The 144179-nt window shown below is 42.7% G+C and overlaps 3 protein-coding genes across 5 annotated transcripts in view; 2 read left to right on the plus strand and 1 right to left on the minus strand.

The window, feature by feature from the left end:
* LOC103183667 (serine/threonine-protein kinase 10) overlaps positions 1-2954 on the plus strand; it is a gene marked incomplete at its 5' end in the record, with an annotated part of 22836 nt that extends 19882 nt beyond the window's left edge. For both annotated transcript variants that reach the window (XM_042339896.1, XM_042339897.1), the window contains 2 exon segments: positions 441-554; positions 2276-2954. In XM_042339896.1, coding sequence (XP_042195830.1) covers positions 441-554; positions 2276-2413 — 252 coding nt within the window.
* Positions 2955-5973: 3019 nt separating this feature from the next.
* Positions 5974-69185, plus strand: sh3pxd2b (SH3 and PX domains 2B). Of its 2 annotated transcripts, XM_007901258.2 has the most exons (14): positions 5974-6155; positions 9986-10066; positions 21431-21506; positions 32736-32812; positions 38620-38711; positions 45068-45093; positions 46277-46318; positions 52281-52415; positions 55267-55380; positions 59942-60059; positions 62266-62495; positions 63435-63484; positions 63735-63860; positions 64446-69185. In XM_007901258.2, exons 1-14 carry the CDS (start codon positions 6084-6086, stop codon positions 66189-66191), a joined length of 2985 nt encoding a protein of 994 aa, XP_007899449.2. In that variant the 5' UTR covers positions 5974-6083; the 3' UTR covers positions 66192-69185. The 2 variants fall into 2 exon arrangements, with proteins under 2 accessions (XP_007899449.2, XP_007899450.2); XM_007901259.2 differs by lacking the exon at positions 46277-46318.
* A 5131-nt stretch (positions 69186-74316) lies between these two features.
* neurl1b (neuralized E3 ubiquitin protein ligase 1B) lies at positions 74317-101947 on the minus strand. Its single transcript, XM_042340000.1, has 5 exons — positions 101807-101947; positions 89801-90361; positions 83176-83883; positions 81249-81374; positions 74317-75140 (listed from the first exon to the last, which is right to left on the minus strand). Exons 1-5 carry the CDS (start codon positions 101835-101837, stop codon positions 74896-74898), a joined length of 1671 nt encoding a protein of 556 aa, XP_042195934.1. The 5' UTR covers positions 101838-101947; the 3' UTR covers positions 74317-74895.
* Positions 101948-144179: the final 42232 nt, after the last annotated feature.

Here is a 144179-nt window from a genome sequence, read left to right on the forward strand (position 1 = left end):
TGTCTGCCGTTTCTGTGGCTTTTATTTCTACATAAAGTGCACTACAGTTATATGGTTTAAAGTCAGTTGGATTGACAGAATCATAGAATTATACAGCACAGGAGGAGGCCATTCCGCCCATCATTCCCGTGCTGAGTCTTTGAAAGAGCTGTCCAAATTATAATCCCACTCCCCAGCTCTCTCCTCATAGCCGTGCAAATTTGTCCTCCCCAAATATAGAATGTGCGATGTTGCAATAATAATAATCCTTCCATTTAATATAGCGGCACATCACGTTTTCGGGATATCTCCAAGTCTTCGCAGAATATACTGTAAAGTGAATTGACTGTATATTTTGTGGGCGAAACCCGGCAGCCAATTGCGCACAGCAGTGTCCCACAAACAGACGTGGATTAAGTTATTACTTAGCAGTTAAACTAATTGCCCTGTAATTCTTTCAGAATGAAAAGTGCCATCTTCTGATTGAACACGAGACTCAGAAGCTAAAAGCAATCGATGAAAACCACAATCAACAGCTGAAGGAATGGAGGGAGAAGCTGAGGCCAAGAAAGATGGTAAGATTTACCAGACCTTAATGCAAGTCCAGTATAAATGCGCTGTTAAATAGTGAACGGTTCTGTAATGCCCAATGTATGTATCTAATGCCCAACTTATCCGGGAAGCAAAGCAAAGTGATTTTCCAGAAAGCAGGAGTAAGAATCCTGATTGGATCCCACTGGCTGAGGGATGAGGACACTTTATTGCTTTTGTATTGTTAAACCGTAAACAATTAAACAATTTATATTACATTGTTCCCGTCCCAAACCGTAGAACACCAGACATTAAAAAGTGAATACATGACTTGAACTGGTATTTGGAGTCTCACAACTCAATTACATTATATAACACTCCATCCGAAGGACTGAGCCTCCTTTATTTGGTGCCTCTTAACGCAGCAGAGTTGAACTTGACATTACAGCAGTTTGGGTCGATATTCTGTCACAATGAATTTAGGATCTGCTCGCTGCAGTTTCAGGAATATTTATTCGAATGGTTTTGAGCCGTGGAGAATACGAACGTTTGCTATTCTGGGATATTTGCTCCCGTTCCATTCATTCTGTACGGTTATTTCAAGGGTTTCTTTGTGTGTTCGTACCTTGTTTCAAAAATTGCAGTAAAGATAGGAACTTTGATTATAAATCTCTCGATCAGGAGGACACACAGAATTCTGGGGAATGCAAACCCAATGTGCTGGGTTTGGGGGTGAGTATTAGTTCAGAACATTTTCATGTATGGTGCTTGCAGTGCAGTTTCTCAACATATAATCAGCCATTTTGAAGCTGTAGTTAAGTGGAGGGTTTGAATTTACCCGACAGAGTGTGACAATTTAACAGCTTACTCGCATCTAATGATTAATGTGCCACTTTAGCTGAGTATTACTTTGGCTAATTATGAAAGCATGGAGATGATTTATTTCCCATTGTGATATTTAGCAAGCTGAACTTTTGTTATCCATCTGAGGCAATTACTTAAGTATCCTCAAATATTGAATTGTTGCATGTTGTTGAGCATCTTGTTGGGGTTTAAATTTAGTTTCGTTTAACACCTTTTTGTAAGAAAATCTTTATAGAACCACAATACCAGTCAAACCAAACTTTGGATGTTGCTTTGAAAGCAAAACTGAAATACATTTACCGAAACTTACAGAATCACATATTGTAATCTGAAGAACTCCAATTAGCTTCAAAACATATTTTTAAACAGCTGTTTTGTACTGAATTTAAAGCCCTGGTTTCTGTGAATGAGAATATTAATTTTCATGGCTGGATGAGCAGTTACAAAATGATTTGAAACTGCCAGTGTGTTGTTCAGGAAATTGAAATGATATGAACATGATTGTTGTGAATTGCCTGATTTTTGAATCACTGGATTATTTTACAGTGTTGAGTAATTGCAATGTTGGATCAGATTGTTAAAGAAGCATAATGATGATATGCTTTTTAAAACGTTATTTTGAGCAATCATTTCTGAATAAAAGTCTTGGAACTTGAATGTGGTAATCAAACGATTGATAGTAAATTGCCTGGAGTTTTGTTTGGAATCCTATTAAGCTTTTACAGTGCAGAAGAAATCCTTCAGTTCATTGTCTGTTCAGTTCATTGTCTGTACGTTCAGCTGGCTTTCCCGCTGGAGAAACCACTCTAATCCTATTCTCTTGTTCTCTCCCAGTACCCTTTAATATATTCCTCATTCCCTTTGATAGTGATGGATTCTAATGGTTCTGTCTTTAATGCAGGCTTTGGAGGAGGAACTGACCCAGAAGAAGAAAGATCAGGAGGTTTTCTTCAAACTCAGTGAAGAAGCAGAGTGTCAGAGTCCAAGTTCCCCAAACAAGATTGCCAAATTTTTCCCATTTACCTCCGAACAAGCCTAACTGTTGGCATTCTAAGGAAGTCCTGGGTATCACACTGCGGTGCTTGCTTTGACCTCAGGATTGTAGAGATGTGATCAAGCCTTTAATTTATATATATTTTTTTAACTTAAATGCATTTAACAACATTTTTTGTTTTGGAAGGGAACGAACTGCTGTATTTACTACTGAAGTCCGATTTACAAAAGAATAAGATGAGTTACATGTTCTTGTATTCACGTGTTCCACAAAAGAAGTCTATGTACTTGCTGTGATCGCAAATGTATACTGAATCCTGCCATGTTAAAAAAAAATATTTTTTTTTGTTGAGGGAGGCTTTTGTTTGTTTCTAGGGGACTTTTTGTGCTCTGTTTTCTAAGTTCGGTCTCTGTATGATTAGATAAGGAAAATGCTGATTTATAAAGCAACTTTTTTTAAAATTAGTTTGTAATCAAGTCATTTTTATTTTTTTCTTAATAGAACTAGTGAAAAACTTCATGGGGGAGAATTCCTGCCCTTGTTAACCACTATGTAAATATATTGCTAATAAAACTTATAACTGGAACCATTTTATATGCTTGGGTCTTGTGTTGCAAAAAAGCACTTCTGATGTGATCTCAATGCAGATACTCATCTAAGAGGTCCCTAACTCTGGAACTTCTGAATGTTTGCATTGAAGATTTTGTAGAAGACGAGTTTTGACACTTGTATCTGGGATGGTTTGAAGGGAAGAGAACTATCCTACACGTGCAGATAGAAGACAAGGGTGAAGTACTAGTGGCAATATTATTAGATATATTAGGAGTTTGGAAAGTATTACTTGTGCATTTTAAATAAGTTTTTGGGTGGACTTTTTAATTCTGTCGACTCCAAAAATGTGTAGTGAAATACTCCCAGTCACCACGAGGTGGCGCAAGGTCCCCAGATATAAGTCGTGTTTGCAGAATGCAGTTCTTTTATCCAAAAGGTTATTATAATTGTTCTCAATAAATAGTGAATGCTGATTAGTCAGGAAAGATCATTTTGTTGAGAGAATGAAACGTGAAGTTGTGCAGTCTGATCCGGCTGATTCAGTTAGTGCTATCCCCAAGCCAAGTTAAACGTCCAACTGCCTTAGAAAGTTTCAAAGGGACTTAGAGAGTTACAAAGGGATTTAGACAGATATGCAAAATTGGCAGATGGAATTCAATGTAGAGAAGTGTGAGGTCATCCACTATGGATCCTATGAGCGAAACAGAATATTTTCTAAATGGTGAGAAATTAAGACCTGTGGAGGAGCAAAGGGATGTGTGTGTTCGCGTACACAACCATTAAAAACAAGCTCACAGGTACAAAATGTTATCAAAAAGGCTAATGGGATGTTGGCCTTTATCTCACGGGGGCTGGAATATAAAGGAGAGGAAATGATGCTTCAAACTGTATATAGAGCCTTGGTCAGAACCCACCAGGAATATTGCATTCAGGTCGTGCATGAGGGAAAGAGCAGCTTTTGGGGGAAAAAAATTGTCATTTCTTGACCTCAAAAGATGAAAGGGCTAATTGGATTCGAACCAAGAAGCTTTCTGATCCCAATTCTGACTGAAGGGTATTCTAGATGGTGTAACTCTTGTGAAGACAGTTGAGTCTGGTATCACTGCTGGGCTTGTTTCTGGCTGTGGCACAGTCCCCTGTGTCTGGGTTTGTGGACAATATGAGATGGTTGAACAGAAGTTAATGATTGAGACTGGTCTCTGGCTCCTGCCATCACTTTCTGGGAATGCCAATGCCAATTAAACCACCTCGGGATTCCCAACTGTATAACTTATTCCTTCCTTTTGTTCTACACATTGAGGACCAACCATCTCCCTTCCCTGTACCACCTCCAAACTCCTTTACCTCCCTCTCTCCCCTTCGCTCCCCTCCACACTGAATAAGAACCTGCAAACAGTACAAGAATCTTCATTATTTACTCGGCAAGCATTTCACTTTATTCCATAAATGTACGTTTTTAAATATTTATGTTTTATTGTGTTTTCCGACCACTATTGTTAGCCCATTTTTTTCCCCGGAAAAATGCCAAACTTTTTCATCAACTTTTGTGGAGTCCTGTAGCTTAGCGGTTAGAGCGCTCTCCTCGCAAGCGAGAGAACCTGGGTTCCATTCCCAGTCAGGGCGAAACATTGGGCAAGTTTCCTTACTCCACACGTCTCTCTTTACCTAGAAGTAAGTGGGGACCCGTTTGGTAGTCAATTGGCGGATTGCTTTTCCAAGGATAACCATCCCTACAAAAAAAAAGAATTTGGTCACTCAATCTACGACTGTTTGTGGGACACTAATGTGTGCAATTGGCTGCTGTGTTTTGCCCACAAGATATCCAGTCAGTTCACTTTAATTCATGTTTCTGTTGAAATATTTCCAGCGAAGGAAGACAGAGGGATATTTCTTTGGAGGTGAGGGTAAAAAAAAACTATCGTAAATGTATAACTCGGATGGGTTTCAGTATTTCTGTCAGTAGGGGGTGCTCGCTGTGGGTCTGGAAGACGTGTAGTCTTCAGTAAATACCTGCTGTGTGTAACAGACATTATAGCATCACCCTGAACTGATCTCAGGGAACTATTGTAATGTTATTTTGTGCAGCGGGCAGGAGTGGCTCTTTTTGCCGGTCTTGATTAGATTTTGAAGTCTGCCCATCATGGTGCGTGGCTGGTGCGTTCCTTACTACAAAAAATAAATCTAACTGATTAACTTTAAAAAAAAATCATCGTTTCTTTAAGACTAATTGGACATTGTAATGATATCACGACTTTTTCGGTTGTGACATAGTTTGTGAGGTTAAATTGTGCCCCAGGTAATACTTTCTCTGATGATGATGAAAATAATAATAATCCTTGCATTTGATATAGCGCCTTATCACGCCTTCGAGACGTCTCGAAGCGCTTCACGGGAGAAAGAATCTGTTCGCCTTCAGCTGAACGTCTTGGGTTCTAAATTAAGTGAAGCGGAAAGGTTGAGCGCCACTGATGAGTTGGTGAAGGTGAATTCGACGGATGAATAACAACAACAACAACAACAAGATTCCATTTATAGAGCGCCTTTCACGTCGGGAGGACGTCCCAAGGCGCTGAAAGTTACATTAAAATCAAACTCGGCTCATTCGCTCATCCATTCATCGGGTTTCCAGCTTCCAGTGTAAGTATCAAATTCCCCTAAACACAAACATAAACAGAGGGACACAATGTTTCAGAGCAGAAGAGGTCCTACTAGTACTCCCCTCTACTCCACACCCCATCTCCTCTCCTCCCCCTCCTCTCTCTGGGTGTCCAGGAACTTTAGACAACAACACTGTTAAGCCTCCTATTGACTCGAATAACGTGGCTGGAATCTTTCTCGCCATCTTAACCCAGTCTGACATGAGCTGGTGGCAGAGAAGCCCCCGAGGTGTCGCTGCGCTGTGGCTCAGTGCGTGATTGGCCAGTAGGCGGCCCGGGGGCCGGGTTAGGCTCGTCAGAACAGCTGGTTGGTTTAGGCTCTGGAATTGGGGAGTTCCTGCTCGGGATTTTCCTTCTCCTTCCTCCCTCCCTCTCTCTCTCTCTCTCTCTCTCTGGGAAAAAAAACCCCCATCCTAGTCCAGCTAAGCAGCGAGGCTGATGGCAGTGAGGTTTGGGGAGCCAGCAGGAGGTTTGGGGGTTTAGTGCCTGAGTCTGTCTTGTGTGAGATGCCTCGTCGGGCTATCGTGGATGTGAGGGTGGAGGACGTGCAGAAGAGACGGGTCCCCAACAAACACTATGTATGTAACACAGTAACATCTGGGAACTTGTTGTATGCAAACCTTGTTGCTTTGTGTTTGTTTGTTTGTTTGTTTGTTTATTTATTGATCTCTCAGGATGCACAAAGTCCTGGACCAGCTCCCTGGGGTCTGCAATGTGAACCCTCCCTCCTCACCCCCATTTAAAGTTACTTTGAATTAAAATCAGACCAGTGCTGCAGTGTTTCTATTGTCACGATTTATTCCCCTTTTCTCTCCCTCTCTTCCACCCCCCACTCCAGAAAAAAAAATTGCATTGCATAAACCATTCCAAGGAGCTGATTAGCTCTGCACTAACTGCTCCAGGTAAATGCAATTGTATTTACACACTAACCTCTCTCTGAGACCCAAACCACACCTTGTTTATTACTATTCCATGGCAAATATCATTTGGAAAAGCAGTGGGAACAGCAAACCAGAGCTCTCTGTGGCTCTCTCTGTGTTGCTTCAGCACTAACTCTGCCACTTTACACTGAACACAGACAGGAAACGTGCCTTTGAGCCCTTTCCATGGGTGTTTGAGGTTGACCTGGAGTGAGCTGGGATGGCTCTTTGCCTTGAAAACATCTGAAAAGATCTTCAGTTTCAATTGCAGAGTCAGTTGGTTTTAAAGCACCGAGAATCCAGGACGAGAGACTTTGTTTTATCACAGTTTTTTTTTAAGGAAAAAAAAACTTTTATTTTTAACTTAAATGGTTTGGGGGATATTTTTAAGGCAATCTCAACCTTTCGCGTTCCTCTTGAATATACATTCTGGACAGTTTCTGTCGTGTTTTGGTGTCTGTAATGAGATGAAAGTGTTGTGAATAATAATAATAATAATGGTAATAATTCTTGCATCTGATATAGCGCCTTATTATGGTTTCGAGACGTCTCAAAGCGCTTCCCAGAATATACTGTAAAGTGAATTGACTGTATATTTTGTGGGTGTACCTTGGTGCAGAGTATCTGTGCCTTTGCTGTGGGAATAATTAGCATTTTCGACATCGTTCCTCGTCTCGCCTGCCCTGAAGAGCATCAGCTCCTAGATTCCTGGGCATTCTTACGGTTATGTGTAGGTTACTCAACCGTAGCGGTCAACATAGGCAAGTCTGGTCCTGTCTACAACAGGATTGATGTTCATCTTTCTCTGTACATTTGAGCAGATGCAGCCAATTCAACTCAGCTTTGTAATTGTGCAGCTAATTTTGCTCAGTAAGAATCATTTGCATTTGGATGGCGCCCTTCACAGAGTCGGTATGTTAACTGTGTTCTGCTTCTTATTGAGTCATGGACAGTTAAAATAATGATGGTTAAAACTTAGTCAGCCTGACGGCATTTTGAGTTTGGGTGATTTTTTTCATTGGGTGGACGTCTCAAAAGCACTTTACGGAAATTACTGGAAAGTGTAGTGACTTCATTTATATAGGCGAATGTGGCAGCCAATTTGCAACCAGCCATGTCGCACAATCACTTGGGGGTTTGAATGCATCACGGACTGTCGGAGTGAGAGTAATTCCTGCACAAACAGTAAAGGAGCAGTGGACCAACAAATGAGGGGGAGGGGAGAATTGACTATTTTTGGTCTGAATAGTAGTATATGTTCAGACTATATGTGGGTAAACCCTCCAAAGGTTGCGTGTTGTTCCGAGTTGTTTGTTATCTGTAAATTCCGTGTTTGCGGTAGGTGTGAGCCAACAGAACTGCCAACACTGGTCACCATGGACAGTCTACAAGGGATGCTGGTTTGGAAAAATACCCATTAAGTCCTGTGGAGGGCACTCTTCTGTATTTAGGGTTAAGGCACATAATAATAATAATAATCTACTATAGTTGACCTGGGACTGCGACTTCTTAAAATTGGTGCCCAAAGTACTTCACTCTGGAGCACTGCTTAATTGTGCCCAAACCCCTATAAAATGAGGACAATGTTTTGTAAATAGGCTGGAATCACTCCCTGTGACTCAATTTTTCTTCTCCCATGCAGCGACCGACACCTGTGCAAACATACAGCTGGCCAGTCGAGTTTTTGTATGTAACAGGATGTTTTCTTATGTGACCCAGTCTCTCTTTCCCCGCCTGCAGCCTATCCCACATTAACAAAATCGCCCACAAAATTTACAGTCCGTTCACTTTGCAGTGTATCCTGTGAAGCACTTTGAGGCGTCTCGAAGACGTGATAAGGCGCTGTATCAAATGCAAGGATTATTATTATTATTAAGTCATAATCAACTGGCACAGTGCAGAGTTGGATGGCCACCAACAGATGCTGTCTATTACCTTGGCGTCATTCATTGGCAGCTATTGACTGAGGCTGCTTCACATTTATTTTATTCAAAACATTTTCCACCTGATTATTATAGGCCCATTACATCCTTTGCTGGAAGGTGAAAGGATGTGGCAGCGACTTTGAAACTCCCAAGTTATTCTGGTTTTGATGGTGATGATGATGATGATCGTGGTGGTAGGGAGAGACTTTCCATTGAGGTTTGGAAAATCATCGCGCAGGATATCACCCGGACATTATTGAGTTTGCTCTGTAATTAAAGCTGTACATTGATTTCTATTAATCAGTGTAACTGCTGTTGATTAAAATATGGTGTTCATCTGTAACCGTGATTGTTAGTGTTAACTCTACCAAGGTTCTCTCTTTCTCTCGCGCTCTCTCTTTAATTCAATTCTTACTCTATCGTGCTGCGAATAACTGTGTGCTGGAATCCCACACGCCTTTCTTCTAATCAGTGTAAGGGTCCGGAGCGAGCTGGCTGTTTCAGCAGAAGATTGACGACTCAGTGCTGTGCCCACATTGTTTGGCTGTGAAAGAAACTCTTATGTTCAGTGCTCACACACGAGTAGCACATGAGCGGTGTCTTCATGGTTACAGAGTCACGTAGAGCGATACGACACAGAGAAACGAGCATTCAGCCTGTGTCGTCTTCTCAATCTGTGTACCTTCCCTGCGAAGAGGACAAACAAGTGATTGCTTGAACTCGCTACTGCTGAACGAGGTGTAATTAATTCTACCCCACATTCTCGTCGTCGTTTGCCTGCTGCACGTGAGAAGGAAAGGAGCGACTTGACGCAGGGTCCTGAGACCATGCAGTGTCTCACACAAACACACACGCACACATTGTGCGAAGAGTTACACCTCGTTCAGCAGTAACTGGTCCAAGGCATCACTTGTTTGTCCTCTTCACAGGGAAGACAAATACAGTTAGTAATGGGAGAAAGATTTTATATGTGGCTTAGTAATAATAATAGTAATAATGGAGTCCTGTAGCTCAGTGGTTAGAGCACTCGCTTTACAAGTGAGAGACCTGAGTTCAATTCCAGGCAGAGGGCGAAACCTTGGGCAAGTTTCCTTACTCCACACAGAGTCTAATAATAATAATTCTCCAAAAAAAAACAATAATAAATTGGTCATTTTCAATCCATGACTGTTTGTGGGACACTGCTGTGCCAATTGGCTGCCGCGTTCGCCCACAAATATACAGTCAATTCACTTTACAGTATATTCTGTGAAGCGCTTTGGGACGTCTAGAAGACGTGAAAAGCGCTATATCAAATGCGCGGATTAGTATTTGATACAGCGCTTATTATTGATTATTATTATTATTATTATTAATAATAATAATCCTTACAGTTGCTATTGCTTCGGGAAGATGTCCAGAAGTGCTTCACAGGATAGGCTGTAAAGTGCAGTGACTGTGCCTTTTGGAGCTTCAATAACCATCACAGACTTTGAGGGAAGGAGGGAGGGAGAGAGGGAGGGAGCTAATGACTTGGAAGCTTTACAGTTAGCGATTTTGCTGATTATCTTTATTTCCTTTCAGGTTTACATTATCCAAGTCACATGGTCCAATGGCTCCACCGAAGTTATCTATAGACGATACAGCCGATTCTTTAATTTGCAGGTAAGGTTGGATGGTGTCAAGGAATCTTTAAATCGTTCTCATTCCTCGACCTGTTTCGCAATATTCGTTCGCCGTTTACTTTGGCAATAAATTCAAATGTCTTCAAGTCCGCCGCAGGGCATGCAAGTCTGTACACGTGACATTGGCTACGTGGAATAATGCAAAGATTAATAGCTAAACGCAGCCTGGGGAAGAGTGTAAAATGCTTCATTTTGGGAATAGTTCTCCCAATGTGGGTGTACTGTTGTGTGTGTATGTGTCTGTGTTGTATGTATGTGTGTTGTGTGTGAGAGAGAGAGAGTGAGGGTGAGAAGGAGATGAAGCTCTGGCCTCTTAAAATCATTTTTCAATATAAAAGTCGTGACCCCAGTACGTAGCGGTTGATTGAATGCAGTATTTCATCTACGTGACAGCCCATACAAGTCAATCAGTGGTCTTTGAAGGTTTGTCAAATAAACAGGCGCAATCCACCATCGCGGCATCAAATTCATTCTTTGAAATCTGGTGTTATTTATCTTGGCTGCATTTTATTTCAGTGATAAATTTGTCTTTTATTACCTGTACCTCTGTACACTGAGGACCTTCCTGTTTAGCCTGTGCGGCTAATCGGAATATGTGAGGTGCAAGCCAGAAAATCCTGGTAAGCTAAACGATTGCCTTGGCAGAATCCTGAATGGCAGAATTACAGGTGTGCCATGATTCCCTCTGAGTAATGGCCCTCTAAATAGTTGCAGAACAGTCTAACAGTTGTTAGGAAGTGTAAATACTTTTATAGGGAACTTAACGCCAAGTGCTTTGAGCGAGTTTCCTAAAGCAAGCACACTTCTGCATTAACGATGATCATCAGATTGCCTTTTGTTGTCACTTCCTGATTACCAGCTTGTTATACACTGTGGCTTTTCTCCTTAATTGGATTCTCAACAGACTGTGAAGACAAGGGACATATAGCCTTTAGCTTCACTGTCGGTTGTCAAATTGGTTTGTTGGGTAGAGTATTTTATTCAAGTAAAAATCCACATTACAAGACCGAGTGAGTGTTTTATCACACCAGTTGTAAATGACACTCACTCACTCACTCCCTTTGATGTTGATTTTGGTACTTTATTAGTGTGGCCGATGTTGAGGCCTTTGGTAGTCTGTGGGAAGTTGGAGGTTTGTGAGTGCAGCATCAACTTGCATGTCGAGCTCCAGCGGTGATACGTCAAAGCCTTGCCATGGTACGGCTGGTTTTAAAGCTCTCGCGAGATGTTGTGAAGCCTTGCTAGTCCATGAGGCTGTATAAGGAAATGTAAATAATTTGATCGGGAAACCTCATGGAGTCCTGTAGCTTAGTGGTTAGAGCACTTGCCTCGCAAACGAGAGGACCTGGGGTCGATTCCCAGAAGAACTGAAAATGCAGAGATGCTGAAGGTTGATGCAGTGAGACTGAACAAATGGTCTTAAGAGGCAAGAGAAGGAGGGAGAAAGATATAAAAGCATGATCATATGGTAACTGACTTGGAGTGAATGTGAAACAACTAGATATTCGGAATCTGAGTGAGGCAGGTTTGGGTTTATTCCTCCAAGATTCCCTTACAAGCTCACGGCCAGCGCTATGTAAAATACTATTGATGAAGCTAACAGTATATTCTTTGAAGCGCTTTGAGACGTCCCAAAGACTTGAAAAGGCGCCATATCAAATGCAAGGATTATTATTAGTATTACTGGTAGTATTACGAGTACCAGTGCTCGATCTTAGAGTTTGGCATACGTACAGGGTAGAGTGGGAATTATAAATCAAGTTAAAGAAAGGCAACTTTGCTTACAAGAAATACCGGTACAGCACAGATGAATTGATCAACTGTGTGTGTCCTGAAACTCCTATATGGCAGCATTAAAATAACACAAATACTTCAGTTCTGATTGCTCTGGGGTCCATGATGCCGGAACAAACCTGAATTAAATGGCAAATTAACGTTTGCACCTGTCAGAAATGTTGGAAAATCTCGCCCATGTTTGACGTGTTACACATGATTTCAGTCTCGTTCAGAGACGTGCTCGGATCTTGTAGGAATTAGCAGTTTGAGAAAACTCGACCATTCTACCAGCATCTGGACCAGGAGGGGGACTAAAGCTCTTGATTTAGTGGACGAATAGCTGAATTAAAAACAGAAGTTGCTGGGAACACGCAGCAGGTCAGGCAGCATCTATGGAGAGAGGAAAGTGAGTTAAAGTGAGTTTCAGGTCGATGATCTTTCGTCAGAACGTGGGTTCTACCGGTGTGAATAGCTGACACGGATCTGGTGCTGTGAAATCCTGTTGGGTTTGTTTGATGCAGTGCCTGATATTCAGCAGGCCATGTGGATCGTGTGAGCAGCGTGGATGGGTTTTTATCAGCGCAAGATCATGACTTGTTTAGTCCAAAGTCCTTCTGGATAACAAAGTCCAACAAGGTTGCTCTTCAAACAAAACCCAGTCCTGTCGCATCGAATTTATTTACATTGATAAATTTGGAATCGATACTCACAGTAGTGGTGGGAAAGGGCGTACACATGTTATGTGAGATGCGGGTTGACCTGGTAACTCGTATGATGTGCTAGTTAACTGAAGGAGTTGACATAACTGGCTGACATATACTGAACCACCCAACTGATGTCAGGAGCTGAACATCTCACACAGGGAGAAGCAGACACAGTGAATACTCCAGCTCCAAAGACTATGACCGAATTTTGGGTTTGACAGATTTCTGCACTTTACCCTATTCCTTCAAAAAAAATAATAATTTGGTCACTCAATCCACAACAGTTCGTGGCACGCTGCTGTGTGGCAATTGGCTGCCGCGTTTCGCCCACAAAATATATCGTCAAGGCCAATTCCAGTTGCCACACGGATTCGGGGCTGGAGGTATTAGGGAGCACAAATTTCACTTCACTACCGAGTGACTTCAAAGAGAAGAATGCCTTGCGAGCAGCTGATTGGCATCTGAAACCTTCCAGCTGTTTCAGTTTAAGATCCTGAAACGTGCCATTTTCTGGCTTCTGCACTGCTTACATCAGCAAACCACTAATCACAGTACAGTACAGTGTGCAGAGCAGCTCGGGCAGATATCCTCACGTCAGGATTTTGCACAAGTAGCAAGACAGCAACACTGCCACCGAGTCATTTTTTTTCTCTCTTCTTTTAACTGGACGTGTAAACTGTATGGTTATGTGGCAATGTCAAAGACTGTACTTTCAACAAGGGGCTTGAAATCAGAATTATCTTTACTCTCCTTCCCCGGTTTAAACCTTTAAATTGAAATGGGGAATAAATGGTCTTCTTGTGATTTCAGCAGACGTTACCTTATTGACTGGGTTACACCACAGATGGGTGTGACTTTCACTTATTCTTTTGGAGGAAGCGAACATTAATAGTGTTCATCTTGGATTGATCCCAGGCTTAGGGTTTGTTAATTTAATTAAGAAATTAATTAGCAAGCGGCTGCCGCATTTCGCCCACAAATATACAGTCACTCCACTTTACAGTATATTCTGCGAACCACTTTGTTCTATTGTCAGTGCAGGTTCAGCACCTGGCGAGGAATGGATCGGGTGTTGAGGTTATCATTGTCCCTGTAAGTTGTCCCAAGTGCTCCGGGACACGTGAGGGGAGCTGTATAAATGCAAGTTGTCGTTGTTGTTGTAGTAAGTGTATTTGAGAATGGAGATCAGGCTCTGAAACCTCCTGTTGCGGGGCCCGGGACAGTTATATGAATGTGGCAGCGTGACTGAGTGCCCAGAAATGCTCAATTCAAGATGGGGCATTATAAGTTCCTTTTATTTTAAGTGAGTTCATTGCTGTGTTACTCACAACGAATTGACTGTGGTGTGAGTATTGGCACACGCACTGAGCAAATAAACGGATCGAGACAGTTCACGCACTTCCTTCCGCCGTCGTCATCATCCTCCACAAACGGGGCCTGTTTTGTCCGAGCCTGTCCGTGTTTCACACGCTGATATTCATAAAGCGTCGGAGCAAGTCACAGGCAGCTCTCTGTGTGTACAGTGGCTGCTTCAGCACCAGTAAACATACACAATCCGCACGTTTCGCCCACAATATACAGTCAACCACTTTACAGTATATCCTGTGAAGCCCTCTGAGACGTCTCGAAGATGTGATCAGGCGCTGTATCAAATGCAAGGATTATTATTATTTGTTGCAGCGCCTTTTACGTCAGGAGGTCAGAGTGGTCCACTGAATTTTACCGTAGAGAGTAGTGACTATGTGTTGTGTGGGTGGATTTACTCGTAACGTGAGCCTTGGTAATATGTTGCCAAGGAAGATGTCAAAACAAAGGCTGATCCTGCCCTTGCGCGACTTCAGTGTGTTAATGCATGCACACGCACGCACAAAATAACGTGTCAGCACAGACCAGGAATAAACCCAGACCCCAGTATGAAATCAGCTGAAATACACAAGCTGGAAATGGTGAGACCCAAGAGTTTGCCTGTTGTCCCAATGTGGATTGAAGCAGTTGTCTTCTCCATGTGCCAGTGGCTTTTACTTTTCAATCTTGGTAGCTGTCGTCTCTCACCTGCCAGCTGTAGTCAGGAAATTCTGAAAGCAGTTGATCGCATTCCTGGGTGTAAGCGGGACCAGCTGGCTTTGTCAGGAACCTCGAGGAATGCGAGTCAAAATCCTTTAATAGACGTGCATCAAATTCGAAAAAGATAGGTTGTGAATGGTGAAATCCAGTCTTTTCCAAACTTGTCGAGTACCTTCCGCATCTGACCATTTATAACCGGATTCCTTGTTGAGGTTACCGTTGCCGCACAAAACCCAATTTTGTGGGATTTCACCTACAAAATATACAGTAAATTCACTTTACAGTATATTCCGTGAAGCGCTTTGAGACATCTCGAAGACGTGATAAGGCGCTGTATCAAATGGAAGGATTATCATTTATCATTATGTGATTGGGAAGGAACATTTTCATAAGTACTTGTCCAATGTAAGGTCTTGCTCTCTCTGAGTTAGATTGCCAATTCAGGGCTTGATCGTTGGTAGTTTGTTCTATAATAATAATAATCTTTGCACTTGATATAGCGCCTTATCACGTCATTGAAACGTCTCAAAGCGCTTCACAGAAAATACTGGAAAGTGAATTGACTGTATATTTTGTGGATGATGTACAGCACGAGGTACTGATGTCCATTAGAAACCAAATTAAGCCTGACCACATCCACGTCATAGAAACACTTTCAGCCAACAGAGAGAGAGTTTCATCGCATCAGTGTGGCCTGATGGTTGGGGAGGTGATAGGGCATGTGACGCCCAACCTCTGAAGCTCATGTTATTGATTAGCTTTGTTTCGCTGAATGTCTTCCTGACGTGTTACCTCATTAGGCCACTGGTTCAGCGGGAGGCTAAGTAAGTACGTGGGCAACTTTATTCTTTTATATCCAGTTGCGAGAGACAGAGAGAGAGGAACAACGGATTCACAGCAGCAGTGAGAACCGGACATACACATGAGAAATCTCTTAGTCTGTCACTCATCATGTCTCTTCTGTGTTTCACCTATTGCTATGTGCAGGAGATCCTCCGAACATTGCAGTATTTTCGAAACTAATGGAATTTTCATCCTTGTCTCCCTGCTGCTGAAGATTAATTTCTTTTGCTCTTGTGAAGAATCGACTTCTCCACGCACAGGCTGGACAAACTTTGGTTAATGACTACCATCTGTAGCTGCAATACTCTAAATTATCTTGGAAAACAGTACTTTGTGGGATGTGTGCTTATTTTTTTTAAAAAAAGGATTTCTGTTTCAAGCTGCAGTTTTGTTGTTTTTTTTACCCCCTTTTTTTTTGTTTCTTGACTACACGCTCGAGGTTGAGTGAGAGAAGCACAAATCGCTTTGGGGAAGATTTTAACTCCTGGTTGGATTACTTTCACCGTTTCTGTCTGGGAGACGAACCAGGGATTCCTGATTTTTATTAAACAGAATCCCGAACTCTGCAGCCATCACTGGATTGCAATTTGTCATTCAGGACAGATCTCACTTTACGATTTTACACTGTGTGTCTTCACGTCAATTTTCAATGAAGGGGTCTGTCAGGCCTGTTAATATTCTGCCTGTTTGCATCGAAACATCAAAACTGTCAATCTGTCATGAGCACAGGGTTTTGTGTTTGTAATTCAAAGCGAGGGAAAGTGGATCCTCGTGAGCATTTTTGTGTTTGGATGTTGCTGTGCACTTGAATTATTTTCTTCCTCCCGTCCCACTTTGCTGCTCAACAGTACATTGAGACTGAAATCAGAATTCACGGTAATCTCTGTTAAAGGTCTGTATCAAGATCCGTGTCTGGATTGTTGAGCTGCCTACGTTGGCTGTTCTGGGGATTATGCAGAGAATCTTCCTGCCCTGGAATCCACTTTAATGCTATTTGCTCACGGCCTAATTTGTGCCTAGTCCTGCATTTCTGCCAACAGCAGATTTCAAATAGGAAACATTTTCCTTTCACAGATGGCTCTCAGCGAGTCGGGCTGCCTCTGCCTTGCACTGTAACATCTCAAAAAGTATTTCAGCCATTGTTTCCAACCTTCAAGTCAAGTCCGCTCTCTGCTGCCAGAACCTGGATTTAGCCTGGAGCTAAATGTTTAACTGTGATAGCTTCTCGTTGCCAACATACTTTAGTCCCTGGAGTCATTTATGTGGACACACAAACACACACACACTCATAGAGGGACACAGAGATGGAAAGCCAGAAATTCTAAGTTGTAGTAATGGCAGTTACAGCACTAACCTGCATTCAGTTTTATCAGCCAAACCATTATCCATGCAGCAATTGCCTTTTTTTATATATGATGTGGTGGAAGAGAATGGGAAATAAAATCCTCAGGAGCAGAGAATGATTTACACAGTAATACCCACCTCCCCCGCCACCCACCCAGCTCAGGCGCCAGTCCGCTTTGTGAAGTGCTTTGAGATCTCCTCTCAGCACGAAAGTGTGTAAACGTAAGTGGTTGTTATTCATATGGTGACTCTTTGTTTCCGTCAGTCTTTCAATGTAAAGATTATGTGAGCTCACAGTTAGGGATGCAAACCAAGGCATTAGTCATATGCTTGACTGTAATCCAGACGCTTGGCTCAGTGCGAGTGAGGTAAGATGAGATGTCTCTTTCCTGCCACATTTACAGAATCCTGGATTGTCCACAAGCTAACTGGACATTCACCTCATATGGAGTCCTGTAGCTCAGTGGTTAGGGCACGCGCCTCACAAGCGAGAGACCTGGGTTCAATTCCCGGCAGGGCGAAATATTGGGCAAGTTTCCTTCCTCCACACCCCACTGTTTACCTAGCAGTAAGTAGGAAGCTGGTTGTTAATCAATTGGCGGATCAATTTTCTGAGGGTAATAATTAATTCGAAAAAAAATAATTATAATTTGTCCACTCAATCCATGACTGTTTGTGGAGACGCTGCTGTGAGCAATTGGCTGTCACATTTTGCCCACAAAATACACAGTCAATTCACTTTACAGTATATACTATGAAGCGCTTTGAGACGTCTCAAAGATTTGATAAGACACAATATCAAATGCAAGGATTATTATATGTGATGCCTTTAAATTTTCAGTAGTCTGATTGTTGTTTGCACTCATCATTTTTGTCCACGGAGCATAGTGGAGGAGAAGGGGGATAAGTACGTTCTTTCAGAATCTCTGGGTCAAGACTAAGCTACACTTTACACACAGAAAGGAGCATTGATTCCCTTCAGACAAAATAGGAATAATCAAATATATCTGATGAAATGTTGTGACTTGCAGCATTTGGTTTTACTTCTATGAAGCCTTGGCGGACTAACATGAGAGCTTTGTTGGGTGGTAGGGAACTGACCAAGTTTTTACCAGTTTGATTCTTTATGTAATTCTCTTATCCCCTCCAACACTGTGTAAGATATATTCCCTCTCCCCGCCCCAGAATATATCCTATCAATTGATTGATTACCTACCCTCTGTCTGCCCCTGAGTGAAGTCATTTAGCTAATAGGCGATGGTGAGTTGTGTGTGATTAAGGCATTCGCATCCGATCTGGGTTTATTTGCTGGTGATTTCATAAATCAGAAACACACATCTGCCACTAAGATTTGCCCACAAAATATACAATCAATTCACTTTACAGTATACTCTGTGATGCGCTTTGAGACGTCTCGAAGACATGATAAGGGCTATATCAAATGCAAGGATTATTATTATTATTCCGAGTTTCTGACCATGTCCACTTGTTTTTTTTCTTGCACATGATAGGGAATATTTGGACCCATTTAGATTCTAACCTTTATGATAGTCCTCACATTTGACACAGCGCCCGTTACTCTGGAAGGATGTCTCAAAGATGAATTGTAAAGTGTAATGACTGAGTGTTTTGTGGAGATTGTAATGTGCAAACCGTATCCATCCCCACAGTTTGAAAATCACAAATTCTGCAACAAAAAAAAACTTTTTCTCATCTGCCTGATTGGATGGAATGGGTGCGTCCTTTCAGATGAAGATCTGGGCTTTGTTTCAAAGTCAGTCTCACAGAGAGACACTGCATCGGGTATAACAAGCATCAGACAGGAAATTGCCTTAATGTAAATTGCTATCCGCTTAATATTCTGGACAGCATAAAGGCAGATTCCTTCCATGCTAAACATTCCAGTCTTATCAGATAGTTTTCACTATTCACTTAATCCAATTTAGCCTTTAGGTTGTGTCCATGAATCAATCGGTGTTTGGAGTGGTTCTGTCCGTAATGCACTGTGATGTGAGAGAAAAGGAATGTCTCCACCCTGCAGTGTATTACTCATCACTCTCAGTAGTTTTTGCCGGTCAGTGTTTGGACCTAATTGTCTATCAAAGATCTGCGTCGCAAAATGTTCTGTGAACCGCAATCTGCTTGGTGGTAATTTGACCTAACTGATTTATTTATTAGTATCTTGTTATTAGTGTCGAGAGGGAGATGGGTGAATTATCTCTGTTCCTAATTCTGTTGGCTGTGTGACTGGGCTCTCTGATATACTAAGATAATCCCATAGGATCTCTGAAAATAATAAGAATAAATCCTTACATGCTGTAATGTAAAGTGTCTTTCATATTGGGAGGATGTTTCAAAGTGCACAGGATTCACATTCATACTGTAAAGTGACTGCGTGTTTGTGGGTGGCTCAGCAATGTCACACAAACAGCCGTGAAGCGAGCGAGTGATTTATTGGAGAAAAACGGAGACGGAACCATGGAAACGTACAATACAGAGGAAAGCCATTGTGTCTGTGCTACGCTTTGAAAGAGCAAATCTCTCGCTCCTCGCTCGCTCACTCACTCACTCACTCTGTCACTCTGTCACTCACTTTGTCACTCACTCACTCACTCTCTCTCACTCACTCACTCACTCACTCACTCACTCACTCTCTCACTCACTCACTCACTCTCTCTCTCTCTCTCACTCTCTCTCTCTCACTCACTCACTCACTCACTCTCTCACTCACTCACTGTGTCACTCACTCTGTCGCTCATTCACTGTGTCACTCACTCACTCACTCTGTTACTCTGTCGCTCACTCACTGTGTCACTCACTCTGTCACTCACTCACTCTGTCACGCACACACTCACTGTGTCACTCACTCACTGTGTCACTCACTCACTCTGTTGCTCACTCACTGTATCACTCACTCTGTCACGCACGCACTCACACTCACTACCCTCTCATAAAATGTGTGAATGTAACGCTGCAGAAGTCACCTCCCCAAAGTGCTCTGGTCAGCTGAGCTCCAAAGAAATTTACTTCAGATCATCCCTGACCTTCGTCCTATTCAGAGGCTTTCCACAGATTGTTGTTTGGACAGAGACTCAACCCAGAAACATTTCCCCGAATTTCCTGATTTGATCCGTGGGATTTCCATCGGTTCTGTTTTGACTTTAGATTCCCAGCATCAGAAATGGTTTCTTTCCAAGCTCCGTTGATATATTTATTTTTTATTAAAAAGAAATAATAATAATAATAATCCTTGCATTTGATGTAGCGCCTTATCGCGTCTTCGAGACGTCTCACAGACTCTGCATGGAATATACTGTAAAGTGAATTGACTGTATGTTTTGTGGGTGAAACGCGGCAGCCAATTGCACACAGCAGCGTCCCCACAAACAGTCGTGGATTAAGTGACCAAATCATCATCATTATTTTTTTTTGAGAAGTGATTATTATCCCCAGAAAAGCGAAATTTCAGCCTGGGGTTCGAGTTCCTGCTTCACAAACCCTCAGCCTTTGTCACAGGACGAACATTCTCCGAGCTGAGTCAGAGAGACCGTAGTCTTGTGAGTGTGTCGCTGTGACATGGGAACAGGCAGGGAATCTCCAGAGAGGCAGCAAAGCGAAGAATCTGCTTATATATACACGTCCCTTTAGGCATCGGAGTGTGAAGAGGGAGGGAGGGAGCCAAGAAGGGTCATTTTCTGCTTTCTCTGGCTTCACCCCCAGATACTAAACAAGGACAATTCTGTTTCTCATAAGTGATTTGCTGGATTCCTCACAGCACTTCAGGCAATCTTGTTGTGTGCAGCTTTCAGATGAAGAATGAATATTAATTCAGTAATTGATATGGATTTGTGCAGTTTTTTAAAAAAAATGCACGGGGACTATTCGGTGGCAACGAGGTGTGGTGTGTTTTTAGCTGATGGGAAATATTTCAAGGTCTCCATATCTCAAGTGTTGTGAAGCAACCAATTGCTTTATTTAGCCTGCTCGGTAGCTTGTTCAAAGTTGTTAATAAGACGTCTGATTAATCAGAGCATCCTTCTGTTTTCTGTCAAGGCTTCCCTTCGACATAAAATAAAATGACGTGTTGGTTGGATAATGAGAGACCTGATGTTTCTGTTACCTCGAGTTGTTGGTGCATTTCTTGCTAGGAGTTGATTAGTGATGTGTGTGGATGATCATCAGTACTGAGTGCTGTAGCGATTGCATCAACAACAACTACTACTTGCATTTACATAGTGCCCTTCATCCAGGATAGTGTCCTGGAGCCCATCATTTGTCCAGTGGGTTACGTCCACTCCTTCTTCGTGTTAACCTCAGCAATTTTTTCAGCCTTAGCGTTGACGACCGTTTTCCGTGAGTTTCTTTTGTAAGAAATACATTGAAAAAAAGGACAAAAAAGGGCAAAAACAGTTGAGATCGAATTCAACAATTTAATCCAAAAAAGTAATAAAACAAACCCTAAATATCTTTGCGCTGATATGAGTCCTCTTCACGTTCTCAATCGTCTTGGTATCTGTATGGGATACTATGTACGATTAAAAATCCATTTCCTTTTTTGTCTCGGTAACATTCCCAGGTTCATTCGCTCTCTGATCATACTCTTTGCCTCTCAGATGCAGCTGTTGGACACGTTCCCGGTGGAAGGAGGCCAGAAGGACCCCAAGCAACGCTATATTCCTTTCCTGCCAGGTATACGCCGCTCGTTTCCATTCCTCCTCTCTATTCCCCAAAGGCCGTAACTGGCTGATAGTTTGTCTGCAAAAGTCGTATAGAAAAGTGCGCTGGAGCAAAATAACTTCTGATTGTAAAGTATTGAGATTTACTTAACGGCAGGACTGTGAAAGTGATTGTATGAGTACAGTAATGTGTACCTATGAGTGACGTGTATTGCAAAGGGCCGGGTTTGGTGCCTTGATTTGTGCTGAGTGAGTGAGTCTGTCTTTGTCTCTATTCCTCCCTTTGCTAATTCAGGGCCATTTCTTTTCATTATGCCTTTTGTTGCCAGAGCCTCATTTTGCTTCAAGCCTTTTTTTTGGCTCTCTTCCTTCTTCCTGTCTCTGGTGACTGGCTGCAGCTTTGGTATTGCTCTTTCGCCTGTTTTATGAGAGCTTTGTGTCCTTTCTCTCACTCTCCTCACACTCTCTTTCTCTCTCTCTCTCTCTTTCTCTCTCTCACCCTTTCTCGTGCTCACTCACTGGCTCACTCTATTGCGAGCTGGTTCTCTCTCTCTCGCTCTGTCTTGGGGGCTGCTATCCCCTCCTTCTCTTTTTGATCACCCTTTTTGCTAAACTTTCATTTTAAAATCTTTGGGCTCTTGTTTTTCTCCTGTTGTTTTGTTAGCTTTTGACCTTTTTTTTCTCTGCCAAATTTCTGAGCTTTGTTTCTCCGTTCCTTCCTCCTTTGCCTCAATAACAACAACAACAACAACAAATGCCATTTACTCAGCGCCTTTCACGTCAGGAGGACATCCCAAAACGCTGGACAGTCAGGGAACCGCACCCGAGCTGGTGGTTGAGATTAGGAGGGGTGGAGGGCACGGAGGGTAAGGGTAGGAGGGTGACTGAAGGCCCAGACGAAGAGGAGAGTCTTGAGATTGGACTTGAAGGAGGCAAAGGAGGGGACGAGGCGGAGGATGGAGTTCCAGAGGGTGGGGGCAGAGAGGCTGAAGGCCTGATCACCAATGGTGGGGCAGGCAAGGCAGAGGATGTGAAGCAGGCCAGAGCCTGCTGAGCGGAGGGAACGGACAAGTTCGTAGGTGGTTAGGAGGTCACGGAGGTAGGGAGGAGTAAGGCTGTGGAGGGCTTTGAAGGTGAGGACCATGCGAGATACTGCGGATAGGACAAAAACTCTAATTTCTACAGCACTGCTCACGCAAGATAATGTAAGGGATACTTGATATTCCGTAGAAGGAGCCAGAATGAGCTTTATATGGAACAGGTTCAGTTGTATTCCCTTAGCTCCAGCGGTGCTAAGACTCTCCAGAATCTATTCCTCGCTGTCGTTTATGGCTAAAACTGTTCCGCGATAGTAACAAAACTCGACTTTGGCATCCAGAGAAGTGCTGGCCCAGTGTTATTGGGAGAAAGCCATCAGTTTGCTCAGAGGGTCTGTGTCTGATTGCTCATGCCCAGAGCTGTTGCTCATAATTCATACGGCTGGCTGGTCACCAGCAAACCTCAAACTCCAGACCAGATATGGTAGTGATTAAATGTAACTGATTAGCAATGGTCCTGCTCAAATCTGACTTGCATTTTGGTACAAATCTGTCACTCCAGCATAACGATTATGTCGGCTTAAAACCCATGAAATTGTGAAAAGTAATACGGTCTAATAAACTGTTTTTCAGTATTAAAAGTCCTGAAGTACCGTGTTGATCAAATGTGATTCGATTTTACGCCCAGTCTAGGGGATTTCAGCTCTGAATGGATCCATCTCCAATGCCCTCCTAGACACTGTATTGAGTTACAAAAGTAGTTTCTCTTTCTTTGAGAAACATCTGGACTTTTTAATCTGAGTTTGAGATCCCAAATGATGGAAAATCTGGAAATAATTGGAATGTGTAGGACAAAGGGAGTTTTTTTTTTACATTTCACAAAGATCTATGGTTCGGCTCGAAGGTCTGGGGAGAGTGGAAGGAATTTTTCCAGATGACTGAATCCTGCGCTCTCTTCAGGTCCTTTGCTATATTCTGAGCTCAGCTGCACCGAATTATTTCCCGAGCTTTTGTATTTGAGAAGCTTCTGAGCTCCACGTTTCAGAGCGAGAGTTTTTAACCTTTGGCCTGCATGAGCATCTGCCCCCGACAACTTAATGCTCTCCAGAATTTTTCGTATTTTGGGGAAGGGCCGCTCATTGCAGTAAAACTCGCGTATCTTATCTCCTAAATCGTACAATCGCCTAAGTCGTACTTGCACCCGAGTCCCATTCAGTTTCCTACCAGAAACCAAACTGATCGGATTTTGCTGATCGTATCTTGAAGGCAGATGTTATGTATCAGGAAGCTTGGCAGTGTTACCAGCATAAACATTGTATTGCTATGCAGCCGGTGGATTCTGCGGGCTGACCAGATTTCCAGCCCTGTTTTGCTGAATTTCATTATCTGCTTGTTTCCTCATGCGAGTTAAACACATGCAGATGCTCTGCCCAGTCCTCGTCCCTGTAACTTATAAAGACTCCTGTGCTGTGCTGCCCTCACACCGTTCCTATTCCCTTGTCTCTACAAGGATGCAGACGTTTCATTGTTGTTCTCGTGGGAGGGAGAGGTGGGCGGGGGAGTGTTTGCTGTTAAATGGAGCTGGAGTTTGGCTTTGTGAGGACATTTGGCTGGTGTTTGTGCGTGTGTGGTTTTCACATCTGGATTAATGATGCTTTCATACATTCACGTGCAGGGCAAAAGCATCGAGTGTCTCCCGCTCTGTATCATAAGCTAATGCAGAACGCTCTTCTTTGTCTTCCATTTCTGTGACTCAGAGAGTAAAAGGAGAGGTTCGGAAGAAGTTTTTTTACACAAGAGGGTTGTCGGGTGTGCAGTGATTTATCTGGGGCAGCTATTAGAGCGCAGTTGATCGGTGTGTTTAATAGAAAATTGGGGATCGGCAGTTTCTTAAAAGACACACAAAGTGGCTGATTGGCCTCCTACTGTAGTGTGCGTTCTGTTTTCCTCGATTGCTTTCATTTTCTCCGATCTCTTTGATTTTCTGACGACTATTTTTGCTAAACAGCAATTGTTTACTGGTTTAAACTCTCCCCGAGCAACATAACCCTTTTTGATTTGGTTTGAGGAAAGTGTTTGTAAAATTGGCTGCATTCCCAACGAAAGTCATGGCACGGACGCAAGTGTGACTATTGCTCCCTGTCTATTGCAGGATTAAGAGAGCTGCAGTATCTGTAACAATTCATAACAACAACAACAACAACAACAACAAGATTACATTTGTATAGCGCCTTTCACATCAGGAGGACCTCCCAAGGCATAAGCGTCTGTATCAACCCAACATCTCTGTCAATCCGATGCCTCTGTTTCACTCCCAAGCACACAGCTCCAGACAGCTCTCTTGTCTCTGGACGTCTACCAGACGCCGTCATGACTTGGAGCTCTGAGCCTTTTCTGCAGATGTTTATAATCCGAGTTGCTGAGCCAGCGTTGCTGGAGGCAGCACACACTCACGCACACAGAGCTCAGGGAATTCCGTGCTGTGCCGTTAGGTTTCCAGTACATCTCCCTCCAAATTCATCTCATTTCGGATAATTGAAAGCAAAGCACTTCTATTTAAAGGCTCGTGTTTCTGAGCAAAGATGATCATTTCCCCAAAGGTATTTTTGTGAATTTCGCGCTGAACCTCGCTGTCGCTCTTGGCTGGGGTCAGGAAGTTTGCTTTATAATATTCGCCTACAAAACTCACAGTCACTCCACTCCACAATAAGTCCCGTGAAGTGCTTCGAGAATCCTCCCAACGTGAAAGGCGCTGTATAAAGTGCGAGGACTATTCATATACGATTGTGTTAAAACCAAAACGTGGAGGAAGTGATCTGTGAGTGTGACGTGGTCGTAACCATATTTCTCGGCGGAGGAGTTCTGAAAGGGTTAATGGGCGCCTTGCTGCTTTGATCCTTGTTTCTGAGGTTGACTGTGAAGCTGCTGATTTCTTACTGGCACCGACCGACCTGGGGAAGCTGTGGAAATAAAGTATGCGGTTTGTGACTAAGGAAGGAAATCCTTCAGGATTTTTTTTTGAATGGCGAGTTGCCTTATGTGGTTGTGGACATCTGACGACAGAGCAGGTTCTCATCCCAACATGGCATTGTTTTAGCGTTCCCTCATAGAGATGGGAGGCGGGTTCTTTTCCAGGTGTGTGCACGTGTCTGCTGGTGTCTAGTTTGTCCGTTGGCAGATATAAAAGTATCAGTAACTTTGTGTGTGGGTGTATGTGTATGTGTGAGCGAGTGTGTGTGACAGAGAGATCATGTATCAGTGTAGTTTGTTGGAAGGTGGTTGTCTACTGGGGTCTAGTTTGTCTGTAAGCAGATATAACAATGTCAAGGTGTGTGTGAGATGATGTATATTTGTAGTTTATTTGAAGGAAGGTTAATGTATTAAGTTGTAGTTGAATTGTTTGATCCATTCCTAACGTTTCAGTAACTTTCTGAGACCTACGCGGATTTTAATGGCAGTTTAATATGTAATGAGCATTGTTCCGCTGATTAAGTTCAGCTTGTAACTCAAGTCATATCTGAGCCAGTGAACCTTCAGCGACCGTGTTATTCGTGGGTCAGTGAATCACAGGAGCGGTTAATGTCAATACCCGCTGTGACTCCAGCCAACGGCAAAACAACAGAACTAGCATGGCACCTCTCAACTCTCCAACTTAAATAAAATAATACTCAATAGATTTACTCATTCGTCTCGGGATTCAGAGAACTCATAAACCACTCCTAATTGCACAGGTTATACTTATTGCTTTTGTACTGGGCTGCTTCCTCCTCTGCTGTCTCAGTCCCCACGGTCAATGTGGCAGCTGGCAAACTGCTCCTTGGACTCCCACCACTTACGATAGATCTAGCCATTAACTAGGGAATGAATGCTCAGGAGGACAATCTGGACTTCCTTTATTCCCTCCGAGAGGAGGTGGGTTGTTGTCCTTGTATGAGAGTAACCTGGAAACCTTTAGAGTCGTGAATGCATAGGGTGCTTTATTCTAGCGAATGATTATACGTTAGTCCTGGTGCAGTATTGAGATATAAACTGTAGTGCAAACCGTGAATGAGTGCACGGAAATGCTCCTTCAGTCCCCCTTGGACTCCTCAGGCTACTTTGCTGACGTTTGTGATGTTTGTGTCTCGAAGCGATGTCAATGCTATGAAACATGAGCCATTCATTGTGCTGCCACATCTCCTATGGGATCAGCAGGATAACGGTAACTGCTACAATTAATGGGACTCGGATACTATATATTGCATGTGTTGCTCAATAATCTGCCCCAGGAAACATATTACATCATTGAGCATCTTTGCGAATGCATTGGGATACGTTGCTGCTTGGATCTGGCTATTTTTCCATTTTTTTTAAAAAAAGGCTTGAAATCTTGGACCGTTTAATGTAAAACTGATGACTTGGTTAATTGCTTTCCCGCCTTGGGCAAACACATCGACTCTGGTACCAGTGGAGTTAACAATGTGTTGCTTCGTTATTAATATTTCCATTCTCGGAGATTAATGAAATCAATAAAAACAAAACAAATTCTGGTTCTCCTCATCTACCGATCCCCCCCGCCACCCCCAAAAAAAACCTCCCCCACCTTCATCTCTGACGTCTCCACTCTCCTAGCTTCCCTTTGCCTCTGTTCTAAACGCCTCCTCATCCTCGGCCACTTCAACCTTCACTTTACCCCCTCATGCTCAATCTTCTTGGACTTTCTCCTCTCTCCTTTCCTTTCACAACCTCTCCCTCCACATCCACTCCAACACCCACGTTCATGGTCACTCACTCGACCTGGTGATTACCTGGAGCCTCAGTGTCTCGGATATCACAATCACAGACGATCACCGTTTCATCTCCTTTAACTCCTTTAATCCCTCTTCCCATCGCCACCAAACTCACCTCCATCTCCTACCACTCCTGGAAAAAAATCTCCCCGCAATCCCTCTCCACTGCCTTGGAGTCATCTGAACTCCTACCCCTCTGGCCTACTTCCCACGCTGATTTATCCTCCTCGCTCACACTCCTCCACAACTCCCTTTTCACCACTCTTGATGCCCTTGCCCTCCTCACCTCCCAAAGTGCCTACTACTCATGAACCTCACCCTGGTACACCAGCTACCTCCACTCCCTCAAGGGTCAGGTACAGGCCGTTGAACGCACCTGGCTCAAGTCTGACCTAACGGTCCACCAGCAGATCTGGCTGAACCACATCAACATGTACCGCTCCACCCTCGCCTCCACCAAATCACCCTTCTATTCCAAGATAATCTTAATCCAAAAACAATAATAAATTGGTCATTTTCAATCTACGACTGTTTGTGGGACATTGCTGTGCGCAATTGGCTGCCGCGTTCGCCCACAAATATAGTCAATTCACTTTACAGTGTGTTCTGTGAAGCGCTTTGGGACGTCCTCCCGACGTGAAAAGCGCTATATCAAATGCAAGGATTATTATTATTATTATTATTAGAGGCAAAGGACATCCCCAGGTTCTTACTCTCCACCGCCAACCGCCTCCTCCGTCCACCCTCCCACGCCTCACCCATTCTCTCCTCAAGCTCTGACTGTGAGGAAATGCTATATTTCTTCAAGTCCAAAGGGCTCGGTCCTCGGTTGCCTCCTTTTCAACCTCTACAACAACAACAACAACAAGATTCCATTTATAAAGCGCCTTTCACGTCAGGAGGACGTCCCAAGGCGCTGCACAGTTGGGTCATGACCCGAGCAGGGGGGAAATGGTCAGGGTAAGGGGAGGGAAGGGAGGGAGCGAGGAGGGGGAAGAGAGTCGAGAGGGGAGCTGAAGGCTCGGTCAAAGAGAAAGGTTTTGAGACCGGCCTTGAAGGAGGACAGGGAGGAAGCAAGGCGAAGGCACTGGGGGATAGAGTTCCAGAGCCTGGGGGCTGAGAGGCTGAAGGCCCGACCACCGATGGTAGGGCGATTGGGGCGGGGACGTGGAGCAGACCGGAGCCAGAGGAACGGAGGGTACGGGCAAGTAGGTAGGGGATAGTAGGTCGGAGAGGTAGGAGGGAGCAAGGCCGTGAATGGCCTTGTAGATGAGGATGAGGATCTTGAATTCGATCCTCTGGGGGATGGGGAGCCAGTGGAGGCGAGCGAGGGTGGGAGTGATGTGGTCCCGAAGCCCGGTGCGGGACAGTACACGAGCTGCAGAGTTCTGAATGACCTGCAGCTTGTGGAGGGAGGTGGCGGGAAGGCCGGCGAGGAGAGAGTTCCCATAGTCCAGCCTTGAGGTGATAAAGGCGTGGACCAGGGTTTCAGCGGCGTGAGGGGTGAGGTAATGCCGTAGTCTGGCGATGTTCCGGAGGTGATGGAAGGCGGTGCCAGTTGTGGTGCGGATGTGAGGGAGAAAGGACATGCTTTCCCTTGGTGACATCATCCAGACATGGGGTCAACTTCCACATGTATGCGGATGACACCCAACACTATCACTCTGCCTCCACCCTCGACTCCAGGACAAGTGACATCCTGACTGACGTCAAGTCGTGGATGAGAGCCAACTTTCCACAGCTGAATGTCAGCAAGACCAAGGCCCTCCTGATTGGCTCTCTCAGCACCTCAGGCACTGGCATCATCAGCATCCATGGTTGCACTCTCCACCTCACCAAGCCAGTCAGGAACCCTCGACTGTCCTTTCTCTCCCATATCCATGCCATGACCCGCTCTGCCTTCCCCCATCTCTGCAACATGGCCCGACTCCGCCACTGCCTCACCCCTCAGGCCGCCGAAACCCACCTCAAGGCTTGACTACGGAAACTCCCTCCTTGTCGGCCTCCCCAACGCTTCCCTCCACAAGCTGCAGATCATCCAGAACTCTGCAGCTCATGTCGTCTTCCGCACCAGGCTCCGTGACCCTATCACCCCCACCCTCACCCGGCTCCACTGGCTCCACAACCCTCAGCGGATAGAATTCAAAATCCTCATCCTCACTTTCAAGACCCTCCATGGCCTCGCCCCCTCCTACTTCTCTGACTTGCTGACCCCCTATCAACCTGTCCGCTCCCTCCGCTCAGCAGGCTCTGGGCTGCTCCAGGCCTCCCGCCCGACCCGCCCTACCATCGGCGGCTGGGCTTTCAGCTTCTCTGCCCCCACTCTTTGGAACTCCATCCCACAATCCCTTTGCCTTGCTCCCTCCTTCTCTTGCCTCCTTCAAGGCACGACTCAAGACCCTTCTTTTTAACCGTGCCTTCAGCCGCCCTCCTGCCCCCTTTGCCCTCCCTCATCCTAGCCTTGCCCCCCATCTCATGCTCGGGTCCTGATCCCTGACTGTTCTCCTGACGTGAACAAAGCTTTACAAATATAATATTGTTTTTGTTGTTGCTTCTGCAGCAGGAATTCTTGGTGTCACTGAGCGAGTGAATGTTGGGGCGAATTCCGTGAGCGCTAAACTCAGCGAGATGGTTGCAATTGGTCAAAGCTGGGGCTTTCTTCCTCTCATTGGAGGTGGATGAATCTGTCCATGTCTTACTGTGAACCGCTCTGATCAACGATAGGTAACCTGGACATACAGTTAATTCAGTGGCAGGAGAGACTTCAGCCACTCTGCCCCCAACCTCTGGAACTCCATCTCCCAATCACTCCACCTCGCCCCCTCCTTAGCCTCCTTCAAGTCCCGCCTCAAAACCCTCCTCTTCGACCATGCCATCGATCACCCCCCTTCCCCTCCCTCCCTTCTCCCCCCTGACCCCAGCTCGGGTCTGAAATGCGGTACACTTTCCAGCGCCTTGGGACGCCCTCCCGACGTGAAAGGCCCGATACAAATGTAATCTTGTTGTGGTTGTTGTCGTTTGTAGTAATACATCACAAGAGTTATTACATGTTTAATGCAGATATTGCCAGTGTAAGGAATTGGATGTCTGAACTCGTTTATTCTGCAAATACTTAAATATGTTTACATTGGATGTGCACAGAGCCTGTTAGCAGGCCAACCTCTTTAGCTATGACCTTTGTAATAGTCGAATAATTATTTAGTCAGACTCAAACAAATATTTGGGGGTCGTTCCATCTTTAATTACAGCTAAACAAAAAGAAATTTTTACCACCAGCTATGCCAAGTTGGAATAAATGAGACGTATCACACTCGACAACAGCTAGGTTAATTCCTGGCATTCTGGGTTCACTTGGCTACCTCTGGCGCTGAGAGGCTGGTGACGATTGTTCCTCTGGGGGTAACAATTCCTTCAAAAAAAATAATAATAATAATTTGATCACTCAATGCATGACTGTACGTGGGACACAGCTGTACGCAATTGGCTGCCGCGTTTCGCCCACAAAATATACAGTCAATTCACTTTACAGTATGTTCTTTCAAGCACTTTGAGACGTCTCGAAGACGTGATGAGGCGCTATGTCAGATGCAAGGATTATTATTATATGACATTTTCGTATATCACTTGAAGAAAATTGATTTCAATAAAGTGTTTGGAACCACAATGTGTTTTCCAAATGTGCAGCAGTGACAACAACAACAAATTACTCTTTCCTCTCCATCCATGCATTATTCGAACCCCTTCGGTCAGGTTTCCGTGCTGCCCACAGCACAGAAACCGTCCTGGTCAAGGTCACCAATGACATCTGGACCATCTGCGACCAGGGCTCCCTCTGCCTCCTCGTCCTCCTCGACCTATCGGCCGCATTCGATACGGTCGACCACGCTATCCTCCTTCACCGCGTGTCCTCCTACCTCAACCTTCAAGGCCCTGTCCTTGAGTGGTTTAGGTCGTACCTCTCCCGCCGTCTTCATTTTGTTTCCACAAACGGCTTTTCCTCCACCCCCCGCACCGTCTCGTGCGGTGTCCCTCAGGGCTCTGTGCTCAATCCCCTCCTCTTCACCCTCTATATGCTCCCCCTTGGTGACACCATCCGCAGACATGGGGTTAACTTCCACATGTATGCGGATGATACCCAACTCTATTTTTCCTCCTCTACCCTCAACTCCACGACCCCCGATGTCCTGACAGCTGTCTGTCCGACATCGAGTCCTGGACGAGAGACAACTTTCTTCAGCTCAACGTGCGCAAAACTGAGGCCCTCCTGATTGGCTCACGTCAGCGCCTCCGCACCTCAGGCGCTGACAGCATCAGCATCCAAGGCTGCACTCTCCACCTCTCAAAGCCATCAGGAACCTCGGGGTTCTGTTCGACCCTGAGCCGTCCTTTCTTCCTCATATCCGCGCCACAACTGGCACCGCCTTCCATCACCTGCGAAACATCGCCAGACTACGGCACTACCTCACCCCTCATGCGGCTGAAACTCTGGTCCACGCCTTTATCACCTCAAGGCTGGACTATGGGAACTCTCTCCTCGCCGGCCTTCCCGGCACCTCCCTCCACACTGCAGGTCATCCAGAACACTGCAACTCGTGTACTGCCCCGCACCAGGCTTCGGGACCACATCACTCCCACCCTCGCCCTCACCTCCACTGGCTCCCCATCCCCCAGAGGATCGAATTCAAGATCCTCATCCTCACCTACAAGGCCATTCACGGCCTCGCTCCCTCCTACCTCTCCGACCTACTATCCCCCTACTTACCTGCCCGTACCCTCTCCGTTCCTCTGGCTCCAGTCTGCTCCACATCCCCCGCCCCAACCGCCCTACCATCGGTGGCCTTCAGCCTCTCAGCCCCGAGGCTCTGAACTCCATCCCCCAGTGCCGTCGCCGCTTCCTCCCTTTCCTCCTTCAAGGCCGGTCTCAAGACCTTTCTCTTTGACCTTCAGCCTTCAGCTCCCCTCTCGACTCTCTACCCCCTCCTCGCTCCCTCCCTTCCCTCCCCTCACCCTGACCATTTCCCCCCTGCTCGGGTCCCGACCCAACTGTCCAGAGCCTTGGGACGTCCTCCCGACGTGAAAGGCACTCTATAAATGAAATCTTGTTGTTGTTGTTAGTTGTATAATTGTTTCAGTTTTTGTATATACAAAATATACAGTCAATTCACTTTACAGTGTTCTGTGAAGAGTTTTGAGACGACTTGAAGATGTGATAAGGCGCTATATCAAATACAAGGATTATTATTATTATAAAACTTGACTGTTTGAGATTCTGTTAAACTGCGCTTAATGTACTCACTGGAAATTGGACGAGCTGCTATCTTTGTTTGCAGTGTTGGCAAAGTTCATCCAAAAAGTTGGATGTTCTCTCCTCATGGACCTGGTTGAATGGAATCCGTGTGTGATTGACTAACAAGTTCCTGTCTGTTTCTGTTTCAGGTAAAATCCTCTTCAGACGAAGTCACATCAGGGATGTTGCAGTGAAGCGGCTGAAACCGATCGATGAGTATTGCAGGGTAAGTGCAGGCTAGCTCCAGCAGAGATCACAGAGAATCCTGTTTATTTCAGTCTCCCCATCTCTAAAGTTCCTCGATTGAGACAAATATTTCCTTGTACAGTAAGGCTGGAGTCTGAAGCATAACGGTCGACATTGGTCTAAAATAACTTAGCTGCTCAGTGTGTAACACACCATCTTGTTAGATGTTTCAGTAATACCTGGCATTGTTTCCTCAAAACTGCTTCACCGTGTTTTATAGAAAAACAGAAGTCACTGGGAACACGCAGTAGGTCAGGCAGCATCTATGGAGAGAGGAAAATGAGTTATTAAAGTTTCAGGTCAGTAACCTTTCGTCGTGAGTTCTGACAAAAGGTTATAGACCTGAAACGTTAACTCATTTTCCTCTCTCCATAGATGCTACCTGATCTGCTGCATGTTCCCAGCGACTGATGTTTTTACTTCAGATTTCCAGCACCTGCAGTATTCTGCCTTTCTGTTCTCGGTGTTTCAGTTGTGTGGTTACCACAGGACAGGTAATCCGAGCAATGAGATAAGCGAAGTGAAAAATACTGGGCTGCGTTGCCAAAAATTGATATTTTGAATGAAAGTTCATCGTTGGATTTTCTTGATCTCTCACTGAGTAAAGACACCCCCATTGTGTAGGAATGAGCCGTACAGATTCTCAAGCCTTCCGCATGGGGTATAAGTGGAGGTCACTTAGATGAGGCAGATGGCTGAGGAGTGTGGGATTGTCCCCGGGTTCAGTCGTTGGCTCCAGGAGAGGAGACATTAGAGTTGGTTTTAAATATTTTTTAAAAAGTGCTTCCATCAGAGAAAACGCAGTCTGTTATCCTTGGCGTGCTCCCTGCCGTTGGACGACTGCTCTTGAAAAGTGTTTTTCGCACACTTGTGAAAACAGCGAAGAATGTAAATTGCTTTTGTCTGTGGTTTTGTTCTGTAAAGCTACATTACTGTACGATTGAGAGTGGATTGAGAGTGCTGTGATTAACGGGGGTGTGTGAACCCAAACACTCTGGGATGCTAGCTTGCGTGAGGGGACGCTATATAAAATGCAAGTTGTTTTGTGTGTGTGTGTGTGTGTGTGTAGGTGGGCAGTGACGGTTAGATGTTTATTTAGTGAATGGTAAACTGCTGATATGAATGTGGTCAATGTGGAACTCATGCTACTGCGCTTTGCTGAGGTCTGTTTGATTCCACAGATCAAAGAGACTTGAAAGATGCAGAGTTTACAGGAAGCTGTTCTGCTCTTTGGATGTTTAGATAGTCGATTACTGGCAAGGTTCTGAGGTTCTGCTTTTACTACCATTTGTTTCCATGCTTACACTATTAATGTGGTCGGCGAATGAGTCTGGATTGGATCAGTCCTGCTTATCCCATAGAGCTTTAATAGCTAGTGACAGCTCGGGAACCATTCTGAAGATATTCGAATAATAATCCCAAGTGTCAACTGGGCTCAATCACTCATATTTTCGCTTCCGAGTCCATAGGTTGTGGATTAAAGACTCGCAACATAATCTTTTACATTGGTAATAATTGAGATTATGTATATGCCATCAGTCCAAGGGCCAAGCTGACTGAAATCAATTGATTATTTAGTCGCCTTATTAATGTATTAAATCCAAATCAATAAAAGGTCAGCTCCTGAGAGATGGTGCGAAGCCACCGACTGCAGCTTTTGATGGATGGGAAACAGCCCTTAACAACATTCCTGTGTCTCTGTGTGGGAATGGTCTTTCCGTGACATATTAAACTGGTCGTTGGTGAGCTGTGTAACTGTAAACAAGAGCGCTAAGAATCTGTTATATGGAAAGTCATCACAGAGGATTATTTACTGCATTTCACGTTGTCGTTGCGAATTTCGGTTTCATAGATCGGTGCATTTAGTGTATGGATTACGTCAGACACATTTATTGGAGTCTGGACCGCAGCTACTGGGGCTCATTTCACTGCTTTTTACAAACTCTACATTTTCCGTAATGACGCTTTTTGGCGCTGGGTTATTTGTATGACCTCATTGAGGCGTCTAATGGTAACAGTGGCTTTGAGACAATAATAACAATCCTTGCATTTGATATAGCGCCTTATCACGTCTTCGAGACATCTCAAAGCACTTCACAGCATATACTGTAAAATGAATTGACTATATTTTGTGGACGAGATGCCTTGAAACGATGACTGGACAGACAGGCAGCTGCTGTAGACAATAGCTTCAGTCACAGATGATCACTTTCAGACGGAGCAAAGCAATCCTGCTTTCCTGACCAAACGGTCTGCCATTTGAAATGTGTGTTTCCCATCTTGAAATCTGTGATCCAGGTAATGTGCTCACCCCAGACAGTGCAGTGTTGTCAGTATCCGATTCCCTTCCAGGCTGCTAATATAATTTAATTACCAAAGATCTTATTACGTGGGTTGATGTGAAACATCAGTTAGAGTGCTCATCAATCCAATAATCTTTGCTCGCAAGTTAAAAAAAAATGGCCTGGGAGAGTAAAGAGGCAGCAGAGAGAAAGATCAGGGTTTCATTCTGTAATTTCTGGATTGGCCTGGTCTCTTTACGCTCCAGCAAACGCTGAGCTAAAGCTGACCACTTGGTGCACGTATGATTTGTGAGCCAGGTTTCTTACCCAAAGGAAATTGATGTGAATATGACTTTTAAGAGAATGCAATCTTAAACAAATGTGTGTAATTAATTTTAACCAGGGAGAGAATGAGAGCGAGGGAATTGAAACATTTACAGATTCAGGAAAAAAAATGGTCACTCAATCCACGGCTGTTCGTGGGACGCTGCTGTGCGCAATTGGCTGCCGCATTTCGCCCACAATATCTACAGTCAATTCACTGTACAGTATGTTCTGTGAAGAGCTTTGAGGCGTCTCGAAGACGTGATAAGGAGCTGTATCAAATGCAGGATTATTAGCATACAGTAACCATTGCGAAGTCACCACGTGGAATGGTATCTGCTGTGTGTCAGGTCCGGGCAAGTGAGATAATTTTCACAGTATCTCAAGCCCAGGCATCAGTGACAACCCACAGCACACAGGGCTTCATCACTCCGGCTGATGGGAGTGTTGTTCACCGATGACACATCAAAGACTCTGATGGTGTATCTGTGGCTGGAAATGACGAATGTTTGAAATACACGGTTGATTAATAATGGAAAGCCATTTGCTGATCGCCCTAAATGTGGCATCAAACAGTTGTTAGCGCAGCTGCTCGAGCCTGATGTAAGGCTTCCGAAAAATAGTATGTGCAGGGTTGGGCGGAAAGTCCTGCTCTGTGGTTGCTTTAGTTCCTATAGAATCATTCATCAGCAGCGAGAATTTCCTTCCCCCTCCTCCCAGTCACTGTATAATTTACGTATTTTTTAAAGCTCAGAGAGTAGAGTTTTGCTACACTGAAAATCATTTGCAGTTATAACATTTCGGCCGCAAAATATAAAGTCGCTACACTTTACATATATTCTGTGAAGCGCTTTGAAACGTCTCGAAGACGTGATAAGGCGCTATATTAAATGCACGGATTATTATTATTATTATTATCAAAAGCCATACCCCCGAGAGGTCTGTTCTTAAAAGAGAAGAAAGCTACAACAGGGGAGCACTGTACTGTGTTCACATCTGTTTCATGTGTTCTATTTAAATATATTTATTTGATGTTTGTCTGAAAATTGCTTCACAGAGCAGTTGCCTGTGTCCTGGTGGTGATGCCCAGAACATCACGTCAATGAGTTTAGTTGTTACTTGAATTGCTGTATCCCTTCATCTACTCAATCCACGACTGTTCGTGGGACACTGCTGTGCGCAATTGGCTGCCGCATTTTACCCATGTGTTCAATTCACATTACAGTATACTCCGTGAAGCGCTTTGAGCCATCTCGAAGGCGTGATAAGGCGCTATATCAAACGCAAGGATTATTATTATTTTTATTATAACTTTCCCGTAGATTAAGATTTGGGAGTGCTGCGGTTTGAGGTGAACTCTGGCTGATTTTCGGAGCTTGAGGAAAAGCTGGTATAAACATCAGAGTGACTTAGATAACGTCCTTCCCAACAGACTAATTGTGTATTCACAGCACGCTGCCACTTCCCTCAGACCAGACAATTAGTGTAATGCTCTATCATGCCTTGGCTTCTAATACAGCAGTAAAAGCCTTTGCCATTATCTGCTCCCTGTAGTCTGCTGCATCTTAGTCATTGTCTAATGGTTGGGGCCACCAAGGTGGCGGGACACATATATCTACATTTCATGAGCCTGTCTTGAAGCCAGTATAAATTACCATTGTCTCGCAGTCTACTAATAACTCTGCTATTGGCAAAAGGCAATTGAAGGACTGTGGTGTCTGCAGTTTTTAATGGTAAAGTTTGAAGAAGGCTTTCAAAACTGCAATCTCATTTGAAGCAACGTGAAGCATTTGGCCTCGGGAAAATCGTGAAACTCTCCTGTCGTGATTTTAATCGTGCTCATCACTAAATACCACTGTGGAAGCTGATGTTTCAGTAGAAATTCCTTTGGAAGGTGAACTTCCAAAGGTCCATTGGAGTAAATTGGATGATTTTGACTGGAGCCTGTGGTCAGACTAAGAGCTGAAAATCCCATTACAGTCAGCTTCCTGGCCTGATTGTAGTAGGGAAGTTCAGAAAAGCGTTGACAGGAACTCAGCTGGTTCGAAGATAGTGCTGCTCTGAAATTGGCTTTTACACCCAAGATTTCACTGATGTCTTTAACAGATGGATGAAATGTGCCATGCACAAGCGAAATTGAATAAAGGGTGAATAATGAATTGGATGTAGCTCATTTGGTCAAGTCCGGGCACCTTGAGGACTCTTTTCATTTTCTTTCTTCCCTGGGACATTTGTAACGATGAAATGCCGATCAAAATTTCTTCAGAGTATTCATGTCCTGTGTTGTTGCACCAACAATCACTCAGGTCCAGTGCAGGCAACTCACACAGTCTGTGTCGTTTGTAAATTGAAGGGGAGGATAAACATGTCCTCTTACAAGGTTATTGTTTCCTTCGCTCTGCTGCAGTGGACTTGGAGGAGGGCTAAGGAAATGGACACAATACAGGATGTGATGAGAGAAACGGGCAAAAGGTATCCTTTATCCTGATAGGACTCGGTGGATATGCTTCACTGCTATCTCTTTACGTTAACCACTGTCGTGTTCCTTGAGATGACGTGTGGTCCGGGGGTGTCAATTAAACAACTTGTCCCGTGGCAAATCTTCTTGAAAGAGAGGCGTCAGATCCTGCCCAGAGCGTTAGGTTGCACGAGAACGTTTGCACTTAATGTACATTATCTGCCCCAGCGTTGGCAGGTGAGCTTTCATCCATTTTGCCCATGCCGGATTCCCTCTGACTCACCGCCTCTCCACCCCACTTTCAAAGCACAAAGCACGCCTCAAGATGTCCCTCTTTGATTGCACTTTTTCTTCAGGATTGTGTGAATTCACTGGCTGGCTCCAGCCTCCGCATGTCCCTCGTATCTCTCCGTTCCACCATTGGTGGCCACGCTTTCAGCCACTATACCCCAAAGCTCAGTCACCCTCTCCCTCTATCCCTCCGCCTGGCCCCTTCCTTCGCCATCTTCAGGTCGCGCGTTTCCTATTCGACCGTAAGATGAAACTCATGGCACCACACTCAGGCCATAGAACCTGTCGATATTGATTTGAAATCAATACAAATATATGGAGACCATTTCTATTCAGACACATTAGTCTGGTCTCAGGGTTGAACTTTTCTGGATAGCTTTAAATTTACCACTTGAATTATGTCCTTATTATTTACTGATTGATGATTTCCAGGCTCTTATCCGACTGCCAATCCACATCTCTCAGTGCGACGAGGTTCTTCAGTTCTTTGAGACAAGACCGGAGGATGTGAACCCACCTAAAGAGTGAGTATCTTCAGTGAATTGCATATCACACAGCAAGCGGCACGTATTGAATGTTAACAATAAATATGTAATCCTGTAGCTCACTGGTTATAGCACTCGCCTCACAAATGAGAGACCTGGGTTCTATTCCTGGCAGGGCGAAATGTTGGGCAAGTTTCCTTACTCTACACGCCTCTGTTTACCTAGCAGTAAGTAGGAACCCGGTTGATGCTTGATTGGCAGATCGCTTTTCCGGGGATAATAATCCAAAAAAAAAATAGTAATTTGGTCACTCAATCCACGACCGTTTGTGGGACACTGCTGTGTGCAATTTGCTGCTGGGTTTCGCCCACGAATATACACTTTACAGTATATTCTGTGAAGCGTTTCGAGATGTCTCGAAGACATAAGGCGCTGTATCAAATGCAAGGATTATTATTATCATTATTATTTTAGACCAAAAAGTTGTCAAGTAGCATAAAAAGATTGAAAGAGAATGAAAATTCAGTCCCAGATAAAGGGATTCAAATGTTTTCATTTAACAGCTTAAAACTGTTTTTACTTTAAAGGGGTAATAGCCAGGTAAGCAGCTTTAACATAAGAACAAAAGAAGTGCTGGACGAAAAAATGTTCACCTTCTACCTTCCTGGCGGTGGCTTGCACATATGTCCCAAACTCTCTATGTACTACATCCCATTATGTTATTTCCTAAAACAAAACTATCTGATCTGTGTTTGAAGGAATCAACATTTCCTGCTTGAACCGTCTCCCTAGGCAGCCTGTTACATAGGGTTACTCTTTAGTGATCAGCTACGATCAGTGCAATGTTAATTCTGTTTACTCCTCGGCTTCTGGGAGCAGAGAAGGGCAGTCCCACCTCGCCCAGGATATGCCAGCGGCCTGATGGGCAACAAAAGCTAGGAGGAAATCACCTTACAGGCCCACAACAGAATAAAGATTAAAAGCAAAACAGTAAAGATTAGGGGTTACTTTAGATCATTGCCCACTGCCATTCCACACCTTGCTTTAGGCAGGTCTGGAGGAGGTTTCACAGCAACCCAAGATAGGGCAGCCAGGCGATGAAAAGGTTGTTAAATAAAACTCAGCGCTTCATATGTGTGTCCTCTTATATCCTCACGCTTTATAAGGAAGTATTCAGAGCGCAAATCAGAGCGTCACTGAAGAAATTTAACATTTGACAGCGTTCATTTCATCTCTTTCAAAATCTAGAGAATGAGTTGATTAACTATTTCAGCTGAGCTGTTTTTATCGCTTGGTGTGAATTTAAAGCGCTATTTGGCACTTCAATCACAAATGTAGCTTGAGCAAATAGATGTAATACTGATGCCAGATTAATTCCTTGGATTGCCATTGTATACATTTCTCTTTCACACATTTCCCTCTCTCTTTTGAAAAATAATAATCCTCGCATTTGATACAGCGCCTTATCAAGTTGTTGAAACGTCTTGAGGTGCTTCAGAGGATATACTGTGGAGTGGAGTGGATTTGTAGGTGAACGACTGCTGTTGCTGGATATGTTTTTCCCTCTGTATCTTTATAATGTGACAGTTTGTGTCCTTCCATCTCTCATGCCTTCGCACGTTTTGCTCCACGCATTGGGGAAAATTAAATACCTGCCAGAATTGTTAGTATTTGAAACAATTGGAACAAGGAAAGGTCATTCAGCCCATCAACCAATTTATTTCGTCTTGTGTGGGAATTTCCAAGCAGTAGAAGCTCTGAATCATCTTCTTGCCCTCAACAGTAATCCGGCAAAAGCTGCAGCTCTGTCAGGAACACTCTGTGTAACTATAACAGTCGGTGTTATTTACCGCTGTTTGACTGCATTTTACAGATAACATTCCATGCGCTCAGTAGGACCGTAAACAGTACCATTTATGTGCTGCAACCTAAAGCCTTTAGTTCTGTTCTTAACCTGGTCTGCACCCAGCTCCTTTTTTGTAAATGAATGATCTACACAGTAATTACTGCATCAAAGGCACCATATTGAGAGGCACGGTTAGACCTTCAAAGCATTGGAGATTACGGAAACTGCTTGCCCGAGTTAGGAAGATTAGAGAGAACACAACCTTAATCCTGGAAACATCTATAATCTTTGTCACAAATTGTGATCTTTAGTTTGTATAGCTGATAAAATTCAAAGCACAGAGTAAACTGTGAGCAGGTTTTGGATACAGACATTATGGAGGCTGGCTGCTGTAAAAGCAGGAATATCTAGCGCTTTGTGAATCATTGCTTCAGTAACTCGAGGGAAAAAGGCCACTTGGCCAATTTACTGAGAGCCGCTGATGATTCCCTACGTTTGACTGAAATCATAACAAGGCATTGTGAAATCTATTTTGTTCATCTGGTAAGGAATATTGCTCAATCCCATGTTTGTGGAGTTTGTTTCACTGGATTTTTTGAAATGAAAATGTCTTAACTTGTGACCTAATGTCCTGGGATATTATTTTGAATATGGTAATATTTCGAAATAGTAGGTTGCAACTCCATCTTGGAGCAAAGACAACAATGCAAAGCATGAAACTCTTAGTTAAGAGATTAAAATGTCTGTAAATCAATCAACAGCAAACAAACAGCAACGTTATTTCAGGAAACTCAATAACATGGGCTGAGTGACACTTAACCAACAGCAAATTAGCACAGGTGGAGTAATCTGATGATCTCCCATCGGGCGAGTGGGTGTGAAGGGAACAATGTTCTGTATCTTCATGGCTGAGAATGTGCATCGTGATGAGCTGTGAGGCTATTGCAAGTGAAGATGATACTATAAACGCCTGAAGCTGTAACCGCTGTAAACAAGTCCTGTCCTTGAATTGGAGTAACCTTGAGGGTAAATACTCTTCGAGCATGCACTTCCGAAGTAAACGTACTCAAACAATCACAGGGATAGATTGAAAGGTCTGACATTGAATTCTATTGTGCACTGATTTTCCATTGTAAGTTTTAATGAAATCCCTGTTTTGAGGCAATGAGTACAAAATGACTCTCAATTTATCCCTAAAATTAAACTTAGAAATGAGAGGTGCCCTGTATCTATGGGTATATTTGATATAGCGCCTTATCACATCTTTGAGATGTCTCAAAGCGCTTTGCAGAATATACTGTAAAGTGAAGTGACTGTGTTTTGTTGGGATTCACAAGAGCATTTCACGAGGTAGTGGCTTTGATAACAGTAAGGGCAGGACAGTGAACTGCTTTCGGTACATACTGCATGTCAGTGGATCTTGGCTTCCTCTTAGCTCAGATGTAAATGCAGGTTTGTAATCTAATTGATCAGCTACAATTTCAGGCATGACAGATTTATTGAAGGTCATTTTTCAATCCTAACGATTGGCATTCGGATTTGGCAGCGCTTCAAAAACATTCCGCTTATAATAATTCCTAAACCAACTGCTTCAATGGATAAACAAGGTCTTGTAGATGTTTTCTTTAGAGAACACAGGCCAATGGAGGCCAACACCAGAAGAGTAGGAAAAATCCGAGGTTAAAAGAATTGGTGTTTGAGTGTTCATGATAATAAAAATAGATTGCCTGCTTCAAAGCCTAGGCTCAAATAAATAACTTTATGTACTTGATCTTTGGCAGATACAAGCAGCACTTTAAAATATTTTAAGTCCATTTATTATTAGAAGGGTAGCTTGTGTATGAAATAGTCCTGTCGTGTTAGTGGTTAAGATGCTCGTTTGAATTTGGTATAACGCCGTCACAAGAACAACAGTTTGCATTTATATAGTGCCCTTCACGTGAGGTAGAGGCCTGGAGCACTTCACGTCAGGAGGACATATCAAAGAGCTTTACAGGTATCTATTTTGTAACATTTTAACGCATAATTGAGAGATATTAATCAAGGGAAGCGGGGAGGAAAGAGTGTAAGGTTAGGTCAGCGTGTTGTGCGGGTAAGAGGTAAACAGTATTGAGTAGCAGCAGAACAGAGCGCTATCAGGAATGCGGTCCCTTATAAATGAACACATTTATTTACTTCATCAGGCCATGCACGAATAGTCCCAACACAAATTCCAGATATTGTGTGGCTCAGACATGACAGCTTTGTAAAGTACATATTGAACTCACTCTCGAATTGGCTGCTAAATGGATTTATAGGCTGTGGGACACAGTTATCTGAGCTGTCACCATCTTCTTTTAAGTTTAAATTCGAGAACCTTTCCCTTTTTCTACTGGGTTTGTGGGATTGTACAGGACTAATCACTACTCAGTGTCTGACCAGTTTCTGTTGTAGAAAACTCAAACACTCCTTCAGTCAGTAGAAACTCGCTATTGCAGCTCCAATGTTTGGATAGTTGAGTTAACGTGATTGTTTATACAAAGGAGGGCAGATATGATCAGTATACATTACAGGTTGGGAGGACACTGACCCCACCAACAGTCACCTGCACTTTTTTTTTAGTGCAACGATTCAAAAAAAAATCAAAACTAATTAGTTCTAGGTTCCTCGCTCGTTTCGGTCAAAGAAAATGAGAGGTTTCCCGGGCAACCAAGCACAAGCCACAGTTTTGCACGAGTCTCTCTGGAGGAGATTGTGTGGGACTCGTGCTCTCTCTCGCTCTCTCTAAGTGGAGATTACTCAGCCCGCTTTGCAATGATAGAGAGCAGATCTGTAGCAGGAGCACGTAACTACATATTTGAAGTAGCTACTGTTTTATGCTGTTTCTCAGTGCAGTACAGTAACCCAATCATTGCTGTTACATGTCCTTTTCCCACGTCTGGCTATTAGTTAATTAGTTATTGAGATATTTATTCAGTGTGAGCATTTGTAATGACTTTATCCTGCAGGCATGGAGTGTGTTATATTCATTGTTGGCCCATTGTGCTCTGCCACCTCTTAGTTTGCCAAGATTTGCTAATCAAGGAACTAAATACCAGCAATAATTTTCTCAGGCAAATGGTATTTGTGTGTAATGTGCTGTGTGTTAACCGAACTACACTGTTGTCAATCACTGAGATTTCCCCAGGGAAATCTTATTTTCCTTAATTGTGGAACATTTAAAGCAAATTCTGAACAAATGGGAAATGCTTTCTTGGTTTGCCGTCTAGTTCACGTAGAGCACATGTTACAATAAAAATAATAATAATAATCCTTGCATTTGATATAGCCCCTTATCACGTCTTCGAAACCGCTTCACAGAATACACTGTAAAGTGAATTGACTGTATTATGTGTAACCCAGTTTGCAGTGATAGAGAGCACGTTAGATGTGATTGAACGTCAAGAAAGCTGCTTGGTGACGTTTGCTTAGTGTGAGCCCCACCCTAACCCCCATTTATTTCCGGGCTCACACTCGCATTCGGTCTTTAGACAACGCTTCGAGATGAGCTCTGCGTGAAATGTACTTTACATGGGCAAATTGCAGTGATCTGCCGAGTTCATTCAAGTTTCATTTATTTAAATCTTTCATTTACTATTTATTTAAACTTAACTCAAATTAAGTTGGGATTGACCATGGGGAGAAACACAGTCGCAAAAATAGTGGCTGGATAGCCAATAGACATCCATGCACAGAGATTCATTCATTTCAAAACCTAGTTAATTTTAAATGAATTACCAAAATATTTGATTGAATAACTAAGGCCTGGGTTTTAGTTGAGTAAAATCCACATCCATTGGCGTGAAAAGAATTTTGCAATTGTAGTGTATACAAGTGAATGTGTTCAGTTTAAAGTGACCTTAGGTTCTGTACATTGGCCTTTTCATGAGATTCTTAAAACTGGCTTCAATTTATCTTAGTTTCCTCTCTGGCTCTGGCTGCTCGATGTCCAGTGTAATGCTATTTATCAGAGGGTTTGTATTGGACAGACTGAGCTTGATCTGGGACAGAAATTCAATGGTAATTTGATTTATTTTTGCAATATATATACTTATTAGAAGTGAAGGTACCCACGTGTGTATATTAAAGTGTATTTGCCAAAGACACAAAGGCAGATACTTATTAACTTCCAGTTTTTGTGCTTTTTTCCCCCCCTCCCCCTCTTTCCGTCCCCAGTTGTTGTACAACATTTTTTTTCCCCTCCAGTATTGGGGAAGGTCTGGATCAGCCTGACACAGAACCACAGCAGGTTCCTGGTTCAGTGCAAGTAAACAGAGGCTTGAGATTCAGAATCCCGAGGGTCTGACAACAGATTACAAAATGACGTCCTCGCTTCATAATTAGGGGATATCTTGGAATCCATGTTGAGGCGTTACTTTTTATTGGCAATTTTTTTTCCACAAAGTTCCTTTGGTTCAAATTTTCTGCCATTTGAAAGGCGTCGTTTATCAACCCGGCTTCAAGTGAATCGGTTGCAAAATTGAGCTGTTTTTATTCCCCCATTAATAATTGTCATTTTTTTTTATTTTAGGGAACCGATCGGAAAGAAGAAATCCGGTAAGGCACAATTAATTTATTTGTTGCTTGGCATTTACATCTTTTGCTTCCGTTACTAAAACGTGTTAATCTTCTCGACTGAAAAGGGTCGCGGAAAAGCAAACATGTTAATTGCAATTTACCATGTTTTCTAGGATGTTGATTTTTACAGCAAACGACTCTGTATAAACTGTGGATAATATCCTTCATGTAGCACGAATATATATAATTGTGGTGAGAAATTCAAGAGACCTAATGTAATTGGAAATGCCTGGATCTGGGTAACCCATTGAACATGAGAGAGAGAGAAAGAGAGAGAGAAAGAAGCCTTAATGAATGAATACTGAAGGAGGCTTCATAAATAAATTCACATACAAGTAATGGCAGGCTGGAAGACTTCACTTTTTCCTTTCAAAAGGATACATTTCGCAATGCAAAGCATTTTTTGCGATCGAGGTGATATTGCTAAGTATGTGAGCCAACACCAACACGAGGGGTGGGGGGGTGGAAAAGCAGGTCCTAAGCATGTCTGAAGGTGCAGTGCTAGCGAGAGGAAAGCACTCTCCCTGCTGGCTGTACTATCAATGTCATTCCTTATACTGACTGCTATGTCCATCATGGATTTAACATTGGTCACTTGGGTCTCAATCCTGATGACGCACAACCCAGGAAGGACATTGCCCACCAAAACGGTGATGTGTCAACAAGTTGTTAAGAGGGAACAGCTGGTCCGGTTTCTTGTAACCAAGATATTACGTGAAGGGGGAGAAGAAGGAGATGGGAATAGAAAGGCAAGGTGCTTGGTAGGGCTGGAGGCTTGTGTGGTGTATAAACACAGGCACGGAGAGTTGGGCCAAATAGTCTGTTTCTGTGGACACATACGGTGACCAAAAAGTCGTGATACCATTACAATGTCTAATAAGTCTTAAAGCAATGATATTTTGGGGTTCTTTTTAGATGATATGGTGAATATCACAACTTTTTAGTCACCCTGTATATACAAAATAATGGATGTAATATACACCATCTGTCAAAACATAAGGTAATAGTTTTGATCACTCGATTCAATGAATGCATTATGTGTACGTTAGTTAAACATGACTATGTAACATTTAATTCACTTTAATACCGTCTTCAGTTTCGAAACCTTTATTTTTCCACAAAAATGATGTCATTTCCCTCATATGTCATTTTCCTTCATTAGGGCTTTCAATATTCCAGAGAGCATCATCGTTTCTAAAGAGAGGTATTAGAGAAAATCGCTTGGCCATAACATAATCGATCCTTAACATCGCTGAGTGGTCTTAAACCGTCCTGATTTTCGGGCATCACACAGCCTGCTGATTGGCAGTGGTGGGGCCCATCTTAACACTAAGTGCGGTGTGCTCCTGCATGCTCAATGTCAAGGCTCTGTTGATAAAATGGGATTAATTTGGGTTCCTGAATTTGTTCCTTCACTTCATTCAAGCTTCTTACCGGTAAGGTTCACTCCAAACTCTATACTTCTCTATCTACCCCAAAGGTTTAATTCTTATAATCGAAGGTGCAATTGTTATTCAAATAAGTGTCTTTAACCCTTTCACTGGTCCAGGCAGTAATTGTTACTCTTTTAAGTTTGGGGAAGGGTTATCATTTTTTTGTGGAATTTGGACTTTTTTTTAAAGAAAAGATCGAAATCACAAAAATAATAATAATAATAATAATCCTTGCATTTGATACAGCGCTTTATCAAGTCTTCGAGACGTCTTAAAATGCTTCACAGAACACACTGTAAAGTGAATTGACTGGATATTTTGTGAGTGGAAAGATCTACTTAAACTCGGTTGATTTGTTCCTAGTGACAGCTGAAACAAACAAATGGGCCAGTTAGAGGGTTACCCAACGCTGCGGGTTTAAATCTACACTTAATCCAAGACGTTAATTGTAACTGTCTGCCTCACCGTCCCAGCATGGAATCCACAGTTTTACTTTCAGATCTTGCGTCACATCTGGCACTCCTGTCTGTGTGTCTGTGTTACTGAGACGCCCAACCAAGGGTAACGGAATGCTACATGGCATCATTTCTCACCGCAAGCATTTGGCTTTATTGGGGGCTTTTAAATGCAAATTCATTCCCGGAATCTGAATGGAAACTCAAGGAAAAGCTGTGATTGCGCACAAAGGCTATTCTTGTGTATGACGTAAGACCAAGAGGTTGATTGGAAAACAGGAAGTAGTGCTGGAATAGGGAAGAGGTGGTTGAGATTGCTGTTCTGTTTTGATTGTCCACCGCTCTGAACACAGTTAGCCGTGTCTACAAACGTTGCACTGACTGGTGCGGTGTCTAATTTATTTCATCAGCTATTATTTCAAGTCCTTTACTTAGAAATACATTCTCTCTCTCTCACGCACACTCGAACAGTTGAGTCATTTCAGCCAATTAATTCTTGATTATCAATTTGGGAGAAACGCTAACATTATAAGAACCAATCTGCCTTTCTTTGCTACTGAACAATCTGTAATGTTGTAATGTCTGTTCGGACCTATGAGTGTTTGGTGCAATCACCGAATCCAAGCAGAAACGCATTTCATTTCATGCTGACGAAACCATCACATGTGTTGTGAGGGGAAATTTAGAAGAGGTCAGGAGATGTTATTTACATCACAGTGGCAGACTGTAGCCAAACAATGCAATGCATGAGCTTTCTCTACCTCTTATCTACAATGTTAGCTTGGCTCAGTTGGTCTCACCTCTTGCCTCTGGGTCAGAAGGTTATTGATTCAACCCCATATTGGCATTTTGAGCTCGGAATCTAGGTTGACAGTCCAAAGCAGAGTTGGGGGGAGTGCTGATTTGCCAGAAATGCCGTTCTTCAGATGAGACATTCATTCGAAGTTCTGTCTGCCTGTTCCGGTGAACATTAAGCATCCCATGATTCTACTGGAAAAGAAAACGGAGTTTCTCTCAATTCCGTGGCCAACAGTGCTGCAGATAAATTAGTCATTCTCTTCATGAATGTTTGCAGGACATTACTGTGTGCAAGTTGATTTTGCCCTCAGCAATTACCTGCAGAATACCTTGAGATGTTTTGATGTTACTCAATGTATTATTATTATTAGCTATGAGGAGGACTCCACTTGGTGCTAAGATTGACAAATGGCAGGAATGAAAATATTGCTTAGCCGTTTGATTAACATAACAAATTGATGGCATAAAGCGCATCTGTGTCGAGCTTTATAATTGGCCCTTACCATGTGCCGTGCTCAATCCAATTTCATTTGACTATAAACCAGCCTCTATTGATCAGATTCAATCTCAATTTTAAAAGATTAGATATCAAGCGAGTCTCATCTGTGCAACTCTACACACACCAAAATCCTACCAGTCATAACTGGAATGTGCAATAATATTGTGTACTGGGCTCGATGTAAGATGACTTGATTCCATTTCACAGAACCTTCAGAACCCTGAAACTCTGCCAGGAAGGACTGAAGATATTTCAGTGTTAGCCCCAGGCCAGTGTTTCACAAGCGCATAATTGATCATGGGATTAAAGTGTTTTCCTAATTAAGCAACATCTACGTGATGTGGATAGGTTTTAAGTCAAATACGAGACAATAGAATAGTGGACAAAGTCTTGTGGTTAGGAATGAAGGCAGCCAAGTGCATCTCATTTGGGCATCCCGGAAACAAGACAGCTACAATAATCTCAGTGAATCAGGCACATACATGTGTTGTCAATGACTGTGAAAGATCCATTCTGTGAGCAGCGAGAGGTTACAGTTCTGGAATATTCAGTGCAGATGTTGTGCCCTGCTTTGTTCTGATGTGCGATGTTCCAATCAATACACATGTGATCAGATTATAATTGATGACTTTCATTGGGGGCAAATTGCAGCCACAGACCTTTCTCATGATGTCCTGTCACGCTGATAAATGTGGCATTTAGAAAGGTCACGTCTGGTGCTTGCAATCGTGGCGTGAGGTTTGTTTTCACTTTGAAAACCTCTCTAAGGTTAGATCAAATTGAATCAATGTCAGCCTGGCTCAGTTGGTAACACTCTTGCCTCCGAGTCAGAAGATTGTGGGTTCAAGGCCTCACACCCGGACCTGGAACCCATATAGTCTATGTGGAAACTCCATTGCAATACTGGGGGAGTGCTGGATTGTCGGAGGTGCCATACTTTCGATGAGACTTTAAACCAAAATCCCGTCTGCCTGTTCAAGTGGACGCTAAAGATCACAAGACACTATTTTAAGAGAACGGAGTTTCTCCCATTCGGTGTCCTGGCTGGCAATGCCCCAGATAAAATTAGTCATTCACTCTATGACTGTTTGTGGGACATTGCTGTGCACAAATTGGGATGCCACATTTTGCCCACAAAATACACAGTCGCAATATATCCTGTAAAGTGCTTGAGACGTCTCAATATGATGAGGCACTATATTCAGTGCAACGATTATTATTGTTGTTATTCTCCCTGTGAACAATGGGGCGTTCAGATTAATCTACACCATTGGGAAATATGCAAAACGTAACATTGATCCTATAGTCTTTATCGGTGTCTTCCTTAAATTCTTCGGGTGTATCCAGAACCTTTATAAATAGCCAGAATACAGGAGTAGACTGAATGTAATCATGGTAGTGGAAGCGGTTTCACACAACATCAAGGCAATTTTCACAGTAAGGGAGTTACTTTATTTATTTTATTTTATAGAATAACTAGAAGCACATGTGTCACCTGATCTGTTAGCCCCAGTACTGGTTCTCCAGTGGAGATAAGCTGAGAGAAAGTACCTCTCAAGTATTAGCTTGAAATATCACTTCACATGTTTATGTTTAAGAATGATTGCTGACATTTGATGTTTGGAAGTGACTCAGATGTTTGATTGAGAGCAGAAGCATATTTTTCCACATATTCGGTCATGGCTGCCTCGTGACTTATCTTGTTAAATGCCGGCTTTTGTTTTTTTGTGTGTGGCTTTTATTGCTCTTACCTCCGCTTCCTCTCGCAGTAATAATATTATATGGGCATTTGGGGATATATTTAACTGCGCATCACATTAAAAAGGATTACCTTTGCAGCCTCTGGGGTTAATGAGTTTATCCTGTGTTCCAATTTATATTTAGGAGAGTTGCTCCGTGAGGCTGATTGCCCTGAGATTTCTTATCTTCGTGTGAAGATTCAAAATCTCTTCACGCGAAGATGACAAATCGTTTGTAAAGTCCGTAATTGTAATCAAAATGCATACTGAAATGTATTTACAAGCTGTGTCTAAAACACTGCTCCACCTCCACCAATTTCCACTCCACTAATTTACTCCTTGCCTGAAAGGATTTACTCCCTTTTCCCTTCAGTTGGGTGTGATGGTGTGAGTGCTGGTCACTCTCCTATCATTTCCCCGTGTGGCCATTCCCTACATGTAAACTTCACGCTCAATCTGAATGGACACTTGACAGTGAATGGGAGTAATGTAACTGAATCCAATGCTGAGACGTCTCGAAGACGTGATAAGGCACTGTATCAAACGCATGTATTATTATTATAATTTATCCTTCAAGTAGGCACATGATACATAAATGGACAATATAAGATTGGCTGGTTGATGAATGCACAACCGGAGTAATTGGCAACGAACGTCAAATGAACCTTATTATGATTCTCCCTAACATCTTTTTATAACTGATGGAAAATGATCTGATTTGGTTTGAGACAATGACCCAAATGGACAGTCCATGTCTAATCTTGGGTCTTATAATACCATGAGTAATAAGTGTAGCGGAGAGGAATCAAAACAGGACACATCTGTTAAATGGATATATTTCACAGTGTTCTGACCAGGGGTGAGATCTAAGGATTATGTGGATAAATGAATCAACCTGCTTTACGGCAGTAAAATAGGCAAATAAAGCACCGGGTACATTAGCAGAAGGTTAACTTACATTTCAAGCAGGTTATATTGTTGTATAAAGCATTGGCCAGACCTCATCTGGAAATCCTTGTACATTTTATTCCACTTGAGACAGGTGAGCAACAAAGATGATATCACCTTAGGAATGTAGAATATCCCAGTGTTCATTTCAACACTGGGATATTCTACATTTGGCTGATGTGACTGGCTATTTGTTGCTGTTAAATATATCATCAACTAGTCACTAATGGTTACATGAACATAGTCATTTTGTCTCACTTGTGGGATACGTCTGGTGATGTGTAATTGGATGTTGACTCAATCCCTGTACTTAAGTCTTCAGCACGTATATTTCTGTCTGTCTGTAATGGCAGCTTTAGTGTAGAGTTCTGGTGAGTAATCATCTAATCTGAAGATGAAAGTGCCAGTCTCATGGATGTAATCGTCTCTCGTACACTTGTATATCATTAGCATTGAGTCTTACGCTGTTTGCTTGGTAGAAAGCTCTCAGTGAGTTCACTTCACAGCTCATCTCCTGACACTGGCTGGAGGAGCAGAAGCAGAGTTCACTTTCCTTTCAATGGTGGTCATCAATGCTTCAAAGCTAATCGAGATTATATCCTCAGTCTCTTCCTTCGACTCCTTTTATGTTCCAACCTGGAGAATGAAATTGAGCAGTCAATTGTTGCTTTTGCCGACATCAGGAGAAACTATAATAGTCTTGCACAATCCATGACTGTTTGTGGGACATTTGGTGCTTGTGCAACTGGTTATTTGTTGCTGTTAAATATATCATTGGCTGGTCACAAGACATGTTTCCTGGCCATCAGTTATTGTCCAAACGAGTTTGTTTTCGCAAACTTAAAAGAAGTAACTTTTGCTTGTGGAGAAAGTAGGCTTATCGAATGCAAGCCACACTGAAGCTGCTTTCAACAACAACAGCAACTTGCATTTGTAATAGCGCCCCTCACGCAGGCTGGCGTCCCAGAGCGCTTGCGTCGCAAAACGTCCGTCAGCTTCACAAAATACACAGTCAACTCACTTGACGGTATATCCCGTGAAGCGCTTTGAGACGTCTCGAACACGTGACAAGGCGCTATATCAAATGCAAGGATTATTATTATCATTATCACCTAATGTGACTGTGTCCACTCGAGGTGTGACACCACGACTGCGAGCCAGTGATAATTCCGTGAGTATCCCTTGCAGAGCGGATTGAGGCAGAGACATCTCGAGCAAATGTGACGGTGGGGGCGAGGCAGGGTACTTGCTGGCTGGGTTCCGCCCCATCACTGAAGCTGCTCTCTGTTCTCAGGTGGTGACGGGACATCGGCCGATCAGTTTTTTCTGGATCAGTACGTGGCCGTGACGAACTACGAAAAGCAGGAGAGCACAGAGATCGGCCTGCGCCAGGGGCAAGTGGTGGAAGTGATCGAGAAAAATGAGTCCGGTGAGTCCCATCGCTTCCTTTGGGGGAGAGGGCATAGATCGCGACAGGCTGCTTCAATTTGTCCAGAATAGTAGAACCAGAGGACACGGCCTGCGTTTGACGGGGGGTAAATTCAGAACGAATCGATGCAAACACTATTCCAGTGAGGCAATAGTGAACCTGTGGAACAGGCTCTCCAGGGAGACGGTTGAAGCAGGAGATGTTGATTCTTTCAAACACAGATTAGATAGTTTTCTTTTAGGAAATATCATTATGGGATACAGTAGAAAGGGAGTTTGGGACATATGTGCTTGTGACTGCCAGGAAGGCGAACTAGATGGACCTTGGTCTTTTTTTTGTCTGGCATTTCTTATGTTCTTCAGTTTATTCACGAGGTTCATCCATCTCAGACCCACTGCGTATTTTACTCTGTGTAACTCACTGACTTCTTGGCTGTCTGCAATTCACTTCTGGATGCTCCGTAGGGGATTCATGTCTCGAAAATTAATAAAAAGATTTAAATCAAGAAAAGAAAGCCTTGATTAAAAGACTGTTTCCTGTCAACCGGTAAACATGGTTCAAACACAAGCTCTCACTTGGGTCACCGTCCTATAATGGATGAGCTCCCATCAATCCGCACAGGAATGAATATTCCCTTAGTTCCATTTAATAATCTTCTATGTCAGAGCTTTGTGGCTAGAGAGCACAAGTGGACGCTGAGTGTCATAGAAAAAGCAGCTTTGAGCTAACTGATCAAGCTCTTCACCAACAGATTCTCCAGTGTCACTTGTTAAACTCCTTCCAGTTTTTGCAAAGTGACTCATTTGGCTCAGCAGCTGTAATTGATTCCGTTATTGAATGCCCATGATCAATAAGGGCATGGAACAGCTGATTGCCAGTCAGCAGCCAGGACATTGGACCCATTATAGAAACGACTCGACTCGCGGCTGTGTTCGGGGAGGGCGGTGGTGGTCTGGGGGGGCGGCGAGTAATCTGGGGGCGCGGTGGATAACCTGGGGGCAAGGTTGAGATCAAAAGGGCTCAAGGATCTTCTTCATCCAAACCTCTTGTGATCTTACAATGTAATTATAATGTAAATGTTAATGCAATGCAATGGCCCAGCACAATAAATATGTTTTTAATGAATGCTTTGGGGGAAGTGGAGTCTACACCAGTAACCTAGCATTGTTGCAGAAATACTGAGAGACGCAGTGACCTGCTGTGACAGGGTACGCACCTTCCTGATTTATTGCTTTCATTTTGATCTTGTGCGATGTCGAACATGTTTATATGATAAAAACAAAATAAAAATGTAGCCCATCAGGACAGAGTGCACAGAGCTTGGCTTTGGCAGATCAGGGCCGAGTATTGCCTTTTAAAGCTGTGTGTGGAAAAGTCAGACTGTAAAATAATAGTATTGTCCAAACAGAAGGAAATAGTTGAGGGCCAGTCTGCTGTGAAGAGCTTTGACATAAACATGGAACAGATTCAAGATAATCGGGACTGTCAGGAAACTAGTCTAGACTGTTGGCAATATTCCATTCATCGTTTGTTGATGCTACGGTTTAAGATATGTACTAATCTTTTTCTTGTTAAGTTGTGTTGATGAATTGCAGTGGATAATTACAGTAAGCGTTAAACAATTGTGCTTTGGTAACCTGAGTGTTAATCGCTTCGATTAACACGGTTGGTAAGAGTTGCAGTCGCGCAAGATTACAATTAAAACTCTTTTCTCCCCCGACACCTTCTAACCTGCCTCCTCAGCACCTCAAGTGGTTTGCATCCTGAACAGACAGACAGACAAACAAACAGGCAGACACATTGCCAGTTAGTTTGCAGACTGCGACAGTGAGACAAACAGCTGACCGTAGGGTGAACGTGTTGACTCGCTTTGATCAAGTGGACAAAGCTTGTGTCTTTGCGACTTGTCATTCAAGCTTCTTTGGTTTAGCCGTGTGCCAAGCAATCGTTTCCATACTGACCTTGTGACAGACAGCTGTATCTCTGTGAACAGATAACAATCGCTGCCGCTATGCGGTGGGGTTTGCACTGCTCTGATCAGTCAGTTCCTTACAGTTCAGGGTGGGGTTGAGGTGTGGGGCGGGGAGGGACAGTAACTTTGACGCTGCAATAAATATTAATAATAATTCTTGAATTTGATATAGCGCTTTTCACGTCTTTGAGACGTTTCAAAGCGCTTCACAGAATATACTGTAAAGTGAATTGACTGCATTTTGTGGGAGAAACGCAGCAGCCAATTGGGCACAGCAGCGTCCCACAAACAGTCGTGAATTGAAGTGACCAAATTATTATTGTTTATTTTTTCTTGAGGGATTATTATCAGGCGTGTGGAGTAAGGAAACTTGCCCAAGGTTTCACCCTGCCGGGAATCGAACCCAGGTTTCTCACTTGTGAGGCGAGTGCTCTAACCACTGAGCTACAATGTTAGGTGAAAGAGCGACTCAGCCCTTTGGACGTTACCTGAGCCTCTCCCTCTGTGACCTCCTAACCGACTACCAACCTGTCTGTTCCCTCCGCTCAGCGGGCTCCAGCCTACTTCACGTCCCCCCACCTGGCCCGCTCCACCATTGACGGGCAGGCCTTCAGCCTCTCTGCCTCCACCCTCTGGAACTCCATCCCACAGTCCATCCCCCCTCGCTCCCTCCCTTACCTCCTTCAAGATCCGTCTTAAGACCCTCCTCTTCGACCGTGCCTTCGGGCACCCTCCTACCCCTCCCCTCCCCACCCGCCACCCCTCCTGATCCCAACCACCAGTTCGAGTGCAGATCCCTGACTGTCCAGCGCATTGGGGTGTCCTCCTGATGTGAAAGGCGCTGAGTAAATGTAATTTGTTGTTGTTGTTGTGTTGCAGGGTGGTGGTTTGTCAGCTCGGCTGATGAGCAGGGCTGGGTCCCAGCCACGTGTCTGGAAGCCCAGGATGGAGCTCAGGATGACCTTCTGGTTGTCAGTGCCAAACCAGGAGAAGGTAAGCTGCCAAAACCTACACCGTTTCACATACTCTACGCTCGTTATCGTACAAGTCCAGGCTTCTGTATTTGCTATGATAAACTCCATATAATCTCACACACTTGTGTTTAAGGCTTTTATTGCACTTATTAAGATTAAGTTAAATGTTGGTTATTATGTTCAAATCAAAATACTCAACTAAACCAAACTGAAGCGTTAACAAACTATAATTAAGTAGTTGTTTAAAAGCTTGCAATTTAAAAAAACAACTTACAGCTTCAGACACTAATTTTTTCCTGTGTATCGGTTCAACAATAACAACAAACTATATTTGTATAGCGCCTTTCATGTCGAAAGGACACTCTTGAGATTATAATCTGTGACCTCCTCACAATCTGACCCTGCAAATGCTCATCGATTCCTGCCCCGGTGTGAGCTCTCCATGAGGACATTTGCTTTTTATTTATTGCTGTTAAAAAAACAATTGGAATCAGCTAAGGCAGAGGGAGGGGAGCTGTGTTCGTGTGTGTTCCTGTGTGCTGAGATGTCTACAATGGCCAAGTACCTCCGCTCTGTGAGCGAGGCAGCGACAGCCCCCAGTGAGGACCACACGTTGAGTTACTTTTGACGTTTGTTTGTGACAGGCATTTTGACTGTTCCTTTCCCCCCCGGGATATGGTTCCACAGACACTGTTTGCTGTCCAGCTCCTCGCTGTTATCTGTGACTGAGCCTCAGGGCTGACAGTGGGCTATTGGCTTGTAGAAAAATAGAAACAGGAGGAGGCCATTTAACCCCTCGAGCCTGTTCTGCCATTCTATAAGATCATGGCTGATCTGTACCTAAAGTCCAATTACCCGACTTTGCCCCGTATGTTTTAATACCCTGATCTGACAAATAACTATTCACCTTAGTCTTCAAGATGTTTATGGATCCAGTATCCACAGCCTTTTGGGGGAAAGAGTTCCAGATTTCCACTACCCTTTGGATGAAAAACTGCCTCCTGATTTCATTCCTAAATGGCCTAGCTCTAATTTTAAGATGATGTTCCCTTGTTCTGGCTTCCCCCTAGCAGAGGAAATAGTTTCTCTGTATCAACCCTATTGGATCCCTTTATTATTTTATAAAAACCTCAATCAGGCCAAGACAGCACTTAAGATGACCCACACTCCAGGCAGTGATCCAGGAGTAGGAACACTGGCTGATTCCCCACCTCCCTCACTAAGGGTAGAGAGGGAATTGTCATGACTCTGTGTCTGGCCTGGCTGAGATCGGGAACTCGGGATCCACTTGAGGATCAAACCCAGGACCTCACCAGCTGGCGACTCAGATCCTCACTGGGCCATCAGGGAAGCTGCTCGTACCTGATAAATGAGCTGCAGATGGAAGAGTATTATCATTGGCTTCAATGCAGTGGGTCCATTAATGGGTGTTAACTTCTATTTATGTGAATTTGAAAGAATATTAAGATAAGAAATACAAAAATAACACCCAGCGATAGTGGCGGTAAAACCCTTGTTAATTTAAGTTTGAGTTAAATTGCGTTGGACAAAAGAATCGGTGGCCAAAGACAATTTAATACACACCAATCTAAGATTTCTGAGATACTTAGGCTGAGTGTGCTACAGAAAGCTTCCCTCTTGTGTTTATTTTGACTGATGTTGGCCAATCAGGTAATGGGCCTTCCCTTAAATGCCCAGTTTATAAGGAGCTTTGCACAGTGGGTTCCACGTTGCAAGTTGCCAAATTAAGGCAAAAGCAAAATGACAATGACTGAGACTGGGTGCAGTTTACTGGATTACAGGGTGCTGGTATTTGCCTGCCAAAATCACTGCAAGGAAGTAGGATAGTGAGCAGATTGATGGCCAGTAATAAACGTAGGCATTGCGAATCGTATTTGGACTGCGTTAAAGTCTCGTACCTTTGAAGAAACTGGTGCTTACGTGTGTGTGTGTGTATGTGTGTGTGCAGACTTCCCTCAATGTTTGGCACTATATCCGGCCCCAAATCCCCTTACTGATGGAAATGATTTAAAATAGCTTCTCCCAGTACAAACAGCGCAAGGGAATGTGAGTGGATTTGCTTTTATTGGACACATTTAACCACTTCAAAACAAGTGGGAGCTTTTTGCTGAATCTTAATTGGGACCATTCGTAACACTTCTTTTGGTTTTGCTCCCTTGTGACCATGAGTAGTTTTGTCTCCATTCACAGTTCGTTAATTAATACAAATATATATTATATTTTATATATAGAAAAGGTAGATTAACAGAAGAAATTTGTCAATGAATAATATTCAGATTTAACCTGTACCATTTTGTCAATGGTTTTCTTGTAATGGGAATAATCTGTGCTTTACGACTTTTTCTACTGAATTGAGGAATGCACACAGCAAAGAGTTTTATCACAGCACAGTTTGTGAATCGCTAATGAGCTGTTTATACTCTTGTCGTTCCCTTCCTGCTTTTCAACATGCTTTCAGTCACTAGGAGATACTGGTCTTTGCCAAGAAACGTGGGCTATCGACAGACGTTAGGAGACCTGTACACCTGTATCTGGGGTCAAGGTGGATGGAGACGAGTGCTTCTTGTTACAGTGTCCTGTGTTTGTCGTTGCTTGCTCTGTTTGTGTCGCACATACATTCTGTCCCCATCCCCTGACTGGATGTTTTGCATGAACCTATTCAGCAGAGTTTGTTCCTGTGAGCTTGTGACTTGTGATATAACATTTCAATAACGCTAATAATAATAATCACTTGCATTTGACACAGCGCCTTATTGCGTCTTCGAGACCTCTCAAAGCGCTTCATAGAATATACCGTAAAGTGAATTGACTGTATGCTTTGTGGGTGAAACACGGCAGCCAATTGGGCACAGCAGTGTCCTACAAACAGTCGTGGATTAAGTGACCAAATTATTATTATTTATTAAATATCCAGCAAGTAAGACATTGGTTCGACCCCAATAAAATGTAAACAGTCCCTGGTTTTCACAGGCAACTGAATCCTGTAAGTAACCAGCACTCTAAGCAATGAAGGACACTGAATCAATTGCAAGATCCGGATTACATGAAATCTCTGTCACATTAGATAATGAAATGAATGACATTGGCTTCACCTCGCCAAAGATTTTGACTCTTTCCCCAACATGCTGTGAGAGAGTGCATTCACCTCCAAATACGTCAGAATGAATAGAGTTGAGGTACCCACTTATTCCCTCCTCTTCAGCGAGAAACATTGTATATTTTTTTGTATATTTTGCAGATTGATTTCGATTTTTTCTTTTACAGCTGATCGTTGCCTGCAAAACTTTTTTTTAGAAAAGAATAATTAGTTGTGATCGAGTGATCGAGCCAATGTCCATCGCTATAAGCTGCTTGATTTCTAATTAGAGTCATCCTTGCGTTTCAACTGAATGAATATCAGCCACACTCCATTCACCTTAACTGAATCTTGCCTTCACGTGAGGTCCAAATTAGTGGGTGTGGTTAGTGGGGCAGCTCTGATTTCTGGACAACCTTTCAAGGCATCTGTTAAAAGATATATTATATTTCAAGTTTTTACTTTTCACATCCAGATTTCAACCATTTGTAAAATCGATGGCTGATATCCCCCGATACAGCCACGTAGACACTCTCAGCAGAAGGTCAGCCCCTGTCTAACTCTTGCCATCGGGCAGCAACGAGCAAAAGAAAAAAGGGTTTGGATTCACTTCTGAAAAAGCTGTGGATTCTGGATATTTCCTACATGCAGTGAATTCTTTCTTGTGCTCCACAGGCAAAGTAGACCTGTTTGTAAAGCACTTGCTCTGAATGGAAACAAACTTCTCTGTGTCTCCTGTTAATTCACATTGCTGTAAAACCTTTGCATCTCAGCTATAGCCACAGCTACTGTCAAGGTCAAATTAAAAACGAGCATTCTTTGGGTTGAAGTCTTTAGCCAGTTAAATGGAGCTTCAATTCAATGTTGTATCCTGTAATCAAATCAGTATGTGTCTTCACAGTTGCCAGCAGGCTCTAAGTGCTCTGGCAACAGGAGAATGCTGACATGACTTCCTGCAAAGAACAGCCCAAAATTGCTTTCCTTAGCAAATGGCATGGCTTTTTTCCGCAAGCCTGTGGCACAGCGACTTATTAGTTTTGCGATGAAATGTACCATGATATCTGGGCAGTGGAAATTTTAATTGAAAATCTGCATGGTTTTCAGTGTTCACTGTACTGGCGGCTTTGACCATTTGATTTTCACTTCTCTCTCATCCTCCTCTTCACCCGCCCCCCCCCCCCCCCCCCACCCACTCACCAACCACCCACCCACATGGCATGAAGTCACACAACAAAGGTTGCAGTGAATTGTCAGTATACAAGTCCATTGAGTCCACTGGACTACAGTAAAATTCTACATCAATGGAGCCATTAGATATTTACAGGAGCATTTACATTCATTCCAAATTTTTTTTTTGAGTTTTGAGACATTTTAACTGTACTCCAGTGCTGTATTAGCATCTAGACACTGGTCACAGTGTCCTCGCTCAATTGCACGTGCCGTGGTGAATGAATGAATGGACGTCTTGCTTGCTCTTTTTCAGAGGAGAACTTTGTGGTCATTTATCCGTACTCTGCGAGGGATAATGATGAGATTGATCTGGAAAGAGGTATGATGGTGCAGGTCATACAGAAGAACCTGGAAGGTTGGTGGAAGATCAGGTAATTGGATGCTCTGATGAGCTGCCGAGGTTTACTGTGACTCAAGGTCCCCTCGCCCTTACATTAATGTAATTTATGTAGTGCTGGAGGATGTTCCATCGTTGTTTTTCCTGCAGTGTTGTACTCTGAACACCATAATGGTCCCTTTTGGAGCCAACGTTTCATTCCAGGTTGTAAACAAACATGCTTTTAGTTTTAATTTTGTGCAATAGTAATAATAACAATCCTCGCATTTGATATAGCGTCTTACCACATCCTCAAGACATCTGAAAGCACTTCACTGAATATTACTGTAAAGTGAATTGACTGTATGTTTTGTGAGCGAAACCATGTAACCAGGATGTGGGCAGAAAAATCTTACTCAATGGTTAAAGAGCGGACAGATGCGTAAAGGGGGAGATTGCGTCTGAGTTTGCTGATGTATTTTCTATTTTGTCAAGTTTTATGACCAAGTGGTTTAATGTCAGGGTGTTGTTTCCATTTTCTGGTTCCTTTTAGCTGAACAGAGTCCATCACAATAAGCTGGGCAAACACCAACCCAAGGGCAATGAGTCACTGCGTTAACAGATGTGCGGGGAAGAGTAGCTTTAAGTCATGCTTCGTAAATGCTACATATCAATATAAAAATATACCGGAAGTTGTCATTTCTTTCTTTCCCACGTTCCCCAGAAATCCAAATGAAATCATGATGGCCAAGCAACCCATTTTGAGTTGATTCAGTCAGTTTTCAGTGAGATCAAAAAAGAGAAGTGATACATTGAGACAACAAAAACACATTGTTGGTGGAAAAAATTTTTTCTCTGCATTCTGAGGTTCTGCTCTCACCCCTGAATAAGGGTGAGACACCCACAGGTGACAGTTTGATAGAGTTGTTATTATTGGATAAAATAATCTTTATTGGAGTTTACAATTGTTATTGAGCTGAAACTGAAATGCAGGAGAAGTAATAGATGTGCTACATCGCCATCTGCAGCCAGAAAGTGACATATTTTAAGAGTTTTCCCCTAAAGTGTTGTATTCTAATGCAAATTATTGCCAGAAATGTGGGGTTGAAGATTGATTTGATTCCCCTGTTTGCTCATTGTGGGTTTACATGCCAAAAATACGACAGCTAAAAGCAAATTGTTCACGACCGTTTTGTTAATGTTTTGAAATGAGCTAGTTTTACCATGAAACTATTGCTCGCTATTAAATGCTGCCACACAGTGGCTTCAAATTGTATAAGATTTATGATTCATTCGGCCTTTATTTGTGCTAGGTCTTGCTGTGTTTTGTTTCAGTCATAACCTGTTGGCGTCATTATATTCAAGGGATATGATTAATGCAGTAAAATGAAATTACTCAGAATATTGTGTAACTTTTGATGCACCCAGTTGAGAGAAGATTAACATTTGTTTATTTTTGAAATTTTTGAAATTCAGGCCCCTTCTCCCCCTCTTAAGGTCGCTGTTCCCCCTTTTATAGGGATTTACTGTATCATTGTAAAGCTTCATGTTACAGGTTAGAAGGAGGACTTTCATATCCTGTTATAAGTTTACAGTCTCAACAAGCACTACTGAAGGAGCCCCTGGATGAAGTCTGCACATGTTCTTTGATAGAGGAACAATTGATCAAACACCTTTTAAGGGCTGGTTCATTGACTCAACACAAACCAGAAAATGACTAACCTTCCTGTCCTCTTGGTACAGTAATGGTGTGTCATGGAAACACAGTAAAATCAGGAATGCTCGTGTCGTTACAACTCGCACTCAGTTTTGTAAGATAGTGTTAGACAAAGGGTTGGAACTGTTTGCAAAGAGTCGATGATTCTTGTACAGACCTTTGGGAAAAAATTGCAAAGCAGCAATTTTAATTTCAAATCAAGATCCTTTATCAAAGAATGCTTATTTACAGAGCTTGTAATCCAACTTTAATTGTAAAGTTGCGAAGGGAAGTAGAAGCTCTGTCTCAGTGGCCAACAAGGTTTAATAATAATAATAATCCTTGCATTGGATTCAGAGCCTTATCATGTCTTCTAGACATCTCAAAGCGCTTCACAGAATATATTGTAAAGTGAATTGATTGTATAGTTTGTGGGCGCAACACGGCAGCCAATTGTGCACAGCAGTGTTCCCACAAACAGTCGTGAAGTGAGTGACAAAATTATTATTATTTTTTGTTTGATCTGTGGTTTGTATCTTATGAGGTGCATCTGTTTCCTCAATAGGTATCAAGGCCAGGAGGGCTGGGCTCCAGCCTCGTACTTGAAGAAAGCCACCAATGAGGTGCTGGGTCAGAAGCTAACCTCAGGGCAAGCTATCTATTCAAGCGCAACCGACCTCGATGCAATTGGCAGACAGCCGAGCTCTAAAGATAGCAGAGACAAGGCAGCCTTATTTGACCAAAAAGATGGGAAATTAGAATTGCGAGGGGCAGCGCCGTCTGATGCTAAAGGGAGTAAGTACAGCATTGAACAAAACACTGACTGAAATGCTTTGGTAAATATACTATTTGAACTGATGGAGGTTGCTTTGCTTCTTGTACCTGTGGAAACTCTCATTGAGCAGAACCAATAGAGGGGTTTACAAGGATACATAGTGGCTGAGATTTGGGGCAAAATACAAGTGAAGAAAATTCAGACTAGTGCGATATTGTCCAGAGAGGAAAAATCACTTGAAAACTTTGACCTTTGAGAAATTCACTTTACTTAGCGTGATGATCTTTATACAATGTCCTGATCGGGACAGGACCCTAGTTCCCTTTCTCCAGTGGGTGATTCACAGGGCAGTAATTACCATTTGTAGATTTTGGGTTGTGGAAGGTAGAATGTAGAGTGTTTTGCTATGGATTTCGCCTACAAAACTGTTGCTCCCCTTCCTGTGCAGTCCTGGGCGCCTTCGCTCCCACTGACTGGGAGATGGAAGGAGTGCTTTGGACGTTGTTTGTAATACCATTTTAATTACCATTGTAACCTGCACTACGTAACTGAAGCTGACCATTAAATGTCACATTGTGAGGAAAGGTCCCGTTAAATGTCTCTAGCACTGTGAAAATAATAGTAATAATAATAATCCTTGCATTTGATACTGTGTCTTATCACGTCATTGAGACGTTTCAAAGCGTGTTTTGTGGGTGAATCGCGGCAGCTGATTGCGCACAGCAGTGCCGCACAAGCAGTCGTGGATTGGGTGACCAAATTATTATTATTTTGGAGTGATTATTATCCCCGGAATGTGATCCTCCAATCAACTAACTTACTATTGGGCAAACAGAAGCATGTGGAGTAAGGAAACATGCCTAAGGTTTCGCCGTGAGGGGGAAACGGGGGAAAGGGAGCGTGAGACAGACTCTTATCTGTAGACCAGATGATAATTCAATTTCCTTTAAACAATACAGAGTTACCCAGCATGAGGCACAGACCACCACCTCGCAGAGATCTTACCCTGGTGAGTACGGGAAGCTTTACACGGTGAAATCTTCCCCAATCTTGACTTTCAAAAACCTCTCCCAGAACCTAACATAAGTTGCCAGTAATTTCTTTAAAAATCTTTTGATAATTTTCTTTGGGGGTTGCGAAACGGGATGGGGTGTGTAAGACTGCTAATGCTAACAGTTTTGGTGTAATGCGATGTTTTATTGCTGTAGTCTCCCAAGCATTTAATCAAAGGATTTTAATCTTATTCATCATGTAAAAAGCCACGTGGGTTGAATCTGCCCAAACCACCAGCTCCCCCTGAGGTGGAGGAGGAGTATTATACCATCGCGGCATTCCAGACCACCATTCCTGATGGGATAAGCTTTCAGGCAGGAGAAAAGGTTGAGGTAAGTGGGCGCGAACTCATGTCCTGCACTATTTCTAACGTAAATGCTGTCTTACGTCAATGTACCAGTCGTCTAAGATAGCTTTCTCCATTGCACATTAATAGGCTTGAAGCAGCTGTAGTTCTAGCAATCTGAGTTGGTTCACAATTATTGGTGAATGTGCCCCAAAATAATACGTTAGAATAAAAAATAATAATTTCACATTCGAATATGGCACCTTATCCCATCTTCGAGACGTCTCAAAGCGCTTCACAGAATAGACTGAAAAGTGAATTGACTGTATATTTTGTTGGCGAACACATTACAGGTGAACAAAGGTACGGAAGATGATGAAAGCAATGACATTACAAGCTGATTGCCAACAAAGTCATATGGGAGATGCTCCTCCTGTGATGGCTATAGTCTGTACAAGATATATACAAGATGTTGTTGTTGCTGGTGCAGTCATTCCAAGTATGACCTGCTGTTTGAGGGAAGGGAGAACAGGGAGGATGTTAGTAATGTCACATTTTTGTTGGTCTACACCACAGACTTGAGTGAAAACTCTGTTTAAAAGAGTAATTTTTTTTGTTTGTTTAACCTTAGGTGATTGAGAAGAATCTAAGTGGCTGGTGGTACATACAGATCAACGCTGAGGAAGGTTGGGCTCCAGCCTCGTTCATTGACAAGTACAAGAAAACCAGCAATGCTTCGAGAGCCAATTTCCTGCCGCCTTTAGCGCAAGAATTGACGAAACTTAAACTTTCGGATGGAGCTTTTGGAACCAGCACTAACGGAGGAGAAAGCACATTTCCAAACAGACCGTTGCCCAAAGAGCCGCAAGCATCGAACCACAATGAGAGCGTCGAGCCTATCGCCCACCCCAAGCTGAAGGACTGGAGAACAAAGGATATCAGTAAAAGTCCACCTTCCGCCAACAAATCCAATGTATCCTCAGACGCCGAATCTCAAGCCAAGCCCTGTCCTCCTTCAGGTGCACTAACTGCCGATGTTTCTAAGTTAAACAAGGAGAAACCGCTTTTTCTGTTAAAGAAAGAACAGGTTAGCAGTAAGTTTGAGGCAGAATTGTCGGAGAAACATTCCAAAGGTCTTCCCCCGAAGCCACCTGTACCAGGTGGCAATTTACCCATCTTACCGCCCAAAATGGGACCAGTGAAAGGAGATAAGAAGCCAGGTGCTGAACCAAGTAAAAGTACTCAATCCAAAGGCCTCGAAGCTGGGCCAAAAGTATCAGCAGGTGAAGTTGCGAGGCCTCATCTCAAGCCTGTGGCGAGACCAGCCAAATCTAAGTCTGATTTAGAAGACAAGTCAGTGGAATTGTCTCCAAATCTGGCCTTAAAGCCGAGGCCTCTGCTGAGGCCAAAGCCATTTCCTTCCACAAAGGGAGATGCACAGCCTGAATCTGAAGTCGACATTTCGAACCTAAGAAGCAAGTTGAGACGAGCGAAAGCGGTGGATAAAGTGGGAGAGCAGGACTCGTGCCAGCCCGTCGCAGGGAATCAGAATTCCTCAAATAACCTGCCCACACCTGCTTCCAGCAGTTCCCAGGGAAACGTGGTTAACGGTTTCCAGATGAAGCCAAGCTCAGGGACGAGCTGTAAGGGAAGCGATGCCACCAGGGCTCTCCAGAGAGAGCAAAACGGCTTTGAGGTCGAGCAGAATGGTCTGAGTGTTGCCCAAGAGAAAGCGGGGGTTTTGAAAAATAATTTTAGTAACTCAAAACCATTGGAGAAGAAAGTGGACGACACTCAACTGAAGAAAACGCCTTCATTCAACAAAGAAGGTCCACCTCGCCCACAGGTCCCACCCAGAAGACCCCCGCTGCCAAAGAAATCCTCTGTAGAATCTGCAGGTCAACTGAAGGATACGTTTGAGAACAAACCTGCCTGGGGATTAAGTAAACCTGCCATACCTCCCCCCAGGCCCAAACTTGTCTCGCCTCATGATCACGGCAAGGATGATATCAAACCTAGGTCTGGGCCGAAGGATGCCTTAGCAATAAAAGGAGCCCTTCCTTCCAAAGCTCAAGAGCACAAGAGAGACCCAGTCATCCCTTCGAAAGAGACGCAAAAGTTGTTGGAGAAATCTGAGCAGGGAAAAGAGAAGGTTCATGTTGCATCCGTCAACCTCGGTGAGGAATTGTCAAAGCCAAACCTTTACGTGGCTCTCGCAGATTTTGTGGGCGACGATGAGACCGCTGGATTTAAAGAAGGGTCAATATTTGAACTATTTGAGAAAAATATTAATGGCTGGTGGTACTGTAAGATTCTGAATCCTGAGCCAACCTGGGAGGGCTGGGTCCCTTCCAATTATCTGACCAGAAAATGTTAAGTGTCTTCTTCGTATATTATTTTTACACCACAAAAGGCTTTTTCATATGGTAATATTTAATTGGGTCGTTAATTTATAGGTTAAACCTGTTCAAAAGCCACAAACTACATTCCATCAATGTTTTTCTCCCCCAAATCCTAAGATGGAACAGCATGGAGCACCTTTCACATTTGCCGTTAAGTCATTTGCGCATTTTAAAAACATCATTGAGATGATCTGCCAGTTAAAAAGGAGGGAAGAAACAATGTGACACTTTGCTTAATAATACGTTTCAGGTAATGCCACTCTTCAGTTTACCGATAATGATTTGAAAGGATTTTTTTTTGGTTGTTGGAACTTTTAAGAAAGACGTAATACAATGGTCAACACATTTGAGCTTATTCTTGTGAACTACTCTTCAATTGCAGAACAAATGTCAGATCTTATTGGCAAGAAATTAAGAACTTTTTGCATTGTTAGTTAACTGTGCAGCTGAATATGCCTGAATCTTGAAGTTCTGAAAGTTCCAATATTTAGAAGTTTGTATTAATTGCAGGCAGTTTATCGTGCAAATCACAGTGAAACACATATTCTTGTTCCTTAAGTTATCACATTTTCTTTTATATACATTGCATTTTCTTTTATAATACGAGAACTGTTTTATAGTATTGTAGTAAAATAAATTGATAATGTAAATTTAAAACATTTTAGTTATATTCTGCTTCAGTAAAGGCCATCATAAAGATACTACTATGTTAAAATAGATAGAGTAGTTTAGTCACTAATATAATGCACGTAAAGGACAACTATTAGTTATATCACAGATAAGGTGTAGTCTTCTGAACACTCTTCAGGAAATGAGCTATATAGGATCCTGTATTCAATACATATTCTCAACTAACTGCAGTTAAACATTTAATATGCATCTCAAAATACCTGAGACGAGCGGTTATTCAGTTTGCAAGGTTTGAAAAAAAAACAGGATTTGATTAAGATTCAGTCCATTGATTGGTGACATTGAATTGTTTTAGGGAGATTGGGATCTAATAAAACAGGGTGTACTACGTACATTAAGAAATAAGAACTCTAATGGACTTGAAACTGGATAACACTCCTCGCAGAGAATTGTTATTGCACAGACTATACTCAAGACTAATTCCTCATGAATGTAACCGCATGAGGCCTTTAGACGGTATTACCTAAATGCTTTAGTTGTAACTTAGTGTAGAATTCATTAGGTTTATTTGCTTTGTGAGAGCTTGACTGGTATCAAGCATATATACTATGGAGCAAAAGACTTGAAATGTGAAACATGTTTTAAAAAAAGTGTTTGTTAACATGGCTTCTTCTAATAAAGTTGTCCAAAGTCAAAAGCATTGCAAAAATAGAAGAAATCAAATTACCTCACATTATACCAGGGAACACAAATCACTTTGGAGTAATCTTGACACATATCACAGGGAGAAGGGGGCTTTCAAAGAAGCTGGATACAAACATAGCTAATTAAATATGTGTAATAAAATTTGATTGTGAGAAAACAATAAAAGTATGTTTGTGTAATACATTGAAGATTACACTTTTCCCAAACTCAGTCCTGAAACATTTAACACTGTCTGAAACACCTACTAATTGGTGAGGTTGAATAATGGACATTTTAAACACTTTATGCAGATGATGACTGATTAAACTTAATCATGTGCTGCCTGTCTACACACTGGTTTGTGTAAATTGTCACCTGCACTAGACCAGATTGCGTACAGCTAAATGCTACTGGAATGCAGGCCAGACCAGCAGACTGCCTAGCTCTGTATGTCAGAAGCAATGTGAACAAACAATGTTAACTAGGTTTACGTGAAGTGCCAAATCAATTGTGAAAAGTAGTAAAGATTGCATCATATTCATAAAATTACAGGCCTGCAAATACATTTTACAGGCGAGCGAGTCCCTGAGTGAAAGCCTAAGCCAGACACATATATTACAGAGGTCTGTTTGGCACTGTAACTAAATGACTTTACACAACCTCAGATTCCTCACAATGACCTTTACTGTATTTCCATCATGGAAGAGTTGGGTTGTGAAGTTGGCTTTGGAGACCAGATGGCAGTGAAAGCAATGTCATCCATCTACTCATTTACCGGAGAGAGCTGAAGAATGAAATGGTTCACAAGTTCTCATTCCCAGGTCATGAGCCATGAACGGACCTGTGAATGGATTTCACTGGCCGAGGGATGGGGGAAAGTGAAGAAAGGGAAAGATAATTCAAAGTGAGGAAGTCAAGTGAGAAAAAATGTACGTTAGCGTGTGGGTGAGCACCCAGCGATTGTCTCAGAGAATCCCGAGAAAAGATAAGTGAAAGTTCAGAAGGTAACGGAGGCAGGTGTTCTGTTGGGGGAAGAGGGTGACTGACTGTTCTGGAGTTTCCTGCGCATCGTGAGAGCAGTGTGTGCGTGTGTGTCGGGGAGGGCGTGGGGTGGTGGGGGAGGCAAAACTTGCTCACACAGTTAAGCGGTCTGAGACGCTACCTTGTGTAGAGGGCGCTATATAAGTGCAAGTTGTTGTTGTTGACACCCTACTGGGTTTCATGAGCAGTGCCACCTCAACAAGCACATTTACACAAAGAAAACTTGAGATCAAATAAAGTACAGGGTATGTGACAATAGGTTTACATTGCATGGCTCCTTATTCCAATACTCATGTGCAGTGTCAAGGTTCAGAGAAGAGCAACGCTAGCTGCGAATAGGAGACTTTCTGAGAGCAATACCAAGAGATGTCCTGCAGTACAAAGGGAAATGACAGCAGCTAATTGCTTTGCGACCTGATTTGTGTGATTTTTAACCTTGATGTTTCTGGGTTTTCTGTAACTCAGATTTCCTTACTGTAAACAACATGATTTAATGGTTAACTCGATTTTAATTTGAAAAAAGCCTTTTGTTTTAAAAGGTTGTAACTGTTTTTTTTTCTTCTCCTGTTACAAACGTTTATTTTGTGGAACATTAATAAACAAATCACAGCTTTTGTTTTAAACTGTTCTTGTATAGAGTATTGTGGGAAAGCTTGGTGGGGTGTGAACGGGTGGAATCAAAATAAAAATTCTTCTGTCCTATGACACTGAAGTGTAAACACACCCACGTAGAAAGTGAGCCTTTGAGAAAACACTGTTAAAATCCCACTACTGGTATCTTCCACAATGCATTCATTGTAACCAAAGCACTTGTCCCTGGGAAAGCTCGATTTTTATCAGTCAAAACACTCAAACCACAAGGCGATGCACCCTGATTGATGGAACTCTTTGCCAGTTTTTTGTGAGCGTTAAAAACAGGATTTGAACTTTATAACTGGACCTTTGTTCTCTGGAACCTGTCAAGTTCTCGCAACTTTACAACGGCTGTAAGAAAGTGAAATACAGAACTTTGTGAGACACTGCCGTGCGCAATTGGCTGTCGTGTTTCACCAACAAAATATATAGTCGTTGACTTTACAGTATATTCTGTGAAGCGCTTTGAGATGTCTCAAAGCTGTGATAAGGTACTGCATCAGATGCAAGGATAATTATTATTTCATACCGCATAATATTTACCTCCATGTAAAAATCTGTGGAAAGTACATTACATTGTACCAGGTAGATTGGAATGCATGTATTTTCACTTAGAATAATTTGCTCTAATTCTGCTGGTGGACACAGCTATAAGCAGACAGACTTTTGTTCCCAGGATGCTATTCATAAAACTAGAATAAGTTTAAAAAAAACTGGTTTGGTTTGCAAAATTCAAACAATATTTATGATTAATGAACATCTAGATTATTTTGTGTGTTTACTTCAGACAAACAGAATGATTGTACTCTCCGGAAATACTTCTTTTAAAAAAAATCATAACATATGCTGCATTCCTGTAAACCATTGAATCAAAATGATCAGATTGTCATGACACAGTGTATCCACAGGGCTACAGTAATAAACATATATGTTCACCCCTTTCTTGCTAAACCTGGCGTTTCCTGACCCATTAAGTTGCCATTTTCTGATCTGATCTGTTGCCAATGTTATAACAGGGCCAAAGACCTGATGATTACTGGCCTCTGCTGTTACCATAATTTGCAAGCTAAAAGGCTGAGCAGATGTCAGCTAAGAAAACATTAATCAATTAAAAACAAGAGGAATTCTGTGCGATAGCCACTGAGTAAAATCACTGTCAAACATGAAACACTGTATTTGGCCCAAAGGAATTCTCAAGTTGCAATACTCGTCAACTGAAAATCCAAATAGTTTTCCCCACTTCCCCCCAATCTCTTTGCCCCAAAAACACATTCGCTGGTCCTCGAATTAAAGGGATGAGCACTTGGGATAAAGCTCAGAGAGAACCTCAGGTAAGTGGAAAACAGCAGTTTATTATGAGAATTGGTTAAGATGAAAACACTCAAAAACTAAATACAACAGAATAGGTCTCAAAGAGACTTTATATATGCCTGAGCACATGAGCAACATTGAGGCATTTGGTCACATAACAAAGGAATGTCACAATTGTGTAACTGTTCACAACAGCAAAAGACTGTCTTCTTGAGTAAAAATCTCAGTGCTCACGGCAAACCAGATTTATTGTTCAGAATCTTAATCAACGGGTTTTGATTTACAAAATAGTAGCAAAACAATTGTTGCAATTTTCATAGAAATATCTTGATAGCAAATAGGGATGAGACAAATGTTGGATTTGGCGACTCTCATTTCAGGTGGTGGGATATTAGTGCATTTTACCTTTTTGTTTTGTTCTTTTCCAAAACGCAGAAGAGATACAATTTGTACATAAGGAGTTTCTTTGGCAAATTCAATCATGTTTTTTTTCTGGATCTGCTTGATCTCTAGATTAGAACAAAGCAGTTTTGTTCACATGGAAAAAAAATAGAACAAATAGCCTCCGGGATTTAGCCAGGCAAGTGGATCAGTTTTCTCTTTGGAAATGCCAAATCCAGGTTTTGCTCTTCCCCATCAACAATTTCATCTACCTAAATGGGTAAATACTATAGAAATTAACCTCTGCCTTGCTCCTACAGAAACAATCGTCCCAGCTAGCCAATGTACAACCTGTGCTTGGTGCAAGGACATGCTCCTGGTGTGAAAGGTGCTATACCAAATGCAAGGATTATTATTATTGACAGTATCAGACTGTTTATAAATCGGCCCTTTTTATGATCAGTTGAAAATCATTTGATCGCTGCACTGTAAAATCTGCATCAGAAGAACGACTGGTTACTGATGGTTCTGCAGATTAGACGCCGTTCTCCATATTAACTTCTTAAAAAATCATCAGTATACTGAGACTCTGGGTTCTGTGAGACTAAGTGTTGTCATTATTTTAGAGCTAAAAGAGGGAACATGAACAAGTCTGACCTGAAGGTGCAGCAGAGCTAATCACCTGCACATTCTATCAATGTGATAAACTGATCCCAACTGTAATGTGTAACTACTGAAGAACAGGATTGGACATGATTGGAGTCAGCAGATCGCCTCTTCTTTGGTCGTCCCTTATTAACCTTACAGCAAAGGGGAAGTTTATAATTGGGCTGACATTCTGCTTGGCGTTATTATGTAGCCTCATTGGAGATGTCAGTCAGCGGTTAATGGGATTTAACCTAATAATCGTGCATCACTCAAGGCGCTACATGCAACATTGACTAGGATTTCAGCACAAATGCCCGCTAAACCATGGATAAACTGAGGGCAACTTGTCTCCTCTACAAAGGATGATGCCGGTTAAGATTCCACATCCCCAATCACAGAAAGCTAGACTCGCCCAGTTCCCTCCAGCCCACCCCCTGCTAACAGAATAGCATCTGTTTCCAGATAGACTCAATGCTCAAAGTTCCAAAGCTAGTTCATATTAATCGCTTATCTGGCTGACCCCACAAATTCAGATACTGGGTAATCTACAGGAAAGCATACTATAGTGAAATAGCGCTTGCATGATTGATATTTTCTCTGTCTAACAGTTTCAGCAGTGTTTGAATAGTACTTAACTATGTTTAGCAAAATTGATGTCACCACAAGAAGTTTGGATGAAAAAGGCCCTTTGATCTCATCTTCCCTATATAACCACCATCTTCCTATTGCAGCTAAAAGTCAGCGTCTTGGCCCAAGCTAGCCTTCCTAGTAACTTGTTCCATGTTGATTGCCATCTGTGTAAAGAAATACTTCATAGTATCTGCCCATCACATGCTTGATCCAGTCTCTTTTTGTGATGCTTTGCCATACGTTTTGGGTTCATTTTTTCTAAGCCATTTAGTACTTTATATACTCTTAAAAGGTCTCGTCTGAGACATCTCAATTTGCGGCTGAAAAGCTGTAGTTAATCTCATCATTTCTCATAGCTATCTAACTGTGGTTCAGTTCCAGCGGTGTCCCTGAAGTGTAGATGTCCTCACGTAGGGAACACATTTCCCAATGTCCAGTATTCAGATTGCTGCAGTTGAATGCCACGCGAATAATGCAACACTCGAGAACCTTTTGCTCATCGACAAACATAATAACTAATCATAACAAAGACAAACTCACTCGCTTTACAATCTGACTAACCGTCAACAAAATGTAAACAAAGAAGCAAGCAGATCTTACTTCTTACTCTAATCACAATTTGTTGCTCTTTCCCCTTTTATCGCGTACTTGCTTCGTTCGAATCCACTTAAAATAAAATGTTACAAAATGTTCTAACTAACTGTAGCTACATTGAAAGGCTGTTGCTCATCTCTCAATGATTGTCCAGTCAGGCCTCAAATAGAAGGGGGCCATCTCCCTAGAAAATCATGGATAATGTCTTATTACCTTTTTTGTAACCAATTTATCAAATTTTGCATTTACAGTGCAGAAACTCACGCACGCGCACACACACACACACATATATATATATATAAATGGACAACAAATATAACATTTAAAATAAGTGCAAAAACAAATCAAAATGTTTACACTATATGGGCTGAATTTGTACAAAGTGTCTATTGACGTTCATGGTTTGCGACATGAATATTGAAACATTAAGCTAAGGAAACAGTAAGTATTTTTGTACAAAGTCAGCAAATTAGGCAAGATATTAAATATATTTGTGTTACATACCATTCTCATTCCATTATCAAAAGGAAAACATTTTAGTGGTTATCACATAATTCCTATAAAGCTAGTTTACCACTAATCAGTGAGTCTATCACTGGCAATCAAAGTTCACAGGGAATCAGAAAAAAAGTGCATCCACCTTCCTATATAAGGCACCTGTATCTTTGAATCACCACAGAGGAAAAAAAAATCCAGCATTAAACCCTCACCTTGTTATCATCATGTTAAAGTTGTGGTATCCTTTTTGTTGGCATGTTGACGGTAATCATAATAACGTGCGCATCTGATACAGAGCCTTTCACATCAGGAAAACATCTCAAAGCGCTTCATAGCATTTTCTGAAAAGTGTGGTGAATATGGGTTTTGTGATTGAAGGTAATCTGTGAACCCATTTTTTTCATAGTGATTTCACATCTTGTTTTTCTAGCAGCAGGTAAAGGATCCAGAGACTCTACCATAGACAACCCAATTGATGCTGGGTTACAGAGAGATGTCCAAAGGGGTGAGGCAAATTAGGGCTTCAAGCCTTTGGTGGAAAGTCTTAATTAGAGGGTCAGAGAGAACTCAAACCAATCTTGAAATCACCTGGTAAAGCAGATAAGAGGATTAACCTCACCTGACAATCATCAGGAGTCAATAACTGGGGCCCACTTTGGAACAGAAAAGGTCACATTTCATTGACCTTCATCGGAAAGCAAAGAAGAAATAAAGTGTGAAAGGATGAATTTCTTAGTAGTGTTTTGAGGTGATAACGGTCGCAATTGGTTTAAATGCGATTGTTTAAGCTCGAGGTTGTTATGCCAACAAGAAGTGATACTGGAACTTTAATCATTCCGCTGAACTCACTGACCTCCCCAAATCCTCCAGTAAAGATAACGGTTTGTTTCTCCAGAAAAAAGAAAAGAAAATGGAGCTTCAATCCTGCAAATGGCAAATTGGTGACAATCCCACTAACAGTGATGTTAGCGTGCGTAACAGCATCGATTCGACCGAGGGAAATCCACGTCTTCATTTCAGTTTTTTTTTAAGTGCTCGAAGACACTGCTCCCCATGAAGGGCGTTATATAAATACAAGTTGTTATTTTCTAGCTTAAAAAAAGGGCTTTTGTAATTAGGATTCAAATGAATGCTAAAATTATGTTTTTTTGACCAACAATGTGTCTCAGAGCTGGAGAAAGACCCGTTTCTGAGCAACAGATCTCAGTGAAAGTTACCACATTACAATTCCAGGCATCAAGACTGCTATTGCAGACTCTATCTGACTTGGCAATAGTTGTGGTAGATGTTCATTTCTCATTGTATTTGGTCTGAATCAATGATTGACGTGGATTTGTACGGTGATCACAAAATAGAAGATGCTTTGAGGAAGAGAAGCACTGGAGAGAGTGCCTCCTGCCTTCTGGGACCGAGGTGATTAATAATAGTAATGTGGGGAGAGGGGGGAACAGAGGATGGAGAGACGGAACAGGGACTGAGGGGAAATAGTCACAGAATATAGCCACACCGTGTGAACGTTTATAACTGAAGTCAGGGTGAACGATAAAGGAAGCTTTTAACCATCTATAAAAAGTCTACTTCTGAAACTAGAGAACACAGATCAAGAAATAGTCCTGTTGAGAGAGTGCGTCATGGACGGTAGATCTTAATGACATCCTTTATGACTCGCCTGCAGATCGGGCAGCAGGCGTTGATCTGTTTCTTCAGCTTAAGACCACAATCATAGCAAAGACACATATGTCCACAGGTGTAAATAACCGTCTCGACCTCGCTGTCAAAGCAGACCGTACACTCTCCGTTTTTACTGCTCAGAGCTTCGGGTGGAGAGACAGACGGGGAGAACTGAGGGCTGAGAGGTGAGCTGGGCGCAGTAACTGCGGGGAAAAGACAACAACATGACTGTTAATTGATCTCCATAACCATCATCATCATAATAATAATAATCCTTGCAGTTGATATAGCTTATCAAGTCTTCGAGACCTCTAAAAGCGCTTCGCAGAATACATACGGTGTATCATATAATACCGTCATAGTAAAAGCACTGATGTAAAGAGTGCAGCAAAAATTAACCAGGGTTTAAATAGCAAAAAGGAGTTGTCAATGGTTGGGTAAAAATGTTACACCAAGTCCATCTTACAGTTACAATAGCAAAGCCGACCGACTAGATTCAGACAGTTGTGGGAAACTGGTTTCTAGCTGTCACTATTTTCTTATATAGCTCATTCATTCAAAGCACTATTTCAGCCCTGAGGAAATTATCATATATAAAAAAAAGTTACTTCAATATTGACTTTTCTCAGCTGTCTTCTTCCAACTCGTGAAGGTTTTAAGACCTTAGCTCATGGCTTAGATTGAAGAGATTCAGCGAATATCATGTAATTGTTGTCTTTATTCTTCCAAGTCACTTCACCATTGTCACCTCTTCTCCTGCTGCAGACGTTCATTAGATAAATATCTCTTTGACCATTGCCTTTATATTGTACTGATGCTTTCCTCAGTGCTCCTGCTGTGAAGAACTTTGAGAGGACTCTTTTACATCAAATGCCACTATATGACATGAACATTTTTGATGGTCTAGCATTGTTTTTCTTCAATTTTATGAATGGGCTTTGAAGATATCAATTTTATTCAGAAAATTATGTCCTTGAGAATATTGATCTACACCAACAAACAGTAAGGGGTGGTGTAGAGGTGATGCTGATTTTCACCTAATACTAATTCTTGCATTTGATATAGCGCTTTTTACGTCTTCTAGATGTCTCAAAGAGCTTCACAGAATAGACTGTAAAGTGAATTGACTGTATATTTATGGGCGAAAACTCTCAATGAAGAGGGCGATTTGGCACGTAATGTATGTTAGTTAGTCCACTGAAGATTTCTAATTACAAAACTCTCTTCATTATTCTATTTTCTGACGAACATATTGGACAGATTATCGTCTTCTACGATCAAGGCCAGCTGCTGTGATGCTGAACCCTAGACATCTCACACTCACTAGTGTTCCCGACTCCAGTCTAATTACATCAGTCTCCCTAGCTACAGAGTGATGCTAAGCTAAACAAAGTAAACTCAACACTCACGTGAAACTGGGGGCAAACCACACCGTTAATTGTGATCTAGTTGTGAACATCTCAGAATGTACGTGAATTTTAATGTAATGATATGGAAAATGATTCCAGTTAATAACTGCAGTAACAGAAGCAGGAGGTAATGAAATAAGAGACATCTAATCGCCTCAAGAGAAAAGCCTGTGAAACATCCTTTAGATGGCGCTCACATCTCATCTACCATCCAATGAACTTCTCTTAACCCGTTATCCTTCAGGAAATTGCTTTGGCATTATTACAATCGGTTGTAAAATTCCCATGACATCCAGCATGGTCTTTAACCTCAGTGTCTATTTCTGTTTAAGTAAAGCTATGAAGTCCATGAACATTACTGCTTGACAAGATTACACACAACTGGAGTATCTACTTGCACAAACATTGGAATTTTCTTCTTGGTTATAACGGGGATTAAGATTTCACTACAGAGGAATGGTGCTTGTGCACTATGTTACTCTGTTGTTAGCAGTGTCCGTTGAGTTAAAATAAATATTATGAAATTGCACAACTGTCTTATAAGAACTCTCGGTTACAACTGACAGATTTCCTTCAGTTTATGGTACTTCTGATGGTGAGCTTGCCAATACGTTGTCTACTTTTGGTTACAGTGCATTTACTACGTACACTTTTGCACAAGACAGATTTATGCTGCGATCTTGCCTGATTAAACATTTAGATCTTTAAAGTGTTTCATCATTTTAGAGAAGAACAGAGAGCTCCGGCTTGAAAGAAGTCAATCTCTCTCTCTCTCTCTCTCTCATGCTATGGATGAACTGTGACAGAAAACAGTTCCTCTCTCCTGCTATCGATAAACTTTCACCCTTAGCTCAATGTTTGCATTATGCTCAAGGAAACCAGTCCTTTATAGATTAACAAAATATCTTTACAATGTTGGTAGCTGCCCACCACAATAATAATAATCTGCATTTAATAATGCCTTAGCACCTTATCACATCTTCAAGACGTCTCAAAGAAGCTTCACAGCATATACTGTTAAGTGAATTTTGTGGGTGAAATAATTTGAGAGCAGTTGATTCAGGAATGCCATTGACTTTTGTATGCTGAAACCTTGACCACCGTTGAAGTTGATAACGAGAAGTGATTAATATGGTTGTTTCACCAGCAATTTGATACTGAATTCTCCAGCACAAATCCAACTGGGCGGGCGTATTGATTGCCTGGAATCAATACCCTGGTCTGAGAAAACTTTCATCTTGATTTGACTCAAGTAGAACTGTTGGCCTCAACACAGAGTGAATGAAACCCAATCTACACAATCACTGATATGAGCCAACATCTGGTTTTGTGCAAAAATAAACCCTGCGCTGTACACATGCAGGGGGTTTTGTCACTGTTTAACTGAACTCGAACCCTGCGAAGTACAACTTAATTGGCGTGGGTGGATTGCTGCTCTGTATATGACTCACATTGACATCATTCTACTATTCTTGGACTTCAAGAGAAAAGTGTCCCAGGAAATCTTAATTGAGAGATGTATTTTCTAACCGATGTTATTATTAAACTAAACTTACAGTCTTGAAGAATGCATTTCTTCAATGAAGTTAATGAAGAATGCATTTCAAACAAACATTTCCTAGCCATTTGGTGATTGTTTTACAGTCGCTACAGCCTTTACAATCTGCATTAAAACCATTTGTGGTCACAGACTGAAATCCTATTGACTTACTAAAGGCAATAAGAATTTATGTGGTTGATCTTCAGCCATGTAGGGTTAGAGTTTCAAATCCTATCCTGATTGCCCTCGAGCTCAGAATTTCCCCAGGAGATGCAGTAGATTTTGTGTGGTCTTTGGAGGTAGCGAATGGCCTTTTCCCGTTCTATGGCTTCTTCTGTTCTTACATAATACAAACACACACATATGCTGCATTTGTGTAGGGATTAAGTTCCTGATTGATTGACGATTAAGATAACTGGGTTTCAAAGCTGTACAGGACATATTATCTCAACTCTTTCGTTTTAAGTTGTATTTATTGTCAGCAGTATTTCTGTTAACCATGGCGAATCGGTTCTGTACACTGCTGTCATCACACCCCTAATGAAAAACTCCACCCTCGATCCCTCTAATCTCTCCCACTACCGTCCCATCTCCAACCTACCCTTTCTTGCTAAAGTCCTGGAACGCATTGTTGCAGGTCAACTTCAGTCACACCTCTCCCTCCACTCCCTCCTCGAGCCCCTGCAGTCAGGTGTTTGCCCTGACTGCCCACAGCACAGAGACAGCGCTTGTCAAAGTCTCAAAAGACATTCTCTCTATCTGTGACCAGGGCTCCCTCTGCCTCCTCATCCTCTTGGATCTCTTTGGTGCATTCGACACAGTCGACCACGCCATCCTCCTCCACCGCCTCTCCTCCCTCATCCACCTTAGTGGGACTGCACTCTGCATGGTTCAAGTTCTACCTAACCAACCGCCTCCATTTCATCTCAGCAAATGGATTCTCCTCTCGCCCTCGCCTGGTCAACTGCGGGGTAACCCAGGCTCCATCCTTGACCCTCTACTTTTCCTTATCTCTATGCTCCCTCTGGGCAATGTCACCGCAGACATGGGGTAAGCTTCCCCATGTATGCGGATGACACATAAATCTACTTTGCCTCCTCCAGTACCAACTCCAGGTCCGCTGATGCTCTATCAGCTTGTCTGGCAGCCATCAGGGCCTGGATGTGTCTAAACTTCCTGCGGCTGAATATTGACAAGACTGAAGCCATATTCCTTGGCTCCTGTCAATGCCTTCATTCCTGCGGATCTAAACTCCTCAACCTCCCTGGGCTCTCCCTCAGGTTCAACCCCCAGATGTCCTTCCTCCACCACATCCGGTCCCTGACCAGGACCGCCTTCTTTCACCCCCGCCACATTGCCCATCTCCGACCGTACCTTACCCCAAATGCAGCCGAAACCCTCATGCAAGCATTTGTCACCTCCCGCCTGGATTACTCCAACAAACTCCTCCCTGGTCTCTTCAACTCTAGCAGTCAAAAGATCCAGCTCATTCAGAACTCTGCCGCCCAAAACTTCCATCAACCTCAAGATCCTCATGCTCATGTTCAAATCCATTCACTCCTTGGCACCTCCCTACCTCTCCGACCTCCTCCCTCCCCACCCGCTCGACTGGCACCGGCCTCCTGCTCATCCCTCGCACTCTCCGCCCCACCATCGGAGGTCGTGCTTTCAGTCACTATGCCCCAAAACTCTGGAACACTCTCCCTCAATCCCTCCACCTTGTCCCGCCTGAAAGCCTTCCTCCTCTACCATGCTTAAGGCCACCTCCCCTTCCCCTCGGCTCAGAGTCAGGCTCCGCCACTGTTAAGCGTGGAGGACGCTATTAAGTGCAAGTTGTTGTTGTTGATTTCAGCTAGTACAAAGCAACAAAGAAATTAATTAATAATCCTTCCACTTGGTACAGGGTCTTTCACGTCAGAAGGATGTCTCAAAGCACTTTGCAGGATATACTGTAAAGTCTGGTGACTTTTTTGGGGTGGGGGAAGTGGCAGCCAATTTGCACACAGCAACGTCTCACAAACAGCCATAAAGTGCGTGACCAATTTTTATTTGGGAGATTGTTTGGAAGAAAATCTCATAACCTGGCTCAAAGAAAAGCACTAGCATTTTAGTATAGCAGCAATACCCTGCGGACAGAAATCGTGCTTACAGCCACTACACCCCGAAGCTCTGGAACTCTCTCCCTTAATCCCTCTGCCTCGCCTCTTCCCTCCCCCCCCTCAAATCCCACCTAAAGACCTTCCTTTTGGATCATGCTTACAGTCACCTCCCCCCTCCCTCTCCCCTTGGCTCGTTGTCAGACTCCGCCACTGTCAAGCGCTCCAGGACGCTAACCCTGTGTGAGGGGCGCTATGTTAATGCAAGTTGTTGTTAAAAACTGCTGGTATCTGTCTGGAAGATCCCTTGCCATTTTGCCTATTGCTCTATGCAGCCTGTCCACATTGTGAGTCCTGAACACTGAGATCCTGCCTTGCCAATAATTCCGCACAGAAGTGCCTGATCCTGCTGCTGTAATGAACCAAATGCAAAAACAGGAAACGAGTTGAAAATGTGATCATCAACCATGGCCTTTTCTTGAAGAATTCCAGTCAGTGAGTCACTAGATAAGCTGCTCCTATAGAAATCAGCCAAACATGTACCATCACCGGCTTTGTTACTCCGCTCTCGATTTACGCTCTGAAACACAGAGAGCTCAACGCAGCTCATCATCACAAGCAAATAACAGGAAATAGAAACTCCTAAACTGTTTGAAATTAACGGCTAGATAAAAGGTTGTCCTGTGGATGTGTGTGTGTGGTGTGTGTGCAATTCAGCTACACTGATAGACCACTGGGCAATTGGTAAAGACATTCAGGCCAGATTCTCAATAGCAGCTGTCCAAGTTAGATGATCTCATTGGGTTGATGATAGAGACACTACAATTGACTTCAGTTCCAAACTGAGGGAGGGGGGAAAGGAGATGACAGCAACTCAGGTCCTAACTTGATCACTAACAATGGTTCCAGCCACGAGAGATGCACCCACAAAGCAACAGTGGGAAATGTTTCACTCACCACTCAACCTCGTTAATGGTCACTAACCATGTTATTCTCTCGGTGAGTTTGGGTTCATTGTTCTGTGTCCCCACATTCACTGGAACATGACCAAACTCAAAGGACACATATAGACAGAGCGATGACATTTTCAACCCATCTACCAAATCTAGCGATGACACAACTGTGTCCAAATCCTCAGGTAGCATTACAAACGTATTAAGATCTTACCAATGTTTTCTAGAGTTTGCTTAAAACATTAAAAACAAGTAAGTTATTATTATTATCGTTATTGTTATTATAGGGTCTTTCCAAGTTTAATTTCCTCACCTAGTGACGACTCTGATGCAGATGATGACCTGTTGACACTGAAGGCCATGTCAGAGTCACTGTCGTAGTGAGAACCAGCTGGGGAACCTGAGGGAGAGACATCCACAGGGCTGGCCTGGGAGGTACCTGCAGAGAGAACAACAAGGGTCAGTCACATCTCTACACGTTCCTGCTACATTCTACAACCTGCAGAGTCTCAGTGGAGTCTGGATCTAAAACAAGTGCATTATGGAGAGCATAGTGCTAATGTTGTGTTGCTCCGAGCAGCAGATTTAATCAATAGCCATTGACTTACAGTTTGTGAAAGCAACGGCCCAAACTGCCCAAAGGACAAAATGTTGGGCACGTTTCCTTACTCCACACGTCTCTATTTGCTTAACATTAAATAGGAACCTGATTGTTGGACGACTGGTGGATGGCTTTTCCGGTGGGTAATAGTCCCTTCCAAAAAACATAATAATAATCAGTTGGTCACTCAATCCATGACTGTTTGTGGGATGTCACTGTGCCCACTTGGCTGCCACGTTTCACCCAGAAAATGTAGTCAATTACAGTACATTCGGGGAAGTGCTTTGAGACGTCGCAAAGACATAATAGGGCATTATACCAAATGCAAGGATTATATAACTGCATCGTACATTGGAGAACCGGCCAGTTTCTACCATTTGGCCCAGTTGTGGTGATTTAAAGAATTGTATTTGCACCTCCAGGGATTTCAATTTCACACTTTAAATTGTATTATTTTTCTGGCACAGACATGATGTTCAGACATCAAAGCAAATTGCTGAGTGCTTATTCTCAAACATAATAAAGAGCACAAATAGCAAACATTACTGCTCCTCTCAAACCCTTAAGATTGGTTCCCAGGAGCCAAGTGTAACAGAGAGTGAAATCTCATTGATTGAAATATCGCCAAATAACAACTGCACTTTGTTTTTTGTTAAAAAAAATCTGAAAGGACCATAGTTTCAAAGGGCACAAATTGTACATTTTTTTTGCAGTAAATAGTTTTCAAGGAGAATGTTTCTCATTTACTTTGAAGTTACTGCTCCCAACACACTTGAGTATTGCTCTCAGAGTACAGGAATGAACGACAGGAACTGGGTTCACATGTGAAGACTATGAGGTTGTCGTGGAACAAGCATGAATAAGAATATTTCATGCAACTCAATACCACAACATCAAATTTGCATTTATATGGAGCCCTTCACACCCAGTTGTAAAAAGTTTTAAAAGTCAGAGATAGAGAGGGTTTGAGAGTGAGAAAGACTCAATAGTGGTACTATGAAGAATTGGCAATATCAACAGATTTCAAATTGTCAGAAACCACTGCACTGAAGAGAGTCTGGATATCAAACTTAAGTACGACATGCGAAACACACACAATTAAAGGCTTTAAAATCTGATGTCCAACAAAGCAAATTGCATGTCTCAAAGAATGCAAAAGACAGGTGGAACATCACGTCTCTCCCACAGTTATACACAGGGAATCCACGTGCAAGCTATTAGACTGGAGTCCTGTAGCTTAGTGGTTAGAGCACTCGCCTCACAAGAGAGAGGACTTGGGTTCGATTCCTGGGCAGGAAGAAACGTTGGGCAAGTTTCCTTACTCCACACGCCTCTGTTTACCCAGCAGTAAATAGGAACCCGGTTGTTAGTCGATTGGCGGATCGCTTTCCGGGGGAAATAATCCCTTCCAACTAAATAAATAAATAAAAGAACAATAATCTGATCACTCAATCCACGACTGTTTGTGGGACACTGCTGTGCGCAATTAATTGGCTGCCGCATTTCGCCCACAAAATATAGTCAATTCCTTTTACAACATATTCCGTGAAGCGCTTTGAGACATCTCGAAGAAGTGATAAGGCGCGATGCAAGGATTATTATTATTACTATTATTATTAGCGATGCACTGCTTGCTTACCAAGTATCTTCAGTTGATTCACCACTCCGTGTAAGCTGAAGAACACCCAAAGGGACTGCGTGGTGTCCACACAGATCAACATGCCCATGTTTGTGCCGTTCACACGATGGTGAAGCTCGCTGTTGGGCATTATGGTGAAGCTGAGGACGTCGCCACTGTTGGGCACTGAGAAGCCTCTGTAAACCACCCAATATTCTTTGCGGTCGAGCAGGCAGTCTGGATCCGCTGGCAGCTCGTTGACTCGCAGAGTGCTCGGGTCACAAGACGTCACGCCAAAGAGCAGAGATCCATAATACGGCAGCCCCAAGTGACCCACCTCCACATATAGGGTCTCGCCAGTGTGCAAAGGCCGATCAGAAAACACCAGAGTCCTGTTGCTCTCCTGCCAGTTTGTGCAGGCGCGCATCCTGTCCTGTGACAGGGTGACATCAGGCCCTCGAATAAGGTGAAAGTGTAGATCGGAGTCGAGGACTGAGGGCAAGCCTCGTGAGCGGAGACGCCTGTTGGCGCAACACGGTAAGGCCTGATTGTCCGGTGCCAGGGCCTGGACCTCTCTCAGGTTCAGGTTGGTGATTTTAGCCACCACCACACTGTTCTCCAGCTCGTTGTTGTTGAAGTTGGCGTTGTCGTGACTGGTCTGCGGGAGGTAACTGCTTAACCGCGCTGCGTTGAGCCTCGCGGACGTGACGGTTTCTGCAAACATGCTGTCTGTAAAAAGAAGAAAGCGAATTAATATCATGTTACAGAATCATATCATTATTATTATACTATTATTATACAAGCATGGAATATTACCACACAGAAGGAGGCCATTCGGCCCATCGTGCCTGTGCCAGCTCTTTGGAAGAGCTACCCAATCAGTCCTACTCCTCCGCTCTTTCCCCATTTCCTATAGAATCAATTATATTATATTTAAAATAAGAATTATATTTTGATGTCGTTGAGAGGTGCTGAGTAAAAGCGGTTCTGTTCTCCAGAAAATAATGAACAATATCTTAAATGCCCGGATTTATTCTGTTTGCCTTTTACTTTGTCAGTTCAGCATTGCCTTCCCTTTCGCATTTTCCTTATTCTCAAAGCAGATCTCCAAGAACGTAGTTTATCAACAACTAATATCCATACTAGGAAGATAGCAATATAGGAACAAAACTATAATTTGATACAATGCCTTTCACATCAACAGGACATCTCAAAATGTTTCACAGGATTTACAGTATAGTGGAGTGACTGTGTATTTTATAGGCTCATTCAGTTCATCGAGACAGCTATATTTTGTGTCCTTATGGCAGTTCCTTATCTTTCTAATGTCGATTTTTTGCCTTTTCTCCACATCTCTTCATGCTCCTTCTATGAGTTATAAAGCACCTATCCACCTCCTTCTCAAACACTTTAACTCAATCCACGACTGTTTGTGGGGACGCTGCTGTGCGCAATTGACTGCAGCGTTTCGCCCACAAAATATACAGTCAATTCACTTTACAGCATATAATGTGCAGCGCTTTGAGACGTTTCGAAGATGTGATAAGGCGCTATATCAAATGCAAGGATTATTATTATTATTAATTTCACCGGCTCATCGTCACTTCATAAATGTATCACTGTGTGGGCACTGTTAACTTTTTCTTTCCTGTTTTTGACGATATTTTGCCAATTCCACGTCTTAGGTTTTGGGGGTTTGATGTCGTGATGGCAAAACAGGAGGGATAGTGTTCTGAAAAGCTGTTTCACCCAAACCTCTGCATGATCTTTAATGTCAGGATGCTACGTGCTGAGGTACATTTGAAGGCCATCACACTGCTGGGAAGTTACTGCAGGACACTAAATCAAGCATGAATTCCTACAAGGAAATGGTTCTTGGTTTTGCTGTTACCACAGCGTTATTGTTGGTCAGTCAAACCCAAGTGACAGGCGACAGATGTGGGTGGACTATGCTTTGAGTCCTGTCACAGCCATACAAACCGAGGCTTGGCTACAGCAGCATGAGAACACGCGCTTAAGACTGAGAATTTCGAAGCACTGTTTATCACACCCTCAGTCACCTTGTGCTGTTTATCAGTGACACTCGGTCACCATGGACGTTTTGTCATACCCTCTGTCACTGTGGACTGAACTGATGAAACTGGATGAGATTTACACATCTTCACAGTTTGGCTTTTGGTCATTTACAGGAAACGTGTTCATCTTGTATTTATAGGCAAATTTCAACCCATTTTGAATGATTTTTCAATGATCTAAAATATCCCTCTTTACCCCCGATATATAGACTTGAAGAGTGAAGAACACGTCTGAAAATGCCTCCTATAGGAGGGACGAGCATTAAACTCACCAATTCCAGTTATCTGAGAAAAAATGATCCCTTGACAGGATCTAACGCTTAAAGTGGCTTTACTTTGACTTTATTTAAAGCATTTTTCAACAACTGGTAAGTTATCCAGGAAATTTAAGTTAAAGTAGGAATAGTTACATTATTTTTCCTGTTCCACTGGGAGACTCCTGTCCTGTCAAAAAATCACGAACTCAATCAAAAGTACCCGCTAATTATAGTTAATTTCTCCCCAGACAGTCATCACTCGTGACAAGCGAGTGCATTGGGACTGATTTGTTATTTGCATTTCCAGGTGTTTCCTCTGCATTGGTGAGTGGGGAAAGGGAGGACCTTTCTTGTATTTATAGGCAAATTTCAACCCATTTTGAATGATTTTTCAATGCTCTTAACTATACCTCTTTACCCCCAATATATAGAGTGAAGAACAAAAGTATTTTTCATGTATAAACACACAGTATGTTAACAGGAGTAATCTTTCTAGTAAATGGAGTAAAACTTCTGTGATTGTCACAGTCATTATTTCCACCCAGGACTTGTCTGCGATACTGACAGAAGACTATAAACTGCAGCATTTCACCATGGAATGAAAGAACTCATTTGGTCGAGGATGAGGACTTGGTGTCATTGAGGCAGAGACAGACAGTGCTTGCTTGCTCCAAGTGTGCGTCCGGTTTCTCACATGACAGCTGATAGCCTTGGAATGGAATGTGAGAAACAACAAGTGGTTCTTGAGCTTCTGTATCTAATCATTGATCAGGTCAAAGCGATTGGTGTTGGAGGCATTTGCAAGGTTAAGAATATTACCATTTGAGGTTAGAGGCTGTGGTAGCTGATTTATGGTAGTCTATATCAATGGTGGCTAACCTTTGGGTTTAAATGAAATGGGAATAATAATAATGATAATAACAATCCTTGCATTTGATATAGCGCCTTATCCAGTCTTCGAGACGTCTCAAAGCGCTTCACAAAATATACCGTAAAGTGAATTGACTATATATTTTGTGGGCGAAATCAATCCATCAGCACAGATTTATCCATTGCACCCAACAATTCCCCAGGCAAATGGTGGCACTAGATTTGTATGGTGTTTGCCCTCCAGGAATCAGAACAAAAGTATACATATTTGAAATCACAAGATCAGAAGTGAAGTTCGGATGGGGCATTGAAATTTCCTCTAATCCCATTCCCCTGAAGTTCAATCCATCCTCTCAGAAAACCCACGCAACCATCCTCTGTCACAGCATCAAGCTATTTTTTTTCAATGAATCCAGTAACCTGGCCTAACCTCAACCACCGTTGCTGGTCACCTGTTCCAGTTGTTAATTAAAAAATACTTTCCGGCGTTTGTTCTGAAATTACCTTAAACCTATGTCCTCTTGTTCTGCTGTCTCGGAAAGTATTGTTCTGTGTTACTTTTTCAACAGTGTCAGATTCAAAAAGCCAAATCAGTGTGACTGTAACATAAATTGATTGGATTGTTTCACAAAGAATCTTTCGGTCAATGGACCAGCATTAACCAGGGTTGATCGTGATTTCGCAGACATAATATTTAATGGTGTAATTGTGGCCAAACCGCTCACTGATCTTAATAATAACACAGCCTGATTGATAGTGTGCTACATAGAATCATAAATTGTTTAGAATAATCCTTGCAATTGATACAGCGCCTTATCACGTCTGCGAGACGTCTCAAAGCACTTCATAGAATCTACTGTAATGTGAACTGGCTGTATAATTTATGGGCAAACCGTGGCAGCCAATTGCGCACAGCAGCGTCCCCACAAAGAGTCATGGATTGAGGTGAACAATTTATTCTTTTTTTTTGAAGGAATTATTTACCGCTGGAAAAGCGATCCACCAATCAACTAATAACCGGGGTCCTATTTACTACTATGTAAACAGAGGCATGTGGAGTAAGGAAACTTGCCCAACGTTTCGTCCTGCCGGGAATCGAACCCAGGTCTCTCGCTTGTGAGGTGAGTGCTCTAGCCACTGAGCTACAGGACTCCACCTCCAGAATGGTGGAGAACAAAGTGTGTACGTTGCTTTGGGACAGAGCATGTAATATTTGGAATATCAATGGAGGAAAGGGAGTGGTGGCAGAGGGACACATTTGGGTGTGGGTGGAACAGCTGAATGTAGGAATGTGCAGGATCAGAAAATAACATTGAGGTTGTTTCGGTTGATCCTAGTGTTTGAAGCTGTGTGACCACAAAATAAAAAGTTGTGAAGCCATGTGCAGTTTCAAGGGACACGGGATGATTTATAAATTACGATGTGTAATTCATCTGAAAATTTCAATACAACAGAAAAACAAAACAGGAATGAATGCGAGTGGCATGAGGCACAAAATCTCTGGAGATGTCAGAAATAACATTGGTGCCAAGGTGGAAACTCGATCACGACCTGTCCTCACAGTAAGACCTTTGTGTTTAATACCCTACATAAAAGAGGGCGAGATTTCCTCATTTGAAAAAGTCCCATCTGCTGAGCTGCACGACCTCTGCCAGGGTCTGACTTTTCAGCTGCTGAACAACACTGAAAAAAAAACTTTTATTCAAGAACAAAAAGGAGACAGAATCCATTCAGCTATTCCTGCCTTACAGGATGTGCATTCCACCTCCAGTGTCCTGTGATATTATTAATTCTCAGTTGTCGAGTAGGAAGTAATTTCACTTTTTTTCTCATCTACACCCTGCCATTTTATCATGGTGATCCCTTCCCTGTATTTGTTGGTGGTACAATCACCAATACATTGACAGAACCTTGTAATAATAATAATCCTTGTATTTGATATAGCGCTTTTCACATTTTCTGGACGTCTCAAAGCGTTTCACAGAATATACTGTAAAGTGAATTGACTGTATATGTGTGGGTGAAACGCGGCAGCCAATTGCACACAGCAGCGTCCCACAAACAGTCGTGGATTGAAGTGATCAATTTATTATTTTTTTTTCTTGAGGGATTATTATTAGGCATGTGGAGTAAGGAAACTTGCCCAAGGTTTCGCCCTGCCTGGAATTGAACCCAGGTCAATTAAATCTCCATCATTTATGGGCTGACAGATTAAACTTGCCTGTTCTGATCTGAACACCAGAAGCTGGTTAAAGCAATACTCACAAACAATGCATGTAATTGTGTTGGAACTCAACTCCAAATTTTTAATTCAAACTTCCTTGAGCAATGTGTACAATGTACCAGAAATCGCAGCTGTTGTCTGGCCCATGTCCCATAATGTACTGGAAATTGCAGCTGCAGTCTCCAAACTAGCCCACATACAAAAGCACTGCACCATTTGAACTTTATGCTAATCTAAAGAAGTAGGACTTCATTTTAAACTGGAAAAATTTCATTGGCAGGATTCCAGCATTTGACAGACTGCCATTGGTGTGTCCAAAATACTGAAAAGTTAAGATAAAACCAAAAGATAACGGCAACACAACACTGAAGCTCTGTGTTATAACTCCCAACTGTTAAGTAAACAGTCTGCTTCATCCCTGAGACATATCGCAAGGTCTCGCACATCTCTCATGGTGCCATTACACAAAGATCCCATGACCAAGAGTCTCAAACTGTGCATCATGATGAGTAGATGTTGCCCACAAAAAACCTTAATTAATCCTATTTGACTGCTGGCCATCAGACACATGATTTACAGTGAAGGTCACTGGAATGTTTGTCTTGAACTTATCTTCAACAATTTATTTTCTAAATATTCCATGTAACCTGTTACTCAATGACATGATCGTAGAATAAAGGCAGAAAAGGGTTAGGACAGGAGGGAAGGATAAATGTCTCCCGGTGAATAATAAGATTTCGGAATGTGCACCACATCTGTGCCAGGGAAGAAAAGCCCACTGAGGGATTTGAGAAAGATACTGTTAGATACTTGGGATGCAGATCTATTAAAATATGTAGGGGAAAAAAAAGCAGGGATGTAGGTCTTACATAGTGCCGTGGAATTGTCTATGGTTTTCCTGGGTTAACCAGGTGTTTTCTTCCAACAGAAAAGCTGCTCACTGAATACAGAGACTCGTGGAATATCGAGAGACCATCATCAATGTTGCTCTGTGAGCGAGAAAGTATCTATTTTTCCTTCCCCTTCCATCTCACTTACTAGACTGAGAATCCCGTTTAACGGTTGCTGATAATGGTGGGTTTGTGGGATGATCAGTGGCTGGTTAGTGAGAAGTTAACTATCAATCATTCCATTAGTTGTCCCAATTCTTACATTTCTGTAAAAATAAAATTGAAGTTTTTTATATATATATATATATAAATAACTGTTGAGGCACTCACCGAGCATTTGAACTTCTTGTGTAATTCCATAAATGTCGATCAACGCCCAGAGTTTCCCCGAGACATTAATGCCGCACTGAAAGAGGATTGGATCCTCGTCGTTCACATTGTAAAATACTCGACCGTGTCTGTCCAGCCAGAAAGCCAGGACATTGTCCCTCAGGGCGAACCTTTCAGGCAAGGCCTTTGCCCAGTAGCCAGGCCGGGTCACCAGGTCAGGACAGGCATACTTGGGGATCTCTGCCGAATTCATCAGCGAGGGATCGTGACTTGTATAGCCAAACCGCAGAGCACCGCTCCACCCGTGAAGCACCACTGAGAGACGCAGCCTCACTTTCTCGTACAGATGGACGGGGCGGCTGCTGAAGGTGATCCCGTTGCAGAAGCTGCTTTTCCGCGTGGCTTTTCGAAAGTTCGAGTCCAGGCGAATGTTCTTGCCTTTGGCATGAGAGTGAAAGCGCGGGGGCTCAGCAATCGTGGGATGCACCCGCCTTTCATGACTGCTGGCTGGAAGCGTGTAATATTGGCGAGCGACCCCAGAGCCGGAATGGTGAGTCGTGTCTGTAAGTAATGTAAACGCAGTTATTTCATTTCAAATCAACTGTACCCTTATTCTTCATTCAGGCAATCAAGATTTACACTTATTGTATGGCATTGTCTGCAAACTTGACTGAGATGAGCTAAAAAAAAAACTAGGACTTTCCTGTAGTTTAAGTATGGTGGATTTGGTTGTATATTTCTAGATTGGAGTTACAGTAAGGGTTAACTTTCCAATAGAAAAATGGTTACCGGTACATTTGCTAATACCCAGTCACTACATTTTACAGCACTTTGACATGAAAAGTGCTGCACCAAAATGCAAGGACTATTATTATTACTGATGTTTTAATATAACGCATCAGGCATAATTCACTGAATCCCAAATGATGCAAATCACTTTAATAGCTACATCAAATCATAAATTTAAGATGGATAACAAGAATAGATTGTTCTCTTTCATAGTGTTGACGACATTAAAAGAACCACATACATTATCAAATAAAAATACTGATCCAGGAAACTGTGGGGCTTTCTATTTGAATTATGGAATAATTAAAAAGTGGCTGGAAAACGGACGAAAGAAGCAAATGTTAGTGATTTTTTTTAAAAAAAACAATTCGCTTTGGTTCAAGTGAGGACTTTACTGCCCAACAGAATTGGTTTGCTCAGCTGTCTTCTTGATCTCAGCCTGTTATGCTCTTAAAACTTAAGACGGAAGCAAGAAACAGAATAAAACCTACAAAGTCTGGTTTCAGATGTTTGATCCTAACTCATGGCAAGCCAAAGCCAAAAATATGAATTGCAAATGAACGATTAGTCGATGAGCACATACTTTGAATATGCAAAGTTGTCCTTAAACAACGACGACAAAATTACATTTGTATAGTGTCTTTCACATCAGAAGGACACCCCAAGGCGCTGGACAGACAGAGTTTTGGACCCAAGCTGAGGGTCGGGGTCGCGGAAGGTGGAGGGCAGGGGGGGAAGCAGGGAGATCGAAAGCACGGTCGAAGAGGAGGGTCTTGAGATGGGTCTTGAAGGAGGCGAGGGAAGGGGCGAGACAGAGGGACTGCGGGATGGAGTTCCAGAGGGTGGGGGTAGAGTGGCAGAAGGTCCACCCGCCAATAGTGGGGCGAGCGAAGCAGGGGACATGAAGCAACAGGAGCCCGCTGAGCGGAGGGAGCGAGCAGAATGGTAGGGGTTAGGAGGTCGCAGAGGTAGGGGGAGCACGAGCATGGAGGGCTTTGAAGGTGACCAGGATCTTGAACTGTATCCTCTGTGTGATGGGAAGCCAGTGGAGTTGGGCGAGGATGGGGGTGATAGGGTCACGGAGCCTGGTGTGGGAGATGATGCGGGCTGCAGAGTTCTGGATGATGTGCAGCCTGTGGAGGGAGGAGTTGGGGAGGCCGACAAGCAAGGAGTTTGCATAGTTGAGCCTCAATGTAATGAACCATGTATGAGGGTCTTGGTGGCCTGTGTGTGAGACAGTGGCGGCGCCGGGCGACATTGCGGAGGTGGGGGAAGGCAGAGAGGGTCATGGAGCAGATGTGGGGGTAGAAAGGATAGTTGAGGGTCAAACAAGACCCCAAGGTTCCAGACTGGCTTAGCAAAGTAGAGTGTGCAACCATGGATGGTGATGCTGTCAGCGCCTGTTGACTGTTAATAAAATTACACACAGGTTCTGCGTTCGTTCGATGAAGTTCGATGAAATCTCACGGAGCTGAAATACCCAAATATTAACCACAGCAAACTCCCCTTACTATTTTCTAAGTTAATTTACATGGACGTCAGAGCATAGTTCACACTGGGGGAAAGATCAGAGTGGTCTGCTGATATTCATCAATTAAACAATGGAGCAGCTGACTCGAATGATTTATGAAAAAAATTATTACCCTGCAGGCTACATCATTGCTGGGCACACATGATGCTCATTTAATTATTTGTTTTTCGGACCCACCCATCGACTGAATGGTCTCAATAACCTCAGCTCCCAGCAAAGTGAGCGAGCCAAGATAACGAGGCAAATTATAATAATAATAATCCTTGCATTTGATATAGCGCTTTTTACGTCGGGAGGACGTCCCAAAGCGCTTCACAGAACACACTGTAAAGTGAATTGACTGTATACTTGTGGGCGAACGCGGCAGCCAATTGCGCACAGCAATGTCCCACAAACAGTCGTAGATTGAAAATGACCAATTTATTATTGTTTTTGGAGGGATTATTATTAGGCTCTGTGTGGAGTAAGGAAACTTGCCCAAGGTTTCGCCCTCTGCCTGGAATTGAACTCGGGTCTCTCGCTTGCAAAACGAATGCTCTAACCACTGAGCTACAGGACTCCACAAAGGAGTTTAAATTAGTGTGTAGAGAAGCTTGCTACTGGAAGAGATGCAGGTTGGTTAGAAAATAACCAACCTGCATCTTTGCATGAACCTGCATGTTCAAAAATAAGTAAGCAACACTACTAACTGTTAAATACTGACCACTGTTGAAGGAGCAGAGATGTCCTGGCTGTTTTACTGTGTAGTCAATGTTTGATAAAGGTTCCTATTTCTATGGGATGTGTTTTACAAGTATATTTCCTCAGCAGCTGAAAGTTTATTTTTGTTTCACATACATATGAGGACAGATATCCAGATATTCCCTGTAAGCCACTTGAGCTAAATGGAAGGATCCACATCCTAAATGTTTTAGGGTTGGTTCAGGTTGGGTATTTCTGAGAACTGGTCATGACAGTGGTTTGGCCCAATTGATGAGTCCCAGCAATAAACTAGGTTGTGGAGAAATAATGCAAATTCTTCCTCTGGTTGAGATGCATCATTAATATGGTACATATGATGTCAGTATTTTATTAAGCTGGATCCATGATAACTCCAACCTGAATAGAAGAAAGACTGTAGCTTGGAAGTCCCTTTTTTTGAGAAGCTAATTGTCATAATCTTACAGGAATCCTTCCATTTGATATAACGCCTTATCACATCTTCAAGGCGCTTCACATAATATACTGTAGAGTGAATTGATGGATAGTTTGTGGGCAAAACAAGTCCAGTGCATGCTGTCCCTCCCACCTAGAGCTCCCCTCACTTTTCTTTATAACATGAGCTGCTGTGATGGCCAACATTCACCCTCAGTAATGGGTGCAGAATGACCTCTCTGAAAGGGGTCCTTGTCCAGACCATGCAGACAAATGGAACAAAACAAAATCTCCGCCAGTTAAAGGAAATGCGCCTCCTTCCATGTGAAATATTCCAACTCCAAAGTAAAGCCACCAATCTGGAGGCGCGCTGATCAGGAACTAATATATCGTCCATAAAACAAAACAGAAACACGAACATCTCCACGCAGTCATTTCAGTGAAGATTACTGTTGTTTTGTTGGAACATCTGATCTGAACCTGAAACCAGAGAGGCGAGAGCTCCTGTTTATCTCGAGAGGAAACATCTGGGTTCTAAATATTATATATGTAGCAGGGACATGAACCTGGACTGTGTAGATTACCATTTTGTAAGGTCTGCGTTACACTGCCTGACCATTCCCTCTTAAATCTACATTCCACCTTCAATTTCCTTCAATACTTGGTGTCTGGAGGGCGCAGGTTTTGCTTCTGCCATCCAAGGTGGTGCAGTCAGAGAGTGGGGCAGGTGGGCTGTTCAGGTCACACTATTATTGTTGGGGGCTTGTGTGCAACGTCTCAAAGCGCATCACAAAATATACTGTAAAGTGAATTGACTGTAATATTTTGTGGGCGAAACACGGCAGCCAATTGCGCACAGCAGCGTCCCACAAACATTCGTGGATTGACTGACCAAATAATTATTATATTTTTTTCTTTGAAGGGTTTATTAGCCCTGGGAAGTGATCCGTTAATTAACTAACAGCCATAAGGGAAAGAATCAACCCATTCCTGAGATTAAACAGAATTAAATCAAGTTCCTTCCATGGCAACAACTGTTTACATTACACGCAGAGGAGTGAAGGCTGCAGTCTATGGTCACAGATAAATATTCAAAATAAACTAAAATTTACAACTGCCTCGTTACTCAAAAATCTACATTTGAAAAAGATGATTGAAGCCACGACTTATTTCTGGACCAATCTCTGCCAGAAAAGCGTGAAAATGCTCAGTGAGAAATTAGAGATGCAAACGTGGTGTGTGGATAAGAATTCCGTCAATATTTCAAACCTAGTGTTTTATTAATAATAATCCTTGCATTTTATATAGTGCCTCTTCACGTCTTCGAGGCAACTCAAAGCACTTCACAGAATATAGTGTAAGGTGTTTTGACTGTATATTTTGTGGGTGAAACACGACAGCGACACAAAGCAGTGTCTCACAAACAGTTGTGGAATGAGATACCATTTTTTTTTAAATAACGAGGGATTATTATCCCCAGAAAAGCGATCCGCCAATCGACTAACAACCGGGTTCCTACTTACTGCAAGGTAAACAGAGGCGTGTGGAGTAAGAAAACTTGCCCAATGTTTCGCCCTGCCCGTGAACTCACTTTAACTCACTTTACACTGCTTATTCCAGTTAGACCTTTTCTCCTCCCCTCCCTCTCAGGTAAGCACTGCGTCTCAGACAGAAGGAGCTTAATCGTCAATGTCTTTCCCCTTCCACCCACCCCAGCATCCAAAACAAACTAAAGTATAATTGGACACAACTCAACACAATATACAAATAAGGAAAATTATCATCATTCTCAGCTACATCTTTAACCTTATACATTTTCCAACCGCTAACAGAGTGGCTGCTTATTACAGTTTTATTCCATGACAACGTCTTGATTAGTTCAGATCTCTTCTGGATGTTTTGCGAATTCCATAACTTTATCCTAAAAAGCACACGGGATAGGTTATGTCTTCTGGAAAGGTTTGCTTTAGCTGTGAGGGCTTTTGGCTAACATTATGCTGAAAAGGGACTTTATATTCCAAGCAAAACAAAACTTCAATAAGACGAGAATTATCAATTACAGAAAACAGATTCTTTTAATCAGTTCACTGCAAATCCACAAATAACAGGATTATTACTGGATTAATGGTTTGTTAAAAATCACAGTGTAATGAATCTTGTTACAACTCTACCTGCCAACTTCAGAAGGAAAGAGAAACCTTCTGATTGTTTCTGCTGATTAAATACACTTAAAAAAACAACTAAGAAACACACCCTCCAGTGGTTTTAAAGATGTTGTTCTGACCTACTTATTGCTTCCCCCCATTTCATTTATATAATATTTCAGAAAGAACTGGCACACATATTTGGGAAAGAATATGTTTTATTGCTCCATCTTTTAGACATCAAATCAGGTTGTTTATGTATCTAATCGTGCACACACACACATGCATATATCGTATTTATAAATGTTAGTTTTAAATAGTTTGTTGTTTCAATGTTCCATCTAGCCGTGCCGTGGCAGAAAAAAAATCTTATTTTTATTTTGTAGTTAATTTAGCTACAACTTTCTTTTATTTGGTAACATTCTGACACAACGTTTTTAAAACTAAGCATAAATATTTATAAATAATTGAAATGTGATCTTTTTGATATAAAGCATCGTCTGCTAGTTACCAACAGCAACTCTTTCAGCCAGAAAATGATTTAACTTGTGATGAGAACGTACGTACATCTTGTTCTATAGATACAATGTAGTGGGTTGAGAGAAAGCAAACTACTTAAAAACGCATTGAAAATAAATCTTATAGGTACGTTGAAACTTCATATTTTACATACTAAACCCATTCACGATAGTGAATTTTCAGTGCCTTGGGATGTCCTCTCAACGTGAAAGGTATTGTATTTTTGTGACGTGATACACTGCTACATTCAAGAAGGTTGATCAGCAAATCTCCGCACACATCAGACAGAAGAGGAAGTGATAAAGGTACGATTATAAACAGCCTGTATCACAATACACAAAATAATTTTATTCCATCGGTTGATAAAAGATTAGCATCAATAAACTGAGGAAGTTGGCGGAGCCATCAACAATGTACTTCAGTATCACTGCTTTTATTCATTTTGCCTACAAAATACATAGTAAATTACACTTTACAGTTTAGCCTGTGAAATGGATTAAGATGTCCTTTTAATGTGACAGGAGCTGTACCAAATGTAAGATTATTAATAAATTGTTATTAATAATAATCCTTGCATTTGATAGAACGCACTATCACGTCTTTGAGACGAGTTAAAACGCTTCACGGAATATACTGTAAAGTGAATTGACTGTGTATTTTGGTGGCGAAATACGGCAGCCAGTTGTGCACAGTAGTGTCCCACAAACAGCCGTGGATCGAGTGACCAAATTATTATTATTATTTTAAATTTATTTAGTGTTTTGAAGGGATTATTACCCCCTGGAAAAGCGAAACATTCGTGGATTGAGTGATCAAATTATTATATTTTAAGGGATTATCACCCCTCGGAAAAGCTATCTACCAATCAACTAACAACTGGGTACCTACTTACTGCTAGTTAAACAGAGGCGTGCGGAGTGAGGAAACTTGCCCAATGTTTCGCCCTGCCCGGGAATTGAACCCAGGTCCTCTGACTTGCGAGGTGAGGACTTTAACCACGAAGCTACAGGACTCCACATGTATTGTTACAACTGGGCGCAAGGATCCAGGCAATGCAAAGCACTCGTGGTTTACTGCATGCAATTTTCATAAACAGCGACTGTCCACATTAATTGACATTTTGTCCCCATGTTTCTGCCACCACACAGTAACTGAAGTAACCGTTTACAGGCATTCTGAACCTCAAACACCTGGAGTATTTCAAACAGACTAATCAAAGTCCATTGGCTTTCAATAGTCAAGTTACTTTCAAGCCCATCTTATACATTGTTCCTATGGATATTTGCATACAATGCCAACCAGAGAAAAACAGTACAACCGACAACAGTTAAAGTTGGGTGAGGTTCATATCTTTGACCCATTTCAGAGAGATTCATCAACTCGTAATTACTTTCCGTGCTACTGACGCTTCGTTTCAAGTGCCACTCACCAGGACTCTGGTTTTGAAGTACTCCTTAAAATTTGGACTCAATCCTCCGGCAGGATTCTCATTAAGCTGGTTGTACTTTGAGCGAACTGTAATTCTGTTTATTTGGATTTGCTTGTATTTAAATTCATGCAAGACTTTTATCAGGATTATCTGATGTGTGTTACAGTGGAGTCTTAAGCCTTGAGGGTAAGAATCTGACCGGTCATGGAAATTAAAAGATAAAACAGTGATCAAGTTAATTTTTTCATCTCCTTTGTTTTAGATGATGTCAAGTTACAGGAAATGTAGCCTTCCACAGTCCAACAAATTTAAATGGCAACCCAGTTTCCATTTTGGCCTCTGGTTGCTGCTCTTTAATCAAGTCTCATGCAACACTCCCCATTATTTATTTGATCAGCCTTGTGTCTGACATATGAGAGAATCCATTACCAGGGTTGAGAATATCCAAACCAGACTGAGGTTTCTACACATGCAAACTCCCTTGTTTGGAATGGAATACGCTCTCTCTCGCTCTCTCTCTGGAGCAACACTAATTAACTAATGCTGGAGAGTATTAGGCGCAAGTTGGCAAGAGCCAAGATTTAGGTACCCCAGAATGTGGATTGGGTTACTGATGGAGTTGAAACAGCTAAAATTGCACAGCTTGCCATCGAAAGGACTGCCTGGCAAGCTTCCCACTGCCTGTTCAGCTTGGACCACCCTTTCTGTGGCTTGCAGGGTTAACAGGAACTCAGTGGGAAGAATTCCTGTCACTAATGCCCCTTAAGAGTCCTGCTGATGAGCCAGGCTGACGGGTCTGTCACAAGCAATTCCCGGAGTACTGTGGACTTTCCTGGTCCAGGAACTACGGAGGTTGACTCCGTACAATTAGTAATAAAGTTAAGTTTTACTTGTTCGTGACTAAATATCTTTTGAGGAGTTTACTGTCACCTCCTTTGTACATTTGTTCAGATACAATCGCTGACACCTGAAAGTAAAAACAATAGCAACAGCCCCCAGATGTAATACCCATCACTTGTAACTTACTCCAGGCTACCAAAAGTTTCCAAAGAGCACTGCTGACTAAATCAACTCCTAAAACGGAGAAACCATGGAGCTGTCCTCTGTGACCATGTCCCTTATTAAAGGGTAGGAATTCCTCCTAGGTCTAGATTTACTCTATTTATATTCTATTACTGCCAGAATTTGGCAGATTCTTAAATGCAGCCTTCATTTGGGAGCCAGGTTTCTGTAAGTTTCTTTCAAGAATTACGGAGAAATGTACTCCGAAGTAAAGCCTGAATTCAACAATTTGTCAAATTCCGGATGCCCTAAAAATGCTACAGACATAAGAGTGAATCTAGACCTGAGTGGGATTCTTCTGCAGAAAATCACTGTTATATTATTATAGTTATATTGATTCCAGAAACAACATTAGAAACATAACTTGATGATGATTCAATAAACTCCTACACAAATAGCTTTTTTTAAAAAAAAACTTTCATTCTGACTATAAGCACGACATCACAGGGTGGGCTTACATCTATAGCGTGTTTATACAGTGTTAATACGAAAGATGTTTTGCCCACAAATTAGACAGTCAATTCACTTTACAGTATATTCTGTGCATATTCATACACACTTTACAGTTTATGCTTTGAGACATCTCGAAGATAAGGCGCTATATCAAATGCAAGGATTATTATTATTATTATTATAAGCTTATGGCGCATTGTGGAAATGCTGTGCTGTTTCCTGGGCAGGACTGCACAGGAACAGATGATATAGAGAGCAACATTACAAGCAACTCTACCCCCCGAGGCACCCCAGAACCTCGATAATGAAATGGGAGTGACTGGAGCCAGAGCCACACCTGCTGGGGGCTCTCCCCCCACACCCCATAACACACACACAGACTTACATCTCACCCCCATTTCCCCCCCCCCCCCACACACACATCCCCACTCACACAGACACCTATCAGCCCCCCCACACACACTTACACCTCAGCCGCAAAACACACACAACCCCCCACACATACACACCCTCTCCCCCCGCCCACACACTTACACCACTACCCCACCCCACACACATAAGAACACCCGCCACACACGCATACACCCCCTTCTCCGCCCCCCACCCAAACAGACACAAACACACACCCCCATACACGCATACACCCACACACTCACACCTCCCTCTCCCCCACACACACACCTCCCTACCCCCCACATACATACCGCCCCCATACATATACACACATACCCCCCCCCCGCAAACATATACATAGAGCATCCCATCCATCCCCCCCCCCTACATACACACCTCCCCACACACACATACCCCCGCGCACCCCCCAAAATACACACAGAGTTCCCCCTCACACACATACACCTCCCCATACACAAATAACCCCCCCACCCTCCCCAAACACAGACACATAGACCCCCCCCCATACACAAATACACCCCCGCGCCCCCAAATACACACACATAGAGCCCCCCCACACACATACCCCCCCCCAACAAACACACATAGAGAGCCCCCCCCCCACACACACACAGAGCAAACCCCAGGACCAGTTTCACTAAAGATAGCTGGGGCTGAACAGTCTCACGGAGCTTGTGTAGCGCGGAATCTATTTTCTACTCTCAGGCACATGACAGCTGTGAGAAATGATTTCCTCGGCTTCTGTTCCATTAACCGGCCTCGGCTTTTTCCCTAGAAACAGTCCCAATAACCCTTCCCAGCCGCTGTCTTCACCGCTATCTTCACTCTTCACATCCCACCATTCAGACCGCCTGAGCAGATCAGCAGATGATAGCTGAGAAATTATTAAGCAGCTGCTATTTTGGAAACCTGATTATTATTGGTATAAAATCGGCTATTTTATAGGTCGCCATCTATGGAATTAATATAACCTATGGTATAATCTTATATATTATATTAATATAACCTAAAGTATAATATTATACACTGCAATATTATATATTATATTAATATAACCTATGATATATTATATATATTAATATAACCTATAATATAATATTATACACTACAATATTATATATTATATTAATATAACCTATAATATTCTATTATTTAATATTCTATTATATTGATATAACCTTTGCTGAATTAAGACACGTAATCGGTGATAGATCCATAGCCAATTAAGCAGAAGAATTGAAAATTAAAACTCTTTTTGCATTTGCCTTTGTGTTCCCGGTATTATCGTTATGAATCACGATTAGTATTAATATTAATAATATTATTATTATCATTATTATTGCTTTATCAGCGACGTTTTCCACTCAGTCTGACCCTCACTCACAGGGACTGAAACACAGGGACACAATAGAGTGGAACTGAAAGAGAAGCAAAAAACATTGACAGTCGCTGAGGGGTAATTGAACAGAAACAGCTGCTCTGTGTGTGTGGAAATAGCCACTGAACCTCTGGGGTCAGTGGGGGTCCACTTTATCCCACTTACTGACCCCCCCCCCACCCCTCCCTCCCCACCCACCCCACCCCTCCCTCCCCACCCCGCCCACCCCAGCCCAGCCAGGGGGGGGAGGGGGGGATGGGGGGTTTGGGGGGCAATAGGGGTCTTGGAGAGAGACGCCGACAAAGCCCCACATAAGATGGGGGCTGCTCTCCCCGGGAATTATTAGACGAAGGGCAATACCTGTTCGAGCACAAAGCAGGTGTGGGGGGGGTGTGGGGGGGGGGGTGTGTGTGTGGGGTAGTGTGTGTGGGGGTGGGGGGGGTGTGGGGTGTGTGTGGGGGGTGGGGTAGTGTGTGTGTGTGTGTGTGTGGGGGGGGTAGTGCGTGTGTGTGTGGGGGGGTAGTGTGTGTGTGTGTGTGGGGGGGGTGTGTGTGTGGTGTGTGTGTGTGTGGGGTGGGGGGTAGTGTGTGTGTGGGGTGTGTGTGTATGGGGGGGGGGTAGTGTGTGTGTGTGGGGTACAGTGTGTGTGGGGTACAGTGTGTGTGTGGGGGGGGGGTACAGTGTGTGTGTGTGGGGTGTGTGTGTGGGGTGTGTGTGTGTGGGGTGTGTGTGTGTGGGGTGTGTGTGTGTGGGGGGGGGTAGTGTGTGTGTGTGTGGGGTGGGGGGAAGTGTGTGTGTGGGGTGTGTGTGTGTGGGGGGGGGTAGTGTGTGTGTGTGGGGTGTGTGTGTGGGGGGGGGTAGTGTGTGTGTGTGTGTGTGGGGTGTGTGTGTGTGGGGTGTGTGTGTGTGTGTGGGGGGGGTCCCTGCCCAGAGCCCCCCGACCTCAGTGACACATCACCCACCCGGGCTGGAGACCCCCGGCCCGAGCCCGAGCCCGGGAGGGGAGGTGGGGAGGGGGGAGGTGGGGAGGGAGGGGGGAGGTGGGAGGGGAGGTGGGAGGGGGGAGGGGAGGTGGGGAGGGGGGAGAGACAAAGAGATGGCGAGGCGGACCCCCCCCCACACACCCCCCCCCCCCCAGTGATGGCTTCCTTACCTGAGTGTGTTTTCTGAGCGCTGTTTCCCATCACTTCGTCTCATTCACAGCGCAGTCCGGTGGGGCTGGTGCTCGCGGCGCTGACTCGTCCCTGTGCCCCTGCGGTGGGGAAGGTCCATCTATCCCCCCCCACCCCCCACCCCATACACCCACACACACCCCCACACACACCCCCACACACACCCCCACACACACACCCCCACACACACCCCCACACACACTCCCACACACACACCCCCACACACCCACACACCCCCCACACACCCACACACACCCCCACACCCCCACACACACTCCCACACACACACCCCCACACACCCACACACACCCCCACACACACCCACACACACACACCCACACACACCCACACACACACACCCCCACACACCCCCACACACCCCCACACACACCCACACACACACCCACACACACCCCCACACACACCCACACACACACACCCACACACACCCACACACACACACCCCCACACACCCACACACACACCCCCACACACCCACACACACCCCCCGGAGCACCGAGAGGACAGCCCCTGACAACCGGTTTACCACAGAGAGAGAGAGAGAGAGGGAGAGAGAGAGCTCCAGACACGGAGTGTGAGTGACTGTGTGTGAGAGGCGCTCACAATGGGAGAGCTCCAGACTTCATCCCTCAGTCACACTGATGGTGGTCACTACACCACACACTGCACTACACTACACCACACACACACGGACGGAGCGCTTTCCCAATTGGTCTCCACCGTCCAGACCTCTCAACCGCTTCCGACTGTGAGCGGCAGAGCCCCAGTACCCGCACTCCCCCCTCACACCGCCACCGCCCGTCACTGAGCCGCTCTCAGCGCACATCACATCGCGGGCGGACAATGGCTTCTCAGCCATCGATCTGCTGTCACACACTCACACTCACACACTGACACACACACTGACACACACACACACTGACACACACACACACACTGACACACACACACACACACTGACACTCACACACACACACTGACACACACACACACTGACACTCACACACACACACTGACACACACACTGACACACACACACACTGACACACACACTGACACACACACACACTGACACACACACACTGACACACACACACACTGACACACACACACACTGACACTCACACACTGACACACACCATCACACACTGACACACACACACACTGACACACACACACACTGACACACACACACACTGACACTCACACACTGACACACACACACACACTGACACACACACACACACTGACACACACACACACACTGACACACACACACACTGACACACACACACTGACACACACACACACACTGACACACACACACTGACACACACACACACTGACACTCACACACTGACACACACACACACTGACACACACACACACTGACACTCACACACTGACACACACACACACTGACACTCACACACTGACACACACACACACACTGACACACACACACTCACACACACACTGACACACACACTGACACACACACACACACTGACACACACACACTGACACACACACACACACTGACACTCACACACACTGACACACACACACACACTGACACACACACACTGACACTCACACACACACACTCACACACACACTGACACACACACTGACACACACACACACACACTGACACACACACACACTGACACACACACTGACACACACACACTGACACACACACTGACACACACACACTGACACTCACACACTGACACACACACACACACTGACACTCACACACTGACACACACACTGACACACACACACACACTGACACACACACACACTGACACTCACACTGACACTCACACACACTGACACTGGCACACACACACACTGACACTCACACACACACACACTGACACACACACACTGACACTCACACACACACACACTGACACACACACACTGACACTCACACACACTGACACACACACACACTGACACACACACACACTGACACTCACACACTGACACACACACACACACACTCACACACACTGACATACACACACACACACTGACACACACACACTGACACTCACACACACACACTGACACACACACACTGACACTCACACACACACACACTGACACACACACACTGACACACACACACACACACTGACACTCACACACTGACACACACACACACTGACACACACACACTGACACTCACACACTGACACTCACACACACTGACACACACACACTGACACTCACACACTGACACACACACACACTGACACACACACACACTGACACTCACACACTGACACACACACACACTCTGACACACACACACACTGACACTCACACACACACACTGACACACACACACACTGACACTCACACACACACACACACACACTGACACACACACACACTGACACTCACACACACACACACACACTGACACTCACACACTGACACACACACTGACACACACACACTGACACTCACACACACTGACACACACACTGACACTCACACTGACACACACACTGACACTCACACACACTGACACACACACACTGACACTCACACACACACTGACACACACACTGACACTCACACACACTGACACACACACACTGACACACACGCACTAACACTCACACACACTGACACACACACACACTGAGACACACACACACTGACACACACACACACTGACACACACACACACTGACACACTCACACACTGACACACACACACACTGACACTTACACACTGACACACACACACACACACTCACACACACTGACATACTGACACACACACACTGACACACACACACTGACACTCACACACACTGACACACACACTGACACACACACATACACACTGACACACACACACTGACACACTCACACACACTGACACACTCACACACTGACACTCACACACTGACACACACACACACACACTGACACACACACACACACACTGACAAACTCACACACACTGACACACACACCAACACACACACTGGCACACTGACACACACACTGGCACACACCAACACACACACAGACACACACATAAACACACACACCAATACACACACACTGACAACACACAAACTGATACACTCCCAACACACACCCCGACACACACACACCAACACACACACACTGACACACATACTAACACACACACTGACACACATGCACTGACACAATGACACACCGACACACACCAACACACACACATTGACACGCATACTAACACACATACACTGACACACATGCACTGACACAATGACACACCGACACACACCAACACACATACATTGACACGCATACTAACACACATACACTGACACACATACCAACACACACACACTGACACAATGACACACCGACACACACACCAACACACACACACTGACACACATACTAACACACACACTGACACACATGCACTGACACACTCACACACACTGACACACTCACACACTGACACTCACACACTGACACTCACACACACACACACACTGACACACACACACACACACTGACAAACTCACACACACTGACACACACACCAACACACACACTGGCACACTGACACACACACTGGCACACACCAACACACACACAGACACACACATAAACACACACACCAATACACACACACTGACAACACACAAACTGATACACTCCCAACACACACCCCGACACACACACACCAACACACACACACTGACACACATACTAACACACACACTGACACACATGCACTGACACAATGACACACCGACACACACCAACACACACACATTGACACGCATACTAACACACATACACTGACACACATGCACTGACACAATGACACACCGACACACACCAACACACATACATTGACACGCATACTAACACACATACACTGACACACATACCAACACACACACACTGACACAATGACACACCGACACACACACACCAACACACACACACTGACACACATACTAACACACACACTGACACACATGCACTGACACAATGACACACCGACACACACCAACACACACACACTGACACACACACAATTGACTGTACATTTTGTGGGCGAAACGTGGTTTGAATAGTACTCATACTTATCCTATTCCATTTTATTTGTTCTCCCTTCTATATGCTCACTTTGTCCGTAATTATGTTATTTAAAAAAAAATGGTTATAACATCTTTCTATCTAAACTTCAAACCTTCCCCCACCCCTCCCTCCCTAACGTCAACGTGTACTAACATTAACTGATTCTCCCCCAAAACATTAAGTGTGATGGTGAGCTGTCAGCGAGGTATGAGACTAACTCCTAGGAACAATTCTCAAGCACAAGTCAGAATAATATTGGTCAGAACATCAGGAAGAGCAGGGAAGGTTTAGCCGATACTCGCCAACACCTATTATTCTCTATAACGTTTTCAGCTCCAGTTATTGTTGACCTTTTTAAACGGCTGGATCGCAGGTGGCAAAGTGATGAAACGGAAAGTGACACATGGTTGGGCAAATGTCCAAGAGGTATAGAATTGCACCTCACACACAGTGAGGATTTCTCCCTACATTCACATTGTTCGATTGAGGATTCTGAGGAGAGATGCGAAGGGTGATGCAAAAGAATTCAAAAAGAATAAGTAGAGAAGGACCATATTTCTCATGGGAGAGAAAGTGTACTTTAATGCCCTCCTCCACTAATGAGCATATTCCCATTGTCCAGTTGTCTCAATCAATTTGAAAGCTGAACTGACATATACATCCCATTCATTCATTAAAGTTAGTGGGTATAAGGAAGGGTTCACCAATTTAGGCAGAATGGACAGTGTGTTTTGGGACCTTAACCTTCTACATTATATAGCAAACCCCCAGATCCTCATATTTACTTCCTCAGAAGAAGCTAAGACATATTAAATCATAGTCTATGCGTATTATCAGTTGAACTAAAAATAGTAAAGGCTGAAAATCCATTGGAGACCTCGAATGGTTAATCTTGGTTCATGAAAGAATAAAGAGTAGTTTGGGATTAAAATAAAACTTTTATGCAAAGTCCATGGCACAAATGTTCTCATTTATTGATGCTCATTACTATTGTTCTGCTGTAAAGTTTTAATGCTGTGTACGTATGCTGTGTGGAGGTGGTTTATTTTTCCTTCAGTGCCCCCAGTATAAAGATTATCCTGCAAGCGGAAGCTTTTCAGAACTAAATACCTCGACTTCCACATTTAAAAGCTATAATTTCAAGTATTTTCAAATTGAATGTGCGTTTCTTTCTTGGGGAAAAAATATTTTTATTCTTGAATATTCTTTCCTTTTGTAATAAACAAAAGTTACTGTTTGTGTATGTGTGGTGGTGGCGGTGGGGGGAGAGAGGGGAGCAGGTGGAGTCGGTGTTTGACCCCAATACTTGTGCTAATGATGAAATATGGAAACGTTGCAGTGGAAACCTTGCAGGGAATACACTACAAAAACTACTTTCCAGAGCATGGGATTGACCAAATTAGGGCCCCTAACGTTTATTCCAAATGATCTTTCCTATCCAGATGGCTGTTTGCTATCTCAGTGTTTGCCTCCTCTGCTAATGATCAACTCCCTCCCAGCTGAGAGTTCATTTTATAGTCTATTTGCTGTTGATCCATTAATATGATCACAGCAGCCTGATCAGCGACCCAGAAGGAAAGATCAGTCAGAGCTTCACCTGACCTATTAGCTCATCATACCTGAAGTGTAGCCTCTTGATCCTTTCTGGGTACTGATGGACAGACCTGTGGTTATTTTTTTCTCTGTGAGAGGATATTAGTTCATTCTAAATACAACATAAATCAAGTATAAATAATTCCTTTCCCAGTCCGCGGTTCTGGGTTTGAGGCACACGACAGTACTCAGTGACATTTAAGTGTTCCTGTAGCAAAAGGATTTTAATCAGATTCCTGCTGGGTGTCTGGATCAGTGAGTGCCCAAGGCGGTATAGGTGGCCACTTGCACTGAGGCAAACCTGGCACAAACCATCTGTCTCTGCAGCAGGCACTGTACATCTCCATTCTGTAGACTGTAGGGCATTGGTATCCAAACCGTTAGGACATGCGGATGTTGAACATTTATTTGTACATGACCTCAGGAGTTAAGCACCTGGCACTTAATAATAATAATAATCTTTGCATTTGATATAGCGCCTTATTACATCTTCTAGATGTCTCAAACTGTTTCACAGAATATACTGTAAAATGAACTGACAACATTACGTTTGTATAGCACCTTGGGACATCCTCCTGACGTGAAAGGGGCTATACAAATGTAATCCTTTTATTTATTGTATTGTATTGAGTGTTTCATATCGGGAGGATGTCCCAAGGTCCTGGACAGTCAGGGATTTGGACCCGAGCTGGGGGTTGGGATCAGGAGGTGTGGAGGGCAGGGAGGGTGGGGGTAGGAGGATGGCCGAAGGCGTGGTCAAAGAGGAGTACTTGGACAGCGATTCCTTATTGTGCCTTTGACTGGGTTTTTCCCTTGGAGCAGTCGCCTGGGTGTTGGATATCCACAAGGACAGCATCTCACATGAGGTTTCTTGTGTAGAAGCAAACTCCTTTTGGACAATGACAAAGCAGCCTGGCTCAGATACATTACTATAAGGCAGACAAAAATAACACTGAGCTCAGATTTCATGAGTGCACCGGTTAAAAAAAACGGATTTACAGCTACAGTATTAAAATAACACTTATTAGGTATTAAAGAAAGTACACCTGGTTATAACCAGAAGCTATGATGCCAAAAATAGGATATTCCTCTATCAAAGTGTTGGCCCGAAATCTGGCCTGACATTTATAGCTCCTGCTGATGCCTGAGCAGATATGCATCAGTTACTTGTGTTTGGCTGAGTGGCAATCTAACTTAATCCTCCATGGAGCTGGTAACTTCACAAACAATAGTGCAGTTTAATGCGCTGTCATTCATCATCCAGACAAGTGATGACTTGCCCACAGAGCCAGTGGACCAGTTATTGCCATCCCCTCACAAACAACTATTGAACTTGAGATGCTGTACTGTGTTAGGAAATACCTTTGCAATTCACCATTTTTCAGCTGTTTCTGATGCTGGATTTACTGTAGCTTTTAATGTCATTGTGTTTGAAATGATGTCCGGGTAGGAAAGTCACGTCAGTCTACAAATTAGAGAGTTCAGATCAATATGAAATCCTGATACACTGAGACTGGTTCCAGTGTTTGTGCACAGTAAGAAATCCGAAACAAAAATATTTCTAAGGCCATATTTATTGACACAGGAAAATGAATAAGATTCTTTGCCTTCTCATATCTTATTCCTTTTCCTGTTTACTGAGATCAGTTACCATTTCTCATCTTGGAAATAACCAGATGGGAAGGAGTATTGTTAATAACAGCTTAAGTATACAGACTGGGTGAGATACACTTTCCCACTGTCTGAAACACAAGCCGAGGTGGTCTAAATGGGAATTGAAAGGAAAACATCTTTAAAAGGATTATTATTATTATTTAAAGTTTCTGATTTTTTTGTATGGTATCCTTTGTATTTGGAGACTTGAGTATGTCAAAATAAACCAATAAGGTATATTGTGTTTGATGCCTATCTACCGCCAGTATTAGTCTAGCTTTATAATATATATATACACATACCAAGATTTATTTTCTTATTCTCCATCTCATTATCGTTCAATGCATTTATTTCTTCTACCGAAACAAGGATGGACTGGAAATGCAGGGCACCTTAACCATTGCATAGAAGGTTATTGTATTGTGTCAGATAAGGCTTCATCTATTCCTGTGCCTTTGATGCAAAGCCAACATTGGATTTGAGGTTTAATGATACGGGTACATCAAAGTGGCTACAGCACATCGGTTTCGCAAAAGCAAAACACAAACACAATTCACAAACAAACAGGTTCACCGGCTCAAAGTAGTCAGGATGAGAACATGTCCAAACCCACCTGAAACATGTGCCAATGCAACATGCGAGGGCATTGTGTACACAGTAATTGTATTTAAATCACTTTAGTTTAATATTCACAGACAAAAGCAGCAGACTATTGCTGGGGTAAAACCAGCTAAACAAGTTATATTTAGTTCAGGAAATTAAACAAATAGTTGTGTAACAAGGAGGAGCTGCTTACAGAGACCAGCAAAGGCTTCATTTGTATTTATTTTTATATGAAAACGTAATAGAAAAAAAGGAGAAAGTGGAATTTTTGAGTACATGGAGAGACTTCACTGCAGGGAATGCACTATGTATATGAATCAAACAACATTGTCTGCCCCAAATGCATGTCGTTAAGAGGAACTCAGACTGTGTGAAGATGTAGATGCTAAAGTACAAACACCCAAGAAACAGGTGATGCTGCAAATATGCCTTTTGAAGGACTACATTGTGGAGAGTTTGAACAAGAACGTAGGAAATCAAAGCGATTCCTATTTAATGCATAACCATTGCATATTCTCATCATCAAGAAACCTATAATAATCCTTGCATTTGATAATAATGATCCTTGCCTTTGATATAGCACCTTATCTTTGAGACGTCTCAAAGCGCTTCACAGAATGTACTGGAAAGTGAATTGACTGTATATTTTGTGGGCAAAATCTCTGCTTAGACAATGTTCTGCACAATTATTTTAGATCTCAGAAAATGTCATGTTCAGGACACTGTGCAAAGAAAGCACGAATGAGTAATAGAATGACTTATGAAATAGCTAAAGAAAATAGCATCAGAAATCCTCAGTTGTAACCAGGTTTCATCATGGTTAGATGGTTTTATTAAAGCACATTTACAGAAGTATGACTGGTACAAGAAGTACTTGTACAGTACGAGCTCACAGTAGAGTCAATAACCAATTTATTTGAGGTCACAGCCGAAATCTAATGATCCCTTGTAGAGGCACCTGCACAATCTCACTTTACTGCCAGGTGATCAAACATCACAATCTCCTTCTAATCTCTGCCATCTTGTGCTTGGCTCAGTGCCACTCATCTGGTTCCGGCTCCCAATCTAATCAACCATCAATATCACTTCAACCCAGAAAAAACAAGAGTGCAAGCTGGAGGCCATGAGATACCACATCAACAAGATGACCAATAAAGGGTCTGAGCAGGTTTTGAATGGACCACACCTGGGAGATGCTTAGGTCAGGACCAGAACAATTGGGTACTGAACCCTTCAGTTTGAGATGCCTCCCATTTAGAGCCCAGCACTGAATAGGTTGTTCGAGTAAAAAACAATGTAGAAACATTCTGCTGGGAGTCTACAGCTGGTGATTTCTGTTGCTATTTTCTTTTGGTATTTACACATGGTGCTCATTCTATTACTAAATAAACCCATTGTTCTTACTTTACCTCTGGAACTCCATCCCACAGTCCCTCCGCCTCGCCCCCTCCCTCACCTCCTTCACGACCCGTCTCAAGACCCTCCCTCCTCTTCGACCGTGTCTTCGGTCACCCTCCTACCCCTACCCTCCCCGCCCTCCACCCCTCCTGATCCCAACCACTAGCTCGGGTGTGGATCGCTGACTGTCCAGTGCTTTGGGACATCCGCCTGACTTGAAAGGCGCTGTGTAAATGTAATTTGTTGTTATATTGGGTATATGAGAGAGGGCGTCAAGCATTTCACTGTTTGTGGCTGTTGCCCAAATATTAATGAGCAGCCCTGATCCATAGCAACAACTGGTGTGAAACAGGTTGTGTGCATTTGGAATTGATGGGAGTTCCATTGCTGTTCATTACTGTAAGTACAAATAGGTTTACAGGTCCGTGATCTTTTATCCTTTCTCATATATAATCCAATCCGGGGTACAAGATTTGACCAGTTTCAGGTAAATACAATTGTTTCCAAGCAGAATCTCAGTCTGCATTTAAATCCCCTTTCTGAGGGCAAGCCGAGCTGAGTCTTAGCTGAATCTTTTTGGGCAAGAACAAAAAATAACTTAACTGCTTAAGTGTGCCATCTGGTGGACTGACCAAAAGGTCTGCAGCAATTGATCTGTCATGATGAGCATAAGTCTTCCTTTTGATAAAAGGGTTGTTGAGATGTCTCAAAGCGCTTCACGGGATTTTACAGTGAAATGCAGTGACTGTGTATTTTGTAGGCAAAGTCGACAGCCAATTTTCACGCAGGAGTGTCCCACAATCAGCCATGAAGTGAATGACCAATTTTCATCCGGCATATACTCTTAAGAGACAAAGATAGTATGAATGTCAGGAAAGTCAAGAGAAGGAATATGGGTTATTTTTTCATAACAAGAACATCAAAATAACTCTGGCAAAATGTCCCCTCATTTACCAGTGAGTTGGTTCCTACTCCCTTTGTATAAAGCCTATTCAGGTTTGGTTTAGATACAAAAACAGATTTACGTTGAACCCTAGGCAACAGTATTTTTTTCTGCAGCAGGTGGAAAACTACTCGCTGAATGGTTTTACATTTTATATGATTGCAGTTTAACATTCTGTGCCCTTCAGTGCGTTTCAATCTGCTTAGCCACTGGGTCTCCATGCCAACACCACACTACAACTCCCAAAAGCTGCACTCCCCATTATTTCAATGGGATTCAAAGTGCTCCCTTTATAAAAATCAGCCTTACTCATTGCTATTAATGTTTGTGCTCAGGGATCTGAGCAGTCATTGCCAGATGCTAGGGGGGAAAAAAATCAACGTCTTTTGACCAAGTTCCTCCACTCCTCGTATCAAGTGACAACATTTTGAGCCCAGTTTTCAAATCAGCTGTTAACAAGCATATCCAGTTTGGGTCAGGATGACCCGAGTTGAATGCAGTTCAGCCAAGGAGTGTCACTGCTCAGTTATTGCCCTTGGAAGCATTATATTACCTGTTCTGACATGTGCTGAAAATCCACAAGTTATTTGCACCCATTGTCTAGAGAGCAAGAGCGTGATGCCAAATCTCCAGCATCAGAGACCCAGGCTGGTTCTTGTTGCAGGTCAAAAATCTCACTATTTATCTTTACAAAAACATGGTGGTGACATAAACAAACATTTAGGATTGGCCCACTGATTTGAGCGCTGCCTTCAGCAACAATACTTGTCATCGGAGTAAAATATTACTCGAATTGCGTAAAATCATCCAAACATCGGAGCAGGTTGATGATCTTCAGCGCCTTGGGACGTCCTCCCGACATGAAAGGTGCTGTACAAATTTTGTATTGCATCTTCTATCAGTTTATTGCTTAACTAGGAACTTGGCCACAGTTGATTGAGAAGTCAGAAGTGTTCAGTTGATGGAACACCTTTAACTGGCCTCGAGCCGACAAAGGGTGGGACTGATTTCTCTAACAAAACAATACTGCTGTAGGGCGGTTGTTCTAGGTAGACAATCATCAGTTTGGTTAATTTTAGTAACTTTTAATCACTGGCCATTCAGAAACGCAGTGTAGCCAAGTCCGGGATACAATGCAACATTCTCCAAACGTGAGACAATACAAGGTTGTTTTTGGTTGCCTCAAATCACCCACTTATTCTTAGACTAGGCTGTGCATTTTATTTAGCCAAGCACCCGAACATTTTTATTATGATCTTTTTCTCCTCCTCAACACCCAATCTCTCGAAACAAAATTGTTTTTCAAAATTAAAAAAGGCGAATAGAGGTCCCAAAAAATCGTCAAAATGTTTAATTAAATCAGTTAATGAGGCTTTGGGCAGGAGCTTTGATTTGTAATGAAAGAAGTGTCACTGTTAATATATTGGTGGCTATTGTTAATCCAATTAAGGTATTGCATGCTAAAAGCAGATCAATATGATGTTTCCAACACAATGAGTTCAGTAATTGTGAACAGACTGACAAAAGTCCAGTTCATTTCTTTACAGCAGCAGAAAGAACTTTGCATCTTGTTCCAGTGTTGATCAGGATTGGTTCTAGATACCTCCATCAATCTGGGTTTGTCTGTCTCAGTCTTACAGCTCAGTCTCACCATGTGATTTTTTTTAAACTCAACTTTCCACAGAAAGCTGAAAGATTTTATGGCGATTGTGTTTCCGTCGAGCTCAAATGGATCTTCTTGCACCTAATCCACCTTGTAATCTCCTCATTATTGTCCTGTCTCTAAACCACCGTTGGCAAAGCAAAATCACCCACAAAATATACAGTCAATTCGCTTTATAGTATATTTTGTGAAGCGCTTTGAGACAACAACAACAAGATTCCATTTATAGAGCGCCTTTCACGTCGGGAGGACGTCCCAAGGCGCTGGACAGTTGGGTCAGGACGTCTCGAAGACATGATAAGGCGCTATATCAAACACAAGGATTATTATCAATATCTCTCCGCTTGAAAAAAAAGCGTCCCACAAACAGTTGTGGATCGAGTGACCAAATTATTATTCTTATTTTAAATGTATTTATTGTTTTGAAGGGATTATTACCCCCGGAAAAGCGACTTGCCAATCGATTAAAAACTGGGTTGCTACTTACTACTAGGTAAACAGAGGCGTGTGGAGTAAGGAAACTTGCCCAACTTTTCGCCCTGCCTGGGAATCGAACCCAGGTCCTCTCGCTTGCGAGGCGAGTGCTCTAACCACAAAGCTATAGGACTCCACATAATAGCAACGAGGCAAGGTAATTTACCCCATTTCATTTTAGCTCGCCATCCAGGTTATGCTATTTTTACTGACCTGATCAGACTATTTCGCTTTTGTTTGCGGGAAAAAAAAGTAAAATATAGCATTACGTGAGAGTAATGGAGCGGTTTGGAACATTTAACATTTAGTTCATTGTATGAACGTTTCAGCTATTTTTTTTACAGCCCAGTAATAGACTGTTGCTAACAGCAGTGAAGATTAAACTGACATGTAACTGTGGTTGGTTATTAATGGCCTCATTTGTTGCATTCTTGATTCCGTTTCAATGCACCTCGGTATAACAACAAGACCAGGACCTCGAAAGTCACTTACTCATGCAACCAACCATCACTTGCCTTTAAACTCGAACTCAGTTTTTTTTACGATATCCATAAGAAAAACGAACCAATTAGCTCAGTAATTTAAATGTATCTGCATAGATACAGAAAGCGCACCGAGCGATTGTGCAACCAGAAATGTTTATTAGCAAAGCAGAACTTGGTGCAAGTTCAGACCTGATATTCTGGTGGGAGGTTTGCATTCCACTGACTGGTGTTCCCATTTGTTGTACTTTATGACCTGTAGCTTGTAGCAGTTTTAACTGAGGAGCAATTGGTTTATTTGCTGTTTACATTTAGTCTCAGAAAGGAATCGCTAAATCATTCACAATTTGAAGCCAAAGGTTTTTCTTCCAGGGAATTTTTGGAGACAATTTGAAGATAAACTGGGAACTCCATCATCTCCCTGGGCTGATCAGAGTGATGAGAGGAAGCCCAGATTTCTTGGGGAATGTCCCTACTCACTGGTATATAATGAGTGGGAACTTGCCTTCCCTTCATGTACAAATTACAAGCTTTATTAAAGTAAGGGTTGCCATTTCTACGTAAACAGCAACCGGTAGCAGCGTATGATTAGTACACCGCAAGAGAACCAAATGGCAGAGACTAAGCAAGTCTGCTTAGACTAATCAGGGGCTGAAATTCTGAGAAGAGAAGACGACAACAACTTCACCTTGCGTTTATATAGTGCCCTTCACGCAGGGTAGAATCTTGAAGCACTTAGAGACTGAGGGAACAAGATATGAGGTGCTAGAATGGAGGGATTTAAACCATGGGAGGTTCTGGCACCAACGGAGAACGTGAAGCTGAAGCTCTTCATAGTGAAATAGACAAAAGCGATTCACTTGCATATTCTGGTCACGACATTTGGCTTTTTTTTTGTTTTAATGATTCCCACATTAAATGGATTCTCAAGAAACTTGACACTCAAGTCTGTGAATGATCATATCAGTGCTGATCACTTCCAGAGCTGTATGATTCAGGCCACGTGCATCAAATATTTGTATGCAGTGGAGTGCTGCAATCACTTGGGACAGCAACAGGCAGATATAGGGCAGACTCTCTCTCCAGTGAACAGCATTGCCCATTGTCAATAGTGAGATAGCAGAGGGCACGGGTGATGTCAGGGGCTGATCTTCCTTTCCTACTACTGCACATCCCATTGAGGAGGCATCAGGCAGGCAGGCAGGTTAGACAGAGGGACCCTTTGAGATACGATGCAGGATTTTCATAAATGAGTGATCCTGAAATCAGCAAATGCTTCAATTCCAAATCAATCAGATAATTCTCTTCCTGCCTGGGAAAGGACAGGGTTGAGCAAGCATTTGCACAAGCTCAAGATAGTTGGTGTGGGAGGGGGGGGGGAGGGTGCGGAACGGACAGTCTGTTGGTGGTTATGAGGGTGGGGCGCGGGGATCCTGTTTGGGGGACATGCTCTGGTGGTTGGGGGGGGTGGCTATCTATTACATAATACCAATAATAATAATCCTAAAAGCGCTTCACAGAATATACTGTAAAGTGAATTGACTGTATATTTTGTTGGTGAAACATGGCAGCCAATTGCACACAGCAGCGTCCCACAAACAGTCGTGGATTGAGCGACCAATTTATTATATATATTTTTTTGAAGAAATTGTTAACCCTGGAAAAGCGATCCGCCAATCGACTAACAACCGGGTTCCTACTTACTACTAGGTAAACAGAGGCGTGTGGAGTAAGGAAACTTGCTCAACGTTTCACTCTGCCGGTGAATCGAACCCCAGTCTCTCGCTAGCAAATGCATTTGGCTGCCTCTTTTGATTTTGAAATCATAATTTTCACGATTTTAACCTCAAATGAAGCATAACAATCTGCATCTATGAGATAATAATAATAATATACTAATAATAATAATCCGCGCATTTGATATAGCGCTTTTCACGTCAGGAGGACGTCCCAAAGCGCTTCACAGAACACACTGTAAAGTGAATTGACTGTATATTTGTGGGCGAACGCGGCAGCCAATTGCGCACAGCAATGTCCCACAAACAGTCATGGGTTGAAAATGACCAATTTATTATTGTTTTTGGTTTTGGAGGGATTATTATTAGGCTCTGTGTGGAGTAAGGAAACTTGCCCAAGGTTTCGCCCTCTGCCTGGGATTGAACTCAGGTCTCTCGCTTGCAAAGCGAGTGCTCAACCACTGAGCTACAGGACTCCACAAATGTCTAAAAGGAAAATTTCTGCTGAAAGCTTTTTAAAAAACACACAGATGTTTGAAGAAAAATCTGTAAACACATTAATCAATATTCATGAATTGGTGGTTTTCACACCGTAGGGAATCACTGTGCAAACCTTCACAAAACATATCTATTCTCTGCCAGTAACCCACATTCTTTGCAGCGAGGGTTTGTGAGTTTATTTTTCTGATGACATTTGTTTAAGTAGGCAGTATGGTTTCCTGTATATCTGCTTGGTTTGGCCCTGTCCTCACTACAGCACGCCAACAATATTTCAACCAGTTCTACTTCTGCACTTCACACCAATTACATCTAGACTGTGACCCGCTCCAATTAATCTTGCCTGTACGCCTCTGCACTGAATCATCTTCTCTTTGATCACCTGAGAGTTTCTGAGACACAGAATTGCAAAGAAGTGCTGCAAAGTAGCAGCTGCGAGATGTCTAGGCTCGCAATCTGCCTCCCCCGAATGCCTTCTACACAGAACAACACAATCAGTGACATGTGGATCAGATCAACGTCACATCGCATTGCTGTGAATGTCCCCCAGTGCCGCTTCTCCACTAACAAACTGTCTTCCCCCCCCCCACCCCCCCACCCCAACCCCTACACACACAAAACAAAGTATGGCCTATTCCCCTGATGGCAGTGCACTTATCAAATGAGCCAAGAATGAAAAAGAGTTATACATATTCTTATCCAGCTCCCATCTGTGCTGTGTTAGCTGATCTCAACCGAGGTGACAAGAGATGAAGAATTGGCTTCGGTGGCATTGGGAAGGCCTGGCTTGAGGAACATCACTTAGAGGCCAGGCTGCCCCTATCCCACTGTGTGCCAGTGTCCAATCACCTCTGCAATAGTAACCCTACATTTGTCACTGTGCCTTTCATATTGTTGGATGTCTCAAAGTGCTTCACAGGATAAACAGTAAAGTGCAGTGGCCGTTGCATGGACAGACATGCATAACGTAAACATACAGTTGGTCTTCAGAAGCAATAAAAGTACAATCTGTGGAACACATCAACAAAGTCTCAATGAAGAAAAAGTTTAAGATTACATATAAATACTTTGCTTATGCACTGAATGTTTGCTCAGTGTTTCTATGATGAACAGCTGGACTCTGTTGTTTGGAAACCGTAGGTTCCAAAATGTTGTCCATTCACATCAGCCCGAGCATTTTACTGCAGAAACCTCCTGCGGGCAGACATGCTAAGTCTAACCCTTTCCCATCATTGACACAGACTGTCAAGCTGGCAGACCAAATTACGCTTGTAATCCTAAAATAATGGTCTGATATGGAAACATTGCTCTCTTTCCTCTGGGCACCACTTTTAAGCCATGTTGTTCAGCCCATGAGATAATAGTTGCACGGTATAGTTTTTCAGCAATTTCTTTTCTTCCATATATGGCCATCCAAGATTGCACACCAATCTGAACATCAACAGCTGCTGCTGTCATATTTAATGTGTCATACAAATTGGATGTTACTTTATAATAACAATAATCATCGCATTTAATAGTGTCTAGAACACCAAAATATGTCCACGTTCTTCACGGGAATTGCTGTGAAGTGCAGCTGACTGTTTTCTAGGCAACCATGGCTGCTATTTTGGGGCTGAAGAGTTCCGCAAACAGGCTTGAAATGAAATGAACGACTAATGACATTAATCGGGAGAGTTGTTGGCCAGGACATGGGGAGAAACTTCTTTCTAACTTTATTACTGGATCATTAACATTCATCTGAAAACAACTAGACAGCATCTCAGATCTTATCCAAAAGATAGCACCTCTGACAATTCATTGCTCTCCCAGGACTGCACTGGAGACGTGGTTGATATTATGAGCTCAAGCTCTAATGTGGTGCTCAAACCCATGATGTTCCGACTCAGTTGCTAACTGAGTCCTCGGGATTGTAGGTTTCTCTCTCTACAGATCAGTAGTGATTCCGACGGCAGCAAACTGTCTGTCTAGCAATCAAGAACTATTACGTACTTGCACACAAGCACACACGCATGCTTGTTCTCGGTTTCAAACGCTGGCACATTTCACAAGGCTTGTGGATTGTTTCCACTGAATTGTCATTAGTTTGAGGCAGGGCCTGTTAAAAAGTCGAGGGAAAGTTGAGTACAATATTTCCAAATGCATGTAATATTTTTCCAGATCATTTTCTCTTGTAAAAAAACAACTTGATATTTATTGCATCAAAGTGGCTTGCTTTATGGCGTTAAAGTGTAACCTCTTTGCGAGCAGGGGAAGGATTACATAAGCACTAAGATACTCTTGCCTGCAACCCAACATGTGCCATTAGTTTAAAGGTTGATCTAGTTACTTGAAAGCATACAGCTTAATTGTTTTTTAAACTGTGAAAAGCACCTAAAAATGCTAAATCGTCACGAGATTTTCTTCAGGCTGAACTGTGAGCTCATTTTTGAATCATTAGGCTAATTTGATAATCGTGTCCCTGAGATGATAATATTAATAATCCTTGCAATTGATATAGCGCCTTATCACGTCTTTGAGATGTCTCAAAGAGGTATGTCACAGACGATAGGCTTGACATGCAGGTATGTAAGGTAGAATATATCGGGGGCTGCCACTGGTTCACATACACGGACATTAAACACATCAATTCATCCCCGGGGCATCAGATATTTTGCACAAAACGAGTACAAGTATAATGCTTTGTACAGGATTCCAGGGCACCACAGGGCAAGATGAAACCTACATCATTGGAACCTCCTTGAAGCTTACTGTAACACTGCAAAGCACTGACACCAATGTCCATTACACTTACGTGATGTCTTTCCTAAGCCAAGTGCCCTTACGATTCTGAATTGCTTTCGTGTAACTAAATGACACAATATTAATTACTATATCTGTTCGGTTAACTGCTTAACCATTAAGCTTCTCAGAGCACACCGATAGCATTGTGACACAAATACTTTGCCCTACATTGCTGAGGCAAGCACATGCTATCACTCTGATACTTTTGAAGCAGGTTCACTTTTGAAGCCTGCGGATGCCATTACCGTGAAGTAATTCCCAGGACACATGTCAATAAGGAATGCTGTTTCCTCCGAGGTAGAAGATAAGCTTAAAGGTCCCTTGCCATTGTCATATCCAAGGTTCAGCATATCCTGTTGATGACTTATCCTGTTGATGGCTGGAGTGCAGCGAGCCCAGGACACTCTGAAAACTGGACTGCCCTCTTTTTTTGTGCTTTCAGTCACTATTTCCTCTTTCATGCTGGATTCATTAGTGCAGTGTGATCAACTTTCCAGCCAAGCATAACACACAAGACAATATTGCATTCTGTGCTTCACAGAAATGGCTTCCTCATGATCTCCGATTTTTTTTAAACACACACACACACCGGAGGCTATAAAACACAGCTCGAGCGAAAGCATCTGGTGATGTCTCATTTTATTCCTTTTCTGGAATATAACAGATCTGTTTATCATAAAATGCCACCAAATTCACACAGGAAACGGATTGGTTTTCCTTTCCATTGTAAAGCATTTGCAACAGAAAGATGTTTGTTCAGAAATCTCTCACATTCCATGGACATTTTAGATTAATTAAATGAGATTGGTCAAATAAAAGGAACATGCCAGTACATTTCAGACCCCATTCTCCCTTCTGTATATATTTACAGCTTACTTGACCAATTGCTATCACAAGGATATTAGCATCCCTCGGTATAAAAGGACTGATTTCTAGGTACTTATGCTTATATATATTGCAGTTCAAATTACAATACATTTAGAGACGGACATTGGGGTCAATTTGCGCAATGTGCTAATCAAGTTCACACCGGCATCATTGCTTGTTATTTGAAAAATTCACTCTAATTTAATACTCGGGTTTTTAAATAAGGGATTTTAATTAGAGCTACGATGAGAAACAAGAATCAAATAGAAAGCTCTACAATAAATAGGTGAGATGAAATACTGGTCACATTTTAGAGTGTTCAAATACCATATTAAAGGTACTGGAGAGTTCACACTAACCGTCCTTATGGTGACGTGTTGTTTGTACATGCCAAAGTAACAGAGAGAATACTTGCACTGGCCAGAATGACAACTGGACAAACGCATGCACTGATCCTTCGTCAGTTCTGAACACCTTTCTGCCTCTCTTCCTTCCAACCGGAAAGACACATGAATTAACCAATACCCAAAGGTCAAATGCCTCTGGACTTTAGACAAAATTGTGTTTTGGCTCATGGAGTCCCGTAGCTCAATGGTTAGAGCACTCGCCTCGCAAGCGAGAGGACCTGGGTTTGATTCCCGGGCAGGACGAAATGTTAGCTAAGTTTATTTACTCTACACGCCTCTGTTTATCTAGCAGTAAGTAAGAACCTGGTTGTTAGTCAATTGGCGGATCGCTTTTCAAAATGTAATAATCCCTTCGAAAAAATAATAATTTGGTCACTTAATCCACGACTGTTTGTGGGACACTCTGTGCGCAAATGGCTGCCACATTTCGGCCACAAAATATACAGTCAATTCACTTTACAATATATTCTGTGAAGTGCTTTGAGACGTCTCGAGGATGTGGTAAGGCGCTACAACAACAACAAAATTACATTTGTATAGCAGCTTTCACGTCGGGAGGACACCCCAAGGCGCGAAACAATCAGTGTTTTGGACCCGAACTATATCAAATGTAATTATTATTATAATAATAACAAAACAAAGGCACTTTTCCTGATGGGGTGTTACAGTCTCTTACTGAACAAAAGCCTAGAAAATAATTGTTTGAAAAATAAACTTAAATTAAGCTGTAACTAACATCAATTGATTAGGATGGCTGAAAGGCATTATTCGCAAGAACAAAGAATACAAAAAATAAGTAGAATTCTGTCAATTTCTCAAAGATATGCATGGTTTTCAAAGTAATGTTCTCACGGCTCAGTTATGTAGTCTTTGCTGAGCTTGGCAGGTCTGGACATGAATTTATATCATTACTCAATCTAAGTTCTTCAAAGTGACACCCTGTCTAGGTTTTCATGACCACAAGACTATCAAATGATCGCACTACTTCTCAAATAGAGTAAACTGAATAAACTATGTTTATGCTCGCACATAATGAATGTTTTAACAAAGAAAGTGCAGATAACTGAGACGTGAATTATGTGAGCTTTATCTTTGTTTTACAGTTTGAATTTGTGCCCACGTCATTCACAGTGTGACCTCTTATTAAAAATGGCCACGGACTGGAATGTGCGCGTGAGTGTGTGTGTTTATGTGAGGGGGGTGGGGGTTTCCACTTGTGTGCAGTTATTGAGTGAAAAAGGTTTGGTTTTCCACCCCACCCAACATTGCACAATTTGTCAGCACTCACTACGCAGACTCAATAATTCAAATTAACCTTCCTTTGTTTGCAACCACATTTTTGGTCACTTTACTCCCACCCCCCCCACTCCCACACCTTCTTCAGCTCACCCCCAGCTCAACTCAGGAAAGAAAAAAAATCAGAAGAGCCATTTCACATGAATGAATCAGGGGTGAGGTGTGGTGGGGGGAGGAGCAGAATATTGGAGTGGGGGGAAGGGCGGGATGGGGGTGACAGGAGAATATTCAATGTGGTGAATACTTGACCCAAGTACATCTTCATCCCCATTACCCTCCAATCTTTATCTTTAAATCGGATTTTGTAAACACGTCAATGTCAGCAAACCATGGCGTGTTTTGTCACCTGAAGAACAATACTGGTGCATTATGTCAGTTCACCCTATGCAATATGCTGAAGGCGTGTGGTGTGAAGGAGGAATATAGGCATTGAAATCATTCCCCTTTGTGTCGCATCCTTCGCTGTGTTACCAAACGGCCTCAAGTTCACACTTTGCAAAGAGCGCTTTGTAAAGCTTCGAAAAATATTATTGGGCCTGAATTTTTCAAAGAGCAGCTTTAGGATGTTAAAACGGAGATGAGACTTGTTTGGAAGATACACACATTAAAATGTCTGTATTTGGTGTTACGATAGCATTGTGTTAGTTAACTAACAGCACTTTAAATGTCATGTAAAAGTCATTCGAGGGGTGGTGTCGTTCTGGGTAGGGTGCAGTCAGGGCGCAGCTGCTCTGCGAAGCTAACATGAAACTACACCAAGCTAGTTAGCTCCTGGCAAATAGCAGGAGCAGCATATGTGTGGTCTGTGGTTTGCTGAAGTGGAAAAGTTTAATTAAGAACCAAGAATAGATTCTGAAAACTAGACAATGAAATCCGTTCGGAGCAACATCCAAACAGGTGACTGTGTCTGCCCGTGAAACTGGAATTTTGCTAAGAGGATTAGCAATGGGCTCTTCAGCCCACAACCGACAGCCTGAGAGATGTCTTACACAGGTAGCCAACAACCCAGAGCAACCTGCGTCAAAACAGCAAGCCAGGGTCCCATGTTTAGGCCTGTGAAGGTCAGGTTTAGCAATCGATTCTCTTACATGGAGGGAAATCCAGGCCTGAGAAGGTTACCAGGACGTTTAACCAAGGCTAAAGAGAACTTGGTTACTCGGTTGGGTAATAATAAGAGAGTAGAACTCTGGAAGGATTAGATGGAAAGCAGAAGGCCCACTTTATCTGACAACCTCTTGCGTGATTTAGCCCACAAAATACACAGTCAATTCACTTTACAGTATATTCTGTGCAGTGTTTTGAAACGTCTAGAAGTGGTGATAAGGCACTATATCAAGTACAAGGATTATTATTATTATGATAGGAATGGAATATCACTTTCTGCCCGCATAACTACACCTTCTTCTAAACGTTTCTGAAGCCATGTTACTGTACACACAGTAATATCAGCGAGTGGCTATCACAGGGTAACTAACACTGCACTGAATTCATTCCCCCAAACCCCAATTCAATCGGCAACTTAAATATGGTTTTGTATAGGAAGGAAAGAAGCGGAGTGTTTTCTGGTATGCATGGAGAAAAGATGTTAACCAGGATATGGATTGCTCAATCGCATTGTGTGAAGGATGTAAAATGTTGTTTGCCTTGCCAGATTTGTAACAAAGAATACTTACCAACTACTTTGCAATCTCCCATCTTCACACGCACATAAAACACACACGCACAAAACACACACACACACACGTGCTGTGATGGGAGCGGCAGCTGATCACATAACAGCCTGGTGGGGTAGGGCTATTTATTTACAGTACAAACAGCTGATTGATGAGCTGTTAATTTGCACAGAACTTTGGGCTATATTTAAATGACATTGCACGACCTTGGACATTTATACATTCCAAAAGGGTCCGATTTCATTCATTCACCATTTCAGGATTTTAGTGGGGACCAACTACCGATCCACGAGTGTGTACCTACTAAGGTAAAAGGGGGTATGAGCCAGGACAAATTGGGGACAATTAACCCCCATTTCAACAGCCAAATGTTCTGCTGCCCTTTAAATCCTAGTAGTAGTCCAGGTTAAAGACCATTTCACTGCCCAGAGCAACCACCTGTTGACATTGTGAGCTTTGATGTCAAAAGGCATGTAAAATCTGGTTGATTATCAAGGACTCCACAAAGCTGGCTTCACATTAGGTTCACGCATGTGAGTTTCGCTACTGTCAAAACAAACTTGAGGCATAGATTTTAAAATGTTTGTGAATCTTTGAAGCCGAATGAGATGACATTTCCACGGACAATGTGATAGGATGATCAAAGATTTGATCATCTTTCACTCAGTCTCAGACCCAGGCCCATATTTGGCTTGAAATTGAATATGTGAGGAAAACTTTTTGAAGATTCAGCCATAATTAGGGAGCTGGTTTTCCTCAGTTCTTACTCAGAGCACATTTGCAATAATAATAGCAATAACAATACTACCACTAATAATAAATAAGTCTTCGAACCAAAAATGGAGAGGGTTTTCAAGCATCATGAGAGTGCAGTAGATTTCTGCCCTGCACATAAAATTAATCACAGTCTGTCTTTTCCTTAACAACCAAGGAAATCAAATATCTTTTGAAAAATTTACAGTACGAAGATTCGAAGTTACTCTCCTTGGCTCAGAGATGAACCAACATGATGTGACGAGCACAATCGATGGGGCCAAGGTGATTGAAGTCAGATGTAGTTATTAGAAGAAAAGCTTAATTCATGCAATGTGCTCAGATTTCAGACAAAAAATATGCAAATTATTAACCGCCTGCTCTCACTGATTCCTTCAGTGTCCCAAATATTTAATTATCATGAATGCTCCCCAAGCTTTAAGTTTGGTAACTGTTCCCACTCAGACATTGGACTTTAATTAAATAAATGGTATCCTTTATATGGGTTTTATTTCTGCCTCAAACTCAGGATGACAGAAAATGTAATCTTCCTGATTCCAGACTATTTTCTATTATTTTCCCCCGCTTTTGTGTTCCAGTGCTTAACCTTCTTAAGCCAATCATCTGAAAGAAACCACCAAATGACTCATAACAGCTGCAAAGCTTCCATTCTGCCACTTGTATTTAAATAACTGTTTCAGTCCTGCGATTATTAACACCCTTGTCCTTGTATCAGAAACGCTCAGTTTATTTGTTTCACGATGGCAGTGTTTTCGGATCACAATATATTTTCACCCCCAAAAATGGAACAAAACACCAGTTCACAGTATTTAGAGCACAGACACACTGCCATTTGGTAGAGTTGTATGCCTTCTCCCTGCTATTTAATAATAATAATCCTTGCATTTGATATCGCACCTTATCACGTCTTCGAGACATCTCAAAGCGCTTCACAGAATACACTGCAAAGTGAATTGACTGTATATTTTGTGGGCAAAACGGGCAGCTAATTGAACACAGCAGTGTCCCACAAACAGGCGTGGATTGAAGTGATCAATTTATTATTATTTGTAAGTTATTTCAGCTCCATTCGAGTGTCACACATTCTGCCTCGCTCCCCAAGAGAGCAGGTGATATTCCTCAGCCACACCGCACTTGGGACTTGCACCAGAGTGATAATGACAAGCTTCCCTTTGTGCCTCCTCCTTTCCCTCTGGCAAAGTGTCTCACTTCAGGTCTATGGCTCTTTTCCATTCCCCTGCCTGACAGCCAAGTTGAGATCAACAACAGATCTGGTTGAGTTGCTCAAGAGAACACACGTCCTTCGCATTGCAGAGCAGAGAGAGCTCGAGACCCAACACGCAGCCAACAAAACTACGATTCGCCCTGAATTAACAATGGGTGGAAAACTGCAGCTGTCTCTTTAGAACAATCAAAGTTATTGTCTATATTTTTTAAGAAAAGTTCACCTCGGTTATTTTTATTTTTATTTTGTAGAGAAACTGCTCTGGTAACATTAGCATTTCGTTGCAAGGAGGACCAAGTGAGTGGCCTGCTGGACATCAGAGTACTTATAAAGGGGGAAAATACATCTAGAACAACCTAAAGAACTGGCAACCAGACAAGTTTTTTCGGTTTGATACAGGGTTTGAAAGCTTCTGCCTTTCGCACGCTCTCTACATACGTTTCACACGTTCTCTACATACACCCTCAAGCGTAAGTAATGAATAGGACTTTGCTCTGCAATAAATAATGCACCAGTGAAAGCCTGCATTCTGCCATCGACTATACAAAGTGTCATCTTGGAGTTACTTCACAGTCAATTCACTTTACAGTATGTTCTGTGAAGCGTTTTGAGACATCTCAAAGATGTGATAAGGCGCTATATCAAATGCAGGGATTATTATTATTATTACTTTGATTCCTCCATCTTTTTTTTCAGGGACAGAGGGGATTATTTCTCTAAACATGTGGGATGAATTTTAGTTCAATATTCTACAACGGATATTTGAAGGCAGATCAAAATTCTAACAACTTTCAGATTGTTGGAGTTGGGTTCTCTTCTGAGCTCTTCCAAGATCAGAGACATGATCTGGAATGCATTGCCTGAAAGGATAGTGGTAGGCGATTCGATAACAACTTTTAAGAGAGAAGTAGATAATTATTTGGGGAGGACAAGTTTGCAGGGCTATGGGGAGAGAGCAGGGAGTGGGATTCAGATAGCTCTTTTCAAAGAGCCGGCACAGACACAATGGGCCGAATGGCCTCCTTCTGTGCTGTATAATTCTATGATTCCATGACTGGGGAGTGGATCAAACTCACAAAATCTCCAAAACCTTCATCCCACTGTTCACCGAGACCACGAGAACAGCACAGAAACAAGACAATTTTCACTCCAGTTCCTTGGGTGTATGCAGGCCTCACTCACCCAGAGGTCTATCTTACATGTGTAAATCTAGCCAATAAGCGACTATAACTGGCTCAACTGGTAGCACTCTTCGAGACAAAGTAATAAGGCGCTATATCAAATGCAAGAATTATTTGAATCATGTACTTTTTTTAGTCTTATCATCCATAGATGTATTTGAAAAGATGACTGAAATCAATGGAAACATTAATAATAATCCTTTGATATAGCGCTTTATCAAGTATTTTAGATGTCTCAAAGCGCTTCACAGAATATTGCTGTAAAGTGAATTGACTATGTTTTGTGGGCGAAATACGATAGGCAATTGAGCACAGCAGTGTCCCAAACACAGCCTTGGATTAATTGACCAAATTCTTATTTTTTTGAAAGGAATTATTACTACCAGAAAAGTAATCTGCCAGTCGACTAACAACCGGGTTCCAACTTACTGCTAGATAAACAAAGACGTGTGGAGCAAGGAAACTTGCACAACCTTTTGCCCTGCCCAGGAATCGAACCCAGGTCCTCTCGCTTGTCAGGCAAGTGCTCTAACCACTAAGGTAAAGGATTTAACTGAATCATTGGAGGTGATGGTGCAAAATTACACAACAACAGAGGTGCAGAGGTGTCCCAAGGCTCAAGGTTTTGAATTTTAACAATCCTTTATTTCTATTTAAATTCGTGAAATATTACTTAAATATCAAATGAGGCACTGAGGTACAAAGGCATCATGTTTTATCAACATTTAATAGGTTTGAATGATCTGATCAAAAGCAAGATCTGTTGCCATTCCTCACGGCATGTTACGCACAGCGTGCAGTTAATAGGCAGCAATGCAATACCCTTTGGAATTAGTGGTGTATTGGGCCGGAGTTAAGTCATCTTTTGAGTATTTGCACCTGTAAATAATGTAAGTCCAACAACCCCAGATGGGCAAGGTCCAACTTGATGATGAAATGGATCAGATTCCATGGAAAAACGCGAGCAATCCTTCCTTAGTCATCGGACCTTTCCCTACAAACACGGCCGTCTCAAATTGAATAAGACGCCAAGTAAAATACAAAGTAATTTTTGATGGATCAAAAGACAGTCTGTTCCTAACCAACAACATCCTAAGTAGCCAAATTGAATCAAACTACTGTTGACAGGGATAGTTCATTGTAGAACACACGCGAATCTCTTGTGTTTCTGGCTTGTGTCAAGCGTGTATGAAACTCCCTTGTGACCCAAGACGATATACTGGTTACAATTTATGGAACTGCAAAGGTTTGATGTGCCATTATGATTATAGGTTGATCAACACAGTTTAAGAAGCTTTTCTTGTTAAGGAGTCTAGTTGGAAGAATAATCACACATTGCAAGAGCGAACTGAACAAGGGGCATTGGTTGTGTGATGGCATTGCTGACAGCAACGACTGTACTGAGGAATATAATTAACCCGATTGGACCTGGCAACAGCAAACCCGTTGATTGGAGTCTTATTTGGAGAACAAAAGGGTACTTTGTAAACACGCAGAGATACACAGAGGAAAAGACCATAAAATTTGCAGTTGCACCATCATGATCAAAAAGGACCATGAGATAGAATTTATTATTAACCTGCAGAATCCCAGTGAAAGATCGTATTTCTCTGAACTTGATGGGAGTGAGATGGAGAAACTGAAACAAACATTCTGTTGGGTGTTTTGATAGTCAGTAAGTTACCTTTAAGGATCAAACTAACTGAAAAGGATGCACATCAGTGGGTAAAGTCCGGCAGCTCAGAGGTTAGAGCGCTCGCCTTGCAAGCAAGAGATTTGGGTTCGATTCCTGGCAGGTTTCCTTGCTCCACAGACTTCTTAACCTGGGGGTAATAATTCCTTCAAAAAAAAAAAAAAAATTTGTCACTCAATCCATGACTGTTTGTAGGACACTGCTGTGCACAATGGGCTGCTGCGTTTTGCCCACAAAATATACAGTCAATTCATTTTACAGTATATTCTGTGAAGCGCTTTGAGTCGTCTGAAAGACCTGATAAGGTGTTATATCAAATGCAAAGATTATTATTACTATTATTATTATTATTTTTAATAAAGTGTTAGAGTTAAAATGTGCACTGCGAAATATTTTTGGCAGCACTGCTTCCAGTTCATCAAAAATCACAGAGGTTGGCAAAGGTCTGCAGGAGATGCTTGAGGTTTAGAACAAACCACGGTTGGGTTAACAGGACTGTCAGAATTGTGTCCAATGCGTTGCCAAGACAGATTTTTGGAGCACAGAAGAGGTGGTTTCAATCTGCAGCTGGTATGAAGAATGTGGACTTCCAAAACAATACCATGTTTCGCCCACAACATGTACAGTCAATTCACTTTACAGTACATCCTGTGAAGTGCTTTGAGACGTTTTGAAGACATGATAAGGTGCTATATCAAACGCAAGGATTATTATTCATTATAATACTAAGCCATGTCACTTCTGCTCACCCAACTTAAACGGTCCCCAGAAAATTGCCAGCAGAAGATAACAAAGTTCCCTGCAATACATTTAAAACTTTGAAATCCATCACAGATGTAGCGTTTATTCCTCATTAAAGATTCTTTTTAACCAGTTATTCTCGAAACTCAGAGTTACTGGAGCCGTTTGTTTAACTGCAAAACAAAAAGCAGCTCAAGAATCATCGAAAGCAACTGAAGGAAAGGAGACGCATGAATAAAATAAACCCACTCTTCCCCGTCGGGGCTGTGGAAATGACGCCAAACACACCAGATGTACTGTGCATCGTTTCACTTGAAAAGAAATGCAAATCAGATTGAATGCCTTGGCCTCCAGTTAAAAAAAATCCTTGTTAAAGTTACAAACCCCACAAACTTGAGACTAAACAGTATTAAGTCATGGACAAACACCCAACTCCATTTCTCAGACTATTTGGCTTGACTTGCGCAAAGGAATTGAGTTCCGTTTGTTATCCATCATGAGCGTTAGCAATTTATATCACAACTTACATCAGTGATGATGCCTTCAGCACTGTCCAGACAAAGGGTGGATACACTCAGTGGAATTTATGATCCACTTTATATATCTATAAAATCAGTAAAACAATCAACTTTCAATTAACTACACATTTGGCTGATTGTGATCTTTCTATCCTTTAGATAACGAGGGAAAAGGTTGTCTGAGACTCAACAAATAACATCTAAGGTGTACTGTCGCAAGGTGAGCGAAGGTGGTTTGAGTTCAGTTTGCAGAGAAACTCTACACTTATATGGTTAATTGGTGTGGGATATGCAGTGAAACAGGGTGTCGGAGAATGTGAATAGCGCTGAAACCACGTAACAGACACCGCCCAGTTAATGTGACTCCTCTCCATGTGGAGTAAACGGACCGATATCTGCTCACACTCTCAGCCTGACGTCCAAACACAAACAATTTGCTGTTCCGGGGCCCTGGGAACGTCTTGTTGACGTGAAGAGTGGCGGAAACAGCAACAAGTTGCATTTATAATAGCGCCCTTCACTCAGGGTAGCATTTCAGAGCGCTTGGAAACTGTGAGAGCAAAGTTTTGTTGGGCTTTGACATGCTCTCATTTTCAGGAAGTCTTAAAATCAGACCTCAATATAGCAGCCAGTTCACATAGAGTCAAGCAGCAACATTACACCTCATCAAATTTTTGAGTCAAAGTGCATCAACTTTTTGAGTCAAAGAGTAAACACTCACTCAACCGCCGCTCAGCAGAACTCGACACAGGATGGGCACAAACGATTGTGAACTTCGCTGTCAGGGCAAATGGAAGTTGCGGAGCTCAGCTTGTTGCTTTTTTTTAAAAAAAATTAAAATGGGAAACCAATCTTATCGTTGTTAAAACAAGGGCAGGCGGGCTGTGTAAGTGCGCCTCATTATCAGATGATTGTCAGGTGCTAACAGGACAAACAGTAAACACCGTAGGCTGTTACGAGCTTGACTATGAGGACTTGCCAAATCCCGGAGCATGTTTTGCGCACTCAGCCAAAAACTGTGCAAGATGATTGATATTTAAAAGCCATGTTAAGATAGAACATCTCAAAACTTGTCTCTTGTTGATTTTGGCATCCGCTGTTGCATTTAGTGTATAGATGACTTGAGAACCATTTACTTCCAAAAGTCTGTATGCACAGCTGTTATACTTTGCAAGTTTTTTTTCTGCAGACCTTCTCTGGTCTCCAGGAATGGCTCAGGAAGGCCAACAGAGCGGGTCTGAGGGGTAGGGGATTGGTCCCCGAGGACCCAGGTTTGAGGAGAACATGATTGAAATGAGATGCAACAGCTGAGCCCTGACATTCCTGGCACCAGCCTGGAACCTCCATCCCCACCATCAGACCTTTCTCATCTACTGAATGCAGCTTGCATGGTTCTTGTCCAGGTAACTGTGCGCGCAGGATGGCAATAATACTCTCTCTGTAGGAAATGGCTGGACATCATTGTGGGACATTAACCTGGATGACTGATAATAATAATCTGTATATTTTGTGGGCGAAATGCGGCAGCCAATTGCTCACAACAGTGTCCCACAAACAGTCGTGAATTGAGTGACCAATTTATTATTAATTTTTTTTTGAAGGAATTATTACCCCGGAAAAGGCATCCGCCAATTGAGAAACAGCCGGGTTCCTAGTTACTGCTAGGCAAACAGAGGCGTGTGGAGTAAGGAAACTTGCCCAATGTTTCGCCCCGCCCAGGAATTGAACCCAAGTCTCTTGTTTGGGAGGCAAGTGCTCTGACCACTGAATTGCAGGACTCCTACAATATCCACAAAGTCCCCAGAGGAGGCCATCACAAGGAAGTTGAGGATCACTGTGACCTTCAGACACAGCAGCATGCCCTGGTCACTGAGAACAACCTCAAGTCCCTCCCTCAGAACAAAGTACAGTTTTCTCACCGTCTCCCTACTCTCAATCTCCCCAACACTGCACAGCTGAGTAATGTTCTCTCTCCACTTGTAGCCTTCTACCTCTCTGCGCCTCTGATACAGAAATGGAACAACTGGAACGAGTCCTTATTGTAAACAGATGGACTAACAAGATTATTTGGACTGGGATTGAATAACTGCAAACTTGTGTTGTATGATCAATTCAACCTTTTAAAAGTTCAAGAAAATATTTGCCAGATCTGTATGTTACCCAACACAAGCCTCCTATAAGCGAGGGTGGCCTAATGATTGAAGTAGTACACACTATTAATTCCCTTCGTTATAGGTTTCCAATTTAGTGTTTATAAAGGAAAAAAACTTGCGTTTTCATAGCACAGTATTGTCTCAAAGCCCTATTCAGCAGCAGTGTTTGACCATTTCTGAAGGCAAACAAGGCAACCAGAAGTTTCACAGAAACACAGACATTTCACTTCACAGGATGTCCTCCTGATGTGAAAGTCACTATTACCAAATGCAATGATTACTATTATAACATCTATTATGCATCAGAAAGATTGCACAAACATTAATCTAGAAGATTCGAAGCCAAATCAGCCTACACTTGCTCTCCGCCAAAGAATAGAAATCAAGGAGAACTCAATTACACAGTTCTTTTCTTGAACAGAGTCCTGGAAATAATTTCTCCATCATCATTGCTCCCTGAAATTTATTGAAACATTCTGACAAGCCTACTTGACAATCAGATTGATAGCACGCAATAGGGAAGGCTTGAAATTGAGAGTGAAACCAATCAGCAGAGAGATACACGACGAGACAGAAAATTAGTATCACTATTTAAGTAAGTACGGTACTTCTAGAACGTAATCATGAATTTGAGAGATTCTAAGGGCCAATTACCCACTTACAAAATACTCAACTCAAATACTTCTGACATCCAGTCAAGTTTTCTTAGACACAAGGCAGAAGGATCAATACAGCATCCTTAGGACTGGGAAGCAAACTGGAAAAAAAAATCCGATTGTGAAGGCTGAGAGGTGGAAGGTAAATTACAGGTTCGGGGAATAAATCATGTATTACATTGGGAGGGAATAAAGAAACCCGGGGTCACTTGGCTTAACTCTGCCCGCAAGAACTGGATTGTAAACCACAAAACATAAGAAATGCTAGACGATAAAAAGACTAAGGTCCATCTGGTTCGCCTTCCACTTCCTGGCGGTCACAAGCACATATATCCCCAAATGCCTATGTACTATATCCCATAATGTTATTGCCTAAAAAAAAACAATGAAGGAATCAACATTTCCGGCTTCAACTAGGGAGCCTTTTTTCACAGGTTTATTACACAAAAGGATCTATGTCTTGCAGAAACCAAACCAAACATGGAATGCTCTATTAATAATAAACCACACTGGATAGATAACTGCAACTAGAGCAGAATCGCATCTTGCTTTAAGCAAAAAAAATAATAATACTTGCATTTGGTACAGTGTCTTATCAAGTCTTTGAGAAGTTTCAAAGCGCTTCACGGGATACACTGTAAAGTGTAGTGACTGTGTGTTTTGTGGGCGAAACGTGGCAGCCAATCTTTGCATTTGGTATAACGCCTTTCACGTTGGGAGGCCACCCCAAAGCGGTTCACAGGCTATACTCTAAAATGTAGTGACTGGTTGTTTTTCTAGGCGAACACTGCATTTGTTATTCAAAATGAAGAGCCCTTTTCCCAGTGAGGATGCTTTGCCTGTATTTTGGGTTATTTTCTCCTGCTGCAGTTACAGCTCAGTAAACCTGCTCCCAAGCCTGGGTCTGTGGTGCTATTGAGTCAGCTCCAGGCAGCACAAAGACTCCCCCTCATTGCCTTGTACATTCAAAAGACGTTCATCTTCATGGCTTGAATGACGCATTGAAGATATCAGAAGTTCAAATCTTATCACACTGAAGCAGGGAAAGCATTGCCACATTTTGTAAAACTTCCACAATTGTTTCTAGAATATTCTATTGAGTGTGTAAAGTTGCAGACCACAATAGTGTAGTGTGTGAGACTCTGGGGTTCATTATTTTATGCACAGATTTGAATACAAAGAAGTCATTCAACAAAAGAAAGTAGAAGGAATGAACTGGGTTGGAGCCACTTAAATAAAAATGCCATCAAACTTGGCCTGGAAGAGGAGCCAGCCATCAATCGAAACTAGACATCCAAAGCTCTGAGCAAAAGCTGTAAATAGTTGCAGTTCCATTTGGCTTGGCAGATCAGAGCGAGTTGTATTTAAGGAAACACTGAATCTATCGGCTGGATGCTTTGCCATCATTGGTGATTTGTTATCCATCGATAATACCATTTCGTCCATTTCGTCAATTCTGTGAAGCGCTTTGAGACGTCTCAATGACGTGATAAGGCGCTATATCAAATGCAAGGATTATTATTACTATCACCATCTCATTGTCCAAAGCGCAGGTCACCAACACTACGGCAAAAATGTGTCCGCTTCTCACAAATAGGAGTGTAATCCCATTGAAAAACTGAGAGAGTGTTACTGGTGAAGCCCACCAGTTGTTTTTTCGCTAGACTCCTGATTTCCTTCTGCAACGGCCGGTAATAATACGAGCTGACAGGGGATATTAATGCCATGTCAACACCACCAGGTCTAATTAAAATAAACTTGAATGGGTTCCTACTTTTGATAATGGCAATGATCCAAGTGGAAAGTTTTGGGGTTTTTTTAATTGCTATATTTCGACAGATGCCAGCTATTTATCTTTGTTCTATTTCCCTTTGTTTGGTTGCTGGCTCTGATATGGCTGGGCACCATAGCAATAAGTGTGCTTGTCTGGGGCTAAGTCAGAACAGAATCAATTTAGACCAAAGGAGGGGGGTGGGGTGGGCTGTGGGCACCAGGACTTCGCTCTCAATGTCAAATTAGCGCAGTCCATCAAGCTTAGTTTGTACACACGGTGTGAGTTTGGAGTGGGCATTTAGCCTCTCTGCCCCCAACATCTGAAACTCTATCCCACAGTCCCTCCGCCTTGCTCTCCTCCCTCGCCTCCTTCAAGACCCGTCTCAAGACCCTCCTCTTCAGCCGTGCCTTCAATCACCCTCCTACCCCTACCCTCCACCCCTCCTGATCCCAACCACCAACTCAGGTGCAGATCCCTGATTGTCCAGCACCTTGGGACGTCCTCCAGATGTGAAAGGCGCTCTGCAAATATAATTTGTTGTTGTTGAGATTGGGGTGGAACCATGTAAGTCCAGATGCAGAATTAAGGCATTTTCCAAACAGACTTGTGGTTGGAAATGGTTTACTCTGGTTCTGTTCCACTTATGAAATGTTCCTGATAGATGTGAATTTCTTTCTTGGAAGAATGTACCATTTGTTGATGGATTTGTACTTGAACGCGAATGGCTAAGAAAGCTTAGGACACAGTATCCACTGGATATCAAGTCATTTATTCATTGAAAAACCTGAAGATTCACCCTCAGCCCTGCTTGGTTTCTTCTTAATAAAGACGTACATAGAAAGGTGCCGGCAGCTAAAGCTTTGAAGCAATTATTTGTTCTTCAAACCACGATCGTTTCTCAATAGCTGTATGAAATTTCAACCATTCAAAAGCTCAGATAAGCCATACTAGCTGAAGAAAGTTGGGTCAGCAGTTTTCTGTTAATTTATCCACTTTTGCCTATTAGTACCCAAAACCACACATTCTCTGTGGCNTTTTTTTTGGAAGATTATATAGAGATTTCACATAGTGTCTTGGTGCGAACTCAAGATGTGAACAGGAACAGATTCAAATAACTGTTATTTGAAATGTTATTCTTTGAACAATAAGGATGTCTGTGATGGGAGGGAATGATAATTAAATGGCATGAGTACCACAGTAACAGAGAAAATCAGACGATACCGTATTATTCCAGTAACTTGAGTTCAGCAATGAGACGACTGGAATTAAGAAATCAAGATTTTAGAATTCATTACATGGTATACCAACATCTGTCACTGTAACACTGAGTAAGGGCAGGACATGTAAGGAGGAGATCAGGGAAGCAGAATCACTGAGGGGCACCTTCAATCAGATTCAAGTCACTGTGGTGGGAAGGAACAAAGATGATGCCATCATTTACGTACCGGAGACGATGTTCAGGAATGCTCGTCTATTCATCTCATTGGTGAAATATTCAGTGGTAGAAATACGAACAGGGGGCACTGCCGATCGCAATAGGACAGCCAGACTCACCCTTCAAGAGTTAAATATATAACAAGGAGCAAAATAAATACATGTACTGATGGCGGGATTGGCCACAGGAATTAGTGGAATGATGGTTACACAAGACTTTTTTTTAAGTAAATGGTGCGTTCACACAGATGAAAAATAACCTAGATGTTGTTTACCATAAGGTCAAGTTAGTTAATATTTGATCACAATTGACACCAATAGTCCTCTCTTATGCAATATAAGATCCTCTTCCCAAATTACATGAAGGTTACCTGAAGCTGGCTTGCATTTCTCATCTTTCTTTCTGTGTCTCAATGACAGGAGGCCATGTGTTGCCACACGTGTCCCACCATTCTTCCTGCAGACTCCCTCCATCAAGAGAGAAAGAGAGAGGTGGCTGATAGACACCAGCCTCCTGGCCTACAGCTTCACATCAGTCAGCGTCAGCGAGGCAACCACAGCATGTTGTGCGTCTTTAGGTACGAGTAGGTCGTGGCAATGCATGAATAAATCATGTGATAACTACTGGAGGGTATCTATCTTGGTTACCCTGGTGCCTGCATGCTAGTGCCAACGGTTAGATTCCCAGGAGAGGCTGATACACACGCTTGCCAGCTGGGCTCACAAGCCAGCACTGAGCGGGTCAGGTTACTGAGAGGGTTATTGCTGAGAAGACGCTGCTCAATTAATCACATTATTTTCCTATTGTAAACTACACAGCAGATTATTATTATCACAGTTCAATTCACAATATAACCAGCTGATTTTTTTTAAGGAATAACAATAATCCTTACATTTAATATAGTGCCTTATCACGTTTTCGAGACGTCTCAAAGCCCTTCGCTGAATATACTGTAAAGTGAATTGACTGTATATTTTGTGGGCGAAACGTGGTAGGCAATTGCTCACAGCGGTGTCCCACAAACAGTCATGGATTGAGTGACCAATTTATTATTATTATTTTTTTGAAGGAATTACCACCAGGAAAGCGAGCCACCAATCGACTAACAACAGGGTTCCTACTTACTGCTAAGTTTGCTAAGAGAGCAAGGAGATACTTTGGTCATTGAATTTACATTTTTATTTACTAAAAAAAAATTCAAGATCCAGGAGAAACCAAAGGGTTTGGGAGGAAGTTAAAACACAAACCCTGGATTGTTAAAGAGAGTAAAAGTGTTTGTTTAAAAAATATATATATTATTTTGAAATTAAGCTTTGAAAGTAAATATTTGAAGATAAACAAATAGTAGGTTTGGATGAAGAAGGCCCAATGTGATCTCAGCCCTCCATAATGCTGACATTTCCATTCTTAGCATCGAGACGTTAGTCTCAGTGACCCTTCCTGCAAAACCATTGTCTGCTGTTGATTATTTACACAGGATATAAACTTTCTGGTGCCGGTCTTAAACCTGCCTTTCAGTCCTCTGATCACATGCCTACTATTTTTATTTTCTATTGTATAATAAGCCATCTTCGGTATTGCGCCTTTCAATTTTAAGAGAACGTCGTAAAGCCTTCAGATAAAGCCTTCGTAAAGCCGGCTGTCAGTCGATTGGCGAATCGCTTTTCCAGAGGGAGCAATAACTGTCCCCCCAAAATAATAATAATTGTTATTGGTTTCACAGAATATATTGTAAAGCGAATTGACTGATATTGTGTGGGCGAAACGCTGCAGTCAATTGCCCACAGCAGCGTCCCACAAACAGTCGTGAATTGAGCAACAAATTTATTCTTTTTTTTGAAGGAATTAATCCCCCCGGAAAAGCGATCTGCCAATCGACTGACAACCGGGTTCCTAGTTACTGCTAGGTAAACAGAGGCGTGTGGAGTAAGGAAACTTGCCCGACTTTTTGCCCTGGCAGGGAATCAAACCCAGGTCCTCTCGCTTGCGAGATGAGCGCTCTAACCACAACACGACGGAACTCCACATCATCAGAATCCACAACCAGAGGAGCAGGCTCACATCCTCCACACCTTTAATGTAAGCAGCGGGGTGAGGTGCTGAGACAGACCATGGTTGTCACAATGAGTGACCTTCAGTGAGGAGTGGCAGGAATGGGGGGGAAGAGAGGGGAGGGGAGGGGGGAAATGGCCTGGGTGGAGATAAAGGAAATACTCCACCCACTCCTGGTATTCCGATTGGAGAGATCCCCAGAGAAGAAGCACGCTTACAAGATCCTAAATATCAACTGCGTCTGAGCCAGAACTACGTCATTCCAAAAAGGAAGTCCTGGAAAAAATGACTAGATTTTGTTTGCTTTGAAAGAGAACTCCTCTCCTGCTCGCACAACACTGAGGGAGGTGTTTTACCCCCGGAACAACCCAGTAACACAGGAGGGACACCACCCTTCAGTGACCGGCAATAAATGAGACGCTACCCCACATGAAGGTTCTTTGATGCTTTAATGTACGAGGTAACCTCAATGTAAGATCATCTCTAACAAGCACGTCAACAATTACTGCTCTCAAGTACTAAGTACTGTGCAGCATCTATGTGGACAACTTATTCAAGATCCTCACGCTTGTGTTCAAATCCCTTCGCTCTCTGGCACCTCCCTACCTCTCCGACCTCCTCACTCCCCAATCCACCACCCAGAACCTCCGATCATCGGAGGTTGCGCTTTCAGCTCTGGAACGCTCTCCCTCAGTCCCCCTGCCTTGCCCCCTCTCTCCCCTTTTCCAAGTCCCACCTGAAAACCTTCCTTTCGACTGCGCTTACGGTCACCCCCTACCTCCCTCCCCACCCAGCTCGGAGTCAGCCTCCGCCGCTGTTAAGTGCTCTGAGACGCTACCCTGTGCTATATAAGTGGAAGTTGTTGTTATTACCCAACTCCTATTCAACCTGGGGATGGAACTAAATTTCAAAGAGATTACGCAATGCTTTTTAAATACTAAACCATACATTAGGTGCAGTGCAGTCTTGTGCAACTGAATGTGCTGTGAATCTAACACAAGTAACAGCACAATGTCTGCCATAACATTTCTATAATGGAAGAAGGCATCAAGCGGGGGACACACTGCAGAGAGGAAACTCAGTTTACATTGCCTCCCTCAAGCCTGGTGCGGGAGAGGACATGAGCTGCAGAGTTCTGGATGGTCTGCAGTTTGTGGAGAGAAGAGATGGGAAGGCCGATAAGCAGGGGGTTGGCATAGTCGAGCCTAGATGTAATAAATCAACTTATATTAGAACAATATGCCTAGCAACCACAAGCGGTGGGTTTGAATCCAAACTAAAAGCAGGTCCCAGCAGATTGACAACGCTCTATGGCTTATTTTTAGCACATACCCAGAAGATCCAAATGCATTATATCATATCATTGAACACAGCTGATCTTATTGAACAGAGCTGGCACTCATTGAAATTTTCTGTGGTTGTCTTTTGTACGTCAATATACATTAAAAACATCTATATCCCATTGGCCAGCAACAGCCTATACGCCCCTCTTCTGCACAGATCGATGCAATTTCATGACTTTGACATGACAAACTGCCCAAGTCAATACAAAAGCAATTAACCTTCCAATAATTAAAGTTGCTGCTGACGTAAGGACATTCACACAGACACTGTAATTCAATAAAAGTCAAAATACCTATTTTACACCAACACTGGACACAAGGAGCCCCATTATGATTTTCAGAAGATATGAACGCTCATGTGAAATTGTGTACATTTAATAAGACAGTTATTCCTATAACTACTACCATCACTGTTGTTCTGCCCCTGGTCATTTAGTGAAAGTTATTTCACCATTAGGATCAATACCACCAAAGAATCAGTATTAATGATCATCAGATATACAGTCGATTCACTTTACAGTATATTCTGTGAAACGCTTTGAGACATCTCAAAGACGTGATAAGGGGCTACATCAAATCCAAGGATTATTATTATTTTTATTATTGGATACAACTGGGATTTATCTTATTTCCAAACATTTAACTTGAAGTGATCCTTAAAATGTAAAATGTTCCTACCCTGCACTGGTTTATATACAACAAATGTTCCATGATCAATATAAGCTAACAATAGGATCCCAACACTGTGAGCATTGTGAGAGAGATGTAAGAAATAAAACACACAAGGGATAAATCCCTTTCTCAGAAAGAAAATCAACCAATTCTCATTGAGAAAGGGAATGCAAATAAAGTATTGGCAACAGCGCCAGAAAAAGAGATTTGTCCTCCGTATTTTACATTGAAGAATGTCCAGTGGAGCTCATTCTGCTTCATGCTTATCCTGCTCTCCTGCTCTAAAGTGGAGCTAAAAAGTACAAATAAGTATTAAAGGTTGTAAAATACAGAAGAGCACAAGGGTAAATTGAGCCAAAGGAGAATGACGCTTAGCCCACATCAACATATAGGCTGCATGCAACACACACAGAATGACCTCAAGTGCTCCAGACAGCAATGGCTCATTTCAGCTGAAAGGAAAACATCACCATCAAGGAACAAAGTGATGGAGCCAAAACAAGCTGGTCTTGACATCCAGTTTGTGATCCCAATTCACAAGGGACCTGTGTACAAGTACACTGAGTGACTCTGGCAGACAAGGAGCCACTTATCAGGATTTTTCTACCCCAACGCCAGATACTGGACTCTCTGGTCATTGAACCACATATCTGAAGTTCCAGCTTGGCTCAGTTGGTAGTATTCTTGTTTCTGAGCCAGAAGACTGTGGGTTGAAGCCCCTGATGGGACTTTGAGCTTATGATCGAGGGTGACACTCCAGTGTAGCCCTGGGGAGTGCTTCGTTGCCAGAGGTGCCACCATCTGAGCTCTTTGTTTCCTGCGATCAAAGCGCTGATGAGTGGTGAAATTGTTTTGCAAGTACTTTTCTTGATTAGTGATATTAATGACCATACAATAATAATAATTTGGTCGCTCAAATTATAGCCCAGCTAAGGAGGGGGGAAATTATATTGATTCGATATGTTGCTGCAGTCTTCAGTGGCTGTAATGATCCTCATATTTTAACGCTTAGTCAAAAAGCCACTACAATATTATTCTTTGCTCCTCAAATCGCTGCTTATCCACAATTTCACTGCACTCAACTTGCAAAGGAGGGATTTCAGACCTTTGTTAACTAACATTCCTCTCTCTACCAGTGTGAAGGTGCGAGTACCGACAGATCTCAATGACTTACTAACTAACAATTTGGACAGTGGTGCTGCAACATGCAGTGACACAGCTTTCCTTTCCAGCGCACAGAATGTTTGTTCAAAACAACAAGTCACACGCTCACATGTGCTGTAGCCAGCAATATAATATGTGCTTTCGAAGATTAAACCATTTCCTCAACAGCATTATCACTGCACTTATGATAAGGTCATTCATTTAACAATTAGCTGGCGCTATGGCTAGATTCCAGGTACCAGTGTCTATCAGTGGGTGCCTGATTATGGCATTCTGTTGATGTAAGAATTCTTTCATGGCTTTTAACACAAGTTGACCCACTTAAGCAAAACATTTCACTTTATCCTGTTCTTTTTGCCTTCTCCTTCTCCCCTCCCCCACCCCACAAAATAATAAGCGCAACACCGAGGGATCCGTTCATTTGCCTACCGGCTTCGGATGGTTTTGCCTTTGTTCGGAACGTCAACTATTCTTAACATTCCCCCCAAAAATACAACAAAGACAAGGATACAAATATAAGTATTAGATCATCTGACCAGCAGTTCACCCTGCGATCCACTCACCGTTAAGTGGCCCAGATATGATGCTTTGACCAGCTCAAGCTTATTGCTCCTCAGCCTTCAAGAGCGAGGTGCAAAAATACCGAAGGTCAACATGAACTCGATGAGGCTCAACTCAAAGCATCTCAGTGACTTTTGCTGAGAAGCTGTTATTGTCCTTGATTTTGCCTCTTGTCGTGTAACAAATTGGGGATTAAACAAAACACTACCTAAAGTCCAAGACTGTCACAGCAAAATCAAGGCGTGTAAAACATCTGATAAATTGATGAGAAACAGTGTGCAAGTTAACTGCCACGCCATGTCTCAGAATGGGATGTCTCCATCTACTAATGGCCATTATGTATTGTTCCAAGAAATAGGTGCTCTGGAGATTAATCCCTCCTTCCTTGCATTTGATATAGTGCCTTATCACATCTTTGAGTCGTCTCAAAGCACTTCACAGGATATACTGTAAAGTGAATTGATTGTATATTTTGTGGGCGAAACACGGCAGCCAATTGCACACAGCAGCGTCCTCACAAACACTCGTGGATTGAGTGACCAAATTATTGTTTTTTAAAATGTATTTTTTTTGAAGGGCTTATTTCACCCGGAAAAGCGAGCAGCCAATAGAATAACAACCAGGTTCCTACTTACTGCTGGGTAAACAGAGGCGTGTGGAGTAAGGAAATTTATCTAAGGTTTCGCCCCGCCCGGGAATCGAACTGGATCCTCTCGCTTGCGAGGTGAGCGCTCTAACCACTGAGCTATGGGACTCCATGGAATACGAGTAAAGGCAACGTGTTGCTTTTCTAATGTTCTTAAAAAGAACCAGTTTCCAGATTTAAGAATTTTCCACAATTCTCCACAATCTTAAACTGAAGGCAAAATGGCCTGACTGAGACAGGACAGAATTTCAGGCTTCCAGGCTGGAAGACAAGACAAACTGCGTGCGCTTTTCATGAACTTAATTCCATCATTTTCACTGAAGTGATGAGTGGTTTGATTTATCTATCATCAGCTACCCAAATGTTTGATGCGATTACTGTTATTCCATTATTGTTACTGAACTTTTTTTTTGAATACAAGAGAATTTGTTTTGCTTTGGTCAAGCCCCAAAAATCGCTGCTCAGAAAACTGGCCAAGTTTCCGTTGCTCTCCTTATCTGGGAGGTAAAACCACCAGAACATTTGAATTTACGTTTCAAGATATTTTGTCAGAGTCCACAACCAGTGAATAGAACACAACAATGTAAATTATATAGAACCTTTCACGTCAGGACGTCTTAAAGTGCTTCACAAGGAGGAACGGGCACTTGCACAGGCTGGGTCCAAGCGATGGGAGAAAATTGATTAAACGCGTGGTGAAAAAAATGGGTCTTAAGGTGAGCTTTAAAATTGGGGGAAGTGAAAGACTTTGAGCACCATTGGGGCAAGATCTTTAAATAATAATCCTTGCTTTTGATATAGCGCCTTATCACATCTTCGAGACGCCTCAAAGCACTTTACGGAATATACCGTAAAATGAATTGACTGTATATTTTGTGGGCAAAAAGCACGGAAAAGGACGTTTTGTACTGATAATTTATTGAGATTTATTTACAGTACCACCAAGGGGAATTGTTGTTATTCTGGGCAGCTATTTTTACAGATACTGACCTCCCTCACAGCCAGATAAAAGAAACTACTGAAGATAGACAGTATTTAAATGGAGGAGGCAGCTGGAGTGAGTTAAAGGTGGAAATTCAATCTCAAGATTCGGGAGCCTCGTAAACCTCTTCAGTGAGATGTGAAACAGTCAATGTTCCTCACAGTATTTATTCTGCAAAAGATATAATCTTTCTTTGAATGAAACAGTAGGCAATAATGCTTACTGGCTAAATTTTTACTTGCGTCCCGGACTATGAAACAATCAGCCAGTTGTAAATATTCTAGTGTAAATGCAGTAATCTACATGCATTGAATAGGTAGGTCATTAACAGTTCACAGGTATCCTTAGGGAATGCTGTCAGGCAGGATGCTAATTGAAGTGAAACAGATCAATGTGTGAATAGGCTTGCGCTGTACAGTTACAGTACCCAAGGCCAGCCCAAGGACAAACAACCCAATCTCATTTTCAGAGAAATCCTTTAAAAAATTCATTGCTTTATCTTCGTAAATTGAAAAGAGTCACGAGTGTCAGGTAGCTCCTGTTCCGCAAAACAGATGCCAAGGTTTTTGTT

The sequence above is a fragment of the Callorhinchus milii genome, unplaced genomic scaffold, assembly GCF_018977255.1.
Source record: "Callorhinchus milii isolate IMCB2004 unplaced genomic scaffold, IMCB_Cmil_1.0 Scaffold13, whole genome shotgun sequence".
In the NCBI taxonomy this organism is placed as follows: Eukaryota; Metazoa; Chordata; class Chondrichthyes; order Chimaeriformes; family Callorhinchidae; genus Callorhinchus; species Callorhinchus milii.

Coding starts and splice junctions, on each gene's coding strand:
- sh3pxd2b (XM_007901258.2), top strand. CDS start 6,084: ATGCCTCGTCGGGCTATCGTGGATGTGAGGGTGGAGGACGTGCAGAAG. Junction 46,319..52,280: donor ATCATCGTTTCTAAAGAGAG/GTATTAGAGAAA, acceptor CTCTGTTCTCAG/GTGGTGACGGGACATCGGCC. Junction 63,485..63,734: donor CTCGCAGAGATCTTACCCTG/GTGAGTACGGGA, acceptor TCATGTAAAAAG/CCACGTGGGTTGAATCTGCC.
- neurl1b (XM_042340000.1), bottom strand. CDS start 101,837: ATGGGAAACAGCGCTCAGAAAACACACTCAG. Junction 90,362..101,806: donor CGCTCAGAAAACACACTCAG/GTAAGGAAGCCA, acceptor CATTACTTACAG/ACACGACTCACCATTCCGGC. Junction 75,141..81,248: donor TGCATCAGAGTCGTCACTAG/GTGAGGAAATTA, acceptor TTTTCCCCGCAG/TTACTGCGCCCAGCTCACCT.